The 142159-nt window shown below is 48.3% G+C and overlaps 4 protein-coding genes, 1 long non-coding RNA gene and 4 pseudogenes across 8 annotated transcripts; 7 read left to right on the top strand and 2 right to left on the bottom strand.

Annotated features, from left to right (window-relative positions):
- Positions 1-22602: 22602 nt before the first annotated feature.
- LOC119038962 (uncharacterized) lies at positions 22603-23616 on the top strand. Its single transcript, XR_005080513.2, has 3 exons — positions 22603-22945; positions 23057-23240; positions 23413-23616. It is a non-coding gene; the product is annotated as an uncharacterized LOC119038962 (long non-coding RNA).
- A 605-nt stretch (positions 23617-24221) lies between these two features.
- Positions 24222-85607, bottom strand: SLCO2B1 (solute carrier organic anion transporter family member 2B1). 4 transcript variants are annotated; one of them, XM_037131507.2, is made up of 14 exons: positions 85202-85607; positions 65800-65930; positions 64629-64766; positions 63155-63317; positions 61225-61455; positions 60877-60975; positions 58491-58669; positions 40647-40749; positions 36224-36581; positions 33446-33614; positions 29260-29423; positions 27749-27813; positions 27290-27410; positions 24222-26018 (listed from the first exon to the last, which is right to left on the bottom strand). In XM_037131507.2, exons 1-14 carry the CDS (start codon positions 85215-85217, stop codon positions 25841-25843), a joined length of 2115 nt encoding a protein of 704 aa, XP_036987402.2. In that variant the 5' UTR covers positions 85218-85607; the 3' UTR covers positions 24222-25840. The 4 variants fall into 4 exon arrangements, with proteins under 4 accessions (XP_036987402.2, XP_036987399.2, XP_036987400.2 ...); XM_037131504.2 differs by lacking the exon at positions 85202-85607 and adding an exon at positions 80850-80991; XM_037131505.2 differs by lacking the exon at positions 85202-85607 and adding an exon at positions 80850-80989 and having other exon boundaries at positions 33446-33611.
- Positions 85608-90522: 4915 nt separating this feature from the next.
- Positions 90523-91469, top strand: LOC119038959 (ATP synthase F(0) complex subunit B1, mitochondrial-like; annotated as a pseudogene).
- Positions 91470-101438: 9969 nt separating this feature from the next.
- On the top strand, positions 101439-105419 carry LOC119038960 (olfactory receptor 2AT4-like; annotated as a pseudogene).
- A 4660-nt stretch (positions 105420-110079) lies between these two features.
- LOC128628268 (olfactory receptor 2AT4-like) lies at positions 110080-111045 on the top strand. The gene has a single exon (XM_053670884.1). It carries the CDS (start codon positions 110080-110082, stop codon positions 111043-111045), a length of 966 nt encoding a protein of 321 aa, XP_053526859.1.
- Positions 111046-118359: 7314 nt separating this feature from the next.
- On the top strand, positions 118360-119325 carry LOC128628269 (olfactory receptor 2AT4-like). Its single transcript, XM_053670885.1, has one exon. The coding sequence runs from the start codon at positions 118360-118362 to the stop codon at positions 119323-119325; it is 966 nt and encodes a 321-aa protein (XP_053526860.1).
- An 11568-nt stretch (positions 119326-130893) lies between these two features.
- On the top strand, positions 130894-131958 carry LOC119051748 (olfactory receptor 2AT4). Its single transcript, XM_037148702.2, has one exon. The coding sequence runs from the start codon at positions 130894-130896 to the stop codon at positions 131956-131958; it is 1065 nt and encodes a 354-aa protein (XP_037004597.2).
- A 1411-nt stretch (positions 131959-133369) lies between these two features.
- Positions 133370-133926, top strand: LOC119051716 (TATA box-binding protein-like 1; annotated as a pseudogene).
- A 7132-nt stretch (positions 133927-141058) lies between these two features.
- Positions 141059-141399, bottom strand: LOC119051749 (histone H2A.Z-like; annotated as a pseudogene).
- Between the last annotated feature and the right edge of the window lie 760 nt (positions 141400-142159).

Genomic DNA, 142159 nt, shown 5'->3' with positions numbered 1-142159 from the left:
GAGCCTTAGAATCAGAATTGTAGAATCTCAGTCATAGATTCTGTACAGTCACAGTATCAGAGATTACTAGGATCAGAAATGGAAATTTTTTGATGTAGAGTCTGAGGAATAGAAGGGCGGGGCCTGAGAACCCACTTCTTTATCTCCCACCTGGTGCTACAGAGCAGCACCAGGTGGGAGATAATGCACCGAGCAGTGTCTCACCCCTTTCCACCCTGGAGCCCTCCCCCGCCCCGCAGGGTCTGTCACTCTCCAGTGTTCCGTTTGTTCTGTCACACAGCCTTGTTCCACCCCTCATCTGGCTTCTCAATCCCTTTCTTCTGCTTCAGGAAGCTTTCCCATGTTGATTTGCCTGCTGTGGTCTTGGGAGCTGAATGTGGACTTGGTGGAAATTTTGTCCTGGTATTTATCCTAGTTCCTGGCACAGCGACGCCGATGGGCAGAGTAGGGGTTAATGAACACATCTTGAAGCAAACCATCACTACCACCTCCTCCACCACCACCACTACACACACACAAAACAAAAACAAAACAAAAAAACCCCTCCTCTCCCTGCCCTCACTACTGAATCCGGTGAGCTGTCCGTGGTGCTGAACGTCTTTGGAGACAGTGGCCCAGAGGGTCAGAATCATAGAATCATTTTCCATGTCCTAGAATTCAGTCTCAGCCTCTCTCTCTCTTCCACCCTCTCTCTCTCCCTTCCCCCTTTCCCATATCCTGCCTCCCCCTCCCACATGTCATATGGAGATCATTGCCCTGGATTATTTAAAAGGCAACTAACATGTGATGATGTATACTAATTAAGTTTAGGTTCAGCTGTATGCATCAGAATGCCCAAAATAACAATCTCCTAAATGATATAGAAATAGAAGCTCTTTTTTTTCTCATAAGAAGTCCAGATGTAAGTGGCTTGAGCACCAGCCTGCAAAACAAAGGGTTGCAGGTTGGATTCCCAGTCAAGGCACATACCTGGGTTGCAAACCAGTTCCCCAGTAGGGGGCGCACAAGAGGCAACCACACATTGATGTTTCTCTCCCTCTCTTCCTCCCTTCCCCTCTCTCCAAAAATAAATAAGTAAAATCTTTTTTAAAAAGTCCAGATCTAGCAGTCCAGAATCTGATGGGTTACCCCACAGTTGTGAGAAACCAACACTTCTACTAGCCTCCCACTCTACCTTCCCTAGTATGTAGTCCTTATTCTTGTGGTGCATAATGGCTGCTAGAGCACCAGCCATCACATCAGTTAGCAGATGGAGGCAAAGGATAAATAAGTGTGCCCCTTCCCTTTATGGATACATCCTATAATTTCATTCAGCACTTTCATTTATGTGGCCACATCTAACTAGTTTCAGAGGGCCTGGGAAATACAGCCTTTTAATTGGGAGGCAGTGTTCCCAGCAAAAAGTTGTGGTTCTTCTGACTGAGGAAGAAGGAGAGCTAGCTATTGAAAAGTAACGGTATCTTCGACATTAGCAGTAGAACAGTGGTGTTGATGGTGACGGTCACTGTGGCACTGATGGTGATAGCAGTGGGAATGGTGGTGGTGGTGACATTCCTAGATGGGTGATAATGGTAATGGCCATGGTGATTTTGGTGAAGAAGGAGGTGATGGTGAGGATGGCACTGATAAGGCTGATGGTCAGTATAAGCTCTGGTCTGGGAACACATACTTCTTCTGGATCAGGAGAATGCCAGAAGACGGACCCAGTGACTACAAGGTGTCTGGAGCTGGGGGCCTGCTGCAAGCCGCAGGGGTGTGATTTACAGTGGCCCAGCTTCTTTGCAGTTCATCAGCCATGAGCCTCTCATCTTCTTGAGCCCAAGTCACCCCCAGCAGAGCATAAATCAGATTTTCTCCATTTAGGCTGAAAATAACTCTAGAATAAAAACTTAGGGCCTCAGGGAGGCGAAGCAGGAAGTGCGATATTGGGCTTCCTTTTATTAGACAATAAACACTGATGGAATTTGGTATTACAGTCTAGGAAAGCTTTGCTGTAAAATACACAGAGAAGCACTTGGACACATAGCCTCAGAAATACAGTGCCTGCAAAGATGCACATGCAGAGAAAGTTACTGCTGCACAGAAAGAAGCAGGCCCGCAGTTATGGAGACCCACAGGCAGAGACACACCGGTCTTGCAAGGAGGCTCCGGGCCAGCCCAGGCTCTGCGGCTGAAGGTGACCAGAGGGGTGAGACTTGGGTATGAGGGGGTGTGTTCTTGGATGTCTCCCCCATGGGCCCAAGGACACACCTGGAAGCTATTAGCAGAGGAGCCAGCAGGCTCTGGCTGCAGGTGAGGAGGCGTGATGAGAACATGTGGCAGCCTCCTGCCCGAGGGAGCTGGAGCTGGAGCAGGGAAGACACCTTGGCCTGAGTAGTTCCAGCATTGCCCCCAGCACCCACTTAGAACTGCAGAGGCAACCACGGCATAGGCTCTGGTGCTCAAGATGGGTGGTGAGCCCACCTCCTAAATCTCTGACACCAGATTTCTTGACTTTTAGTGACACTATTCCAGGAAGACTTTCTGGTGACTCTCCTGTCCACACGCCCTTGTCTCTTTCTCTGCTTCAGCTCAGAGCCCCCAGATGACATCTTCCCGATCTGCCTGCCCTTTCCATGGATCTGTGCTTCTTCGAGTGTGGCATCCGTGCTTGGCTCCAGCCACTGGGGCCCCCCTTCCCTCTGCCCAGGTGGAGCAGCTTCGTTGGGCTGCGGTTTCAGTCCTTCCGTAGAATGGGAGATGTTTGGGTTCCCCCAGGTCTCAGCCCCGCTGCTGCTAGTCCTTACCCCTGGGGCTCATGACTGACCCATTTCCCACAGCTGAGTGGTGGAGCCCTGCTCCTTGCAGACGGACTATCTCATTGCCTCCAGCCCAGGCCTCCAGAGCTGGTGGTTCCCTGGCACCCCAGAGCTCCTCTGCCTCTCCAGCCTCATGCTGGTCATTTCCCAGGATGATCTAGTGCTGGTTGCCCCTGGTGGGTCAGGTTCTAATCCCTAGATTTTCCAATTGTATTTCAAAATGATAGAGAAAGTATTCAGCCACAGGTGGGGTTGGGGTAGCTTCTCCCACCCTAGTAGAGATGTCCCCGGGGGTCTCTAAGCTCATCGCTCTCTGGAAGGCTTGGGTGGGCAGGAAGACCTTGAAGGCTGGCCTGAACTTCCAATATTGGCTGCTCCACATATTCCTGGACTCAGGACAGGAACCTCATGACAGATGGATGGACAGCAGCCTAAGCAGTCAGGAAGCAGTTTTCTGTTGGGGCCACCCCACACTCTGTGCCTCACAAGCTCCCAGGGGACGCCCAGCGTAAACAGCTCTCACCCCCTCCCTAGTGCAGGGCCTGGCTGAGGCAGGGCTTCAGGGTGGCCCTGCTAGTGTGTCTCTGGCCGCCCCGGGGAGGGAAAACAGAAGCCAGTTGGAAGTTCAGAAAAGGAAAGGCTAAAAAGGAGCCCACAATCAGCCTTAATGAGCCATTGGGAGAAAGAAAAGGAGGTCACAGGACTGAGTCTACTTCTGAAAGAAAGCACCTGGCAGGCAGAACCCTGCTGGTCTGCGCCCCCACACCGCCCAGCATGGGACTTGGCCCCACACAGGCCCAAATGGCCCTGGCTCTTAGGTCCCCCTGCTGGGGGAGGGCTCTCCATCCACCCTTGGCCTTACTGTGACCCTCTCCTCTGGAAGAGGCAGCTGGCTGGAGGGAAAGGGGGAAGGAGAGAGGGAGGGGAGGTGGACAGACTTGACTGAGCATCTGCTGTATGCAGTGCGCTGATTTGAGGACTTTACATACATGACTCTGTTTCATTCTCACAGGGGCCCTGAAGTGGAGGTACTTTGGCCCCCATTTTCAAGTAAAGAAGCAGATAGGTTAAGTAGCTGACCCAAGATCACACAGCTTAAAAGGGGCTGAGCGGGGAGTCCAGCTCAGGCTGTGCACTCTGCAGCCTCTGCTCTTGTTGCTGTCAAATGAATGTTTGGAGGGCAGAGCCCTGGCCTGCATCATCTCTGTGCCCCGCAGTGCCCAGCTCCTGGGAGGGACAGGCACGTGGCAAGTGCTGAGAGAAGCTGTTGAACTCAACAGGCAGGACAGGCTGAACCAGGGACGGACATTAAAAGGTGGGGGTGGGGTAGGTGGAGGTGCTACTGAGACGGGGCAGATCACTGCCACCTCCTGAGACACCATGCAGGCAGCCCCTGGGGGGAGATGTCCTGGGGCTGAGGACAGTCTGGAATGAATGCAGCCTGTGTCCCACCATGGGGGCGGGGGAGCAGGAGAGGAAGGAATGTGGGGACAGTACATTTCTTCTCCCCTCTTGGCCACTCTCCTGCCCCTCTACCCAACCCAGGTGGTTAAGCTGTGGAGAAAACAAAATGAAGAACCTCTAGCTCTTGCTGGAGCCAAACCACCCCTGCTTAGCCTGGGCAGATCACCAGCAGTCCAGCTGGGCCAGGGCCAGGGCCAGGTGTGGTCAAGGGTGGTGTGGGAAGCATTGAGGAGGAGAGAAAACTCTGGACCTCAGGGCAGAGCCGCTGTGGGCATGGTGCCCCTCTATATAGCCTAGAACTTCTGGCAGGGGCCATGTGTCTCTAACAAGAGGCAGCAGGATGGAGAGTGGAGAAGGGACCCTTCTTTGGCCTTGCCCATGAGCACCCCAGCAACTGGGGAGAGTAAAGACACGTTTTGAGTCAGGCAGACGTCCCATAGCAGCTCATCCAGTCTCTGTAACCTTTGCCCTAAGAGGCAGTGATTCCCAGACCTGAGTTTAAAGATGAGGAAACGGGGGCACAGAGAGGGTAAGCAGCTTGCCTAAGATCACAGAGTGAGTAGGAGGACGACTGAAATTCCAGCCCTGGCTGGTTGGCCCCAGGCCTGCTCTTAATCATCGTGGTCTCCTAAGAGGAGCAGCAAGAAGCTTGCCTGTCTGCACCCAGCAGCAATTATGGGCCCTTCAGGATGGTGAAAAATGCTGTTGGAGCGTGTCTGATGAGGCTCATCAGTGCCCAGCATGGGACACATGTGTTTTTGAGATGGATCACCATTATCCCTGGCTGAAGAATTGCGTGGGGTTTTCTAATTACAAATTATTCCTGCTGGATGTCATTGTGCTCCCTCTTGTACTGGCTTTTTGTGCTCTCAACAATCTTAACAAAACCTCAAAAATCACAGTTGGCCAAGCTTAGTTTCTTGGTCTTAAAATATACAGCTAAGCTCTTATTAAGACACAATGTTTTTATATTTTTAACAAGTGAAAGTTTGACTCAAGAGTACAAGAGGACAGCAATTATTTGAATTGCACCATTCCACACTTACAGTGAATCAGAAGCGCAGGATGGAAATTTACCTTCTTAGAGAAAACCTTCATTCAGAAAGCAAATTTCCTCTGGTAGAGGGAGGTTCTCACTTAAGTGTTTTAAACTTTTTGTCTAATAGCCAACTGTTACAGGCAAGTAGCCTGGGTTGATTCGATCATTTCTAAGTGAGGTCATTTCACTGAGGACTGGAAAATGTTCAGATTTAACAGCATTAACAAATATAGCCAAAAATTAGATTTATAGTATTTAAAAATGAAGAAGAAAATGTGATAGTCACCGGGACCCATTATGGGTTTACCTTAAAGGAAGTCAGGCTAACCTCCCCTCTCGCCTCCTCTGGGAGAACCAGTCAGGGGTCTGTCAGAGTCCTGAGACTCTTGACTTTGAAAAGGCATTTGGAACATCTCTCAAAGTGTATTTATGGTAAGATGCAGGTGGGATCAAATAGTGATAGTCTAGGGGAGTCCCTGGCTGGCTGGATAGCCAGAGGAGAATTGATTAGTGGGTCGATAACAGCCTGGAGGGCAGGCTGGAGCCCCGCTTGGGGCTCAGTCCTTCGGGCTGACTTGCTGAGTCTGGTGTATTTTTTAAGCGCTCAGATGAGGCCAAAGAAAACACACGAATCAAAATCTGTGGGTGAGAGAGTGACTGTGTTAGGACTGGGTTTCAAAATGACCTGGATTGACCGGATCTATAGGTGACAACCATAGGTTCAAGTTCACGGAAGTAAATGTCAAGTCCTTATGGGGGCACAAAGGTTGGGGTGGGGGAGAGGGGATGGAATTATCGAGTACAGACTGCATGCCATAGCCTTTGCATAACAGCTCATTTAATTATGGAAACCCTTAGAAGAGGATGTTGTCCTTTTATAGGGGTGGAAACTGAGGCCCTAAGGAGCTCAGCATTTGCACTAGGTCACAGGTAGTAACAGGCATGGCTGAGACCAGTGCTGAGGCTGGTCAAACTCAGAGAGGCCCCTTCTCACAGAAAGTTCTGGGGGAAGCAGACAGAACTGAACAGTAGTTCATGCAAAAGGAAAACAAACACATATGTTTGTGTGACATCAGTCCCAAATTTTAATGCTGAGAGGCTTTTCTGAGCCCTTGAGCCAGACTCAGGATGCGTAGATGAAAATACACAGCCCTTGAACAGGCCGAGCGCTCTCTGGTCTAGGGGAGAGACTGGCGAGGCAGCAAGCACATTGACAGTGCTGGGCGTGCTGAGTGTCACGGAGCCCGGGGATAACCAGGGGCCTCCTGCTGCAGGGAGTCCCAGCAGACTGCTGCACAGAGGATGGCTGGCTCAGCTGGGAGCCCAGGGGACGCACAGGGTGAGGTCCAGGTGAGTGTACCCGCCTGAGCACTTCATTTCTGGGCCCTCTCTAAGGCCCAGGAATGGTCTAGGCTGTGAAGGGAAGGGGAAGTTTGCCAGCTCTTTGCTCCCAGCCCCCAGCCCAGAAATGGAAGAAGAGAGCAGGAGGGGAGCTAGAATCAGGGACGTGCCTCTGGGAATGCTGGGAGGCTCTGGGATCACGGGATCTGAGCGTGCTGATTACTTTCTAACCACTGGCCGTGTCCTGCAGCCCTTCCTGCAAGTGCAAATGGCCAGAGACCAGTATTCAGCGAACGCGCAAAGAACAGATGTCCCTGAAGTCATTTGGAAGAGGCAAGGAGGGGCGCCCAAGCCCTTGTGCCCGTGGGGGAGACAGTGCGATGGACATGTACAAAGGTCTCTGAGATGGGACAAAGCCAGGTAGGTCCGGCACAGAGGGTGAAAAGATGAGGGAGGAACGCCTCGGAGCTACGGTTGGGCAGGCCACGCTGGGCCTTGCAGGCCTGGTTCAAGGTTTTAACCTTTACCCCCCAAACAAGGAGAAGCCACTGAAAGCTTTTAAGCAGAGAGGTGATCATTTTATTTGCATTTTGGAAAGATCACTGTGACTGAATGATTGAAGGAGGCTGAGTGCAGAAACACATATGAGGAGACTTGGAAGAGGGTGGGTGGACGACTGCGCGATTGGGCTGGGCGGCGGTGTGGGTGGAGGTGGGGAGGAGCAGGGCCCCGGTGACAGGCGGGACACAGGGTGAGGAGGAGGCCTGGCTCCGGGTGTCTGGCTTATCGATGAGACGATGAGACGGTTCACTGAAGGAGGGAAGACCAGGTGCTGTGTGGTCAGAGGGTGACTTTGGCTGTGCCCCGGATGAGTTAGCGATGCCGAGCGGAGACACTGAGCCGGCAGTTGATATTTAAGTCTGGGATTCAGGAGCTGTGTCAGGGCTGGAGATGCAAAGCTGAGAGTCATCAGCATTTACGTGTTAATTGAAGCTGCCTGCTTATTCAGGGGCCTTGTGGGTCCACTGTCTGCTGGGGGAAGCAGTTCCTAACCCCCCCCCCCCAATCTACCTTGCCAGAAGGCTGGCTCAGGCTCCCACAGCTCCCCTGTGGCAGCGTGTGGGCAGTGTTTGCTTTACCCCTTGGAAGGTGAGCCCCTTGAGGGCAGGGACCACAGGCATTTCTGCAGCCCCAGGGCCCAGCACAGGTCCTGGCACAGAGGAGGCATTGCTGGCTGTTTGATAACTGATGCATGAACCACCTCTCAGGGGAGCGGCTGCCACAGCGGGAATGAGCTTCCTGCCCCTGAAGGCTTGTGAGCAGGGCCCTACATCCCCTGGGAGAGTAGAGGAGATTCCTGTATCCAGCAGGGGCCCTCTGGGGTCAGCTCTGGATTCTAGCTGAGAGGTCAGCTCTGGATTCCAGCTTTCCAGGACCTGAGCACCTCACCTAGGGAGGAGGACATGTCAAGTCCTCTTCTTCCTGAGTCCAGGGTTTGGGCTGGACTTTCTGTGGCCTCCGGAGAGGTTTCTGGAGGCTGTGCTGACCTCACCAGATGCCCTTCTCTCCCACAAGCCTCTCAACTCTGGAGCTGCCGCCCAGGCGTATATGCCTTGCTAGAGTTTAGCAGAAGTTGCTGAGGTAGCTTTGGCCTGGGCTGCCAGGGCTGGCTTCGTGCCCTGCCCAGCCTTCTCGAACTCGGCCTTGGCTTGGCCCTCCTCCCTCCCCAGCCACCTCTGTTCTACCCCACTGCACCCCTTACTGCAGCCACTTGGCTGCTGCAGGAGCCAAAGTGGCTATCTGCCTGGAGATTCTGAGGGCTTGGCAAGAAGAGGATGTACCTGGAAGGAGGAGGAGAGGGAGCAGATCAGTGAAGATGCTGGGCAGGGAGAGGGGACGGGAGGGGCTGGGAAGGAGCTAACAAGACTTAAAATGTCCCCCTGGCTTGGAGGCCCTTCAGGACTATCTGGCTTCCTACCTTGTCCAGAAAGAAATTGAGGAGTGGGTTGGGTGTGATGATGGTCGGGGGGCAGTGGTGACTTGCCAGAGGATGCACAAAGCACCAGAAACTTTCTTGTGCCTGGATGTGTGAGGAGAGGGAGGGGCAGAGGGCCCTGGAGGCCAGGGGAGGCCATGCTGGTGACTGCCCCCTCGAGGGGTGGGTGGAGAGGTGTGGGGGTCCTGGGGCTGAAGGGTCAGGAGTCACGGTTGGCTGGGACTGATTTCTCCTTGTACAGATCACCCCCCACTCTCTCCCTACTTGTCTCCCCATCACACTAGGAGCTCCTAAAAGATAGGGACTGCCTCTTCCCTCTGAGTGGGGCATTCCTAAGGCAGAGACTAGTCTGGAGTCTTGCTGAGGTGAGAAGGCTGATTCCTCCACCAGAGTGGGGCCGGGACAGGACCAGAACTTCACCCTGTGTGTACTCGGGGCACTGGTGTTGGGGCAGGGCAGAGAGGGGAAGGGCTGGGACCAGGATATACAGACGGCACCTCAGGGGGTCTCAGCTTCACATGACTGAGCAGCCCTACCCCATTCGCAGACGGGCAGTAAAACTCGAAGCCTGGGAAATAGGTAAAGCCGGCAGAGAGGAGGACTTTGGCCTCTGGAGCAAAATTCTCTCGGGGTAGCAGGGCCCAGGGACACACATGCTGTTACAAGAGGTGGGCGCGCTGGGTTGTCCCCAACCTGGCTGAGTGTTCAGCTTGAGGCAGCGGTGGGGGCTGTGATCCATGCCAGTTGTGCTGGCCCTGGTGGCAAACAAACACTGCAAGGGACTGCCAGGCTGCCCCAGAAAACCCAGAACTACCTTGGCTTCCTAACTACTCCAGGGCATGACTACAGAAATTTAAAAGGACAGAGACACGACAGTTCCATCTCTCTGTTAATGTCATTTTTTAATGCTTGGTTTTAAAATGTAACTTATTTTACTTTCTTTTTCCGTGAGTGTGCTCACCATTGAAAATTTGAAAACTATACGTAAATTGAAAGAAAACTAAACACACGTAATCCCACAATCCAGAGATGGTTTTTCATTTTCTCTCTCATTCATGTTCACATCCAATATTATTTTGTGTTAGTTCCAGGTGCGCGGCATTCTCTCCGACATTTCCGTCCCCACCCAGCCCCTCACGCGGCTATGACAGTGTTCTCATCTGTACTCGCTGCGCGTGCTTCACATCCCGCGGCTGCTTCGTGGCTGTACGTCTCGGGTCCCTTCGCCTTTCCACCCAGTCCCCACCCCCTGCGATCACCAGTCTGTTCTCTGTGTCTGTACGTCTGTTTCAATTTTGTTCATTTGTTTTGTTCTTTAGATTCCACACATAAGTAAAATCGCATGTTATTTGTCTTTCTCTGCCTGATTTATTTCACTTAGCACAATGCCTTCCAGGTCCAGCCGTGCTGTTGCCAGTGGTTCGACTTCATTCCTTTTTGTGGATGTGCGCCCCTCACCGTGTGTCGTTGGTGAATACGCTCTCCCATCCGTTATCTTTTCACTTTGATGATGGTTTTCTTTGCTCTACAAAATCATGTTAGTTTAATGGAGGCCCATTTGTTTATTTTTTTCTTTTGTTTCTGGTAGCAATATATCAGAAAAAAAAATTGATAAGAGAAATGTCAGAGATTTTACTGCCTGTTTTCCTCTGGAGTTTTATGGTTTCCAGGCTTACATTTAAGTCTTCATCTTGAGTTTCTTCTTGTGTGTGGTGTAAGAATGTGGTCCAGTTTCATTTATTTGCATGTATCTGTGTCATCCGTCTCCCCAGCATCATCTGTTGCATAGACTGTCTTTACCCCATCGATGTCCTTGTCCCCTTTGTCAAATATTAATTCATGATGCAGGCGGGGGTTTATTTCTAGGCTCCAGAGACTTTTTTGACAAACTTTCTTCGAGCCTTTTTTCTATGCGTATTTTCTTCATAATTGTATGAATGCTGCTATGATCTTTAAAGCCATTTTACTTTATTTTTTTCTTATGATTATTAAGGTTTTAAAGAATGAAAGTACAGACAAGCATTAAAGAGCAGAAAAAAACTACTCATAATTCCCTTTTCCCATCGACCATTTTGTGAAGACATTAGAATATTTATGCCGTCATTTTTCTGTGCCCCAAGCATTTAAAACAGATGCTAAGAACCATGAGTACAAGTGCTTCATGTTTGCAGTTTGGGGGACAGCACAATGCACTCAACAACCCTCCCCCCCACTGCACCCCACCCCCTGCTGCACCTATACCCGTGTTCAAGTCCTGGTTCTATCACTTCCTTTGGGGAGTTACCCAAAACTTCAGTTTCCTCAGCTATGAGATGGGATCCACCATCATGTGGTTAGAGAGCTGCTTTGCAGACGTGTGTATGTAAAGCCCTGACCATGCACACAGCCCTTAGTGAGTCCTCAGTGAAGGTGTAGTGGACATTTCTCACATGCTTTGCTGCCTTAGGCTAATCCCTTGCTTTGTATTTTGAGTGACTCTCCCACGAGGCGAGTCCTTATGGAAACTAGGACACCACCTTCCGCTTCTAAGGCAAAGAAAGCCAGATACTCTCCCGCTGCCACCCCCTGGCAGTTTGGCCGGCTGTACCTGGCTCGGGATTTTGGTGTGACAATTAGGCTGGGAAAAAGACGTGTTAGCACTCATTTGTGCTTATGTCTTGTAGCAGTGCCGCATCTGCGTGTGCAGAGTGGTGGTGACGCTGAAAGGCTGTGCTGGTAGAGGCATGGGGACCAGCTATTCCCATTGTATGACCTTGGCTATGAACCTGGCTGCCCACTCATTTGGTCGTCCAGCTTTTTCATCTGTCCTGAGCTGCCTGGTGGAACTGCCAATAATTTTTTTCTGTTTTGCTTAGTCTGAGTCAGTTTCTGTTGCTTGCAGTCACAAAAGTTAGGCTCTAAATCTTTTCAACAGTAGAATAAATTTCAGGCACTAGCTTCAATTTCCAGCCAAACTTTTCATGCAGACAAGTCCTGGATGTGCTAGAAGTGTTGTGCTTAATGCAGGTCGTTGGCCAAAGAACAGGGCGACCCTAGATCTGTGTCTTGCTCTCGGTCCAGAGCCTGCCTAGAGAGAGAAGGTGCTGAGAGCTGCCGGAGGCATTTCCACGTGCCCACCTCCTGCAGGCAGTGTGTGTGCACTCTGCTCGCATTTCCGAGGCTCCTTGGCCTCTATCTGATGAACCCTGTGACTCGAGCAGCCTGAAACCATTGTGACTCTTCTTCTTCCTCTCCTGCCCTTACCTGCTTCTGCTTTCCCAGGAGACCACATGACCCAAGATAAAAACCCTGGGTGTCTCCCAAGACCCTTCCAGTCTACCTCCTAAACATTTCTCAATCCATGCCCTGCCTCCCCAGGACACCAGCCCAGCCTGTCACTGTCTCTCATCTATCTGAATTTGCTCATGAGGACCTTGCTCTCCACAGGGCTGCTCATCAGGAGGCCAGCTGTGTGACAGGAGCAGGCCCCCAGAGGCCCGCTCACTTTTGATAAGCAATACTGCTTCCCGGGATTCTCGATCCTTAGGCAAGGGCTGTGAGGGAATCAATAAACAGAGCTCCAAAGACTCAAGCCAGACCTGAATCACACCTGGAGCCATGCCGGGACTATCCATCTTGGCAGCGGGAATGTTTCTGTGCCCTGAACTCTCGCTGGACAGGGCCTGAGTCTGGATCATCTCTGATTGCCCCACTCCCACCTGCCCCCGGTTCCAGCACAGGGCCTGGCCTGCTGTCAGTGCTCAGGGAGTGTGGGTTGATCAGAAGCTCTGGAATCATTACCTCAGGACTTTCTTGGCATGCCATCAAAAGCGAGACCCGGACCCAGCTACCTTTCCTGCCTCATGTGCCCCATTCCTACCTTGAGCTCCAGGCCCCAACCACACCAGCCTATTTCCTAAATATGTGCCAGGTTTTGTATATCTCCACACCTTTGGACATGCTGTTCCCTCCACCTAAGGGCCTCCCTCAACCAGGTCAGCCTGATCAGCTGCCACTAACCCATTCTTCCTGTAAGGCCCAATGAATGTAAGTACTGCTTCTTCTGGGAAGCTTCTGGAATTGGCCCGGGATGCTCCACCATCATGCCTCCTCTGGGCCCTGCCCATGCAGGCCTCTGTTATGCCATGTGGCACAGTGTTGTGGGTGTGTATCCCCCCCCAGGCAACACTTCTGGGGGAACTGGATCAGTTTCTCTCTGTACCTCCAGTGCCTAGCCAGAGCCTGGCACAAAGGGAAAATCAGGACATTTCCTCTGTCCCCTCCCCCACTGGTTGGAAGCCAGAGATGCAGCTGGAAAGCTTGCAGGGACTTGAATGCCAGACTAAGGAGACAGGCTTAATCAGATTTTAATTGTTGACTGATAGTGGTGGCTGGACCCCCTCATTTGGGGAAAGAAGAGTGATTTTTTAATTTGGCCATTTCCCAGCCCAGAGAACAGTGGATTAGTTCTCAGTGGGAAGTTGGAAGGTGGGCCTTCGCCTGGGGTCACTGCTGCCCCCTCCCCTGGACTCTGCTCCTGCAAGCACTCCCAAGTCCAGATGTCTCTTCCCAAAGGCCTGGGTGCTAGGCTCCACCCCCCTACTCAAGGGCCAAGCCCAAACCTCAATCCCCTGTTATGTAAGTGAATTATCTGCTGTTCCCAACCAGCGCCAGCCAGATCTCCTCCTCCTCCTAATTGATTTAATCTTCTCATACCAGAGAGTGGGGCGGGATTGGGGAGACAGTGTTGATCAGAAGCCAACACATCAGTGACATAGGCTCATTAATTACAGGAAATCTAGGTCATGGATTGGCTCTGATTCTCCCCCTCCCAGTCATTTTGGTTTCTGAAAGGACATTTCAGCTCCTCAGTCCTCAAAGCTCAGTCCTACATGGAGAGAAAGTTGAGGGTCCCGTATAACCCTATCTATCTCTCAGATCTCCCTAAACCTTCAGCTTTAGACAGAAATTCCCAGTATTCTGATCTGAGCACAGGGCACAGCAAACCTAACTTTTCGAGGGATGAAGAGATGATACACAATTTAATTTTGAGGTGGGAAGAGACCTTGGAGTTGCCTTTACTTACTTTCCACACCAAACAAGTCCCCACTTTGTAGCTTCTTAGCAGAGTATGTCCAGATCCTGCTTGTACACCCCTCAGGTGGGGAGTTTCCCAAAGATAATTCTTCCCTGCGAGATGGCCTTTCTCACAAGGGACCGAGACAGCCGTGTAACTTCCTCTGGAATTCATCTTTGCCTCTGGGGTTCAGGGCACATCCCAGGAAAGCCAGCCAGATCCCGAGACCTGGTGAATGTCATCTGTGACTGCTCTTCTTTAAGCTAAGCACCTCTGGCTCTTTCACCAGTTTCTCACTGGTGACTTTAGAAATTAGTCCTCACTGTAGCTCTGTAGCCATGGATGTTATCACCCCAGATGAGCAGAGCAGAACAAAGACTCCAGGGCAGTGTGAACAGCCCAGGTCAGGGCAGGACAATCCTCTCTCTTGATCTTGCTCTTAGACCTCCATTGATATAGCCTGAAATTATCTGAGATCTTTTGGGGCCTTAGCACATTTTTTACTTAGCGTAAACACAGAGTCAGCTAAACCCCAAATGACTAATGTCATTTTTCTGACATTAGCAATAGAAGGTCTCCATGAAAACGCTCTGTGATATTAGGAACATCTCCATGTTTCTTTCCCATAATTCCTCTTTCCATCTACCCTGACATTTATCTTTCCGTACAATCATGCAATTGTCTATCCACTCCTTCATCCACACAACTATAACTATATGTTAATCTATTAATCTACCCCAATATCTACCTACATATCCTTCTATTCAGTTGCCCATAAATCCATTCATTCACCTGTTCATTTACCCGCCTACCTATGAGCCCATTCTATCCGTTTTCTATACATCTGTCTGATCATGGACTTACCTTTCCATCTATCCATTCACCCACCATATACCTGTATACCCATTCACCAGTCCACACATCCGTTTTTCATCTATTCTCTCTCCTAGTCACCCATACATCTATATTAATCATCTATTCATCCATCCATCTTTCTGAGATTCTATTACATTTCAAATATTGAATGTTCTGAAAAATTCAGAGCTGAATAAAATACAAGTGCTCCCTCTCCTCTTCTCCCTCTTTCTCTCTCTCTTTCTCCCTCTCCCTCCCTCCCACTCTCCCTCCCCTCTCTTTTCACTCTTCCTTGGTAGAGGATGGGAGCTAATAAGGTAGATGATGCTGAGTATTATAAAACAGAAACAAAGAAAATGGTTTGGGGATTCAGAATAGGGAGAAATATCATCTGGATGAGGTTATGGATGCCTTCCTAACAGAGGAGACTTTGGGTTTGGGCCTTAATGGAACAGCAGTATTTGGACATACAGAGATGCACTTAAAGTAATTCCAAGTAGAAGAGGAAGGACATCGAAGATTTGGAGAGCATAATTCATGTATCATTCTTTATATCCTTGCCTAAGTGCATAGTACAGAGGTGGGCACACTGTAATAATGTAATATATACTTGTTAATTGATATTTTTCCTTCTCTGACAGAGGCACCCCCCTACACTTGATCTGGATAAGGTGTCATTTTTATGACTATCCTACTAAATGGCCTTGGACAAATCACAGAACCTTTCTGGGCTTCTGTGAGTTTGTGGTTGTATTTCTGTCTCTATCAGGTGGTCCTTTTCCCCAATTTTTAATTATTTCTATCATGCTCTGCTTTCTGGTGAGAGAGAAGCATTTCTATGTGTCTTTTTAAAAAAAATTATTTATTTATCTTTAGAAGGTCAGGGAAGGAGAGAAATATCAATGTATGGTTGCTTCTGGTGCATCCCTGCTGGGAACTGGCCCCTGCTGGGAACTGGCCTGCAACCCAGGCATGTGCCCTGGTGGGGAATCGAACCACGATCTTTTGGTTCCCAGGCCAAATCCACTGAGCTACACCAGCCAGGGCTCCATGTATCTTAAAACTTATTTTCTTTTGTCAGGACCAGTGAACTCAAGTCCACCTGTCTTCAACTTCCTCAGCTGCATACCCAGGCAACAAAGCCTGTGATGTGGATGAAGGGAGAAATTCTGTGGATGAAGGGAGAAATTCTGTGCAATAGGGTTGAAGTAGACACCAGGGGCCACAAATTCAAACCCAGCTTTGCCATGAGCTTGCTATGTGACCTCAGGCACATCTCTTTCCCTCTCTGTTTTAAAGGTTCCTCTTCCCCTTCATAGAATCTTAGCACTGAGCACAGCATTTGAAATTGTCTAGTCTAACATCCTCATCTTACAAATGGAAAAACTGACTCATAAAGGCCATGTGACTTGCTCTAGATCATATCTAGATTAGTGGCAAAGCCAGAACTAAATTTCAAGTTTCCTGACTTTTGGTTCAGGGTTTTCTTTACCCAACTACCACATTTAAGTTCATTCACAGCCTCTGTTTTTTTCAGGGCAAGTTTCCTCTCCCACCTCCATTCCCCAGGACAAAACATATGACTCTTCCAAATAAATGTTCTGGCTGTGTGTTACTGATTCATGCCTGGGTGGAGGCTGGGCAGGCAGTGTTTAAGAGCAAGTATTCCCAGCCTGGCAGAGTTAATTATGTTCATCAGGAAGAGAGAAGAGAACGGAACAAGGCGCTCTGGTTATCTACTGGTCTTTAATCAAATTGAGAAACAAGGAAATCCATCACCCAGAGGCTAAGGGAGTTGGAGAGCTTGCCTTCCGCTGGCTGCGGAGTCCTGTAATGGGTTGGGTGCTGTCCAAGGTGCTGACATCTTCACTTAATGCTGAGTTGCTGGGAGGAGCTGGGAGGAACCCAGTTTGACAGAGGGATGGCTTGTAGGAGATGGCCCAGAATAGAGTGCGTAAGGGTCTGGGCATATTGGAAAGAGGCTCTGCCTCCTAAATCTTCTTTTTTCATTCATTTGTCTATCAGCTTTAGGAAACATATCCCTTCTTATGGCCAGAGTCCTGGGCTGAGATTGAAGGAATAGAAAAAGAGGAGAGAATTCTACATCCTTTGCTTTCAAGAAGATAGCCCCCGGTATGAGGATAGAAGCTAGTCCTTGGCCTTGGGGACATCCCCATTTTAAATGGAGATGTGGCATCTGCTTTTATAAAATCTTCAGTGCGAGATGAACTTGCTTTTGAGAATGTATTCATCTGGTGGAGGAACATCACTCTACCTTTAATTCTACCTCAAATGTGGTATAAGGGAGTCATGGCTCATATCTATGTGGAGCCACCAGGCTGATGGGGAAGACATTGTCTTTCTCTAGAAAACCCTCAGTCTGGTTGAAGAAGACATGCTCTTGATTTAGGGGGAAACCTCAATTATAATCAAGGAGACAGGAAGGACAGATGATAACTTAAAATGTGCAAAATAAGCAAACAAAGAGCCCAGATCTTCACACATGTAATTGCAGTTATTGGTTCTAGATATTTAGTATCAATAAAGGACATCTTTCTGGTAGAGGTGAAACTGAGTTGAGTTTAAAGAAAAGGAAGGTACTTGGGTCCTTAGATCTTACACTCCCTGCAAAGCCCCCAAGCTGGTCTTATAGTAAAGGCTCTTGTTTAATGAACAATCGCCAGCAGGTAGCAGAGTGGGAATGGAGTAGGGATCGGGGAGGAGGGTTGATTGGAAGGGAGAGCCTGAGGCTGGTGGGGGCATGGGAGTGGAGTGATAAAGGGACAGAAGAAGTAGCCCTGGGCATGTGCAGGTCACTGAAGCATAGCATTTAGAGCAACTCCCTCATGTTTCTGGAGTCAGCGAGAGATACTTTATTGAATCTTAGGTTGTTAAAGCTAGAGACTATTAAATTACAAAATCATAGACTGTTCAGCCTCTAGAGCCACACAATTATGGAAAGTTGGAGTATTAAAATCACTGCATTGTAACAGAGTAGAATCATAGTGTGTTGAAATTATAGAACTGTAGAATCTTAGAGCCAAAGAGCCAAAAATCCATATTAAGAGAATCTAAAAACCCAAGACATCTCAGTGTCAAAGAGGAAAAGAAACGCTATTTTATGGACTTCCTCTGTATTGCTTATGGTGCTGGGAGTATTCTAGTATGCTATCACATTTAATTCCTATTACAAGTTTTAAGCCATTCAGTCACACCACCTTTTCAATGCAGCACTTCTGACAAAGGTTTATCAAGCACAGGCTTCCACAGGCTTCTTTACAGGGGAGTAATTACCTCACCTCAGTGCATACCTCTGCCCCATGCTGAATAACAGCTGGAAAGTTCTAACTTGTGTAAGTTATACTCTGTCTTATTGTGGTGTCCCCACATTGGTCCAGTTCATGTCCTTTGAGCTACACAGAATAAGTCTAATTTTCCATTCATAGCACAGCCTTTCAGATGACTAAAGGCATTCCTTATTTCTTTCTTCTTTAGGATAAACTGGTTTGTTCATCATGTAGCTAGAAATGAGACAGCAAATTAAAGAATATTTTGAGCTAGAAAGGCCCTTAAGGTCATGTCATCCAGAGACTGCCTGGCAAGACAGTACAGCATTATGGGCAGAAGTCTGGGCTTTAGAGAGAGAGAGACTTGTATCCAGAGATATAGCAGTAACTTACTATTTAACCTTTGGCAAATTACCTAACATCTCTGTACCCCTCAGCTTCTTTATCCATAAAACAAAGAGAATAATACTATTGACATAGCAGAGTTGATGTGAGGGTTGAATGAGATAATGCAAGGGAAGCTCTTAGCAGAGTGTTTGGCACACAGTAAGCAGTCAATAAATATTAGCTATAATTATTAGAGGCCCAAAAGGGCAGGGACTTGCTCAAGATCACAGAGCAACTCAGAGGCAGAGCTGGAGTTAGACCAAGGACTCCTGACTCCCAGGCCAGGGCTCTTTCTTGTTTCACATTTCCACTCTGCCTTGCTCAGGAAAGGGAAATAACCCCAGAGGGAACTGGAATACTTCACTCACTGAATCAGTTAGAATGCAAGTAAGAGAAAAGCTGGTTTAGAGTGGCTTACCTTTTATTTTTTTAAGACGGGGGCCAGAGGAGGGTTAGTCTGGTGATTCTGTCATGTTTCTGATGGCCCAGACTGTTCCCACTAAGCCTTGAGGGAGACCCCCCTCATGATCGCGAAATGGCTGATGTGACACCGAGCACCATGCCTTCCCACACAGGAAGAAAGGGCGTGGGAGCAAAAGGGTCTTCTCTTCTCATGCCTCTCTCTCATCCAGGAGGGAAGCTTTCCAAGCAGACCATCCCCTTATATGTCATTGACCAAGATGAGGTCATACGTCCACTCTGAGACCACTCAGGGGCAAAGAAGGCATTCCCATGAATGGCTTGGATCATCCCTGTTGCTGGGCATCTTGCTACTGAATTAAGGAAGAGGGAATTGGCTGTGGGAAGGCAACCAATTGTGCCTGCCATACTCACCCTCTGCCTTCTCTCTAGATTGGCCTCCTGTTTTTTCTCCATTGTCTGCCAGGAAGTCTTCCCTGATTTATACCCCTTTGTCCAGTACATCCTCTTCTCTCATGTAATTGAGCAGTGCTCAATTCAAGTCACAGTCTACTTTAACAAAGGATCTCGTCTTTGTGTGTCCAAATCTTGTCTTCTCAATCTATCAACATTGGAAGACTAATAGCAGCTGCTACTGAATAAGTACCTATTTAGGGCCAGGCACTTGCCTAGACACTTGTGTAGCCAGCTTCCAAATGGCTCCCAATGATCCACATCTCCTGGTATTCACACCCTTTTGTATTGCCCTCCCGTGTTTTACCAAGGTTAGTCTGTATGGCCAATAGAATACCTCAAAAGTTATGGTATGTCATTTCACTTTCATCTGGGCAACACACATTCCCTTTTTTGACTCATTTCATTCTAGGAGAAGTTAGCCACCATGTCACGAGCAGCCCTATGGAGAGGCTTACATAGAAAGAAACTGAAACTTGTGACCATGGTTTGAGAATAGCTTGGGAAAGGGTCCTTCTGCCCTGATTGAACCTTCTGATGACTGCAGCCCTGGCTGACACTCGACTGCAACCTCCTGAGAGATCCTGAGCCAGGATCTCCTAGTTAATTCACTTCCTGGCTCTAGGTCCTCAGGAGCTGTGTGAGATAATAAAAATTTGCCATTTTAAGGTGCTAAGTTTTGGGGTAATTTGTTACTCAGCAATAATTAACTATGTACTCTGGTGCCACGTTATCACATTAAATCCTCATGACAACCTGGAAAGGTGGAATTTGTTTTTTCCATTTTTCAGATGAGAAAAACCAAGGCTGAGATTAGTGTAGTGGCTTCCCACAGCTGGAAAGTGGCCGAGCTGGGATTGGCCCCATGTCTATCAGATTCCAAAGCAGAGGGGAGCTGGTTCTGTTTTTCAGCTGTGGTGTCTCCAGTTCCAGGGTGAAGATTGAGGAATCAAGGACAGGAGGAGGTGGTCTCTTTGTCTGAGGTGTTTTCTCTCCCTTTTTCCATTTCAATCATGCTACTTTAGCAGCTATGACATCTATTGTTTATAAATGATTCAGTGACAAGTTTATTAGGAAAAGCACCAGAGTTTCAAGTGACCTTAGACAAGGTCCTACACTCTTTTAGACCTCAGTTTCTTGATGTACTACATGGGGGTAATAACCCTGGTTCCACATTCCTCACCAGGAAGCCATGAGCACCAAGTACGAAGGGACTTTGTAAAATGTCAAGTGTTGTGATCCCAGAAAGTTTTGCCTTGAATAAAGAGCACCCCTCCCCCATTGCCCCCACAGTCTGCAGGGAGGTAGCCTTGCACAGCCACCTTTGTGCAAGTGACCAGGGCTCCCTCTTCTCCCACCTGAGTCTAGGTTCAGAAGACTGAGAAGACGGAGAGAAGTTGAGGGCTCCAGCCCACTTCTTCAACCTCATCCCTCACCGTGACCTCCCTCTCAAGCCACACCGCAGCCCTACTGAACTAGTGGAAATTCCCCAAGCCTGCCAGGAGCTTTCTGTATGCTGAGCCTTTATCTGTGTGGTTTCTTCTCCCTAGACACCACTCCCAACGTGTCCACCTGGTGTGTCACTACTCATCTTAGATGTCCCCACTTCCATGATACCTCTCTTGACCTGGTTCAAAGGCTTCTACTCCTCTTCTGGATTAGTGCATCAGGCTCCCACCTCAGCACTTGGCCTCCAGCTTCTCTTTTACACTTGAAGCCTCATGGTGCAGCCTTTCTAAAACACAAATCTTGTCATGTCACTCCCTGCTTAAAATAACCAGCCAATGAATGATCCATCAATCAATGCTTTAAGAGCTCTTCCTTGCTCTCAGGAAGACATCCAAAGCCTTCGGCTGGAACTCAAGGCTTGCTCCCTGCTGGTGTCTCCAAACTCAGCTCTCTTCTCTCCTGATCGCCCAGCACAGGTGGGACACCCCAGCCACATCATGCTCTTTCCATAGCTCAGACCCACCTCACTCTCTTATGCCTTCCTATCTGCTGGTCCTATTGTTTTCATGTCCATTCCTACCTTCCCCACCTGGTGACTTTCTGCCTAAGCCTGAAGGCCAGCCCTGATTTAACCTCTTCTGGGAAGCCTTCACTGGTGGCCCCAGGAACAGTATGTGGCTTCTGCCTCCCTCTCCTATATGACTGCTCAAGCTTTTGTAACTGTCAGCTTGCCTGCACACACTGGAGTTTCCTGTATCTGACACACGATCTTGTCCCCTGCAGGGTCAGCACAGGTGCTTGGAGCAGCCATGAAGGACTTTTGGTTGAAGGAATGAAGGAATGAATGAATGAATGAATGGTGAATGAATCCATCTTTGAGCCAACACTCCATGGCCAGCCTCAGACTGCTGTTTCCTAGGGGAAGCCCATTTTATAGCAAAAGAGGAAGTGGAAGGAAGGGACTGCTCTGGACCAGAGAAGGAAAACTAATAAAAATGTGAATCTGGGTGAGGACAGCTGTACCAGGAAGACCGAGACGGTTGAGCCCTGGCGGACGGTGGGAGAGAGATTAGGGGATAAGCAGAGCAGGGCCAGGGCAGGGCAAAGAGAGTGTGTCCCTCCTCGGTGGTACCTCCTCCCTCTGTCTTCACCACTGTCCCTGTCCCCATGCTCTATGCACTCCTGACATTCTCTCAGGGATCTGGGACAGCGAAAGAAACTTGTAAGTGTCGATCATCAGGTGCGCTGCCTGTGAGTAAGTATGTGGTCATTATTTGGCCTTCACAACTTTTGGGAGTCAGGAAATAGGAATGACCAACCTCACTTTCCAGGTGAAGGAACTGAGATGCAGAGAAGTTAAATCACCGTGAGTAAGTTGCAGAGTCAAGATTTGAATTCAAATCTAACTGACCCTAAAACTCTGTTCTTTTCCCTCCATTCCACTGGAGTCTCGAGTCAGGCTTCAGATGGTCCCCAACCTCTGAAATCAGATGCACTATTGTGTGTGTGTGTGTGTGTGTGTGTGTGTGTGTGTGAGAGAGAGAGAGAGAGAGAGAGAGAATGCATGTTCCTTTTTTATGGGAAGTCCATATCTTTTATCCTCTAAAGCGATTGTCACCTGCCCCCTGCCTATACCATAGTACCTCCCTGGAGGTGGTGGCCTTTGAGCTGAGTATAGAAGGTTGGGGTGCAGTGGGGTGGGATGAAGAAGGTTGTCTTGAAAGACAAATACCATATGACCTCACCTTTAACAGGAAGCTAAACAACAAAACAAACAAGCAAGCAGAATAAAAACAAAGACACTGAAATACAGAACAAGGGGACAGTGACCAGAGGGGAGAGGGAAGGGAATTTAAGGGGAAAAAGGGGGAGGGATTTGGAGGAACAAATAGGAAGGACACAGGGATGAGAACTAAGGGGGGTGGAGATGGGAAGGAGGTGGGGAGCACGGGGCGGGGGAGGCTGGGATGGGAAAAATAGACAAAAAACTGTACTTAAAAAATAACTAAATAAAAATTTTTAAAAAGTGTACTTATCAAAAATAAAAAATAAAAAAAGAATGCCGGCTTGGTAGAGAGGAGCACGCGTAGGGGCACGTTAGGGGAAGGAGTTCAACAGGTCTGAAGAATGCCGAGGGTGCCGTGGTTCTTGTTCCTCATCTGTTTGTGCTCCAGTCATAGCTCCTGGCCCCCAGCTCCTAAAAGGCATCTGCCTGCCCTGCAACTTGCCAGCGTGGGTCTACAGGCCAGAGGCACTCCAGACCAAGCATCCGGATACTTGTTCCGGTCACAGTCCTGTCCTCTGCTGGATTTTATCACCATGAGTAGAAGCTAGCAGGGAGATGTCACAGCTTCTCCTTCCAGCTTCTGAGTACAGGGTGGGAAGACAGTGAGCACACAGGTACAATTGCCTGTGGCTCCTCATTGGCCAGAGGCCAACATTAGGGAAGAGGACTGTTTCCTGGGCCCTTCCACCACTTCCACTCTCCCTTCCTCCCCTCCCGGCTTGCAGCTCCATGTTTCTACTGCCCTGGGGTCCCCCTACCCTGACCAACCTGAGAGGTTTTAAGCACGAGGACCTAGTCTTCTTCAAATCTCAGCTCAACCCAGAGGTGGAATCGGCATGAAGTTGATGCTGCTTGAGCATCCGGGTCTCTGTATGGTTATGTTGTCATGCTCCTGGGAAACTCACAAAGGTAAGATCTTTAACCACATGCTGGTTCTTTTCACTCCAACTTCCCTCATGTCCCAACTTCCCTTTATGTGAAGGGGTTGGAGGGGCCCTGGGCACATCTGGCTAAGGGGGATGAGTTGAGTTGGGGTTCAGTTTAATTGGGGTTAATTCAGACATATTTATGTGGTTCTCAGTCACCTCTGCATGGAGATCAATCCCTGCTAGCCACCTCTGTGTTTGGAACAGCTTCTAGGAGTCTTCCTACCCACTGTCCAACTCACTCAGAATTGTGACTTCAAGGTGTCCTATCCAGTGGTCGTCTCATGACATGAATGTTTTATGTCACCTGGCCCTGGAAGCATATGGACAATGAAGGAGAAACAGGCTTTAAATGTGCAGAAACAGAAGCCAGTCTGTGGGAGATCCTCCCAATTGTCCGGGGGGGGGGGGGTGTGATGTACTTTAGAGGCGCACACAGCAGTTGGTGTAAACTGTGATATTTTTCTAAATTGTGTGATGTAGTTGTTTTGACTTCTTTTCTCATTCTAGGTAGTCACTTCCTTACCTCATTCTGTGTTCTTTTTCTTAGAGGGCTCTCCAAAGGGTATAAGCTTTAGTTCCCAGAAAATCTGGACCTAACCCTGGTGATGCCTTTCTTTCCTATGTGGCCCTGGGCAAGTTACTTAGCCTATCTGAACCGTTTCCTCTTTGGTGAAACCTAAATGGCAGTTCGGGCAGGTGAGGACTCAGAAAGCCTCATGCCCTTATTCCAGTTCTGAAACCATCACTGGAGGAAGTAGCCCAGCCTCATGAAAATGAGACCAGAATATACGGGCAGGGGAAGATGTAATATACAAGAAATAATGGGGAGCAGGGAATCCAGTAAACCTTAAATCCAAGTAATTGGAAATAATGTGGTTGTTGCAAATTCTAATGCAGTCTGTAAGAAAGGATTTTCGTAATAGAAGAGACATTATGCAAGAACAAATTTAATAACAAGCTGTATCTATAATTCCAGTTTATTTCTGCCAAACCAGGGAAACAGGGAAGGAGAAGAAATATACACATACAAAGTCCTTCATCTTGTTGAGGATTTGAAATTCTTGGCATTGACAAATACGGGCTCAGATGTTTGTTGAACATTGAAAGGTATCAGGAATAGTAGAGTAAAGTGGGAATTAGAACGTCTGCACTTCCCTCCTCTCTCATGCGAGATGGCCTCAAGGCCTGATGCTGGGAGTACTTGGGGGGTCCAGCCACTTGCGCCCCCTGTGCCCTCAGCCTCCCCCGGCTGTCAGCACATGGCTGGACACAGGGCTTGGGAAGCGGCTGCTGATGGCTCCCTGCCTCCTGCCGGTGGAGCAGCAGGTCCCGGCCAGGTCAGAGAGCTGAAGGCAACGGACTGGCCGGGAGCAGATCAGGGAGATACCAGGCCTGGCCGCAAAGTCAGAGGGGGCCTGATAGGCACAGGCCCACCTTGCTCAGACCCAAACATTCCACAGACTGACCCATGCAACAGAGCTGGGCGTGACTGCTCCCAGCATTACCAGCCCTGGCAGGACAAAGAGCAGGTTCTTATACCAACCCAGGTATCACAGAGAAGATGTGACCCCCAAAACTTGGGTATCACAGAACCAGATGCTAGCTACGTAGCCCCAGGTGACCCAGATTGAAGCACCCAGGAGGAAATGGTGAAATTAGGATTCTGGTTACAAAAGTCATAGTGACTTAGGTGGGGGTCACGGTCAAATGTGTGAAGTCTTGGCAATGCGTAGAGTACAAGTGAGTGTGTACAGGGTAAATTTGGTCTTTGAAGTCAGAAAATGCCCAAGTGAGGGGCCTGGGTCCCCCTCTCCACCAGAGTCCCTCACCCATACTGTGGCTCCCTGAGGGCAAGGTTTGAGACTTCCTGAGTCCGGAGAGTGAGTCTCCCCACTGAGCTGAGACCGGGAGGGGCCCTCACACAATATTTCCTACAGGGCCCACCCCACCTGGATGTCCTGAATGTGAGGCCACCTTTATCCCCAGTGAATCTACCCTCAGAGCTCAGGTCTCTGCCTCCAGGGGGCGCCAAATGGACACTTCTTGACAAAGGCTGTCATCCCACGGTTCAGGCTGAGTGGGGCTGGGGAGGAGACACTAGTGCTTCCTGACTGCACAGATGGCCACAGCTGGAAGGGGCCTGAAAGCTGGTTAAGTCCATGTCCACCTGGCAGGGGCGGTGGCTGAGGCTCAGAGAGGATGCTCCAGGCAAGCGGCAGAGCAGGGCTGGGATCTGGTATGCAGGGCAGCCTGGCTTACTGGTGTCCACTTTGCTACCCTAAGCCCCAGGAGGAAAGATACGCAGTCCCTCTGCCCAGGAAGGTCTGGTTTCAGGTCAGGAGAGGAGACCCTCTTGCTTCAGAAGTGGTCAACACAGCAAAGCCCCAAGTAACTCCTTGGTACAGATGATCAAACAGAGACCCAGAGAGGGTCAGCAACTTGCCTGAAGTCACACAGCAAGTTAGTGGAGGAGTCAGAATTAAAAAACAAGGCTCCTGACAGTCAATCTCAAGGCCAAGGGCCCAGAGGAGGTACTTGCTGTGGCTGCCTCTCTTGGCCAGGGTGGGGCCCCGGGACAGCTCACACTCTGAATTCTTCAAGCTTCTTCTCTGGTCCTGGCACTAACAATTGCTGTGGTGGGTCAGGGCATGCCACCACCTTGGTCCCCTCTTCTTTGTTCTGCTGCCTTAGAATAGCCAAAATCAAGGCGAAGCAAACCAGGGCGCTCGTCTTGAAGAAGAACTGGAGTCCAATGAACCTGGGAAAGAGCAAGGGACCCTTGGGCTCAAGACCTGCCCAGCTAGGGCTTGGAGGTCTTCGAGCTGGGGCAGAATGGGGTCAGCAATCGCCCCCCACTGACTGTCAAGTCAGAGACACTGAGGACCTGAGGGGAGGAGAGGCCTCCAGCCCCAGGGCAGTGGACTCTATGTCACGACAGCCTCGGTTGGGGAGGTGAGGGAGCCCCTGGAGTTGGGCCGGGGCGGCCCTTCCCTGCAAGAGGGGGACGCACTGTGTGGGAGGAGCCCTGGGTGAGGAGCAGAAGCCCGGGTACCCTCCCTGCCCCACGCCTGACGGCCTTGTGGCTGGGGCCAGCCCTGCCTCTGTCTAGGTCCCCTGAGGGATCTGGGGGCCTATGATTGCAACTTTGGATTGCACCCCCTCTGCTGAAGGAAAAAGAGGATTCATTCTCTCCCCTTTGTCTCACTCAGAGATTTTCAACCAGGGTGCTGCAAGAGTTTTCCAAACAGGAGCACTAACTTCTTTTTCTTCAGATTGTCAGCTAAAAAAGTGACCACAGCCATCCCAATAGCCATCTGATGTGAATGAATCACAGCTATACCTTTTTTTTTGTTGGGTTGGCAAAAAATATATTTTTTTGGTGTGCTGCAAAATTTTAGTAATTTGTTTATGTACCATGAGATGAAAAAGGTTGGAAATCACTGGTCTGACTCACCGAGTCTCCCATTTAACTGTTCCCACCCCCAAGGACAACCCTGGGCAGTCCTGGCCCCCAGGGGCCACACCCCACCTTGGAGCTGCATTCCAGCCTTGCTAGCAAGTGCCCCAAACCTCTCAACCCACCCCAGGGCCAGCAGCCTCCCTGCCTTCGGGCTCCTGTGTGCTTCCCGTTGTACAGTGGGAAGACGGAGCCCTGAAAAGGCAGGTCTTACAAAGAGGGAGAAAGAGCTGGGCCTGGATCCCAGGCCTCCAGTGTTGCAGATGGGGCCTTCTTCCTACCCGCCCCCCTCAATTTCCTGTCTCTCTCACTACCAGGCTGCTCCCTTGGTTCTCCCCACACTCGGCTGTGATGATGCAGTTCCTGCACAGACTGCCATCACACAGCTTGGATTCAAGGCCCAGCTTCTCCAGTTATCAGCTAGGTCTTTGGGCCACATTAACTCCCAACTCTTCCATCAGCTCAGCACTGGATACAGCGCTTGTCACCAGCAGGATTTCCTCCCCCAGCTGGTGTCCTGCCCAGGACCCCTCCAGTACTTCAGGCGCCCTTCCCACAGCCTCAGGTCTCACCGGTTTCGGAGCAGGTCATGGTCATAGTAGCGGCAGACGGCCCGACGCCCACAGCTCCAGGCCCAGTGCAGGCAGGTGGTGTCGATGGCGCTGCCGTGGATCACAGGGCTGGGCATCCAGGCTGGAGGAGGACAGGCTCAGGATACGGTGGGTCTGGCATTCCCGCTCCCCCACTCTGTCACTCCCTGGCATACACAACCCCCCGGGGGCTCCGGGACAGTGGAGAACTCTTGGCCCATGTCTTTGGCTCTCAAGCCCAACCCTCACCTCAGAATCAGATGCTGCCTCCCTGAGGGGCTGTCTAGCTGCTCACACACCCACCTCCACTACCTGGGTCCAACCTGCCTCCCTATGGGCCTGCAAACCCCAAGGTCAGGACTGGGGTCCCACTCATCCCGGTGCCCCCAGGCCCAGTGCACAGTGGGTGTCCGGACCGGTGGTCCCAAGCAGGCTCTTTACCCAAAACTCTCAGGAGCATGAACTGGATTCCCACGGCCAAAGTCTTGTCTTCTTTCTTCACTCCCCTAACAAGCAGGAACATAGATGACACAAGGATTGACAGGGCTCCTGCCCTCAAGGGACTCCCACCGTCCCCTTCTCTCCCACCACCTGCCAGCCTCCCCTGGCCTCAGGCTCCTTGAGTGGGATGGGGCCGGGGCCTCAGGCTCCACACTCCATTTCCAGTCAACCTGCAGAGCAGGGTCCCCACGTGTCAGGCACAGCCACTGACGGTCAGGGCCGCGTGCTGAGCTCCCTGTGCTGGTCGCAGATGCCTTCCCTCCCTCCCCATGCCCTGGCTCCACCAGCGTCTCCCCTTCCCACTACACTGGACAGAGCCTGGAGCTGGATGCCAGTCGGGCCTCATCCGCCGCGATGCCACAGCTCCGGAGGCCCTGTCAACCACTGGCTCCTATCCTAGGCGATACCGGCAGCTGGTGTTAGTGGAGCACTGACTACGGGCTCAGTCATTCTCTGCTGCAGCACCCCCTTGCCCCCATGAAGTAGGTATATTATTAGCCCCATTTTACCAATTAGGAGACTGACAGATTCTTGGACAGGTTAAGTGATTTGGCCGAGATCCCACGACTGATGGCCGTCAAGAGCTAGAGTTTGTGCAGCAGCACTTTGCCTGCCTTCGCTCCTCCTAAGCAGTCTGCCCGCTGGGCCACCTGCTGACTCTACTTTGTCTCTGCGGCCAGACTATTGTATGGGTCTCCTTGTCTTCTAGTATTTGTAAGGGGCTCCATCCCCATTCTAATTTTCTAGAAAACATGAAATAAAATAACCCCAGCATAATGAAAAATTGGAATTATCCCTTCTATGAGGTCCCCTTATTGAGCCCCCACCCTGATTGCTGCTGACTTTGGCCTCAGATGACAATGGGTCAGTCCCAGCAGGCACCCTCAGGACAATAGCCAGAAAGATCTTGGCTATTGCTCAGCCAAGAGGCAGTGCTCAGCATGGGCTGGGTCCACGGTGGGCACTTAATAAGTGCTGGTTAGCCAGAAGTGGCATTCACGCAGTGGATGACACCAGTAGGATCTGGTTTTCTGAACGAACCTCTCTCTGCCTGCCAGACCATAGGGTGGGGGCTGGGAGCCCCGTGACCCTGTGCCTGGGAGGCAACAGCAGGGCCTTAGCTGTGGACTCCCCTCCCCTGGGACCAATAAGGGCCTGGGCTCTGGGCCCCAGCACCAGTATGTTCCCCTTGCTACCCAACACTTGCTACGTGACCTGGGGTTAGCTCCTGAATTGCTCTGAGCCTCAGTTTTTGTATCTGTAAGATGGGAGAAAACTTCATCTCCGCAGCTTGTCATGAGGATGAGGCAGGACAGTAGGAGCCTGGGCTGTTGTGGGGGGGGGGCCCACCCGTAACCCCCCTTCTTCAAAGGCCTCCCTCAGGATTCCTTGCCTGCCTGCAGTTAAGGACCTCTTGGGGTCCGCCAGCTCTGGTCCACCCCTGCCCTCACCTCAGGATGAGCATGAAGGAGGGTGTGTGGGTGATGCAGGCCAGGGCTGCGCTCAGGCCGATCAGGAGCATGAAGGGCAGCACCAGGTGGCTGCAGGCTGAGTCGCAGGAGCCCGCGGACACAGTGCCGTCCCCCACCACGCAGCTGCAGTTGGTGTAGAGAACCTGGGGCGGAAGAGGAGAAAGAGCCTTCAGGAACCTCCAGGGGCCAGCAGCCAGCCAAGGGCCTGATGCACCGGGAGGCTGGTGAGAGACCCAAGGGCACCGACTGGCTGAGTCAGAGCTGACAGGAGGATTTCTGACCCCCTGGCTGAGTCAGGGTGGCTGAGCAGGCAGGCAGGTGCCCGGACTCAGGTCGTCTGCACCCAAACGACCTGGGCCGCTGGGCCTGCCCTGCGGCTGTGGGGAGAGAGGGAAGTGGAAAGGAGAGAAGGGGGAGGGGCCTAGAGGAGCATCACCTCCAGCACTGCAAATGTACACACTCACACATTTACACACAGAGTCACACACACTTTTACACATGCCTGGTTTGGCAGGTGAGGGCCAAGGAAGGCTTTACTGGAGGGGGCTGTTGGACTTGGGTCTCGAGGAAGGAGAGTTTGCCCCAAGAAAGAGTAGGATGAGCACAGGGAGGGACAAATGTAAAATCACCAGGAATGAAAGACCCAGCAACTCTTCCCTCCAGCCCAGAGGCGGAGTGCAGGAGTGTGTGCAGCAGAGGGCAGCGGGGGAGGCGAGGGTGCGCTGGGGTGACATCGTGAGAGAGGAGCCTGGACTGCTGTCACCAGAGACACAGTGGACCAGGTGCCCTGCCAATTATCCTGCTGGCAACAACCTAACATACTGGACGAGGCGCTGGATGTATGGCCCTGAGTGCACCCACAAGCTGGCAGAAAGTAAAAAGGCTGAGCACTCAGGCCGGAGCCCAGAAGGATGAGAAGACTCCTGAAACCAGCTTCGGCCCCAGAATCTTGTGCAGTGGGATGCAGCCTTCTGAGGTTTGGGTGCTACGGGGCCAGAGTCCAGGCCCTCCCTCCTGCCAGGGTGAAAAATCTGACAGGAGGCTCCCAGAAAACTTCGACCCCTCAAAGGACTGAAGTATGAATGGAAGCTGACCTCTTCCAAACTGCCAAGAAATGCCCCGGGCTGGCTAAGGGTGTATTTGATTGCATTCCCACCCCCCAGGTGTCCTGGAAAACCTCTAGCCAAAGATTCTTAGAGAAGTGGTCTAGACTGACAGTGCCCTCAGGTGCCCGACAAGAGCAAATCCAAGCCAGGAAGCCTCACTTTCTCTTTTTCAAGATTTTATTTATTTTTAGAGAGAGGGGAAGGGAGGGAGAAAGAGAGGGAGAGACATCACTGTGTGATTGCCTCTCACACACCCCCTACTGGGGACCTGGCCTGCAACCCAGGCATGTGCCCTGCCAGGAATCGAATCTGTGACCCTTTGATTTGCAGGCTGGCCCTCAATCCACTGAGCCACACCAGCCAGGGCGGGGTTTTCTTTTGTTCCCCATATATCAGTTTCCTGACCAGTGTACCCAAGACCAGTGTGCCTCAGGGACCCTCGGGCTTCAGCTGGGAGGCAGGTGTGCAGGGATTGATTCCAGTGTGGCCTGGTTGGTTGGCAGGGGGCAGCTGGAACCCTCTGGGCCTCTCGCCTTCAGTCCTGGCAACCTCGGATACTTCCCCAAGTGAAAAGCTGTGGGAAGCCCTGAGGTGGATTGCTGGGAGCCTTGGAAAGATTCTAAGCACAGGAGAGCAAGGATGTGAGAGTACGAAAGCTGCTCTGGCAGCTGCAAGGGAAGTGGGTTGGAGAAAAGGGTGCTGGTTTGGGACAGAGAGCGAGGGCACCTAGGACTCAGCCTTGGGTAGGTGGGTAGGACCCCGGTTCTTCCCACTGCTCTGCAGAGCTCCTGTGCGTGACAAAGCTGTGGCGTCACATGTGTGACCTCCTCAGCACACAGCATTTGCACCTTCACCTACAGGCTAAGCAACCTGCTGGGTGGCAGATAGACTAGAGGGACAGGAAGGTGGAGACGTGAGCCAGGCCAAGGTTGCTGGAAGGGAATGCCCTGCCTGTTCCTTTTCTGAGAGGCTGGGATGGACACAAAAGCTAGGCCTTTCTCTGAAGGCCCAGGTCTGATTCTATGGCAGAAAGTTCTTCCTGTGAGTGATTTCAGTCTCCATCTGCCTCTGCTTCAGCCCTAGCCCCTGAGCCCTAGGTCCCGCCAGCCACCCAGCAAGCCCTTTTCCCATCTTTCCCCGGGTCACTTATTCATTCATAAAAGGTTACTTAGCACAGCTGTGCTGGATACAGACCCACTCATCTCTGGGCCCAGGAGCTCACACTCAGCCAAGCAGACAGACAGGCTCACCAAGAGACACTTCCAGGCCAGAGTGAGAGTTCCTGGCTGCTGAGCAGGGCTCGGCTGTACCTTCCTCCAAGTGCTATACCAAAAATGCAGTCTCTGTGGATGATTGAGAAAGGAGGCGGGGCTGGGAGGGCAGAGCCCTGGGTTCTAGTTCCAGCTCTGGCATTAAGACTCTGGGCAATTCTTGGTCCTTCCTGGGCCTCTATTTCCATCTGTATAATGGGCATAAATAGGAGCAGCCATTCCTGAGGGCTTAAAACTCCCCAGGCACTAAGTGTTTTTCATGGATTATGTCATGTGGCTCTCCACTTACCATTTAATGAGGTCATCTAGGGAAAGGGTTTAGCACAGTGCCTGGCAGGTAGTATGCACTCACTACTATCACCTCCATTTCACAGACCAGGAACACAGACTAATTTGCCTAGGGTGACAGAGTCGGTTAGAGGCAGAATGGAGATTTGGCACTTGAGCCGTGGCCTGGCCTCAGTGCTAAAGAGCCCATATGTGCAGGACTATTACACTGTGCCCTGGAGGATTCTGCCTCAGACACTGGGGCCTGGAGGCTTCTGGAATGGTCTCGAGGAGGTCAAACCAGGTTAGGACAGTGAGTGATAGAAGGCCCCGAAGGCTGGATTGCAATTATTCCGAATGTAAACAGTTTACACAGCCCAGGTGCCGCCTGGCTGACTTCAGAAGCACAGGCAGCCAGGTGCTTGGCTCTGCTGCAGCCAGTGAGGACCAGGCCTCTCCCTGGAGGAGCTGCAGGCTCAGATGCGGATGCCAAGTAGGACACAGCAGCAGGTGGGGGACTCTGGAGAGAGGGAGGTGTTGTCATAACAACAGTCCTGACACTGCAACCCCCCCCCCCACACACACACATGCTTTACAACCTGGGGGCTGGATACTGTCCCCATTTGTCATTCGGTGGGACTGAGGAGAAAGGGAGGAGGAGCCCGCCGGTCTCAGTGGCCTCTCTAACGTTCACACAGAATGCAGGACTGCTGGCCACACTGCCCCCTTTCCCACCCTGAGAGTTCCTGGAGGGCAGGGCCCCTGGCTCTGGGTCCTGGGCCCAGAGGACTGAATGGGCTCCCTGTGCGGCCTCTCTTCTGGTCTCCCCGTCTCCTAGCCTGCACTCTGCTCACCTTCCTCCACGCCACGGCCTCCGTGTGATCAAACCCAGGTCTGACTCTGTCACTCCCCTGCTTAAAAGTCATCCACATCTCTCCATGCTCTCTGCATAAAGTTCCCCCTTGAGATCTCACACTGCCGGCCCTCCTTGATCTGGGCCTTGCTTTTCCTCCACAAACCTTAGCTTCAGCTCCAGCAAGTTCTTTGCAGTTTCACAAATCGCTATATATTGTGTGTGTATGTGTGTGTGTGTGCCATGTAACTCTCTGCTTCTGCTCTTCCCCCTGCCTGGAAAGCTCTCCCCTAGTTTGCCTACTCACCCTTGAAGCCTCTGGGACCCTCCCAGGTGGGCTGTATCTCCTTCCGTCCTCATCTGTATTTGTGGGGACCACTTCTCCTGCCCAGCAGCACCCCTGAGCTCTTTCCCTTTGCATCTCTCCTGCACAGACAGCTGGGGCCAGATCTGTTCACCTCTGGGTTCTGGGCACTGGCACGTGGCTGGGCCCAAGCTGGCAATAAAAGCTTATTGAGAGAATAACATTCTACACCTGCCAGCGGAAGGAGACAGACAGAGAGCCAGAGAGTGTGAATGTTCAGAGCGGGAGAGTGTGGCCGGCACGCAGTGGCAGGGAAGGGCAGAGCCTATGAGAGGCAGAGGGAGCATCTGAAGGCCTGACCCACCTGGCTTTTGTCCGGAGCCTCCTGGACCACCTGCTTGGCGCAGCCTGCATGGCAGGGCGTGAGGAACTCCACACGGGTGCTGGTGTCGCAGACAGGGTTAAAGTCGTCTGTTGGGCAGGAGCAGGACTCCATGCAGCCTGGAAAGAGCTCCAGCCCCAGCTGGGCACTGCTAGGAGAGAAGGCCAGAAGGGTTGGCCTGGCTCTGCCTCCCTCGGGCCGGGAGCCAGTTGCACCCCAGCCCCCAGCCTGTCTCCCCACCCGAAAGAGCAGTGGCCAGCTCTCCTGATGGGAGACGGAGGAGCGGAGTCTGGACCAGATGCCTCTGAGGCCCCTTCCAGCCCCACAAGTCTATGGCTGTTTAAACTGCTTCTGTGACCATCTCGGCTCCTCAGTGGCCTGTCTTCAAGGAGCATAAGATAAATCCCTCCCAGAAACTAGTCTCCAGTGAAAAGTGCCTTTTTTCTCAACATAGATGGATTACTTCTTTTTCTTGGGAAATCTGAGCTGTGTGTGTGTGGAACTCAGGATCTCCAAGTAGCTGTGGGGTCTCTGATCTGCTCCTGCCTCTCTCTGGGCCTCAGTTTCTCTGCCTGTCACCTTAACCGGGGTCCCCCACCCCATCATCTTTCTTCAGTCTTGTGACCCCTTGCTCACTGTCACTACCTTGTCTCTGTGTCTAGGGCACATTTTTGTCCTACCTGCCTTCCTTCTGAGATCCTGTCCCCCAAATCCTGGGAGAGCCCCCACCTCAGTCAGCCAGGGCAAAGGTGGGTAGGAGATCAGAAGAGAGGCTGAGTACCAGCGGCAGGTCACCCTGGGAGGGGCGGAGGTGCCCCGGGACTCAGAATTCGACCTGGCTTCACAGTTTGAAGGGAGAAAGTCTGCCAGGGAGCCCATGGCCCAGCTGCAGAGGAGCAGCCAGAGGTGCCGTGGCCCTGGGGTGGGTGTGCGCAGGGCCCAGGCGGACTGGCAGGCCTGGCCAGCTCCGGGAAATCTCAGTTCCCTGGAGAAGGGAGTCAGCAGGGGCTGGGGAGGCAGCTGGGGAGACAACAGCTGAAACAGCCTGTAGCCAGAGCCAGGGGTGGGCAGGTGGAACAAAGGCGAGCTTGCTCCCTCCCGGAGGTGGGGTCTCCATCTGAGCAGGGTGGGAGACCACGGGCCAGCACAGGCCTCTCCTCCTTTCTCCCGCCCATCGTGGGTCTAACACTGTGTCCCACAGGAGGTGGAACAGACTGGCACTGTCTGAGCAGAGGGTCCATCGGGGGCGGCACTGGGGACCTCTGCCCAGGGTGCGGCCGTCTCAGAGCCCCCCTGCCTGCAGCTGGAAGGCTGCGTAGGTGAGACCTGGGGCCCCTTGCTGCTGCGGGGACAGCCCTAGCTCCAGGTGACCCTGGCTGCGTGACTTCCCCTTTCTGGGCCATGCTGTCCTCATCTGTGGAATGGGAGTGATGGCAGGACCCTCTTTCAGAGATCCCATGAAGGTCCAATGAGGAATACAAGAAGAGCCAGGTCGGGCATTGGGCAAGGGGCAGACCTCTGCTCTCAGTAGCTCTTGGTACTGTTACTGAGACCCCAGCCTGAGAACCTCTGCTCATTTTTTTCTGCGGGTCCTGAAAGGCATCTTCAATGAAACGGAACCCAAAGTTCAGTGAGTGAATTGCAAGAACACAGATGTGAACACGGATGAAATGAGATGTCAGGGTCAAGGTGAGAGGGAGAAGAAAAGAGAAATAGGGCATGTGGTGTGTAGGCTGACTTTTTGGAAAGTGGTGGTAACATAGCCATTTACTTTTTATTCCAAAAGCCAGTTCAAGGCCCTGGCTTCATCCTCAGACCTAGGGCCCGGCCGAGGACAGGGCTCTGCACACAGAAGGCCCTGCCCTGGCCATCAGCAATGCCTCCCTAGGGGAGAAGGAGAAGGAAGGAAGGAGGGAAGGAGGGGACCTGGGAGACCAGGGCTGAGCACTTCTGGAACCTGAGCCAAGAACCCACCCCCACCCCGTCCTACAGGAGGAACTCCAGGTGCAGAAAGCTGGGGAATTCTAGCTGCAGCTGGGCCAGCCTAAGCCTGAAGCAGTTCCCAGGAAAAATGAAGTCACTCTGGAGAAGAGGCCTCAACGTAACTTCCCACATCCTTTCCAAGATGCTCCCAAGAGGAGAAAGTATGTGTGGGGTGGGAAGGTGTGGGCAAGGGAAGGGAGATAGGCATCAGAGGCTTTCCTACTGGGGGTGGAGGCAGGCACTGCCCCACGGAGGTGGAGAAGTAATTCTGGAATTTTAGGGTTAGGGAACAACAGAATTTAGCTCCCAGGCCCTACAAACCAAGAATCTCCGAGGTCTCCAGGCCAATCCCTTCCCAGAGCAGGAGTCGTCCCTGATAAGCCCCCCAGGGATGGAGAGCCTGCTCCCTCCTTCCTTAGGCTGAGCTGGGCTCGGCCCCTGCGATGCGCCCCACCGCCACTGGCACTCGGGGCTCACTCTGGAGGTGCTGTGCCTGCAAGTGGCTCTGCCCTGACCGAGCCTCCACCCTTCCCCAAGCTGGAGCTGTCCTGCAGGCCAAGTTCCTTCCACCCCTGCCCCTTCCCCTGCTCGGGCCTGACATCTTCACTGGAGAGACAAGTCCCACTGCTCACAATGGGAAGGGAAGGAGACAGGGCTACAGGGAGGCAAGATTTGAAGTACCCCGCTGACCTGGCCTTGTCTGGGCTGCCCCCCTTCCCTGTCCCACCCTCTCCCATGCTTTTGCTCACATGCATCCTCTCTCTCTCTCATACTCACCCAGGCTGGTGGATGATGCCTGCGATGTGGTGAGTAGAGCAGCCCATGAAGAAGAGGGGCAGGCTGACAAGTAGGCAGGACAGCGCTCCCAGCAGGCAAAGGACACTGCAGTGCACGGGGCCCAGGTGGAGGCGCTTGACCAGGATGCCTCCCACTACCAAGCCCACGATAGCCGAGGGGAAGGAGAAGCAGCCAATGAGGACATTGGCGTAGGATGCTGTGACGGAAAACTGGCGCTCCAGGAACTTGGGCAGGAAGGTGGCCATGCCCGCTGCCATGGACGACAAGCACACCTGGGACAGGACCACCAGCAGGAAGATGGGGTGCCGCAGGGTGCGCAGCAGCACGCCGGGAAAGACTGTGGGGCGAACGGGGAGGAGGTCAGAGTGGGCAGCCACGCCAGTCGCTTCTGTTCCCGCCTAGTGCCCCCCTGTTCAGTTGAAACTGTCCCTTTCCTCCCTTCCCATCCCATGTGATTCTGTTACACTCAGTCCAACTGCATCGGACTCCTTTCCATCGAAGTCTATTTTATTTTTGAAATTCTGCTTCATTCTATTCCATCGAGTTAGGTTGCATTTTATCCAACTGTGCTTCTTTCCTTTGTATTCTGTTCAGAATTCTACTCCACATCCTTTTATTCCGTCCCACCCTATCTGATTCGGTTCGGCTCATGCCATCCCATTTCACTTCATGTCTTCCGTCCTACTTATTCCTCTCTTATCCTTTCTTTTCAGCCAGCCTTTCCCACCCCATCGTGCTGTAGCTCCTTCCAAGCCACCCAGGCCTTTGTCTTCCCTTCTGTGTCCCCAACAGGGGGCCACATCCCTTCCCCTGCTCTCCCCATCCTCAGTTCACGTTTCTCCACAGCACTTCACCTAACATACTGCACACTTGACTCATTTGGCCATTTTTTTTTGGCCACACCACCACAATGCCACCTTCATTGAGAGCAGGGATTTTTGTCTGTTGTGTCACTTGCTGGATTTCCAGAGCCAGGGGCACAGCAAGCACTCAACCAAAGTTTAAGAAATGAATGAGGGAACGAATGCATGGACACGCAGATGAATGTGCGATCAAATACCCAAGTGTTAGGGCGTCATCTAGACCTCAAGATCAGGTGAAAGCTGAGCAGGCTGGCTGCTGGGTGGCTTCCTGGAGGTGGGCAGGGGTGGGCAGGGGTGGGGTCTGAGGACTGGGAAGACCTGGAGAGACTGGGCAGAAAGGAAAAGGAATTCCTAACAGGGGCACAGCAGTGGCAACTGCATAGAGACAAGGATAGAAGTGACAACCTCCCCAGGCTCTTCCTGGCTCCTAGACTGTGCAAGTCTGCTAAACTGAAGGGTGCACAACCCGGGGTAAGTCCCGAGCTCTGGGCTTCAGGCCCTTCATCAGCAGGGGCAGCCAAGGTGACGGCCAGGGATGCTTCTGTTCTGACATGTGTGACGCTCTCCGCCACCACCAACAGAGGAAGTTACACAGAAGGTGTGTGGGACAGAGGAGGAACGGCCTTTCTAAGAAGAGACATCAGAGAAGCCAGCTGCTTGCCAGGCTGGCCTGGTCGGGAAAGATGGCTATGGGGCCACCCTGGGCCGAGTCCCCTTCTGCTCCTGCAGCAGTAGGGCCGGGGCCGCTGTCTTGGGAGATCTGTGCCTGTCCTCAGAGCATGGCCAGAGTCAAGCCAGCTGATTCCTTAGCTCCTGGGTGGGGCCTGGAGCTGTTTTCTTGGGATAAAAAGTCCAGGCAGGGTAGGTGGGAGCTGAGGCTGTGGAATTCCCCCTTCTTCATGTCCCAGGCCTGCTTCCTGTCCCTAGTCTCTTGTCACATACACGGTGCATTCAGCCAGGAATTGAAGCAGGGAGCTGTGACACCAAGCCTTCACCCCAGATCACTGCCCCAGTCTCCCTCCCTCCCTCCCTCCCTCCCTCCATGAGCTGCCCTGTCCAAAATTGACCTGGGCCTGGCCCAAGCTGCATAGGTGCCCTCATTGTACAGGTGGCAGGGACTCACCCAAGTTCACTTCCAGAGGCTGGGGCAAGGTCAGAAGTTTCCGGGAGTTTCCTGACTCCTAGTGTAAGGGCCATTCTCCCTTCTATCCCCCCAACCCACATTCCTGCCTGACTGCGTCTATTAATTGTTTCCACCCTGTTCTCTGTGCTATCCTCCCTGCAGTGCAGCCTGCACCCATTCTCTATCTCCAGGCCTGCAGCCTGTCCCTGGGACAGGTGGAAAGCTCTTGGAAGGCAGGGCTGAGCCTTTCACTTAGATAGAGAGACCTGAAGGGAAACTTCAGGGTCCATCTCTAGCTCAGCCACATGTCTTCACTAGACAGGGGCTTCCTTTAGCTTAGCACAACATCTCCCTCCGAAGATAAGCCAGGGCCTCTCAGCTCAGAGACGATGCTTCCCCGATCAGACAATGCGTCCTCCTCCAGCACAGAGGCCAGGTCTCAGAGGAGGAGACCTGGAGAGCCAGGAGACCTCAGAGGAGACTTAGACCCAGCAGGTTCTACTTCTACTCAGGGACTATGTATCTTCCATTGGACAGAGACCTGGCCCAAGATAGACACTTGGCTCTCCCCTCACCCGGGGAATCTCCCAGCTCAGGGCCTATGTCTCCCCTATCAGATAGGGGCCTTCCTTCGCTCAGGGACTGTCTTCCTCCAAGAGTTTCCATGCAGTCAAGAACAAGACTCAGGATCAGACTGGTCCCTCTGGAGCTCAGTAGAAAGCCCAGCAGCCAGGTTGGCAGAGCAGCCACAGGGTTTGTGGCCGGCACTGCCTCGATTTTCTCTAGGCTCATGTAGAAATTGAAACTACCTGAGACTCGCTGGCCCAGGACACCCACCCCAGGATTCAGTTTCAGCAACTGGTTCCAGCTTCCTCTGGGCAGGAGCCAGAGCAGTGATTAATAAGCTCTTCCACCCCGCGCCAGCTCCCTCCAGCAGCGGAGGGCGGTCAAGGAGTCTGAGCCCCTGCCTCTAGGCTTAGCTCTGGGGGGGTCCACCCCCACTTTCCCCAGGGTTGCTGGAGAACTGGAAGCTAGATTATTGGTATCCCAACATCATATCTTAGTAAACACCAAACATTGGTAGCTTAATTAACTTCCTGTTACAAAAGTCCTCAGTGAGGACATGAAGTAAACCCTGTGGTTATCATCCTCTTAAACCACAGGCAGTTCAATCAGCTGTCCCGGGGCACATCAGAATAACAACAGGAGGGCAGGAGTGATCATTGAAATAATAACTATACCTTCTATAAGTACAGTTTTTAAAAATAATATACAAAGAGGTTTCCATTTGCCACCTCATTTGATTTTCTAACAGTCCTTAAGAGAGGCAGAGCGAGGATGAGAGAGCCATCTTTCAGGTGAGGAAACTCAGGTAGGGGATGAAAGAAAGGTTACATGCTTGTCAGTGTTGGGAGCGGGCCACTAACTGAGGCCTCTGACTTCTCGCCCAGGGCTGTGCAGGAGCCTCGCTCACAGCAGCCAGTCAGCAGTCCTGGGATCAGTCTTTGCAAAAGGGACAGCCTGCTTACAACATGGACCCTGGTCACTGATCAGCTGAGTTCAGAGTCCCAGGATCAGAGTGATCATTGAGTGCACCTGGCACGGCATGGACGAGAAAACCAAGGCCCAGAGAGGAGCAATCACCTGGGTCCAAAGTCCAAGTTTCTGCTCTTTAGCCCAGAATTCCTTCTCCACATATCACAGTCCAGGAATTGAATAAATGTTTACTGAGAGCCTTGTGTTTGCAGGTTCAGTGGGAGCTGAGAGAAGGGTCACAGATGAGCCAGAAGAGGCACTGGCCTTCAGGAGCTCCCTGCTTGTGGGGAAGGGCTGGACGAGTACGCAGCACAAATCTGAGCTGATCTAGCAGCCCCAAGCATTCAGAGAATTGAGCCAGGGACAGCCAAGCTAGGTGGGCAGAGGAGAGAAGTGGCACTTGATTTTGACCTAGAGGAACAAGGAAGATTTTTTTTTAATCCTCACCCAAGGATATGTTTATTGGTTTTAGAGAGAGGAGGTGGGGTAGAGAGAGAGAAACATCAGCGTGAAAGAGAGAGAGAGAGAGAACCATCCATTGGTTGCCTCCCAAATACATCTGGACCAGGGGTCAAACCCAGAACCTAGGTATGTGCCCTGACCAGGAGTAGAACTCTGTCTTTTGGTGTACAAGATGATGCTCCAACCAGCTGAGCCACCTGGCCAGGGTAACAAGGGAGATTTTGATGGATAGCAATAAGAAATGATGTTCCAGGCAGAGGGGGTCATATGATCAAAAGCTTACAAGGAGTCTATGGTGTTCATGAAGGACCTATAGGGACGGAAGGCAAATAAGAAAGGCAGGGATGGGCTAGTTCCTGTGCAGTTTCAAACACCCCTCTACCTCCATGTCCCCACAGTATGGCCTATGCTCACCTACCTTTGATGAACTGGACCACAGTCAGGTCTGATGCGATCTGGGCTAGGCCATTGCGCTTCTTCCGGGACTGCTCAGGGCTCTGCTTGGAGGAGGAATCTTCACCCTGAGAAGACACAACCGTGGGCAGTTGGCTGGATGAAACATTCTGCTCACAGACGCTTGTGGGCGGGGAAGGGGACTCTGGGAGCGGAGAGGTGGGGGCCTGTCATCTCCTCGGGGGCAATTGGGGTCAACAGTGCTCCATTTGTTCTTGGCCTGAAGGTATTTAACAAGTGGGTTTCCTTTTTTAAGAAAACAGATTTTATTGCCCAGCAATTAAAAGTATTCAAACACATAATTTCTACATAATTTATTGCAAGGTGATCAATAGTCAATAAAATACTAATTTCCATTATGTGCTTCAGTTCATGTCTTCTTCGCCAGTTCTTTATTTTGCCTTCCAAAATGTCCCATGCCACACCTCTGAGGCAACGAAGAATTTTTCAACACCACAGCTAAGAACTTGAACATCCACTCCCCTGCTGTCACCTCCGTGCTGGCTACACGCGCCTAGTGGTCTAGTCATCCTCTGATGGGTTTTTGGAAGCATTCATCATGACAAGTGGTTTTGAAAGAAGGGCTAAAATTCCAATGGCTCCCTTTCGTCATGACCACCATTAACATCATAGTAACGACCAGCATCACCAAAAATTACCACCATCATCATTATTCCCATCACCTTCAAATCGCCCCATTTGCACCACCAGTTTCATCATGGATAAGTGACCCATATCGTCCTTACTATTATCATAGTCTCTGTCATCATCACCCATCACCAGCACAATCATTATCATTGTCACTGTCACCTGACATAATGAAGTTATGATTGTAAGAACCACCGACATCATCTTCAGCGTTCCGGACACCATCCTTCCCCTGACACTGTCCTTACACCATCAGCATCACCAACCTCTGCCCGAGATTAATGCCACACTGCTCTCATCAGTTACTGTCACCCGTGGCTATCATCACTTGCAAAGTCACCATAAGCAAGAGCCTCCAGTGAGCTGTGCCTTCCTAGAGGTTGGGGTGGTTTGAGCCCACAGGCTTGTCTGTCCTCTACTGTCTGCTATGAGAGGAAGAGGACGGGGCTGGCCGAGGCAAGAGGCAATGGCCCCTCTCCTCCTGCCAGGTGAGTCAGACCACACTCAGGGTTGCTCAGTGCTACCACCTCACCACTCAGAAACTCACGGTCACCCTGGGTCAGGACCCTCCAGGTTTGCATTGGTGGCCACCATGCAAACGTGCAGGAGAGGTCTTTTATCTTGGGAAGTAAAAGACTTTGGGGACACAATGACCATCTCCTGACTGTCAGAAAGGAGGAAATGATGGCAATGATTAGTGGTTACTAAGCACCTATCACAAGCCCAGTGCATTAACTTATCGAACTCACCACACCTTCTGGAGGAGATACTATCATAATCCCTATTTTCTGGGGATAAAATTGAGACACAGAGAAAGGAGGTAACTTGCATGGCCACACAACTTGCAAGGGGTCGGGCTGTGATTTGAACTCAGTTTGACTCCAGAGCCTCTATGCACTTGGCTGGTTCACCCTGAGGGCGGGGGGAGGTAGGAACCAAGGTCACTGAGGCCTACCTATTCTACCTGCCTTCCTCTAATACATTTTTACGCAGGTGTTATTGTGCACATTTTTTAAAGGAGGAAAATAAATATTGGAGAAGTCGCTACTGGCACAGGGTCATTTGAACATGAAGTGATTGAATGGGTCTGATTTGACTACATTTCTCTATGCACCTAAGACCAGAATTAGAAGCAGTAAGTTCTTTGGAGGAAGACTACAGCCCACTGCACAGAGCACTTTGATGAGCCTGTCCTGAGAGGGAGGGAGTTCCCCATCACTAGGAGCAAGCAAGCAGAGGCTGACTTCTCCCTGGTCATGGGGGAGAGGTTGGGCTGGAAAACTTATGTGGTTCTGCCTCTTGTGGACAAAAAAAGGGGGAGCTTCTGTAATAAAACTGACAGGCCCAGTGAAGGAAAATCACCTCACAGGGTGACCTGATCACAAATTCCTAACTGGGAAGGTCATGTGGTTAGTCCTGCCCAGACCTGTAACTTTTTAGTAAAAGGTTACCTTTGCCTTAAGCCAGCCCTGTCCATTGTTCTTGTGTTTCTGGGTTAACACGCCTTTGCAATGCCAAAACAGTCCTTTCTCAGACGCCTCGGAGACACCTCAAGGGAAAAGGCAATCTTGTTGACTATTCTGCACCTTGCTTTTCCCACCTTCCTGTGATCTTCCTTACCTTGCCCCCTAATTCCAAATGTATTTTTAAAACTGCAGAACCGTCATTCTCCACGGCATTGAGGTCTTGCTTTCCAGCAGCTGTCATTGGGTTGGCTCCAATAAACCTCATCATTCTTTACAGGTTTCGATGCTTCTCACAGTGACACTCCTTTCTTCCCACGGAGCCTCTGTCTCCACAGGCCTCACCTGGCCCGTGACTTTCTCTTTCCTTTCTCACCATTTTCATTTTTAAGGGAACCTCTGGAGGCAAATACTGGACTTTCCCACATATCAGAAGCTCCTGCTGCCCCCACCCCCAGGGGTACACTATTCTGATCTTCTTCTGCCTGGCTCCCTGGTGCTGGTTGGCTCAAGGCTCCAGCATCGCCCAGCAGGGAAATTCATTCAAACATCAGTTCCTGTATGTTTTTCCCTCTTGGGCGTTTCCCTTTCTTCTCTCTCTCTCTCTCTCTTTTTATTTCATCAGGTAGCAAGGGTTCTGCATTTCCTGGCTTCAGGGGAAGTTTGTGGCAATGATACAAAGAGATCTGATCAGATCACTGGGGAGAAGTAGGAAGGGGCCGTAGGAGGAGGCTGCCTGAGGCAATGGGAAACGGCCTAGGACAAGACTGGCTGAGCAGCTGAATGCCTGCAGAGTGCATGGAATTCTGGGCAAGAAGATCTGAAATTAAAAAAGGGCTCTCGGTGGGGTGCAAGGTCTCTCTGGCTCTCAGGCCCCCTTCCTCCAGGATGCCTGGATGGATGATCGTGCTGCAGCTGTCTGCATTTCCCAACAGACAGTATTCTGGATGGGAAGGAACTCCGGGCACAGCCTAGGATCGGGCTGGCCTGGCGCAGGGTGGCAGGTTCATTCTTTAGCTGTTTTAGAGGGGACAGAGTCTGAGGCAGAAGCCTGCCGTTCTTCCAAAATTGTGTAGCTTTTGTATATTATGTTGCTTAAGTTTGTAAACCAACCCTATAGAAATAAGATGAAACTAACAGGGGGAATGATAGGAGAACTCAGGCGTTAGAGTTTATTTAGCCTCAATCGATAAGCTTAAGTGACTAATGAATGCATGGGGAAAGCTGTCATTATAAAATTGTGAAGTTTTGAATAAACACTCCTTTTCCTTTAAAAGGAGGAAAGTGTTTCCTTTGAAACACTTCTTTTCCTTTTTCAAAGGAAAAGGAGTGTTTTTTTGTTTTGGGGGTTTTTTTTTGTTTTGTTTTTTTGCTTAGAGAGTGGGCAGCAGGACCCTCCCAATTGCTGTTTGGTAACAGCAAGAAGGAAAATATTCCCCAGCTGCCAGATTTTCCTTCCCTGCATTTATTCCCAAAGGTTGAGTCCATTGAAACATTATGCGGGGTGTTGTGGGGGGCAGTGTGCAGAGAGAGGACAGCCTCTGAGCTGGGGGTGCAGAGGGGTGGGGACTGAGCATTCTGTGGATTCCGTGAGCAGCAGAGAGCCACCTGGCCTAGGAGACTGCCGAAGGAAGCAGTTCACCTCGAGGGGCAGGCTACAGGCAGGCCTGGAAATACTGGGCTCCCTTGTTCTCAGTTACGCCAAACTCCCATGGGCCAAGCATGCTGTGGGGGACCACATGTGCTAGGACTGATTTATACTGTTGCCTTTTGGGTCAGGGTGGGTCCTCCCTGGTGCCTGGGCATCCTATAAGACCTCAGGACCTTTGCTTCACCCTGGGGGAGGGACCCTGAGAAAGGCCGAGGTTGAATTTCTTGTTGCTCTCGAAGAAAGGGCATTCACAGTGGAAGTTAAGTGGATTTGCAGAGACAGTAAAGAACTGTTTATCTTTCACACACTTGTGTCTGAGTCAAACCTTGTTCATTGTCTCTCCCCTGCTGGCCTCTACAAGAGCAGGCACAATGTTTGCCTTGTTTTCTGTCAAAACTCTGGTGCTAGCCCAGAGTCTGGGGAAAACTAAGCAGATATCTGATATTTATCTACAGAAAGAAGAATGCAAGAGCTGGCTCCAACGGACAGTGGGTGCAGCTAATGCCAGGCTCTTGGAAGAAACATGAGAACATCAATGGGAGATACTGTCATGCTGCAAGCAAGCTCTTAGACTGCTGCTGGCTCGGAGGGGGGCAGAGGGCCCATACTGAGCACCCCAGGGGCCTAGCAGAGGGGAGAGTCCAGGCATGTCAGGCCACTGGCTCTGCATGCCTGCGCCTGCTCCATCCTCACGGGGACCTGCAAGGGAAGTACACTTAAACCCTCCACGCACAAGCAAACAAGCGGCGTGGTTAGGTGACTTGCTCAACATCACACAACTAAAAAGTGGCAGAACTGAGATCTAAGTGCAAGCAGAAAACTCATGCTTTATCCTCTAAGCCCGGTGAGTTAGCGGCCCCACTGCAGGCCTGGCAGAGTTAGGAGGCGCCTTTGTGATGTGATGTGAAGGGGCCCGAAGCCCCGCCATTCTGTGTTATTTCTCCTGGTGAGGTGCTGAGGGTCTGTTACTCATTTGTGTCTCAGAGCGATGCTGTGCGAGCCAGCAGCCGCCTGCCACACGAGGCCACCGAACAATGGAAGTGTGGCTGGGCCCAACTGGGATGCTCCGTAAGTATAAAACACACACTGAATGTCGCAGACTTCGCGTGAAAAAACAAAGAATGGGTAATGTCTCATTTTTAATGTGGACGAAAGGGGTGTCTATAATAAATCTGACCAGTCCAACCAAATCTTACCATAAATTGCTGACTGGGCAGATCATAATATCTTCTGTTTTTGTTACAAGAGATTTTATTTATCTTGAGAGAGAGAGGAAGAAAGGGAGAGAAACACTGATCAGTGGAGGACCCCATCGAGGGACCTGGCCTGCAACCCAGGCATGTGCCCTGACAGGGAACCGAACTGGTGACCCTTCGGCTCACAGGCCAGGGATCAATCCACTGAGTCACACCAGCCCGGGCGATAACTTGTTTAGTAAAAGTTTGCCTTTGCCTTAAGCAAGCCCTGTCCACTGCTTCAGTTCATCTAGGTTAACACACCTCTGAAGAGCGTTTTTTTGTGTGTGTGTTTTTTTTTTTTGTGTTTTTTTTCAGATCCTTGGGAAGCCTAATCACCCTTAAGGGAGCACATAATCTTGGCAACTATCCTGTAATTGAATCCCTGCCTTGCTTCTCCCTCCTTCGTTTAGGCTTCCTTACATTCCCTCCGGAATTCCAAATGCAGAACAGAAGCTGCAAAACTCTCCTTCCCCAGAGCATTGGAGACCTCGCTCCCCAGCATTGCCATCGGTTTGGCTTAAATAAACACGCAAAAATTATCTATCGGCTTGGAAGTTTCTTATTTGACATTAATGTTTTTATACTTACGATACACTAAAATGAGGATATTTTAGATGTAGTGGGTTAAAGAAAATATATTACCCAAATCAACATCTTTTTTAGCTTTGACTGTGGCTCCTAGAACATTTGCATTTAGCACAGGTGGCCCACGTATTCTTTTGGGACACGCTGCCTGGAGAGAACCAGAATCTCCTGGTCCGGTCTCAGTCCCAGGCAAGCCCTGAGGCAGCAGTGCAGGAGGGCCACCCCAGCCTGGTGGCGGGATCCTGGGTACCTGAGGGAGGGGGGTGCTGGGAGCGAGGTGCTGCCCCAGGAATGAGAGTGGGAAGGGCTGTGATAGGCTGATAACTCCTGGGCCTTTATCTTGCAGGGGTGCCCTTTCCCTTCGACAGGCAGGATCTTGTGAGTTCCACCCTGAGGCTCCTGGCGCTCAAGTAAACAGTTAAAACAAACAAACACGATATCCTACCAGGCAGCTGTACAGCCAGCCTTGCATGTTCTACGCTGCACTTTCACTTCCACCGGGTCAATTAATTCCCTCAACAATCTGGGGCAGGGGTTATTGATTACTACACTTGTTTCACAGGAGAAGAAACTGAGGCCCCAGAAGGGGGCGCATCACCCAGGGAGTACTTGGCAGAATAGGCTCTTGGACCCAGGTCCCTAGCAGCCCCATCCCGCCCATCTCACAATGTGTAAAGGAACCTGGGACTGGAGGTGGAAGGGGAGGGACAGACTTTCAGGGGCTGGGGGTTCAGGGAGGCATCTAGGGAGAAGTGAGGTTTGAGGTTTGGACAGGAGGGGAGAGGTTACTGGAAGCAGGGGCACAGTGAGACAGGCCAATGAGCCAGGCCAGGTGGAAGAAGGAAAATGGGACAGATAGTTAAATGGCCGAACAGTTTACAGCCATCTAGTAAGTTGCAAAATCCTACCTTCCCCAACCAAGGACACTTAAGAGTAAGTGATTTACACTTCTCCTCCCAACTAGAGGGTAAAATAGGTTAGACTGCCCTACTCAGAGAGGCAGATAACAAAAATCCACTCAGTGCCATGTGTGCCAACCACAGCCCAGGATGGATGAAGTCGGGAGGATAGCCCTCATCTCGGGGCACCTCACTTTTGGACTATTCTATTCTATTAGGACCCTCCCCTAAAACCTCCCCTAAATTCCCAGCCTTTAAAACCCTAAGAAAAAGCACCCAGCAAGCGCGTTCCCCCCAGAGCACACCCGCACCTTTCCCTTCCCCCTCCTCTTCCCAGCAGGCCTGTCACCTTTGCCTTTCTCTTCCCGAAACTCCAAAGGCCCTTCCTTTGCTTCTGTAACTTGTTTCCTGAGCCTCTGCAGCCCAGCTGGCTCGCTTCTGCCACCTCTGTGACTTTCTAAATAAACCTTCGCTTATAATTTGAGTTCTTGGCTCTGAATTCTTTGCCCAACTCAAGAATCAAGGTCCAATTTCACCACTAGCACCACCAGTAACAATAGCACAGCCAAGGTGTGCAGGAGGCAGTCAGTAAACCCACCCAACTATGGCCAAGGGTCTCTGGGGCACAGCTGAGCAGTTTGGAGGGCCGGGCTAGGGGACGCGGGCTTTATCCCACAGGTGCCAGGAACACTGGTCATCCCTCGCTCCGTGCCTGTGCTCTCCACAATTTCCGCCCATCAGTCCCAGATCTGTTTTGAGGACTCCTGACTAAGAGTGGGCTCCAGAAACAGGAAATGCGCTTTCGCTCAGAGCAGGGCTTGGAGGACGACCCATCTGGCTGTGGTTTTCCCAGGTCAGCAGGCTGGGCTGAGGGAGCTGGTTAGAATTTCCCCTCTTGGGCCGATGTGCTGACTGTTGCAAGCCTGCGTGACATGGGACACTGTGTGGTCTGGTGTACAGAAGGCCCCACTGTTTGTCAGGCCACCAGGGATCTGGGAGCTATACTCAGAAAAAGTCGATTTCTAGAAGGCTCTGACCTGTGGTTGTGTCCCCTGCCCCAAAGAGCCAGGGCTGACCCTGGTGAGTGACATGGAACCCTCCGCCAGTCCTCAGCTTCCATGCATTACATGTGGCCACGGAAAGCAGCCACAAGGACGGGGCTATTCGCTGACCTTCCTCCTACAGGAGGAAGGCAGAGTTCCTGGAGATGTGAACTTCTGCGAGGAACTTGACATGCTTCTGGCTTTCTTACAATGAGATTCATGCACCTGGCCCTGCCTCTCTGTTCCTTTGGCTGCCAGAAAGCTCGAAACCAAAAAAGAGGTTCAATGACACAAACCTAATGTAGCTTCATGGTCCACACTTTGGTGTTTCTGTCCCTCATTCTGATAAACTCTGCTGTTATTTCTTTTTCCTGCTTCTTGGTCTTCACTGAGTGGTTGGGCGTGGCTCTGGCCACGCTCTGCCTAGGTCTGAATCCCAGCTTCAGCCTTCACTAGCTGTGCGATCAGGGTATTCAAGCCGTCTGTAACCCAGCCCTTCAGGGGCACCATGGAGGTAGTAACCAAACCCACTCAACAGGTGGGTTATGAAGTTTAAGTGAGAGAACCCGTAAGGCACTTTGAGCAGCACATGGCAGAGTGAGCCGTGTGTGCCAGCCTTATTTCCCACTTGTCTACCAGGACTGTGCAGATGTTTGGTGAGAGTGGCCTGAAGCCTTTTATGGAATATAGAGAAGGTAGAATATAGAAAAGCATATAAAAAGAAAATTAGAAAAAAAGGTAACATTTTCACTATTTTTCCTCTGAAGAGTCGGCCCAGTCAGAGAAAGGTGCAGGACAAGCCCTCCTGGTCACTGAACCTGTTCATCAGGCATTAAGCCACCTACCTCACCAGTTGGCCTCATTTCATTCTCACAAAACACTCAAGATGTCGATTTTATGGTTGTGACCGTTTTATAGACAGTGGAGTTAGTAAGTGGCGGAGCCAGGGCTCACACTGGGCCAGTGAGACACAGACCCCTCGCGTCTAACTCCCACGGCGGTGGGCCTCCCTCGGCCGACGGCCGATGCAGGTACTCGGGCAGTGCACAGGGCCTCACGTGGGCCATGGGCCAGATCAGCTGCCCGTCATCTCTTTTCCTTAGCCTCAGCCTCATCCTCTGTCAAATGAGGGTATTGAACTAGACAAGTGTTTTTAAAACTGGTTTTTAGTAGCAGAGAACACTTTTCCTAATAAAAATATCACTCAAAATACTGGAGTGAAAACACCTACAAGCAGAATTTGTCTGACTGAAATGCGCATGTGTGTCTAGGGGCTAGGAGGCCCGTAGCTTTGCTGGGGGCCACCTCTATTCAGTCTCCTCGTGGTGACAGCTTGGGTGCTGTGGGGAGAAGTTTGAAAACCACTTGGGGTTCTGTGGGGAGCATGTCACCTAAAGGGCCCGATAGCCCCCCAGGAAGCTCTCCCCCAGGCTGGGGAGGGGAAGCCCTCCTTAGCCCTTTGGGGCCAAGACCTGGCCTTGTTCCTACTAGTGCAGGGGAGGTGCTGCTGGCCAAGCTCTGGGCACAGCCTCCACCATCTCTGGACCTCAGTCCCTTCATCTGTAAGATAGAGGGGGGTTGAACTGAGTGATCCCACAAAACCTTTTACCTTAGCGAGTCGGCATGGGGTGAGGGTGGAGTCACAAGGCCTGGAGGGTCAGGCCTGGAGAAGGACCCAGAGGGCTCTTGGGCCAGTGGAAAGGGATCTGGAGGGAGTGATACTGGACACAAGGAAGACGCAAGTCACCTCGGACCTCTTAGGGCCTGTGGAGGGAGCGCAAAGTCCTGGGGGATAGAGCCTCCTGGCTAGGCAGACCTCAACAGACCCATCATACGTATCGGGTGTTGAGGGCCATTGCCACTGCCCACTCCTGTTGCAGGTCTGGACCACTCTCCCGAAGAAGCATGTTGAGGTTAATAACTGGGACACAGTGGCTTTCACAAACTCTTTGGCCAAAATTCTAGTCATTTAGAAACATGAATTTTGGGAATCACACATCATTTGAGTCATAAAATCTTAGAGTAATAGAACACAAGTACTTGAGAATCTCCAACTACTAGAAACACAGAACTCTAAAACCTGCCCGGTGTGACTTGGTTGGTTAGCATGTCATCCCAAAAAGCAATTCCCCGTCAGGGCACATTCGTGGGTTGCAGATTCCATCCCTGGTGGGGGCACATTTGAGAAGCAACCTATTGATGTCTCTCTCTCTCATATTGATGTTTCTCACTATCTCTTTCTCCCTTCCCCCTCTCTAAAATAAATTAAGTAAATTAATAAACAAATACCTTTTTAAAAATAAAAATAAAGTAAAACCCATTATAGAATCCAAGATTCTAGGAGATATTCCAGAGTAACAGAAGTGCTTTGAGGCTGGGCAGGAGCTGGGGATCTCAACAGAGGAAGCCCTCCCCGGCTCCTAACCCAGCCTCCGACCCAACCCCGAGGGCAGGTTCTCAGAAAGACCTGAGGATGTGGAGTGCACAAGAGGGGGGCTGGCTGGATGGGGCCCTACCACCACAAGGACAAGTGGGGTCAGACAACCTCCTAGGGAGCCCTTAAGAGACCATCTTTACTCCACAGGTTCTGCAGAACCACCTGCCAGGAGTCCTGGGGCTTGACAGGACCTTAGAGATGGACCATTTGTAGATAGGGAGACTGAGGCCTGGAGACAGGTATGACCTGTCATGGTTCGCTGCTAGAAAGGTATCTGGCTGGCCACCAGAGCTCTGCAGTAACAGATACAGGGACAGAGCTCCTGTCTCTTCCTATGCTCTGTACGGCCGCCCTCATCCCTCATCTCAGAGTCTTCTCTGTGGGAACAGTTCACGGTCCCCCTCCCTCAGGCAGAGAACATGAGCTGTCACTCCGTCAAGCCCTGCTGTCTGCCCCTGGCCTTCCTTCTCTACCTGAAGGGTCTTTGGGGCGGAGGCTGCGGGATACATCCCTCTGTCCTGCTGTGAAAGTGCTCTAGAGACAGGGAACCATTTAGAGGAGACATTGTTGAACCTGCCCAGTCTTCTGCCCATTGTACAGACAGGGAGACTGAGGCCACAGACCTTGTATTGTATGACCTGAGGTCACAATCCTTGTATTACATACCACCATCTCCCAGATTCCATTAGAAATTCCACTTCCATCTAGGAGGGCATTTAGGGAAGCCCAGAACCTGGGAGGGCTCAAAGAGATTTCAGAAGTAGTCCATTCTTCACTGTTGTCCCCCTGCCTGTTCCCACTCCCTGCAGAAGATAACACATCCCACGTCTGGGGACCTGGACCTTCTGACAGCCGAGTCCACCCAACTGGGCCCTTCTTCCTTGTCCATCCACCTCCCCGTCAGTGGCCTGTGGAGGCTGGGCCAGGTCGAGTAACTGTAAGTAGACACAGTCAAGGTGGCCTCAGGAGGCAGAGGAACAATTCCTCCCACATCAATATTTATTGCCTAAGAGCTGCTGAAAGATCATCATGTTCTCAGGCTTTGCTTCTTTTTTAAGAACCTCTCACCCCCTTCCCTCTCCACTCCCCGTCCCTGGTGTGCTGGCAGAATGAATGCAGACAGCCAGACAAGTTCACAGCCCAGGAGCCAGGCATCACAGGGACGCAGGTCGTAAAATCCGAATCTCTGCATCACAGCAGCTTCAATTCAAGGAGCTACACGTTCTCAGAATCTGAGGTGTTCAGAATACGCTCCAGGAATCTAACCTCAGCATCTCACAGGACAGAACAGAATAGGGAACTGACTTGCTCTAGGTCACGTGACTGACATGTGGCTGAGCTCAGCACAGACAAATCTGTTCCCCCTATTCCATCCCAAGGCCCACGTGGCTGTTCTTTCTGTTTGAATGTAGGGCTCAACTGGGAGATTATCCATAAACAGCAACCCAGGTTTTCCCTGTCATCTATGATCACCCCCAGCTTCTAAGAACGCTTCCCCAAGTTCTAGGAATTCTAACTCTTTCAGAATTTCGGCCTGAGCTAGGCAGAACCAGGAAGGACCATCTGTGGTTTCAAGCTTTCTTCTTCTCCCCAAAACTGGTTCCTCTCTAACGCCTGCCTCCCCCGACCCTGATCCAGCATTAGCCTAGCCCTTCACTGTCTCTGGGATGTCCCCTAGCACGGCAGCCCCCAGGTGTGTGGAGTCTCCCTCCTGGACTCACGCCCATGCCCCAGCTCACTGCCGATGCACTGGTTCCTCCCTGGACCAGTGGCATGCTGCCACCTCAGTCTCCCTGCCCCCAGCTGCTCTCTGCACACTCCCCTGTCCACTACAGACCAGTCTCTGCCTCCCACGTGGTGATAGAGCCACAGGACTCCCTGCTGAGGTTAAAGCTGATAGGCAAGGCTTGTCCTATTCTGGCCCCTGCTGGCTGCCCCAACCTCATTTTCCTTTGGTGCCCCCAAACGCACCCCGAGCTTCAGCAGGAGGATGGGGTGGTGGGGCCCCTGGAGCAGCCTGGTCTGGGGTCAGTCAGACTTGGGCTCAAGGCCCAGCCTCTCTAGGCAGAGACCGTTTCAGCCCTTGCCCCTCGGGCCTACTTCTCCTGCTCTAAGAAGGAGACTGTGTGGTATATTACAGCAAGCGTTCAAATGCACCAGCAGCCATGTTTAATAGAATTGTTCTTGCTGCAAAATATTTAACATGACTTTTATAAGTGTCCCTTGGAAATTAGAACTGCTTAGCAACAACTAAATTAATCTATCCTGGTGATTTTTCAAAAATGACTTTCCTGTGAAATAATTATATTGTATATCATACATATGCAAGCCCCTGTCCCAGTTTCTGACAGGGAGCACCTAAAACTCTTGTAAATAAGCATGCTAGAATTTTTCATTCTAACATTCAGTCTCTGACCCTGGTTCTTGACACAGAGCTCCTAAGCTCTCTGGAACTTCCTGAGTGACAGGAATCTGTTTTGTTTTAAATAGGAGATTTTGGTGGGCTCCTGGATAAGGGCTGGTCACCAGAAAGACCAAGTTATGATCAGTAGCTGGAAACTTTCAGCCCCATTTTTTCATACTTCAGAGAGGGGACAGTGGCTGGAAGTGGAGATCACACCTATGCGATGAAGCCTCCCAATAAGATGGGGCTTGGCAGCTTCCAGGTCAGGTCAGGGAGCACATCCACGTGCCAGTGAGCGAAGCCCCTGCATCAGGGTCCCCCAGACCTCGCCTGTGCATCTCTTCATCTGGCTGTTCATTGGTACCCTTTCTAATATCCTTTATCATGTGATAAACTGGTAAATGTAGGTAAGTGTGCCCCGAGTTCTGTGAGCTGACCTGGCAAGTCTCTGAATCCAAGGAGGGCATTGCGGGCAGCTCCTATCTACAGCCAAGTAACACAGAAGTTGTGGGTAACCAGGGACCTACTTCTTGTGATTGGCAGTCTTGTGGGACTGAGCCCTTCACCTGTGAGATCTGATGCTATCTCCAGGTAGATAGTGTCAGGGTGGAGTTACATCACAGGATACCCAGAGGATGTCACAAAAAATCTGGCCACAGAAGTGTTGCGTGTGTGAGTAGGGAGAAGCCCAGGAGTGCTATGTCTTTATACTCCCATGCTTGGAGAAAGCAAAAGAAATCTTAACACAAATCTTTAGAATATAATAGAATGTATATGACTATTTAAAATGCATGATGACTTCTGGCCAAGATGGAGGTGTAGGTGGAAATACTGTACCTCCTCACACAACCAAATTTAAGGACAACAAAGATTTAGAAAAAAAAAACCACAACCAAAACAGACAGAAAGTTGACCTGTACTGAAGTCTGACAACAACGAACCATTTGTCCAGACTGGTAAGAGGGGAGGAGTCGGCGGCCAGTGGGTAGGGGTCCCAACAGGAAAAGGTGGTGGTTAGTGGACCTGGGCGTGGGGAGAAAATGAGCAAACCCAGTGTGGCTCAGAAGGTGGCTGGCTGACCCCGGACACACATTTGTGCACAGATAAACCAGGCAAAAAACAGGCAGTGAGACAGACTGCACAACCCAGAGCTCCAGCAATGTGAAATAAAGCGTAAAAGCACCAATTGGAAAAACTTTTGAAAGTTGAGGTGCCAAGAAAGGCTCCCAGCCTCACAGGAGAGTTCGTTAGAGAGACCCACAGGGTCCTAGAATGTACACAAGCCCACACACCCAGGAACCAGCACCAAAAGGGCACGGTTTGCTTGTGGGAAGTGGCAGAGAGGACTGAAATCCGAGAGAGAGCAGAACAAATGCCACTGCTCCCTCTCTAACCCCGCCCCCAGTCACAACCCAGTGACTGGGTTGACCTGCCCTGGTGAACACCTAAGCCCCTGCCCAGGTGAACACCTAAGCCCCTGCCCCTCACTATGTGACAGATGTGGCCAGACCAAAACATTATGGCTCAAGCAGAAGAGCAGCTCAAAGCCTCAGAGCCAATACTTCTAAGTGACCAAGAGATAGTCAACCTATCAGATGCACAGTTCAAAACACTGGTGATCAGGATGCTCATAAAACTGCTTGATTTTGGTTGCAAATTAGATGAAAAAATGAAGGCTACACTAAGTGAAATGAAGGAAAATGTATAGGGAACCAATAGTGTTAGAAAGAAAACTGGGACTCAAATCAATGGAGTGGACCAGAAGAAAGAAAAAATATGACCAAACAGAAAAGAATGAAGAAACAAGAATTTAAAAACACGAGGAGAGGCTTAGGAACCTCTAGGACATCTTTAAACATTCCAACCTCCAAATTATAGGGGTACCAGAAGGGGAAGGGGAAGAGGAAAAGCAACAAGTGGAAAACTTATTTGAACAAATAATAAAGGAAAACTTCCCCAATCTGGCAAAGGAAATGAACTTCCAGGAAGTCCAGGAAGCTCAGAGTCTCAAAGAAATTGGACCCAAGGAGGAACACACCAAGGCACATCATAATTACATTAGCCAAGATTAAAATGAAGGAGAAAATCCTAGAAGCAGCAAGAGATAAGGGGACAGTCACCTACAAAGGAGTTCCCATCAGACTGTCAGCAGATTTCTCAAAAGAGACCTTACAGGCAAGAAGGGGCTGGAAAGAAGTATTCCAAGTCATGAAATCCAAAGACCTACATCCGAGATTGCTCTATCCAGCAAAGCTTTCATTTAGAATGGAAGGGCAGGTAAAGTGCTTCTCAGATAAGGTCAAGTTCAAGGAGTTCATCATCACTAAGCCCTTATAATATGAAATGTTAAAGGGACTTATCTAAGAAAAAAAAGATAAAAAATATGAACAGTGAAAGGACAGCAAGCTCACAGTTAATAACAACCACACTAAAACAAAAGCAAACTAAGCGAACAACTAGAACAGGAACAGAACCATAGAAATGGAGATCACATGGAGGGTTAGCAACAGGGGAGCAGGAGGAGGAGAAGGGGGGAGAAGGTACAGAGAATAAGTAGCATAGATGGTAGGTAGAAAATAGACAGGGGGGAGGGCAGGAATAGTATGGGAAATGTAGAAGCTAAAGAACTTGTGACACATGGACATGAACTAAAGGGGGGGAATGGGGGGAGAGTGTGTGCAGGGTGGAGGGGAATAAAGGGGGAAAATGGGACAACTGTAATGGCATAATCAATAAAATATATAAAATAAAATAAATAAAAATGGATGAGATTGACATTACTGGTGTCATTGAGCATTTACTAAATTTCTATTTTGTCATTTTCTTTTGTATTTGGAGCCAATGTATTGTTTTTCAGGCCTGATGTTTCTCTGGGTCCCTGGGAAATTTGAAGGTTCTTGGCCCAGAATCATCTCTCCTGCCCAGTGACTCACACGGTCCTGCCCTCTCTCCCCAGCTGTGACGCTGGGCATGTCCCTGCACCTGCTGGGTCCAGCATCCTCCTCTGAAGAAAGACTAGCCACCCTACAAACCAAACAGAGGGATTCAGTTGAGATTCCCCTGAAGCACCTAACCCGCTGACCTAGTTTTACTTCTCAGTGAGTCTTTGTCCTGACTAGGCTGTGCCTGTTTTAAGGGTAGAGACCACGTAGTGAGCTCCAGGGTCCAGGCTGATGCCTGGCGCAGGGAGGCACTCAGTACATGTTTGTCCCCTTGCCGTCTCTGAGTTTGTCATTGCTATTGCCAAGTCCTTTGCCCAGGCTGTTTCCACACCAGGAACACCCCTCTCTCTCTTTCCAGGCTTCCACACATCCTTTAAAATCCAGCTTAACCCCTCCTCTTGGGAGAAGTCTTCCCAGACCCACACACCTTCCTCCCAGTTCTCAACATCGCTGTAGAGTGTTTGGAATTTCCAAAGAAAACTTTAAGTGACAAGCAGAGAGCTGGTAGTGTAACAGTTAGAACTAGGGCCATAGGCACAGACAGGCTAGGGTTCTCATCCTATTGCTGCCCTTGCTGGCCTTGTGACCTTGGGCAGGTCACTTCCATCTCTTACCCTTGATCTCCTCTGCTGTGGGAAGGGCAGGAAATACTCACTGTGCAGGGCTGTTAGGTGGATGCAGGGGAGCTCCACATCCCCCAGGGGGCTTTGTAAGCTGTGAAGTACAGTGCCCAGGAGGGATGAGGGTTAATGTTACAAAGGAGGACAAGTTGGTGGGGGCTGGAGCCTGGACGAGGGTGGGACATACAGGGAGCTTACCCATTTTTTATTTGGGCTGCTTGTCTTCTTAGAGTCATATGAGTTCTTTATATATTTTGGAGCTTAAACCCTTGTCTGAGGTATCATTGGCAAATATGTTTCCCATACAGTTGGTTCTCTTTTTATTTTAACACTGTTTTCTTTAGCCCTGCAGAAGCTTTTTATTTTGATGAGATCCCGTTTGTTTATTCTTTCCTTTATGTCCCTTGCTCTAGTGGACATACCAGTAAAAATGTTGCTGCATGAAATATCTGAGATTTTCCTGCCTATGTTCTCCTCTACGACTTTAATGGTGTCACGGCTTATGTTTAAATCTTTTATCCATCTTGAACTTATTTTTGTATATGGTGTAAGTTGGTGCTCGAGTTTCTTTTTTTTTGCACGTAGCTGTCCAGTTCTCCCAAAACCATTTGTTGAAGAGGCTATTTTTTACTCCATTTTGTGTGACTGCCCCCTTTTGTCGAATATTAATTGCCCATAGAGACTTGGGTTTATTTCTGGGCTCTCTGTTCTGTTCCACTGGTCTATGTGCCTGTTTTTAATGCCAGTACCAGGCTGTTTTGATTACAGTGGCCTTGTAATATAGTTTGGTATCAGGTATTGTGATCCCTCCTACTTTGCTCTTCTTTCTCAAAATTGCAGCAGCTATTTGGGGTCATTTATGGTTCCATATAAATTTTTGATGTGTTTGTTCTATGTCTGTGAAATATGCCATTGATACTTTAATAGGTATTGCATTGAATCTGTAAATTGCTTTGGGTAGTATGGACATTTTGATGAGCAAAGGACTTGAACAGACACTTCTCCAAGAAGGACATACAGAGGGTCCAGAGATACATGAAAAGATGCTCAGTATCGCTAGCTATCAGAGGGATGCAAACTAAAACCACAATGAGATACCACTTCACACTAGTCAGAATGGCCATCGCAAACAAAATAATAAACAACACGTGTTGGAGAGGTTGTGGAGAAAATGGAACCCTAGTGCACTGTTGGTGGGAGAGCAGACTGGTATACCCATTGTGGAAAACAGTATGGAATTTTCTCAGAAAACTAAAAATGGACCTGCCTTTTGACCCAGCGATTTCACTGCTAGGATTATAGCCTAAGAACCCTGAAACACCAATCCAAAAGAACCTATGCACCCCAATGTTCATAGCAGCACAATTTACAATAGCCAAGTGCTGGAGGTAACCTAAGTGAGGTGCCCATTAGTAAATGAGTGGATCAAAAACTATGCTACATTTACACAATGGAATTCTATGCAGCAGAGAGAAAGAAGGAGCTCCTACCCTTTGTGACAGCATGGATGGACCTGGAGAGCATTATGCTGAGCGAAATAAGCCAGGCAGTGAAAGACAAATACCACCATATGATCTTACTTTTAACAGGAACCTAATCAACCAAAGAAGCAAAGAAGCAAAATATAACCAAAGACACTGAAATTGAGAACAGGCTGACAGTGACCAGAGGGGAGAGGGAAGAGAATTTCAAGGGAAAAGGGGAAGGGTTTGCAGAAACTAATATAAAGGACACATGGACAAAAACAAGGGGGTGTGGGAAAATGAGAGGATGGTGGGGAGGGCTGGGATGGAAGTAAAAGACAGAAAACTGTACTTGAACAACAATTAAAATGTAAATAAACAAACAAATAAATAAATAAATAATAAAGGGAGCTTACTTTGCTGATAACTGCAAAGACCCTTCGCCGGAAGAGAAGCTCATGTCTCTCCTTGGGCATCTCTCTGGGGAAGAAGAAGTAGGGGGTGGCAGCCAGGGCCACCACGCCAGCGGAGATGAGAAAGCCCAGCCACCAGGCACCCACCCATCGGGGGTCCTTCGAGGTCAGGTTGATACCACCTGGAAGAGAAGACAGTTAGGTTCAGGATGGGTCATCACTTCTTGGCCACCACCCTAGGACAGACCTCTGAGACATAAGGTAGGCTGGATAGGGCATCAGGAGATCTGGGTTATAATCCTGGCTCTTCCATTTATGCCCTGTGTGACCTTGGGCAAGTCCCTGACCATGTGTGGACCTCAGCTTTCTCAGCTACTGAGGCAATGTGTGTAGTGATCAAGGTCATAGACTTTGGAAATGGACTGCTGGCTCTGAATTCCGTTATTAACAGAACTTCGGGCAAGACATTTAACCTCCTCGTGCCTCAGTTTCTTCCTCTGCAGAACACAGATATCAGCAGTGCCTCCATCAGAGGGTTGCTGTGGAATCACAGAAACGAATACATGCAAGAAGCACAGAGTAGTGCTGGCACAGCGTGTCCTGTACAGGTGTTGGCTCCTCTTCATTTTATCACCACTGTTCTGATTGTTATTATTAACCTGATGGTTAGGACCACTCTTGCGGTTCTCAGACCTGCACGGTGATTAAAATCACCAGAGGTGTTTATCAAAAATACCTGGTCTTACCCAAGACCAGCTTAGAATGACCATGTGGTAGGATTGGAGGGTGACCAAGGAATCTGTACCTTTAACAGGTCCCCCAGATGATTTTTATCTCCCATAACGTGTAATTAGAACTAGATTATTCCAGATGCGTCTCCTGTCTTGAGCACCCCATTCTCCATCAAATCTCTAGACCTCATGGCTTCTTGGGTACCTCCCCCTTGGATCGCCACAGTGCCTGCGAACACTGTATAGCAATGGGGATGTGTGACGATTCCAGCCCCACGAGTCAGATTGGCTCCTGGGTAGCTGACCCTGAGCTCCTCCTTAGCAGAGGCCACGTGCACAGTTGGCACCCAGCAAATGTACCACATGCTGGGGCAGGCTTTAGCACGGGTACCTCCTCCACTTATTATCCCCCTGCTTCTGTGTCAGGCTGAGAAGAGTTCATTCACACCTGCATCTCCCCAACTCCTCTGCTTCTCACATACCAGTCTGTGCCTGCTGTGGACACAACCCGCCCACCCACGAAAGCCCCCAGAGAGGCAGAAGGACTAGGTTCACAGGACTATCCCGTCTGTCTGTGCAGGTGCCACATGGGTAGGATGATGCCAACAGAGTCAGAAAACACACCCTCTTGCCCTGAGCTGGGGTGCGTCTTAGAGACTAGGGAAGCCTTGGCTCCCAAGGGAGAGAGGAGTTATTTTGGCTTCTAGGCCCAGCTTCCAAGAAGGGGAGCTGGAAGTGGCGTGGGGCTGTCTCAGTGGCTCTTGTTCTGAGCTGCCCAGACCTGTCCTGGCTGGAGGTTCTGTTGAGCAAAACTGGAATCAGAAGCAGAATCTGCATGTCCTGCTATCTGTACCTGCATCACCTGAGATTTCTAGGACTCTCTGGAAAATCTCCAGGTGAGGGATAGGGCTTCTGAGCAGCAGAAGGCATAGTTGGGGGCTCAGCACTGCCCGGTATGGCAAGCAGGCAGCTGGGAAGCCACAGTGATCCATCTAAAAGGAATCCCCTCGCACTGCCAGCAGGGTGCCAGGAGCCCCCAAGCTCCTCCCTCTTGGCTGCCTTCATAGCAAGCTTCGATCCTACTCCTTGGCCCTCTCCTACCACTACTTGGATCAAGAGACCACCGTTCTCCAAATGGTGCCCTTGGCACAGGTTCCCAAACTGAGGTGGTCAGAATTGGAAGGGTTTTTCCAGGCCACCCAGTGAATTCCCACCAGAGAGAGGCCCGAGGGAACTGAGCCCTGCTCTGAAAGCTGTCTCTGTTGTGCCAATGTCCTGTTTCACCTGGGTCTTCCCCCCTAAAGATGGAAGCTCCCTGCAGACTAAGAGAACATGCACCCCTGTCTGCCCACAGCGTGTCTGAGCATGGGGCTGGGGGCCAGGGTGACTCCGGGATGGAACAAGGTGAAGACATAATAACAATGACAACAACCATGGCCCCTCCTCTGATAGAGCGTTACAGCTTGTTCCCAGCACTGGGTTCTGGTTGAGCCTTTGGGAGACAGGACAAAGATTACCTCAAAGATGGGGAAAAAAAAGGTTGAGAGGCATGTCCAAGGTCAGTGGGATTGTGGAATTTGAACCTGGACGCCCTGGCTCAGTATCTCCTATAAGAACAGCGGTCAGTTAGCTAGTATCCGTGTGCCCCTGGAGCTCACCTTCTGGCATTCGGTTAATGTCCACATAAAGTCTCAGCATGAGGCCACCCAGCCCATAGGCTATGCCTGGCCCCATCATCGTCACAGCAAACAGGATCCCTGCAACACAAATCCTAGGTCAAACTGCTCCGGCCCTGGCTCCCCTCAGTGGGTCAGTGCCTGCCCACTGTGCAAGAGCAGCCTGGCTCCCCGGGTTGTGCCCAGAAAACTTTCTAGGGTTTCTCTGGACCTTTACTAGCCACATGGGAGAGAGCCCAGTCACCCTGCCTCCCCCCCACTCGAGGCCTCTGGTCCTCCTGCCTGAGCCTGGCCCTCCCTCCGAGCCCAAGAAGTGGGCCCCTTCCTCACCGAGGTACAGGGGCGAGTTGCTGTTGTGGGCAAAGTCGTCGATATAGGAGATGCCAAAGGGCTGGATGGGCACGCTGCCCACCCCAAGCAGGGTCTGTGCCGTGAACATGATTGCCACCAAAGCCAGATGCTTGGCCTCCGTGTGGCCTGAACAGCTGCTGCCATTGGAGGGGACCGGGACCGAGGTTGCAGGCTGGCACAGGGAGGCCTCGAAGTCTTGCCGCATGTCCACTGAGAGGTGATAGAAAGCATTAGGATGATAGCTAAGACTTTCATATAGCACTTTCTGGATGCAAGGTCCTATATGCTTACCACAAACCTCAGGGAGGAGTGCTCTCATTATTCTTATTTCCCAGATGAGGGGGCTGATTGATGCTCAGGCAGCGACGAGCAAGGGTAGGGCCGGGACTGGAACCCAGGTGGCCTGGCTCTGGGTCCACACTCTTAAACCACCTCATGCACTCTTTCTGAGCAGAGCGGGTTTGCACCCTTGGGTGGGGTGGGGTCATCAAAGGTGACTAAGTTTGAACTGGGTTGAGAAGAACAAACAAGCTTTTCCAGAAAAAGAAGGTGGGAAGGACTATTCCAGGAAGCAGTCACCACACATTGCAAACCCCAGGGGCTTAAGAAGCTCAGCACTGCTGGCAGAGTGTGGGGGGCAAGGCCAGGGTGGAAGGCGGGGCCAGGCAGGGGAGGGGCGCTGGGGCTGAACTGTGTTCTTGGCCTTCCTGCTGGGGTGGGCTCAGTTTGGGACCCCAAGGCAAAGTTCAGTAAAGGGGCATTTCTTAATTTAGTACAACACATTCATTCCTTGCAGCTCACCAATATTTGGTGAGCAAACTTAAGGAGACCCTCATGTTATTATTATCTCAAGTGCAGGTCTAGAAGTGGCCTTCCCTCTGTGGCCTGCCCAGCTGGTAGCAGCTAGGACTCAGAGAGAAAGCTGGGTGAACCAAGGTTAAAAGCCTGGACCTTCAACCCAGCCTGCCTGGGCCAGGGACTGTGACATTTTTTAGCCTTCTGAGCCTCTGTTTCCTCACCTCTCAAAAGAGTCCCCCAGAATGGAAGTGCTACAGAAATACAGAATTCAGAGAGAATAATTCAGTCATTCAGAGCACGGGTACCAGGGCCAGGCAACCAGGGCGCATCATAACTCCGCCACCTGCATGCCTTGGGCATGTCCCTGCCTCTCTGAGCCTCAGTTTCCTCACTTATAAAATAGGATGATGATAGCACCTGCGCATGGGCCGTGAGCATGAAGAGTGGTGAGTCGGGTGGGTGGCTGGGTAAACGGATGGGTGGGAGAAGGCAGGAATGAAGCAAATGCTCGGGCTGCCTGGGCCACTCTGTAAGGGTGTAAGGGATGGGTATCCATCTGACCAGTGGGCCCGTGACACAAACCCTGCTGGGCTCAACAGGGGCTTCGCTGTTCCTGTCTAAAATTCTTCCATTTTTTAATTTGGTCATTCACTCATTCATTCTTAGTTTCATCAGCATCTTGGCTTCTTGTGAGGATTAAATGCATTCATACAAGCAAAGTGCTCAGAACAGTGTCTAGTGTGTAGTAAGTGGTGGGTGATACTGTTCTTATTCCACAGACATCTCCCGAGGACCTACTACTGCCAGGTCCCAAATAGACTGTGGTGTCAATTTGTCTCCACCTCCCAAAAACCAGTGGCATGCAAGCAGTTCCTCACCAAGACTGGCTCAGAGAGCCTCACCCCAGGACTCTACCCCACCCCGCTCCCCAGACCACACAAGGGATCCACTCGAGTTAGGGCTGAGAGAGGTGGTGGGGGTGGGCTGGGGAGGACTAGCAGGTGTCCTGGAAGGGCAGGCCCATCCTGCACGAGGAAGGCCCGGGGATGGGCCCCGGTGCACAGATGCTGCTCCTCAGGCTCACCTCCTGCCCAACCCCTCCTGCTCTTACCGGGGCTGGTGCTGTCGTAGCGGTACGGCTCAGAGATGAAGTGTGGAAGGGCCATGAGCAGGCCTGCCAGGGCCACCAGAATAGCCCCATAGCCGATCAGTCGGGGCCGGTGTACCCTGCTGCCAAAATAGCTCACAAACACAATCAGGGCTGTGTTCCCCACCTGCAAAAGATAAGGAGAGCCATTAAAGTGGAGCAGAACCCAGAGCTGGGGCTGCACCATCCCTGCCTTTATTGTCAACCTCAGTGTTCCCAACTGCACAGTGGACTGGCTGGCTAAATAAGAATCGGATTGTGGGTCCTCCTAGGAAGGGCAGAAATGAGAGCAGAGGGGATACATTTGGAAGCTCAATTTCATTCTGGAACTTGGGTTGGATCCCATGTTAGAATATGAAGGGGGGCCGTCAAGGAAAAGGGTTTCGAGTTTCTGGGGTGTCATGAATGAGAGAAACAAATAAAGATTAAAGCCAGATGACTAAGTCTTGGAATTTTGAGCCTTGGAATCAAAATCCTAGGAACTTGCAGATAGGAAGCTGGCCCTTCCGTCAGAAGCTGGGGTGAGTGTCCCATTTCACTGCTTACTGGCTGGAGGCCATGGGTGAGGTCCTCACCCCCTGAGCCCCAGGCTCTTTGATGGTGGAGTGGTGGGGTTGGTAGGAGGACTAACCCGGAGGGCCAGAGACAGAGAATGACTTGACCAAGGTCCCAGAACTCAATAATGACATTCTCTTCCCGGAGGTGAGGTCTAAGGAATATCTGGGAACTTGGTGTAGCTGGCAAAATTTGGGTTTGGAGGAATGTGACACATCATGCCCAGGGGAGAGAATTTCACAGAAATCTCTGGGGGTGGGGAACAGTGAGAGTGATCTCTGGACGGGGCCTTCTGAAACATCTGGGCGGGGAGGGGCTGGGCACAGCTGGACTCAATCTCCAGATCCACCCAAAGCCATTTACTCCTCTCTGGCTACCAACCTCAGAGGCAGAGGCTGCGGATCCTTGGCCAACTCTGAGGACCAGACTTCCTGCCATGGCATCACTCCCTCCCCACAGTTCCAGACTTTTGCCTTTGACCTAGTTTCACACTCTCTCCCTACCCTGATTCCATCCAGGGACAGGCAATAAAGAAAGAGGAACCAAAGGGTAGGGGGCTGGATATGGGGACACTGGCTAGCTCCAAAATACTCAACATCCCCCACTAAAGTGCCCCCCAAGGACAGGATTGCCAATACTGTAACTTTCCAGGGAGGGGGAGGTCTTCTCAATAGGCTTTGTCCTAACTGGTAGTTCATCCCTTCATGGGCCAGGATGATGCAGAAAGAGCCAGCTAAGGAGGGTTTGGGAGGCGGCTGTGACAGGGTTGCCTGCAGGCACTGGGAGCAGAAGGGTTTATGTCGGGGTAGTGAGAGTGCAGGAAGGGGGTCCGTGGGGTGTGCCTCTACTTCAGGTCCACCCCCATGGCAGGCAGGACCATTACCTCATTGAAGGCAGCCAGCAGCCCCGAGGTCTGGCTGGAGAGGCCAAAGCGTTTCTCCACCGTTGAAATGGAGCTCTTCAGGTAGCCGGAGATCATGAGCTGGGCCAGCTGCAGCAGACTGTGGCACAGGACGAAGAACTGCCAGAAGGAGGGGCCCCAGTGATGGCAGCGGGCAGAGGGACAGGAGACAAAGAGGTGGAGAGACGGAGGTGGAGTAGGGGAAAGAGGGAGCATAGGGCCGTGAGAGGAGCAAAGAACAGAGACGAGGAAATGGGGGACAGACACACAGGAGGAGAGAGAGAAAGGGGGAGTCAAGGACAAGAGAAGAGAGAGTTATTGGAGTGGCCATAGCTTCCGAGGCGAAGAGCAAAGCTTTCCTGGGTGCCCTCGGGGGCTCCAGGGTTTACCCGAGACCCACATGACTGAGAGTAGGGTCTCCGTAGGCCTAAATAGTGCAGCCCCCTCTGACCCTCAGAGCTCCCAGGGCTGGACTGGACCACCTCCCTGTCCACCTCCCGCCCTTTTCTCCAGGAAGCTGCCCCACATCCTTCTCCACCTCACCCCCACTCCCCGCCCACCTTCCCCTTGAGCTCCCTCGAGAGAACCTGTACACACCAAATCCCCAGGCTGCCCACTCCACCCCACCCAGCCCCACCTCAAACATTTCTTCCTGCTTCCAAAAAAAAAAAAAAGGCAGAAAGGAATTCTGCCTTAGGAAAGAAAAACAAGTGTCAAAGAATTAAAGAACAGAGTTTTTATGCCAGAGCTTAATAACATTCACTCTGTTCTTCAGAGTCTCATTCCCTCATGTATGAGGAGAGTGTCCCTTCTCCACAGGGTTACCGTGCACTGACACAGGTTCAGGGTCCCTGGGGCCCTTCTCTTTCCCTCTAAGGAAATGAGAGGTAGGAGACTCGTCCCGTGCTGCCACGGAGCAGCCCCTTTTTCATTCTGAAAGGAGAGAACATGTACTGAACATTTCCCATGTGGCCAAGATCAAGCTAAGTGCTTTCACAGATCATCCCTCTGATCCTCACAGTCACCCATTCTACAGATGTGGAAACTGAGGCCCGGGAAGGCAGCAACTTGCTTGGCATTGCACAGCCTGTCAGTGGCAGCACTCGCTGTGCCAGGCTTGGATGGCCCTGCGCTGCCAGGCCCCGGGAGGCACCTTGATGTTGTGGAACACGCTTGGCTTCGAGTCCTGAGATTCTCGGCTGGCCACGTCTCCAGGTGTGTCTTCTGTGCCCATCGTGGCCTTGGTGTCCTTGTCTGTCATCTGGGGCTCCTCCCCCACTGGTCCTGTGGGACAGACTGCCGGGGGTGAGAGGGAAGACAGAATCCAGAGAATGGCCCTGACCTGGGTAGCCCAAGGTATTTCAGAGGTCAGTGAGGATCGGAAAGTCAAAACACCTTCAGACTTCCTGAGCCCCAGGAGCTGAAAGGGTCCTTCTTGAGGGGGTGTGTACTCCTTGTGCCCACGTTGGCCAGGCCCTGACTGGGACCACCTGTTTCACACTGTCACTCCATTCCTAGCACAGGCTTGCCTTCTAGGGAGAAGCTGCTGAACCCGTCACACAGCTTCGAGCAGTAGCCCCTGTGGCCTGGACGCAGACTCTCAGCTACCTTAGGCCTGCAGCGGTGAGAGGCCTACATTGGTGCCCCTGGAGGCCATGTCCGGCCTGGTCTGGTCTGGCTGGATTAGTCTAGGATCAGACGTCTGAAGCCACTAGGATCAGGGGTGCGGGCTCAGGACATGGTCCACAGTCAGGGCATAAAGACTTTTCCTGGAAACAGTTTGGGACAGACACCAATGCCCCCAGAGGGCAGCAGGCTGCATAGGACCACAGAGCTAACCAGCCCAGTCCCCAAACCACACACCAAACCATGTTGTTGATCGGTGCAGAAAGGGCCCTCCTCAGAGGTCACCCTGTGTAACCAACCTCCCCAGACCGAGGCCCCAGGTAGTGGGCTGGCCCCAGACGGCAGAGCTGTGACTGAACTGGACGCTTGGCCCCATGACACATGTCAGTTTTCTCCCATGGGATCCGTGGCAGTCACATCAGCATCGCACTTATGGCAGCAAGAGGAAAGCTGAGCCCCTTCGGAGGCACCTCCTCCGGTCTGCGGACGTATAGTCTCAGCAAGGAGCCAGAAGTTCGGCTTCGGGAAGCTCCGCCCCATGGCTCAGATGGAAGCCACCTGCACCTTCTGGCAGCCCTGGCCTCGGTCTTCCTCCCCTGCTGGCCCCCCCCACTTCCTTCGGAAGCCTCCTCCATTGTTTCATGTGCCTCTCATCCCTGCAGGAGTTTCCTCTCATTCAACGAGCTCCTCTGGAGCCTGAAAACTGACCCGAGGACACCTCTGACCAGAGAGGGGCTGGGGGCTCTCCGTACCCGGACCTGGAAGGCAGACCCAGGGGCGAGGATGCAGAGGACGGAGGGGGACTGCAGCAAGCAGAGGCTTGGGGCTCGTGCACTAGAGCTGGGAGGCTGAGAAATTTTTTACATTGAGATATAATTCACAGGCCATAAAATCCACTCTCTTAAAGCACACAAGTCGGGGGGTTTTAGAATAGTCAAAAAGTTATACTCCGTCACCATGAATTCCGCAGCATTCTCATCACCCCAGTGAGAAATCCCATACCCGCTAGCAGCCACTCCCCACCCCTCCCTCCCCAGCCCCTGGTGCGAAGTGGTGTCTTGTGTGGTTTTGATTTCTAGTCCCCCAAGGGCTAATGATGTTGAGCAATTTTTCATGTGCTTGTTGGCCATTTGTGTGTCTTCTTTAGAGAAATGTCTGTTCAAAGAGCTAGAGGAGCTTGACTGAGGAAGTGACCATGTGTGGCTGGGGAAGAGTCCCTTTTGGGGCCATAAGCACTCAGTGGAAACAGGAGATGGTGAAAGAAAGTGACACCTGACAGGGAGGAGATGAGGGACTGGCTTCGTGGAGGGGAGCAGGGAAAGCACTGCAAAGCTCACTGAAGGGCTTCCCCCCCACCCCAGGATACTGGCAGCACCGCTTCTAAGCCCCAGATCCTCTCCCTGGCAGAGACAGTGAGCCACTCCAGCCCGCAGAGACGCCACGCTACACTCTGCCTGCTTGGGAAGGCTCTCCACTGCTCCACACCTCTGGTGCTTTCATTGTCTCCATGCTCCGGATGAGGATGCCGAAGCTCAGAGGTAGCTAGCTCTGCTGGTTGACCTCAGTGCAGGGACTCAAACTCAGGTCTCAGCCTCAACATCCCTTTGTGTTCCTTGTGCAGGTTTGATGAGGGGAGAAGCACAGTGCTCTAGCCCAATCACACTTGGCCACCTGGAGCACAGCAGTGCCCACCAGCCAAGGGGCCAGGCCAGCCAGAAAATGGGGCTGGACCTGAGGCTGGGAGGGCAGAAGTCACTGACCTGGAACCCCAGCTCTGAAAGAAATCCACGGTGGACGGACGAGGGAGAGACAAGTCAGTGAACCAGCTCAGAACCTTCCACCTCCCTGTGGCCCATTCCACAGCCTTAAGCTCTGAGCAGAAGAGGGAAGCACTGGCTCTAAGACCTCGAGTTCTGAGAGCAACCATATGTCACTGCATTGAGTGGTCAGCTGGTCACTGAATGTGGCTGGGCAGGCAGGTTTCTGGTCCCCTTTGAGCCCTTCTTAGGGATTGGCTGCAATCACTCCATCTCCCTGATGGAGAGCAAGACTCCCCTCAGAATGAGGGTCCTGAGTCCAGGGCTGTGTGTCCTCCTCCTGTGACATCCTTGAGGCCCTTCCTGTCCTGTGGAGACTGTCAGGGGCCAGCTTTAACAGGAGGGGAGCAGCTGTGGCACTGAACCTGGGCCAGGCCAGGGCGGCCTGTAAGAATGGAGAAGCAGGGAGCCAGACCCCAAGAAAAAATACCCAGGAAGGCAAACAAGTTTTGTGTCCCAGGTAGGCCAGCTGGTTCCAAGAGCTGGAGCCGCAGCCCCAGAGCTGCCAGGCAGGGGGTCTGTGAGCCCAACAGCTGGTGCATGCTGGCCATTCACACAGGCCACTCCTGTCCATCAGCTGGCAAGTCCCAGTCTGGCTAGCCTTTTAGGAGACATGTCTCTTTGCTCTGTTAGTCAGCCACCTGTCTGCGGCTGCTCAGCGAGCTCGTCAGTCACCCTAAGACCTGGTTTACCGGTTAGTTAGAACCATCTTTCTTCACACCGGCTAAGTCCAGGGCGATAAGGGCCAAGGTTTCAGAGAGTTGTCAGAGAGGGAGAGGCGCCTTTCCCACCTGGAAAGGCTTGGGGACCTGCTTCCTCCATCCCTCCCAGCTGCCAACCGCAAATCCCAGGGGGATGGCAACTCCCCAGGTCCTCAGACCCCCAGGTCTGAACCCCAGCCCCACCTCCACTGGCATGCTGTATGAACCTGGACAAGACCCTTCATTTTTCTGAACCCGTTCCCTCATCTGTAAGGTAAGGATACAGCACCTACCCCAAGGAGAGAAGGCATCCAGGGCGCCCAGCACAGACCTGGCACAACGCAGGCCCCACTGAGGACCACTGCCCTCCCCTCTCCTGATAAATTTCAAGTGCCTCTGGTACTACAAGGCCCAACTGACCCCATTCCCTTCCATGCACACCTGACTCCTCCAGCTTAACACCATCTCCGGATTATCTCTCTCCCTCTCATCCAAGTCCTGGTCACCCATAACACCCAAGGACCTGGACCCCTACCCTCCATGCACATTCACTGTCTTGGGAGGTAACTGTCCAGGATTTGATTTTGCAGCCACAGTCCTGCCTCGGAGCCTTGGACCAGTGGCCCTTTGGCCTCTTCATCCATGATGCGAGGACGATTATCTCCATGTCCCAGTGCAGATATCCACTGGGAACCAGGCCCTTCCACCCCATATTCAGTAGGGGCACTCAAAGCCGGAAACCACTCCTTATGGTCCACATTAACTTGACTTTGATATTGCAGTTTTCATTAGCACGTTTCCTTCTTACTCTTCCCTGATTGGCCAGACCATGCAAATGGCTTAATTGTTTATTACAAGAACTTCCTGAAAGACTGATCAACTTTTCCAGAGAAACCATTAACAGACTGTACCTGCAAATTCTTGGAATCTCTCTTCCCCAAATCCTTACCATTCTGTTTTCACCCACAAATCCCGTACTGTTGGATCACAATTCCCACCCGATCCTAACTGGGCTCCCCTCAACCCCTCCCTGCCCGCACTGAAGGCGCACCTTAGCGCAAACTTCCAGTTCTTGCAAGCACTGACCTTTCCTCCCACTGCGGGATGTGGCCAAGGTGGTTTTGTCCCTCCTCGAGGTAAACAATAGTCCTGTCAAAGGGTTGTGTCGGTAATGTGCAAAGCAGCTGGTAAGTCAACTTTGTTTTCCTCCTAATCATTCAGCGAGCCTTTCTGTCAGCTCTCTGTCTTGCCACAAACATCCCTCCTGCCTCCATACTTGCTGTGTGACAACAAGGGGCACTGTCATTTCTAGAACCTGAGAACTAGAAAAAGTTCAGCCGGAGTGCTGAGAAGGTCAGGGGCTGGGACACCCAGCTCTCTGGCTCCTCTCGCCCTTTAGAGGAAGTGGCCTGGATGAAGGAGCTTGTTGTAAAGGCGACCATAGTCTAGCAACACTGTGTCGGGCCGGGCTGGGCACATTCACCCACCCTCCTAGCAATCCTTTCATGTGGCCGCTAGGACTCCATAATAGAGATGAAGAAACTGAGGCACAGAGAGGGGAGGGGACTTCAGGGTCTCAGGGCTGGTAAATGGAAAAGCCTGGACTGGATCCCAGATCTGTCTGACTCCTGGTCCCCAGCAACAACCACGAGATGGTGGTTGTTGTAATGATGGCCTTAGAACAAATGCAAAAATAATCCCCATGTAGCCACTTCTTATTCCAGCCTGGCATCCCTCCTGTGAAATGTCAAAGGTGGTTGCATGGGGACAGTCTGCCATCCTACTGGTGGGGAACTTGAGAGTTGGAAAGTTTTAGTTTAAAGTAATAATAAGCCTAGTAGTTAATGCATATCAAAAGCTACTGTTTCAGGAACTGAAGGTATGGTCTGCGACTCCAGGAGACTACAAGAGATCGACCTTTGTGCTCCAGAAGAGACCATAAGCAGTCAAGGTGGTATCCAAGCCCCTGTGTTCCAGGGCGAGACGGTCCACTGCCCAGGATGCAGATAAAGAAAACCACTCAGGACATAGGACACAGGACACAGATAAAGAAAATCATTGGTCAGAGGATGAAAGGATGTTATGGAAATTGCCTGACTGTGGCTTTTATCTGATTAACCTCTTTTCTGAATTCCAAATCCTTTACCTACACTTTTTCCCCTTGAATTCCAAACCCCTTACCTGCACTTTTCTTCTCCTTATAAAAAGAGTCAGTTTGAAATAGAATTTAAAACAGTCTGGGTAAAAACCATCATCTTCTCAGATCACCGCCATCTGAATAAAGCACCCATAGAGATTCAATCCCTGTCTCTGCTTACTGGGTCTGATAGGTGACAGGCAGCATGAATGCTGGCTTTTCCAGTTTCACTACCAGCTGGCTTATTTTTTAAGATTTTATTTGTTTATTTTTTTGCCTCTCACACACCCCCAACTGGGGACCTGGCCCACAACCCAGGCATGGGTATGCCCTGACTGGGAATTGAACAAGGGACTTTTTGGTTCACAGGCTGGCACTCAGTCCACTGAGCCACGCCAGCCAGGGCCCACCAGCTGATTCTTCAGCTAATCGGTCAGTCAGTCAGAGCACCGGTCGGTCAATACCCCCTCCTGATGGCCTCAGAGAGCACGGTCAAGGCAAGGCTGGAGAAAGAAGTGTGATGAGAAGGGTGTGGCCCCCAGTCCAAGGGACCTGACGATGGTGGGAGTCCAGGACTCATAACTGAGGCCCAGACTTGCACTTTCAAGAGGGATGTGCTAAGAAATGGGGAATGTTCTCACATCCTGAGGATGGAGGAGGAGATCTTGGACCAAGCAGGGACAAGGCAAGGAAACTGTCTCTCTGGAATGTTCTAGCCTGCCCCTCTGCAGAGAGAGCAAGACCAAGGATCACTTAGACCTGGTATGTCCTTGGGCCAACAATGAGACCTCTCTGAGCCTCTAAAATAGAATAACAGCCTTGCCTCTCATGCCTGTGTGACGGTCACACAGGATAACGCCCTCTGTCAACTCCAAGATGGCTCATAAATAAATGCCAGTTTTGTCTGCCTTTGCCTCAAACTCACCGGGGAGTCTATTTCCAGGTCTGGCCACCAGGCTTCAGAATAGCTTACTTTCCTTCCTGGGGGGACTCAGCGCCAACATTACCCTCTTGCCTCCTTCTGATCCCTGAAGTGACACCAACTACTCTGATGCTTCTCTGCTCCTCTGCTGTTTCTTTACCCTCCCAACCCCATCCCCACAAACTGCATTCCAAGATTTTTTTCTTTCCCTAATAATTTTCCTGTGCAAGATGGCTGAAGAAAACAGTATTAAAATAAAAACATTACCAACTGTATGGGAAAACATATTTGCCAATGATACCTCAGACAAGGGTTTAATCTCCAAAATATATAAAGAACTCACAGAACTCCACTCTAAGAAGACAAGCAACCCAATTAAAGAGTGGGCAAAGGACATGACCAGACATTTCTCCAAGGAGGACATACAGAAGATCCAGAGACACATGAAAAGATGCTCAATATCATTAGCTATCAGAGAGATGCAAATTAAAACCACAATGAGATACCACTTTACATTGGTCAGGATGGCTATCATAAACAAAGCAACAAACAACAAATGTTGGAGAGGTTGTGGAGAAAAGGGGACCCTAGAGCACTGTTGGTGGGACTGCAGACTGGTACAACCACTGTGGAAAACAGTATGGAATTTTCTCAGAAAACTAAAAATGGATCTGCCTTTTGACCCAGCGATTCCACTGCTAGGATTATATCCTAAGAACCCTGAAACACCAATCGAAAAGAACCTATGCACCCCAATGTTCATAGCAGCACACTTTACAATAGCCAAGAGATGGAAGCAACTTAGGTGCCTGTCAGTAAATGAATGGATCAAAAATTTAGGGTACATATACACAATGGAATTCTATGCAACAGAAAGAAAGAAGGAGCTCCTACCCTTTGCAACAGCATGGATGGAAATGGAAAACATTATGCTGAGTGAAATAAGACAGGTGGTAAAAAACAAATACCATATGATCTCACCTTTAACAGGAAGCTAAACAACAAAACAAACAAGCAAGCAAAATATAACCAAAGACACTGAAACAGAGAACAGGCTGACAGGGACCAGAGGAGAGAGGGGAGGGAATTTCAGGGGAAAAAGAGGAAGGATTCACAGGAATTAGTATAAAGGACACATGGACAACAACTAAGGGGGGTGGAAATGGGAGGGAGGTGGGGAGCACTGGAGGGGGGGTTGGCTGGGACGGGAGTAAAAGACAGAAAACTGTACTCGAACGACAATTAAATTTAAAAAAATTTCCTGTGCAAGAAAAGAAAAGGTCCCTCTGCTACACTTGCCACCACACACACTTGCCAGAACCATCAAAGGAACGGTAAGGCAGAGATTACAACTGGGAGACCCTGGCGCATGTGCAGCTGTGTGAGCTGTGCACCATGAGGTAAGGGGCACCCACTGGAGTTATGCAATGCATGGCAGCCCTGTCCAGGGCACGCCTGACTCCTAGACATTGTTTGAAGGCTTGCATAATGCTTGACTTGTTGAGTGTTTTTAAGTCAATTGCCAGAATTTAAAAATCAGGAAATTTCACACAAAACTCCAGATTTGGGTTTTTTTTTGGGGGGGGGAGGAGATTGGCAAATCTGGAAATAATGGGTCCACATTCCCATATGGCAACACTCAGCTGTTCCAAGCTGTTGGGCCTGCACGTGACCATTCGCCCTTTTGGAGTCTCTTTGCGGGAGCCCACCTGGCCTGCTCCAAGGACCCTCTTCACCTCCCTGGAGGATTCCCTGTCTGTGACCCCACAGCAGCACTGGGCCTGGACAGTGTATTGGGCAGGAAGCCAGGGCAGAGTTAACCTTTTACAGAGTGAGGAAACAGAGCCCTGTAGAACCATGATTTGCCCAGGGTCACTATGGCTGGGACAGAGCTGGTCTCTGCTGGTTTAAGAGTGAGAATGTAAATTCTTTCCACACACACTGAAAGTTTCCCAAAGCAGGCTACTGGGGACCCAGAGGCAAGCAGCCCCAGTCCCTGCCCTTAGGAAGCTTGCAGTGTGTGTGGGGGGGTGGGAGGGAGCAGACATCTAACACAGAACCACAATGACATGTGCTCACTGATGTGATGCAAGGAGTTTCAAGACTATGAAAACAGTGTAGAGGCTCTAGCCTAGACTGGAGGGTTCTGGAGGCCTTCTGGAGGAAGGAACATCAGATAAAGGAGCAGAAGTATGAAAGTGCAAAGTCACCCTAGGAAATAAGTAGTCTGGCAAGACTGGGGTCAAGGTGCAGAGGTGAGGCTGGAGTGGCTGGAGGGACCAGGCAGAAGGGATGGGCTTTGTTCTGAACCCAGTGATGAAGCCTGATTGGGCCTCACAGGAAGACTTTGGTGGGTGCCTGTGGGTGGAGAGTGGAGAAGCTAGGCTGAAAGTGGGAACCAAGGAGAAGACAGTGGAGCAAGTGGTCATAAGACTGGGCCAGGGAGTGTCGCATGGAGAGTGATGAATGGATGAACTCCAGTGAGGAGGTGGGATGGACAGGACTTGGTGGAAAAGCAGTTGTGGGGAGTGCAAGAGGGTACAGAGTCCTGGAGGTGGCAAGAGGTGCAGTTTTCCATCTGGAAGAGCCAGCACTGAGGGCCAGAATTGTAGGGTGGTAGTGAGCACAGCCTTAGACATGGTAAGTTTGGGGTGGCACAGAGGCACCCAGAGGGAGAGCCCTATGAGGACATGGGCTCTGGGAGAGTCCACGAGAGAATATAGCCTTGAGCCAGACCTATGGAAGTCTGGGAGGCATGTGTGAAAAAAAGGGTATAGAAGCCACAGGTGGGCAAACCTGCCCAGTGAGCCAGAGGAGCCCCTACCTTGTGCCCCAGCTGAGGAGAGCACAGCAAAAGGAGGAATCATCCTGAAACCTGTTTAAGTGCTAAAGGCAGTGTGGGGGGTGTGCAGTGTCACAAAGGAGCCAAGATATTTCTGGAAAATTCACCAGCCTCCAGCACTAACACACCCACAGCCCAAGCCTGCAAAGAGAATGTTCCCCAAAGCAGATATTGGTCAGTTCATCCCTCACCATGATGTCACATACCTCTCTCTGGAGGTGCTGAGGTGGAAGGAGGCAGCCTCATCATGGCGAACCCCTGCCTGGAGCCCTTCCTACTGCCTGGGTTGCCTGGGTTCCCTCGGTCTGCTGGCCCACCTGCCTAACTTCTGTGGCCCAGACCAACTATCTCTCCATTTGTAAGACCTGCCTTCTAGGCCAGTTCTCTCAGCCCTTCTTTGGGCTGCAGAGCTGGTCATTCCCCTGCATTATTTATGCCCCCTCATTTCTGATTAGACAGTGACCAATCCAAGGGGGCAGAGGCTGTCTTGACCTGTGTCCTATAGGACCATGTCAGGTCCCTGCTGAAACCCTTTAGGTTGGAGACTTTGGATTCAAATATTTGTTTTGCCCGCTGTAGCTATGTGACCTTGAGCAGCTTGTTCAGCCTCTCTATGCTTCACTTCCTTCTCTAGAAGTGAAAGAAACATCTCACATGAAAATGTCCTGCCAAAATAAAGGAAGAAGTAAAGGCTAGTCAAAGTGAACTAAAGAAAAAATATACAGGGAACCAACAGTGAAGAGAAGGGAACTGGGACTCAAATCAATGATTTGCAACAGAAGGAAGAAATAAACATTCAACCAGAATGGAATGAAACAAGAAACAAGAATTCAAAAAATAAAACAAAACAAGGAGAAGCTTAGAAACTTCTGGGAAAACTTTAAACATTCCAACATTTGAATCATAAGGTGCCAGAAGGAAAAGAGCAAAACACTGAAATTTTATTTGAAAAAATAATGAAAGGGAACTTCCCCAATCTGGCAAAGAAAATAGACATGCAAGTCCAGGAAACTCAGAGAATCCCAAAGAAGTTGGACCCAAAGAAGAACACGTCAAAACACAACATAATTAAATCACCCAGGATTAAAGATGAGGAGAGATCTTAAAAGCAGCAAGAGAAAAGGAGACAGTTACAAAGGAGTTCCCATAAGACTATCAACAGATTTCTCAAAAGAAACCTTATAGGAAAGAAGGGGCTGGAAAGAAGTATTCAAAGTCGTGAAAGGCAAGAACCTACATCCAAGATTACTCTATCCAGCAAAGCTATCATTTAGAATGGAAGGGCAAATACAGAGCTTCCCAGAAAAGGTAAAGTTAAAGGAGTTCGTCATCACCAAGCTCTTGTTATATGAAATAGTAAAGGGACTTATCTAAGAAAAAAGAACATCAAAACTATGAACAGTAAAATGTCAACAAACTCACAACTATCAACAACTAAGCCTAAATAAAAACAAAAACTAAGCACACAACTAGAACAGGAACAGAATCACAGAAATGGGGATCACATGGAGGTTATCAGCGGGGAGGAGTGGGAGGAATAGGGAAAAGGTACAGGTGATAAGAAAGCATAAATGGTAGGTACAAAATTGACCTCCCCTGGAGGTTAAGAACAGTATAGGAAATGGAGAAGCCAAAGAACTTACATGTATGATCCATGGACATGAACTAAAGTGGGGGAATGCTGGAGGGAGGCAGGATACAGGGCAGAGGGAGATAAAGGGGAGGGGGAAAATGGGACAACTGTAATAGCATAATCAATTAAATATATTTAATAAGAAAAAAGAAAATGCCCTTCCCAGTTACCCTGCAGTCCTCAACAATGGTCAGCCCCTCCTCCTTCCCACCCCATCCGCAAATCCTAAGTACAGAAGTCTCAGCCTCAAGGAGGTCAAGACCATTGGGAGCCACTCTGTCTCATCTTCCCACCCTTAGTAAACACTGTTTTCTGGACCCTGTAGCTGGTCATTCTCCAAGTTCATTCTGTTTTTTCTACCTCTCAGCTTTTGCACGTGCTATACTCAGCCTGGAGTGTCCTTCTTCCTGGCAAAGCACTTCTCATCTTTCAAGATCTGGCCCATACTAAAAAATGTGATTGTTGAATTGAAGCAAACTGAATGAGGGGGGAAACGTCTGGGGGTGGGAGCTGTGCGGGGAGCCTAGTGTGGGGTGGGGGCTCTGTGGGGGCCGAGTGTGGCAGGCCTGGGCTTCTGGAGGGGGAAGAGTTAACGACAGGAAGGGAGTCTCCAGGGATAGATCTTGGCTGTCATCTTTGGGAAATTCCTCCTCCTAACAGGGCCCTTCTGGGGGGTCAGCTGGGGGGACAATGGCATGCTTGAGGTCCAGCTGTTGCAGGCCTTCCAGTTGTTACTTCTTGAGAGAGATCTGAGAAGGAGCCAAGCGCTTTCTGGTGGTTTCCAAGCCAGGTCAGGGACCCTGCATTGGAACTTTCTGTTCCTGCTTCTGGCCCCAGCTGCCCATCTAAACCTAAGATGACCCTAAAAATAGTGGTGAGGGCTTTGGGGGCAGGTGAGCCCTGAGCCCACAGGGAATTCAGGCCATTTTCCTTGGGCCAAAAACACACACAGGGGGTGAGGTGCAGAGACACATGGGCCCAGGCCACGCTGCCTCCTCCTGCCACTAGTCCCAGCTCATCTCTCCCTGTGCTTACATTGACTCCCTAAGGGCCCATTGCAGCCCACCGCCCTCCATATCATGAGTCTCCAGTCCTCCACTAGAATAGGCTTTCAAAACAGGTCGGAGAGAGGGAAGGGTTGTCACCAAGGGCAGGGGAGCACGGAGAGGAAGGAGGGCAGCTTAGTACTTCCCCAACACCGCCTCTGCCAGCCTGTGCTGAGAGCCAGGGCGTCAGGAATGGATCAAATCAGGCCCTGCCCCCAGGGGGTTCCCAGTCTGCTGAGGTGGGTGGTGGCATTCTCCACAATTTCAAGTATAGTGCTGATGGGGGAACATTTTAGTTTTAAGTAATAATTAATCAGCTGAGTAATGCATGCATGTAAAAAGCTATTATTTCAGGAACTAAAGATATGGCCCACCCTGACTCCAGGAGACCGCAAACAATTCGACCTCTGTGCCCCAGAGGGGACAGCAAACAATCCAGAAGGCATCTGGATTTATGTTCCTCCTTTAAAAAAACGGTTGGCTCAAAAGAAAAATGTAAGATGGTCTTCTAGGGTACATACCCCATCATCTTCTCAGATCGCCAGCCATCTGAATAAAGTGCCCATGAGCATTCAGCTTTGTCTCTGCTCATTGGTTCTGGTGGTGACAAGCAGCATGAGCAACAACTTTTTTGGTTTCAGTGCTTAGGGCTCTGAGCTGCAGATAGACAAGCCCCCCTAACACTGATGGGATACCCAGCCCCGCCCCCTAGCAGGGACCTCTGCTCCACTGCTCCCTCCAGAGACAGAAGACTGGGCTTCTCTGCATAGGAAAGGACCAAATGACCACTCGGCCAACACTGTACTGATGGAGAAAGTGAGTTCCAGAAAGGGACAGAAGCAGACCAGACACTGGATGTCTATCACCCAATGTGGGGCCTAAGCAAGCGCTCCATTTGGTTCACAGCTGCCTGAGATCAGCTGGCACAGCAGGCAAGGCTCAGCCTGGGAGGAAATAACACCCACCACACACATCGCCTGCTCCTCGGTTTCTGGCACCCAGAGAACAGCTTGCTTTGTCTGGAGCCAGAGGCTAAGTGCCCTGTGTGGGTGGAGGCTCACCACTGTGGGGTCTGTGGGAGGGCAGAGGAAACCCCAAGGGCTTTGACACAGAGAGGAAAGGGCTCTGGCGTCAGGCACAGCTGGGTTCTGGCCCCCCAGTCTCCTGCTTGCTTGCAGGGCGACCTTAGGCAAGTCACTTGCCCTCTCTGAGCATCTGTTTCCTCACCCATCAAAAAGGGTGAGAACATGCCCCTGAATTCTTATAAAGCCAGTGTTGCAGAGCTAAAATTTGAACCTAGGGCTGTGGGGTATTTCTTCCCTCGCTCCACCTATCTGCCCTGGACTGGCTCACATTTGAACCCAAAAGAACTGGTGAGAGTAATTAAAATAACACCAGGAACAAAAAAAGGATGAACCACAAGGAAGGGGTCAAAGAGCAAATGGGAGAGGTTGCTGCTAGCTGGGAGAATCAGCCTGGAAGGCTTCCCGGAATAGTTGGCGTGTGGAGGAATGGGAAAACAGGGAACACTTCACCAGAATGGGATGTGGGTGGGGCAGGGGGCACTTCCAGGTAAAGCCGAGCAAAGGTATAAGAGATGGGACAGTAGCTTCTCTTGATCATAGTGGGACCGGCCTTAGGAGATCATTTCCTCCAGCCGCTCCACCACATGGCAAACTGGTGGTGAGGCTTGGCTGAGAGAGCTGGATCTGACCCTGACTCCTCTCTCTATGTCTGCCCCTGGCTGGGAGGGCTGGCACCTCTCCCTCCGGCAGGCTGGACTGAGTCTCTTCTCAGGCTCCAGGTGTGCATCCCCACATACCTCAGAGGGCTCTCAGACAAGAAAGAGAGCCTGGGGGAAGCCTGGCCGCAGCTCAGATTGGGGCTCAGAAAGACAGGCCGGGCGAGGCTTCTGATGGCAGTGTGGACAGACTCTGGGGTGAGCCTCCTGCTGTACATGTGTAGGTGGTGGTGGTGGTGTGTGTATGGGGTGCACAGCTAGAAAATATTCTACAACTGAGCCTTGCAGAGTTCAGAATAGTCAGGGGTGGAGTAGGGCTGGCAGCAGGCAAAGTACAGCCTAAGTCTCTTGTCTCTTCCCAGATCCATAGGATCACCAAGCCCCCCATCCCATAGCTCACCAAGGCTGATTGGGAAATTGGTTTGTCAGTGGCCCATCTTTAGAACAAATCTACCCAAATCTGACCTCATTGTCATCTCTCCTGTGAGGCCCCCCAAGGAAGTATCCATTCCCACCTTTTCTGCCATGTCATGGTCTCCAAGCCATGGTTGCCACATAGCTGGGTCTGCCTGCTGGGCTCACGAAGCCCTACTCAGTCCTCAAAGCCCTAAATGCCACACTCTGGGGAGCAAGTCCAGCCTTGCCTGAGTGGGAGTGAGGCTAATACAGGAGAACACAGAGAACTGGAGGAGGCCGGAGGTGTTTGCTGCAGGGTGTCCAGCCTGGGAGCCACCTTGTCCAAAGACCCTTTATTTCTTCCACCTCCCTCCACCTGCCTAAGAAATGTTCAGATGGGTCCTCTGTTCAGAACCGCCACCCTCTCCACACGGTGCTTCAGTCACTCTCCAGACTTGGCTTCTCAAGGCTTCAGCACATTTCCCCTCTGACCTCCTCCCCAACCCATAGCCAACACACATGTCTCTACAGCCTCTTCCGTGGTGATCTTTCTGATGCTCCGTCTGCAGATTGGTATGTCTGTCCTGTATCCGAGATGTGATACTAAGAAGCTAGGAAAGTTTCTGGGTAAGTGCAATGGGGAAACTGACACACAAAAAATTAAACAAGGCCCAACAGTTGGAGCAACTTATTGCCAACAGATAAATCACAAGACCTTACCTCCCTTAACCAAGGGCACTTGAGAGCAAATGCTTTATACTTCCCCTCCCTAATCAGAGAATATGTAGCTTTGCTTGTCATAAAACCACAGGTGTTATTGGCCATAAACCACAGGTGCCTGGGAAGAGAGAAATGCTAATGCAAATGGAGAGATATACGGAGCAAAGGGAAGAGCTTGGGAAGAGGCTGCAGGACTCCCCTTTCAGCTCCCCTTCTTACTCCCAAGAAAAACAGCACATCTGCGTTCCCCTAGGAACCTCCCCTTCCCAAATTCCCAGGTTATCCCTATATAAACCCAAGGGAAGGTGGACGTTAGGGCTTGTACTCTCCACCTCAGATTGCTGGCGTCTGAGATTAATAAAAGCACAATTATAATCCAATCCCTGCCTCTGCTATTTGACTGAACAGTGACAGACAGGCAGCCCTGGACTCAGTTGCCCTTCAATTTCAATTTCTGGCGATTGCTGCTGGGGCAGCCTCAGGACTCTCTGGGCAGGGGGAGTCCTGGAGGCTGCCTGGACAGGGAAGCCCAGACCCCCAGCCAAGATCTTCAGCAGATGCCCAGCGATTTTGCCAAGGGTAGTCTTTGGTCCCAGGACCCCAGTACTTCCCATCACCTCACCTTTCAGTAACAGACTGGATTTATGCTCAGAAAGCCCATCTGGTTTCCAGCCTTTGGCCATCTGATGGTCCATGGACACAGTCTTGATAAATTCATGTCGAATTGGGCTTTCCGTAACAGACATCTAGCGTCTGCTTTCTCTGGGCAGTCAACGGACTCCACACTGGGTAAGTCCCTGGTGTGCATGACCAGGAGCCCCGCCCTGTCTCTTGGGTCCTTTGGACTCTATGGGTTTCTATGGAAATCAATGGGCACTGCTAGGCGGTATAGTAGGTATGGCTCAGTGACAAGAAAAACCCCAGTTCCCAATGTGGGATTTGGTTGGACCCTTCTGACTTTTGTACATGGATTTTTGGGTATTGTTTGCTTTTCTTGTTGCACACTGCTTTTTCACGCGTCTGTTAGTTTTGTTTCTCTGTTCCTCCACAGGAGGAAGTCAGTTTCTATTTGAGAGCTCTCTCCATGAAAGGTGGTGTGAGATTGGATTCTAAGGCTAGTCCCAGCCCCTCCTTTTAAATAAGTACTCATTTATTTGAACTTTCTCTTCTGCTTCAGATTTTGTTTCTGTTTCTGTTTTGAAAAGGAGCGGCTTGGTCTCGATCCCATCACAGTCCATTAGGTTGCATTTTAGCTGACTTCAACTCCCAGTGGGTCCCTCGAATGCCTCGGGGATTTGTTCTTTCTCCTTATTAAGAAGAAATGTTGGCCCTGGCTCGTGTGACTCAGTGGAATGAGCACTGGCCCACAGACCAAAGGGTGGTCAGTTGATTCCCAGTCGAGGCACATGCCTGGGTTGTGGGCCAGGTCCCCAGCAGGGGAAGCACGAGAGGCAGCCACACACTGATGTTTCTCTCCCTCCTTCCCTTCCCTTCTCTCTAAAAATAAATAAATAAAATCTTTACTAAAAAAAAAACAAATTTTGAACTAATTAGGCCTATTTAATATACTTGAAGTACATGGGAAGCTTTGTCAAAAGAGAAATAATAAGTATGTTCTATTTGTATACACATATTTTTATTATTAAAGTAGGTATTCTAGAGCTACAAAAAACCTCCAAGATTCTACAAAATTCTGATATACTTTCATATGTAATTCTAGTTATCTTAAAATGCTATTTCAGGGAAAGCAAATTCATTTGTTAGTTGCACTATCATCAAATCTGTAACTTTGTCACTTTAAGGGGTGTTTTGGTCATTTGGAGACAGCCATTGTTTTACTCTAATGAATTTGCAAAAATATATTATGTCTTTGAAGAAGTTCATGGAAAGGACTCTGACTTATTTTAAATCACATATTTCTGAGAATAAATGTTCAGATTGTACCTTTGAACTGAATGAAGATCACTAGAGCTGTGTGAAATAACTGAACTTATAGAAATACTTGCAAATAATCAGGATAAACAAAAATTAATTATGGGACATACCAAACTGAAGGTAATTATGGCTTTTATAATTTTTGTTGAAAAATATTGCTAATTTTTAATCTTTTGTTTCTCAGACATAAGAATACATTTTTTCTCAAAGCAATTCGGTAAATTATACTTTCATAAATAATACTGATGCATTTATATTTTTCTCCCAACATGATCCCTCTGGAATTTGGAAACCCTTAATGAGTGAGTACTATTATTTCCATGGCAATATGTTTGTTTGCATATTTGAATTGAATTGAATTGAATTGATTGGTTTGAATCTGATCTCTTCATAATAGGGCATAAAAAGTCAGTTTCCAATTGTGGTTTTATTAGCCAAGTCTTTGTCTGGAATGTCATAATTAAGAGAGACATGCCTGGACTCTGGGTGTCCACAAAAAGCTTTAAGGAATAGATTGACCTTGAAGCTAATGAAAGCCCCTTGGAGAAATGGTCTGGTACCTTATGTATTCAGAAGGTTCATGGAAGTCTTTCCAGGTAAGGAATGAAGGTTGCTTTCCTGAAAGGTGTCAAGGAAAGAGTCTCAAGACATTCTGGGGACCCTGAGAACTTGAGGAACTCACCTAAATCTGTAGGTATTTGTGGATAAAGTCTGAGGGCAACTGATGGCTTGGCTTCTTTGCCCTGAGGGGCAAATTAAAGTTCAGTCTCAAAATTCCTTGTAACATTCCAGCAAAGCAGATTTAAGAAAGCCTACATGATCAATTGCTATCCTTGTGTTTATGCAGACGATCAGGCCAAATTGAAATCAGACTTAATGCTGTCTCTTTAATGAAATATAAGGATAATTTAAGGGGAAACACTGTAGTCAATAAAATCTATAATATACAGTTATAAGTATTAGATTTTAGTTTTATTCTTCACCTACGGACTGAATTGGATCCTGAAATTTTTTAGTTTTTTTGCAAACTAATGTTTCATTTTTCTTTCATCCTTTGATTTGGAATTGCTGAGAACTATTGATACAGTGTCAACCATACAGAATTTACCTGAGAACCTGATGATATCACCAGAGACATTTAAACTCTTATCTGTAGATTGTCACTGCTTAATTTTATTCCAGCAAAAGCCTTGCATTTGGAAGTCTTCTCACTGAAGACTCAGAAACTAGTTTATGGTTTGCTGTGTTCATTAACCTTTGTGTTCCTTCTGTTTTCACAGAGTGTATACAATGACCTCTTTTAGACGGTTGCTTGTTTACACAGTACAACCCCCACTTTAGAAGCCCTGTTCTGCATCGCCACCTCCTGAAATGAGACTCAGTAGTTTGACTGAATGGATTTGTTGTCAGGACTAGATGATTGAATTGGATAAAACAATTCCATATCCAGATGATGATGCTTCAGGGGTCCCAGCCTATCCCTTCTTTGGAAGAATCAGCTCACAGCCTTTCTGTTCCAGTCTCAGGTCCCAGTCCCTTGTCCCCTGTAGATCAGGCAGCAAGAAACTTCCATATCCTGTGCAGGCAGGGACCATAACCCTTGTCAACAGGAAGCTTTACTGATAGTAGGATCTCCTCCCTCACACTGAACTCACTGGGTTGGGCATTGTCCTACAAACCAAAAGTTCTCCAGGTCCCCAGGTGAAGCATGTGTGAGAGGTAACCAATCAATGTTTCTGTCACACATCAATGTTTCTCTCTCTCTCTTTCTCTCTCCTTTTCCCTTTCTCTAAAAAATAAATTAATAAATAATCTAAAAAAAGAGAGAATCTCTTCCCTCATCACCCCTAAAAACTTTTAGGGATGGAAGTCTCTAAGGAGGGAATAAGACAGGGTAGTAAGAAACTAGGAAAATTCCTGAGCAAGTGGAATAGGGAAACTGAGACAAGAAAATTAAACAAGGCCAAACTATTTGAGCAACTTACAGCCAGCTGGTGAATCTCAAGACCTTATCTCTCCTAACCAAGGACACGAGAGCAAACGGTTTATAGCTCTCCTCCCTAACCAGAGAATACATAGGTTTTTCTGTCCATAAACCACAGGCGCCTGGGGAGAGAGAAATGCTAATGCAAGTGAAGAGATATCACAGAGCAAAGGGAAGAGACTCCAGGACTCCCCTGTCACCTCCCCCTTCCCTTACTCCCAAGAGACAGCACATCTGCCCTCCCTAGGAATTTCCTCCTCCTAAGTTCCTACCTTTCCCCTATATAAACTTGCTTTTGAAAGCTTAAGGGGAGGTACATATTAGGGCTTTTTCTTGCCACCTTCTCAGATTGCTGGTGTCTTATATTAGTAAAAGCACAATTATAATCCAATCCCTGCCTCTGCTGTTTGGCTGAGCAGTGACAGGCATCACAGGCACAGGACTTGGTTGTGCTCTGGTTTCCTATCTGTCTCTTTCTGGTTCTCTTTCACTGTGTGGGCTCCTCTTTACCTCCCATGGTCTTTTCTGCAGCCCTCTCTCCGGGGCTGGTCTCTGCATGCTTCCAGGTCCCTGCATGTTCTTGCAAACACCTGCTGATCTTTGTCTTCTCCCTCTGTCTCTGTCCTTCTGTCTTGGCCTTGATCTGACTCTGTATAACTCTGAACTTGCTCCATCTATGACTACACTTCTCTCTACCTCTGTTTTTCTCTGCTGTGTTTGTCTCTACTTTTGTCTGCTTCAGAGAGGGGTTCAGCAACGTGTTCAGGGGGTTGCCTTTCCATTGCCCTGTTGGTCGCTCTGTCTCATCAGGGAGGTTTGGCTGAGTTCCCCGCCTCCAGCTGAGTAAACAGCATCCCTTCCTGCCTGTCCGGCAATTCATTTATTTTGACACACTCTCACTAGGTTTAGCCATGTGCAGAGCTCTGTGTAAGGAATCATGAGCTCTCACCTCACCCCAGCACACCCATTTTGGTTCAACAGCCACACACGCCACATTGAGAATGTGGTCCCCAGGCTCCCTCCCAATGCCCCTTCCTTACTTTGTCCAGACTTACCTATCCTGGGTCCCATGACTGCTGTGGTGCAGAGTTCCAGCCCCTATTTCAATCCCAGGACCGGAGCTTTGGAGGAAAGAGGGAATGATCCCTTACCAGGGACTCCCAGAGACAGCAGCCTCAAGTCACAACAGGGATGCGCTAACAGGAGGACCAGGTACTGCGCCGATGTTTCTTGGACCACACTACACAGCAGCTCTTCCACGTATGGGTTAGGAAGTCTTGCTCAAACTTGACCCCACTCTCCAAGTGCCTGTCTACATATATCACTGTTTTTTTCTGTCTTTCTCTGCCCTAGTTCCCTATCTGTACCCTGACTCACTAACTCAAAATCTGTCTTTCTCTGTCTCTCTCTCAGTTCCTCTGATTCCTGGCTGGAGCAGCTCAGAGTTGGTTTTGTTTGGAGGCTGGCTTTGTATAGATCCAGCCCCGCTGATGGGAGGAGGCTGCTAGCACCTCCCTTGGTTACTCTACTCTGTTAGCAGTGAAGAGGTGGGGCCAAAGGGAATGTCTCCAAATCCTGGGGTCATTCAGTCCTGATTCTTCTCCCTTCACTGTGCTCCCATTCTCTGTCTGAGCCCCTGATCCACCATGCTTTTGTCTTCCTCACTGAATTTCTGTTATTGCCCATGAGCCCCATACAGAGCCTCTGTTCCCCCACTGTCCTCCTTCACTGAACCCCTGTCCTCCTCCAGACCTTGTTCCCTCTCACTGAACCCCCATCTCATCTCTGAGCTCCAAGGATTTAGAGCAGGGAGGGATTCTGTCCACTGGGAATCACAACAGCCAGCCCACCTGGTAGGGACTCAACGGTAGCCATTCCCTAAAGCATGGCCATCTAGATGGGGCAGAATGGGGCAGGGCACAGAAGGGCAAATATGAAATCTCCAGAGTTTCCTGGACTGAAGCTGAGGATGGTGGCCTTGGAGCCAGACAGACCTGAGTCCCATTTCAGCCCTGTCCTTTGCTGGCCGAGAAGCCTTAGGCAAGTCCCTGCATTTTTCTGAGCATCAGTTCTCTCATCTATAAAGAAGGGACAATATTTCTCTCTTGCAGTGCTGCCGTGAAAGTCTAGTGAGCAAGAAGGAAGCCAAGTCTGAGTGTCTGGAGCTCAGAGAAGGGAGCAGCAGAGGGAATTCAGAACAGAGCAGAAACAGAGAAAGCAAACCCGGGTTGCCTATTCGCGCTTACTCAGCACTTCCACACATGCAGCCCCACCGGGCCCTCCTATTGAACTGTAGGCCAGGAGTTTATTTTCTCATGTTACAGATGAGATACTGAGTCTCCTGATCTGGGCAGAGGTCACCAAGCTAGTGCTTGAACCTGATCCAGGTCCAGGAATAGGATCTTTGCATGAAACAAGAAGGTGGGTTTAGAGCCCAACCATTTCTGATGATTGAGAAACATCGTCAGTGCCATTTGTCTCTTAGTGGCTGTATGAGGATGTCAAGAGGAAGTAGGAGTATTTAAAATAATTATAGATTGACTGGCACATAGAAGGCACTCAGTATATACTTATTTTGTGAATGAGTCTTTGAGAAACCAGAAATGTGAGCACATGACCACTGCACTGCAGAAGAGCAATGGTTGGGTTAATAGAAAGACCAAACCCTGTTCCTGCCTGAGCACACCTGTCTCTAAATCCTCCAGACCAGAGGCAGCACTGTGAGTCCCCACCAAGACTACGGAGGTGCAGCCTCCCAGATTCCAAACTAAAGGTGAACAGTGGAGAGGAAAGTTCCCTTTAAATTTTCTGGAAGTCCAGTGGCCCCTACCTTGGCCCTGGGGGATGAAGAAATTATACACATGGATTGGTCTGGGTATGTGCTGAGATTAGCTTGCCTGGTGAAGTTCAAATTCTCAATGCATAGCACCCACAGGGCACAGAAGATATAGGACCTGTCTTCACTTATCTCCTCAGCTTCCCCTGGCCGACACAGCTGACCCAAAAATATTCCTGAACTTGTTTGTGGATTTGGAGCAAGGATCAGGTACCCAGGCACCTCTGGGAGTTAGGCTAACAGACCGTTGGTTGGCTTGTGGGCCAATCCTGCCGTGAGGTGCCACTGCAGTTGGCACAGGCTGAGGTTTGACCAACCTGTTTGCACCCCAGCTTTGCCATTTGCCAGTGTGGCGTTTGCTGAGCCTTGTGCCTTCGCAGAACCTCATGACATGTGTGTATCACAATACCATCTGCAGATTCCCCAGTTTGCAAACTTGATGCCATTTTTGAATCTGGTGTTGTTGGCAAAGCCTGGCACAGTTTGCAGATTCCAGGGCTCTGTGATGTTCTCACAGTCCTGCGTCCTCATGCTGAACCTGAGTCTGTTTGTGAAACCTCAGATGGTTTGCAGAACCCAAGCCCTTCCCCCTCTTCACATCAGCCCACATAAGGAAATTCCGTTTTGCAAACCAGGCAAAATAGGAGAATTTATTTTAAAGAACAATCTAAGTTTGGGTACACAGGAAGAATCCTGGGCTCCAGACTCGAGACCTCAGTTCTGGTCCCAGCTCTGTCACTACCTTGCAGCGGGACTTGGAGCAAGTCCTTTCTCCTCTCTGGGTCTCAGTCTTCTCATTTGTTCAGTGGAGATTGTGAGGTCAAACTCCCACCTTCTGGCCTGTTATAAGGATCACTCTGAGGATGCCCAGTAGATGGGGGCTGGGGGACGAAGAGAAGGGTGAGTAGCCAGAAGCTCCTTCCTGAAAAAGGTTTCAAACTGCCACCTCAGCACCTTTGCTCCCACTTCCCCTAGCCTGGCGGCTGGCAAGCGGATATCTATAAATGAGCCCTCATCCTGGCAGACAAGCAAGAGGCTCAGTCAGAGCCCCGGCCTTCTGCACCCCCAGATGCTTCCTTGGGGTTCAGGCCCCAAGCTGTGCAGTCATGCCCCCATGTGTGGCTCTTTAAGGTAATGTCATAGTTATTTCACCCACGAGGACTCTGACAGTCAGAGAGGCCACGGGACTTGCCCGGGGCTACCTGTCAGGTGTATAGCAGAGGTTGGAATCTGAGCTAAGGAGAGTGAGGATGATGCATGACATTCAGAAGGTCAGAGCAGGAAGGAACTTGAAGTTCATTTAATTCAACTGGCCCCTTTTTCGGACTGGGAGACTGAGGCCTGAGGAGAGGCAGGCTCTGCTGTGTGTGTCATGACTGTGTTTCCTTAGGTTTCGGTTTCCTCTCTGGTAGATGAGAAACAGACCTCATCCTGGCAAAATTTCAGGACTTTCCCCCTCTTTATTGGCATGCCTCTGGATCAGAACCCAGGAGATTTCCCAACCCTGTGAGGAGCTCAGGTTGGCAGGTGCATGGGTGGCCCCTCAGCCCCACCACCTTGGCTCAGCGCCCCAGCCCTGCATGGCTCATGCCGTGTGCTCTGTCTACAGCTCAAACCCCTCCTGAAGGTTCCTCCACAGGAAGCCTTTTTTTGCCCCAACAGCAGCCTTCCCCTGGGTCCAGCTGCCTCCACTAGCCACCAGCCTCTTGTCCCAGCCCAGAGAGAATGCGTACCATGTTAGAATTTCTGCACCCCTCTCTGAAAGTGGCAGCCCTATGCCTCATAGAGAGCATGAGCTTGGGCATCAGACAGCTCAATCCTAACGCAGCAAGAAGATCTGTGGGACTCAGTTTCTCCACCTGTAAGATGACAGGGGACCTCCTGGCAGAGCTGCACTAAATCCCACCACCTGGCCCTGTCTTCAACTGGGCATGTGCACGGCTTCTCTCTTCCAGGCAACTGCAAACTCCTCCGAGGCCTGGCTGGGTGACCTGGGGCTGGTTACTAGCCCTTTCTGATCCTCAGTACCCTTGTCTATGAAATGCCTTCCCAGGGCTGTCAGCAGGCTCCGATGAGCTGATGAATGGATTAGTCCTTGCTAAGTTCTGAGGGCTGAGCAGATACAACCCATTATTAATATGGTGGTGATGGTAATGGCGATGACTTGTAATTCTGGAGGCACGGCATGAGGGAGAAGTAAATCAGGGATGCGCTAGGTTGGTCTGACCTAACTGACAACCCCACGGGAATAAATCACAGGGACAGGCCCCCTGAGGCGGGAGGGAGCTCAAGGGCAAGGCTGGGGTTCAGCAGGCAGGTGGGGTGTTAGCAGGCCATTGTTAGCAGCCGCTGTCCTGTGGGTGCTATGGGGCTGGGCCCTTTAACTGGGTCCTGACTGGGCATGGGCTGGCCTGTGGCCCCCAGCCCCAGCTCTGCCACCAACACACACCTGGCATTGGCCAGGTTCCATTTCTGGCCCAGTCCTCAGTTTTCTTATTATAAAGCGGTTGGGGGGCAGGGGATAAAGGAGACATCTCATTCTGCTCCATCCCTGCCCTGTGAGATATCGGATGCACCATGGCTTTGTGAAGTGTCAACTGTGGGACATGAGGGATTGCAGGTATGAATAATTAGGCTCCTGGGAGGGGATGCTGGGAGGCCCAAAGAGGAGACCGAGAGCAAGCATTTGCCCCTGGCTTCTGGTGAGGAAGAGCCCCAACCACCCAAAAACTTTGCAACACTGCCCCCTGGGGGCCAGAGGAGAGCTCTGCGCCCCAGGCTTTTTCTGCAAGGTGACACACAGGGAAAGGGGGCTGGAAGGACTATGTTGTCAGAGGACGCTATAATGGATAGGCTAGAAGAAGCCCTGTGAGGACAGGTGCTGCCTGCTTCTCCCTCTCCCTGCCCACCCCACGCAGAGTATTCCACTTCACAAGTCTCTCAAGCAGGCCCACTTCTTCTCACTGCCGTTGCCACCCTGGTCTCCCCTCAGCAGCCCTGGCTTGGCTGTGGCCCACCACCTCCTCGCCTCCCATCTCACCCTCCAGCCCATCTTCCTGGGAACCAGAAGAAACTTTCTGACCCCTAAATCTGACCATGCCCTTCAACCTTGAGTACAGCCGTGTCCTGCCCCTGACTGCAGCCCTCAGGATAAGCCCATCTTCCTCAGCCTGGTAGTGGGTGCCCTGGTCTCTCTGCCTGCCTTCTGCCAGTTTAGCATCTTCACTTGCAAGTGAGATGAAATAGTGAGTGGTCAAGAACAAGACTTTGGGGTAGGACCTTGTGTGTGTAACTCCTGGCTTCTCTGCCTGGGAGCTACGCTACTTGGTTCTTTGTAGGTTTTGTTGTGGTGGCAAATAACCATAACACCAAAGCCACCATTTTAACATTTCAAGGGGACACAGGTCAGTCATGCTCAGTGCATTCACGCTGTTGTGCAGCCATCCCACCATCCCTCTCCAGACCTCGTTCGTCTTCCCAAACTGAAAGCTTAATTCATGTCTCTGTCTTCTTTCTCATCTGGACGACAGGGCTAATAAAATGGACTTGCTTGGCACACTGCCTGATAGGTAAGTAGGTTCTCGAAAAAAGGGCACTATAATTTTTTCTCTTCAGGAAACTTCTCTGAAAAGGAGGCACAGCAGCATGCCTGGGTTGTCTATAGAAATCCAAAGGCCAGTCCTGCACATGTCACTGGGACTCTAGGACCGCTGGGCGGACCCTCACTGACTGTGCTGTCTCAGGTGGTGCTTTCTGCTGCCACCACAGTGCTCTCTGGAGAGTGCATCCCTCCTTGGTCCAGGGGAACTGCAGGCAACAAGGATCTCCCACATGGGACAACCAGGTCTCACCCCTGTACCACCTACCTCCTCCTACATGCAGAGGAAAAGTTTATCGTGGGCTGATTCATGAGGAATTTTTCCAGGTTCTTTATTCTAAAACAGGTATAACAGGACTCTATATGCTCAGAACTGAGCTTATCTTTTATTTTCCATCCAAAGAAATATATGTGATTAATCCAGAGACCATCTCTGCCATATCAACAATAGGGTTGATCATCTATGTAATTAAAAAATGTGGTGCCTCTATTTGGGAATTTTCTGATAAACTCAATGAGCAAAAATTGCCCAACTAGAGGAGGCAAAACAGGCTTCCATCAGAAACATCCAGGATGCAATTGATCTGGAGAAGTCCCAGCAGGCACTGGTTCAAAAATACCATTACCTTTTCGATGTCCAGAGGAATAACATTGCTATGACCTTGGAGGCAAAGAATGGCCTGGACCATCAAATCTCTGTGCAGAATACAATGCATCAAAAGAAACAAGAGCACATGATAAAATGGGTGGAGAAGCATGTGGTGCAGAGCATCTCCAACAGCAGGAAAAGGAGACAATTGCCAAGTGCACTGCAGAACTAAACATGCTTCCAAAGAAGGCTGAGCACAGCCAGTTCTATAAACGCCTCTGTCTCAACTGGGACAGCTAGAAACAGTTGACTGACTGGAAACTAGGCTGTGTGGCAAAAATCTCTCTGTATCATCATCTACCGGAGTTACAGTTTACCCCATGTAAAAATAAAAGGCTTGAGTTTCATCTAGTGAGAGAATTAAAGCAATCTATTTGCCAGTGGGATGGAGGGGGAATAAATCCAAAGGCCATTACTGCCTGGATTCATTTCTGTGACTGAGCAGAGTTTGGGACAGCTGCTGGGGCAGTGTGCGACATGCTTCATCTGGGAAGATGAGTCACTTCCTCTCCTGATGGGGTAATGTGCCCGAGATCAGGAAGATAGGAAGCAGAGTGAGCGTGGGGAGCTGCTTCTCAGCCAGGCCAGCTCTCTGCAGATGCTCCAGTGAGAAGGGCATGGGCAAGGAGAATTCGGCCCAGCCACAGACCCAGGTGGGGCTAGCAGAGGACCCCCAGCTTGTCGCTGTTCTAACTCTGTTGGAAGGGGCTGAAACAAGCTAACTTGTTTTCATCAGTGTTGTTATTCAGAGCACTGGCAGCTTGCATTTTGCTTAATTCTCTTCTTCTCATGTTCTACCCCCAACACAACCACTCTCTCCACTTTGCACACCATTTTCCTAGATTCACTCACTCCAACTGTCCCTGGCACTCATGTCTAAAATTCTCTCACCACCCAAGTGGTGCTATCCTTATTTAAATGCCTTTTCTCCCCTCCCATTTTTTTTTTTTTTTGTCCTCAGGGTGGAACACAGATGTGTCTTCCTACAGGAAGAGAGAGACCAGGCCTGAGGACCTACACAGAGAAGGCCTGGTCTCTGGCAAGGGCAGGATTGGATCTGTCCAGCCAACAGGCTTCACAGCAGTCTTGTTACTGGCCAGGGACCAGGCCTGGAGCTGGTCTGCCTCAGGCCAGCCTGTAGTATGTGGGTTCTTGACTTTGTGCAGGAAAGATTTCACAACTCATCCAGATGATTTTGAGAGGGGAGAGTGAAACGAAGGAAGGGCTTGTGATAGCAGAAACGATGGGGCGTGGGGTTGCTTTGGCTCTCTATAAATGTTATAGGAAAGAAGTGAGCCATGCTAGGTTGCATGAATTCACTGAGAAGTAAAAGTCACAGTGACAGAAATAAGCCAAGGTAGGACTAATCTTAGCTCATTGCAAAGTCAGAGAAAAAGGAGGTCTTGGAGACTAGTTCGGGGTGAGCCTGGCACAAGCTGCCGCTGCCCACTGCTCCCCTAGTTGCAAGTTTCCCAGGAATGCTTAGAACTTAGGAAAAAGTAAAAAGTTCATGCCTGAGAAAAAGCATGGGCGTGCTCCAGAGAGAGCCCATGCTGGGCCCTTTGCCATGAGGTTTTTCTCTTCTGTAGGCAGGAGTCCTAGGGGAGGTCTCAGGGGAGGGACTTAACAGAGTATGCATTAGTCTTCCAGGTGCGTCCTTCGGTATGTTGATTCATCAAAATGAACATATAGAGGAGTCATAGGCATTCCCTGGTTAGTTTTATCTTTAAAGAACATCATTGAAGAGGGACCAGGACCGAGATGGGTCTGCCCTGGCACAGTCTGGAATGTGTAAATCATTTGCTCCTAAATGTCCTTGGTTAGGGAAAACAAGACCTTGTGATTCACTAGCTGACTGTAAATTACTTAATATATTTGGCTTCATTTAATTATTTTTGTCTCAATTTCCCTCATTCTACTTGCCAAGGAATTTTCCTAGTGCCTGTCTATCGTGCCTCAGTGTCAGAATCAGAGCTGGGCCCAGACAGGGAGTGTAAAGGGCCACAAGGTCTCCCTGAGGGTCCTTAAGTTGGGTACTCTTGTATCTCAGGTTAAAACCACCACCAACCATCTCCCAGAAATAACCACAAAGGAAGGGACTTCAGCACAAGCAAACCAATGCAGTCTTCAGAGTCACATAGGCCTGAGCTGTGCCAACAACTAGCTGTAAAATGGACACGATAATTAGGACAGACATTCATTACATGTCATTGCATTAACTCAGTTAACATTCCCAACTACCCATTATAAGCACCAGTTTACACATGAGGAAGCCAAGGTACGTAGAGGTCGGGAGACTTGCCTAAGGTTACACAGTTGGTAAGAGGCAGAACCAGGATTTAACCTAGACATTTGGCCCCAGAATTCACATCCTGAACAATGGGGCTTAATTGTCTCCGAGGTCTAGTTTGAGGTCTTAGTCATCTGTCCACAGTCCCCAGGCCATGGGGTTGAGTACAGAGTTTAGTACTAAGCTAGGCACCTTTGGTTTCTAGGTCCCTTCTACTCACAACCATCTGAGTGACCTTGGCATGTCACTTTCTTCCTCAAATCTCAGATTTCCCTCCCCCAATAGGAAGAGCCTGAACCCCAGCTGGTGACCCCTAGATTCTGCTATAATTCAGACTGTCTCCCAATGTCTACCTGTTCCTGGGGGTCCCCCAGGCACCCCTGGCTCAGGGCTGGGTTCATCACTGGCCTGTAAACCTGCCCTTCCCAGGCCCCTGCTCTGACCTCCCAGTCTCATTGGAGTCAGGCCCATCCCTGACTCTCCTCCTCCCTCCCTCTCTCCCTCCCTCTTTCCCTCCCTCCCCACAGCCTGTGGCAACTGTCTGGTTCCTCACATTCCCATCTCCTCCTCTTTTCACCTTCAATTCAGAGCCTCCTCCTCATTTCTCCTAGACCCTTGCTCAGTCTCCTTACTCTTCTATGACTCTAGTTTCCCTGTCCTAATCAATCTCCCACATTCTACTGGAGTTATCTTTCTAAACTCTGATCTTACAGCACCCAGCCCTGCTCCTCAGAGCAAAGTTTATTTTGTAGCCTAACAATTGATGCTCCTCATCACATACCTACGACCTACCTGACCAGCTCCCTCCCCTTGCCTGGCCTGGGCCCTGCCCAGAGCATGCCATGCACTTGGGGCTGCATGTTCCCCCTGGTCAAACACCCATCCTCCTTTTGTCACCCTTCAGGAACCACCTCCAAGTCTCCTCCAAAAATGAAGTGGACGAGGTCAAGATCATATCCTAGTTTTCTCCAGGGCCTTGGTCAGCAAGCATGGTATAGGCTGGCCAGGCCTTTGGGAAACTTCCCATCAGCCAGTTCCCCTGCCTCCAACCAAGAGACAGACCGCCTTAAGGGTGAAAAACCAGAGTGGAAGACATCCAGGGGGTCACCTCTCTGGACTGTGGTGGTGATGGCAATGGAAATCTTCACAGCACTTCACAGTTTGCAAAGTACTTTTTTACCCAGAATATCTTACTAAACGTTTACTGTAGCTGATCTTGCTGGCACTGTCATGCCTGTCCACAAAGGGAGACAGAAGCAGAGACAAGTAAAGCCACTCATCCAAGTGGAGGTGGTAAATAAAGGAGCTGGGATTTGAACACAAGTGTGTTTGGCCTCCGAAGCTGATGCCGCTCTGCCTCCTAGTGTCAGGAGGAATGGTGCCAGCGATGAGCATGTGGGGGGCCCCAGCAGTGGGCCCTGCTTCTGCACTCTCCACCCCAGAGCTCCATGGGCCCCCTGCCCATGGCCAGGGAGCAGCATAGGCTCTCCCTGGATGTATTTATAATATCCCTCTTCTCCTCGGCACTTTCTTTTTCCAGATGCTGTGTCTTCCTCTTGCCGGTGAGGATGAGGAGCCATGGGGATGAGAAGGAGAGAGACAGAGTGTCACTGATGACTTTCCAGGGCAGGCAGCTGGCCTCTGCTCTGGCAGGACCTTCAGAGTGCCGCCTGTTTTCTGTTCTGAGCTCCAAAATGTTCCTGAGATCCACAGCTCCTCCCAGAGACATATCTGGACCCCACCATTCTCTAAGGAAGGCGAGACCTGGATGACGAATGTTATCGTCTTCCTGTGACCCCAGGAGAGAGGGACAGGGCTTGTGCAGTCTCCGTGAGAAATGCCAATGACGCCTGCTAGTGACCTTCACCTCTTCTCAACCTGCACCACACCAGCATAGAGCTTGCTCTCAAGAGATACTTTCTCAATGAGCAAACCCATTTCACAGAAGAGGAAACAGAGTGTTCAAAAGCTAAATGCCAGGCTTGAATCCACATCAGTCTGGCACCAAGATCTGGGCAGGTATTTACTGTACGACCTCCCAGTCCCATTAAGTGGAAAACAAACTCTCCTGCAATCTCAGTGTCTTCACAAAATCTTCCCACCCCTTTTTTCTTAACTCAGACTTCCCCCCACCACCTGGGCCACCAAATCTGCAAACTTGTCTTTGTCCCATTTTTTAAAACATCTTCTCTCCCACCTGACTCAGGAAGAGTCTCTATCTTGGGCTCAGAATCTCCTTCTCTGTTGATCATCACTGCCTCTCCCACCCCCATACTCGCTAATTTCCACCAACAAATGGTGGGAAATCTGCTCAAATATCTCCAATTTAAAAGTATAACAAACTCCTTTCTGATCTCTCAATACTTTCCAACCATCCACTTCTCTTCACAGTCAAACATCTTGAAAATGTTGTCTACTCACTACCTACTCACTCCCTAACCTTCCATACCCACTATTCCACTGGACCTGTTCACCAGTGACCTGCTCCTTGGTGGATCCCCTGGAAGCTTGTCACGTCTCATTCTTGTGGTCACATCAGCAGCTTATTCTGCTGCTGCCCACAGGTGCCCTTTGGAGCTCCTCTGGGCAATCATACTGCTCTAGTTTTGCTTCACTTTCTCCTGCCATTTTTTTCTCAGCATTTTTTGCATATTTTTCTTGTTCTGCCTCAGTTTCATGCTGGTTTCCTCCAGGTTCTGTCCTTACTCTACATTCTCTCAAAGTTCCATAGAACATTGACCTCCCAAGTCTTAGTCTACAACTCAGCTCTCCCCTGAGCTCCAGACATAAACCCCAAAATATCTGCCAGACATCTTCACTTGGTTGTCCCACAGGTCCCTCAAATGCAACATGTCCAAACCAAGCTCAATGTCTTCTTTCTAAACCTTCTTCCCATCTATAGTGCCCACCACCCACCACCCACCATCACGTTTCCCATTTCAATCGGTGTGGCCGCCATCGGCCTTCTCATCCAAAAAAGAATGCTAAGCATCATCTTGGATGCTTCCATATTCAGTTATTAAATTCTTTTTTTAATTAATTAATTTTATTTAGTTATTTTTCAAGTACAGGTTTTTGTCTATTTTTCCCATCCCAGCCTCCCCCGCCCCTTGCTCCCCACCTCCCTCCCATTTTCACCCCCCTTAGTTCTCGTCCCTGTGTCCTACCTATTTGTTCCTCCAAATCCCTCCCCCTTTTTCCCCTTAACTTCCCTTCCTTCTCCCCTCTGGTCACTATCCCCTTGTTCTCTATTTCAGTGTCTTTGTTTTTTTTTTTTCTGCTTGCTTATTTGTTTTGTTGTTTAGCTTCCTGTTAAAGGTGAGATCATATGGTATTTGTCTTTCAGCACCTGGCCTATTTCACTCAGCATAATGCTTTCCAGTTCCATCCATGTTGTTGCAAAAGGTAGTAGCTCCTTCTTTCTCTCTGCAGCATAGAATTCCATTGTGTATATGTACCACAATTTTTTGATCCATTCATACTCTAAGAAGACACCCAACCCAATTAAAAAATGGGAAAAGGACTTGAACAGACACTTCTCCAAGGAGGACATACAGAACATTCAGAGATACATGAAGAGATGCTCAATATCGTTAGCTATCAGAGAGATGCAAATTAAAACCACAATGAGATACCACTTTACACCAGTCAGGATGGCTATCATAAACAAAGCAACAAACAACAAATGTTGGAGAGGTTGTGGGGAAAAGGGGTCCTTAGTTCACTGTTGGTGGGATTGCAGACTGGTACAACCATTATGGAAAACAGTATGGAATTTTCTCAGAAAAATAAAAATCGACCTGCCTTTTGACCCAGCAATTCCACTGCTGGGATTATATCCTAAGAATCCTAAAACATCAATATCAAAGAACCTATGCACCACAATGTTCATAGCAGCACAATTTACAATAGCCAAGAGTTGGAAGCAACCTAGGTGCCCATCAGTTATTAAATTCTAACTGTTCTGCCTCAAACTGTTCTGCAAGCCTTGATAATTAAGAGGTGTGGGCCTTGGAAATAGACAGGATTCTAACAGTGACTCACTGTCGGCCCAAAGTAGGAACCAAAGCAAACTCAGTTCCTTAACCTCCCATGTTTCTATAAAGCAAGAGTAATAAAAACCACTGCTCAGAGGGACTGAAATGAAATATCTGACCACCTGGACACAGTCATTGGCACGAGCGAGCTCTCAGTAAAGGGCAGTGGCTTCTGTCACCGTTATCGTTGTTACTTCTCCCTGTTCCTTTCCTGGCAATCCAGCTCCCTGACAGGTTTCCCTGAATCTAGCCTCTCCCACCAGAATCCTTTCTCTCCATGGCAGTGGGTGTGATCTTTTTGAAATATGCAGCTGACTGTTAGTCCCATTCCCACAGGCTGGCCCTGGCTGTTCAATGTCCTTGTGCTGAGTTCTTATTCCCTGATCTAGAATTCAAGACCCTACTCACTGTCAATCCTGCCGACCTCTTTAGCCTCATCTTTTGAGACTCTCTGTCTCTCCCTCAATGCTGCATCCCAAACACACTTTTATCTGCTCTCTAATACATCTCCTGCTTTTTTTTTTTTCTCACTCCTTCCTGACTTTGTCCCTGCCTTATTGGCCTGGAATGCTCTCCTCATCTGCTTAGAATTCATGACCCACCCAAGAGATATCTTCCATGATGCAAGTCCACTCTGTTCCCTCCCCTGAGCCCTTTAACTCTGTAGTAGCACAGGTCACACTGGATAATTAATTGGTGGTCCGTTTTCTCATTGGCTTTCCCACTAGATTGTGTCAATTCATTGTGATCAGGCACCCAGCATAAAACCGGCTTCATTCAATGTGGAATGAATGATGAGCCTCGGTTCTCCTAATCTTTAAAATGGGCTGCATATGCAGCCAGGCCTGGATAATCCAGTGGAGGGCAAGAGCACTGGGGGCTGGAGGAAGATAAAATCACAGAAGGTTCCCTGAAAGAGGTTGGACTTAGAGGTCTAAGACATCTAAGAAAGGGCAAAAGTGAGTGGGAAAGAACAAGTGAGTAAAGATTCGGGAAACTGAGGGGCTCTCCACTCTATCACACTTGTTCCTCTAGCTCCAAAACACTCAAAGAGATGTCCCCACCTTTGCCACCACCCCCTGTAAATAGCACAGCACTTTTTACATTTATACAGACAATGTTCATAGCATTTTTTCTCACTTGTGTGGTTGGTTGGCTCTGAGGCTAGACTGGGAGTTAGCAAACTCAGATCCTGTCTTGTCCTTGGGTCACTGTGTGACATGGGCAGTCCCTCGCACCTCTGAGCCTCGGTTCCCTCATCTGTCACATGGGGATACCAACTGCTTCTCATCGGGTGGGAAAGGCTCCATAGACCACAGAGCTCTGTGCCCCAGTGAGGATTATTAATCTTGTTGTTCTAACATCAGCAAAGCCCAGTGGTAGCTGCTAACCAGCCACTTGGGTATCACAGAAAAACATTACTCAGGACCCCAGGAGACAGACACCGCAAGGTGCAGGGCTCTTGCAGGCTAAGGATGGGCAAGGCCTTGGGGTTTAATGGGACCAGGCTCAGCCTCAGTCTGTCCCCCCAACCCCCACATTGAGGCAGCACTGCCTCGTGAAAGAGAAAGCAGCTGGAGTGGCCTAGGTTGCAGGCAGGTGTGAAGGCTACAAAGAAAGTACCCAGAGCTGGTCGGAGCCCAAGGAGGGACAAGGTTGTGGGAGGGCGAGGTTCAGGGAGGCAGACAGTTAAAAGCCCTCACATCACTATGACAAAGGCTCTAGAAGAAGGGAGATGGGCTAAACTATTTCTGCCCCAATTATAGCATTTGGAGCTGGCTGGCTCTGCTACTGGCTTGTTAACTGTCTGGTGTTAGCCAAGTCCTAGCCCCTCTCCAGGCCCCTACTACCTGATCACCAACAACAAGGGAGCAGGACCAGCTCTCCATAAAGTCAAGTATTGTCTGATTCTGCAGGAATGCTGGAGAGAAAGGCCTGAGGTTGGCAGGGCAACCATGCTCCAGTCTCTGCCTGTGGAAACACTGAGAGGCAAGGTGCTGGGCCCCACTGAGACTCTGGTTGTATAGGAAGGGAGTCAGAGCCAACCTACAGCCCCAGGAGCCCCCAAGCAGGTAAGGGAAATGGGACAACACTCAGAACGATCGGGGCTGCCAGACAGGGGCACTTCCATGCCTCTCCCTTGGTGGTCCCTTAGGGGTCCTGCACAGAAGCCAGGAGTCTGGCTTCTAGTGCAGCTCTGCCAACAACTCCCTGTGTGACCTTGAGCAAGTGATTTCTTCTCTGAGCTTCTTTTTCATGTGAAAAATGGAGAGAACTAGGGATGATACTGCTCGCATTTGAGGGATGATTCTGGCTCTGACATTCTGATTGCCCTGAACAAGCAGCTTTGTGGGCCTAGTCAGTGGAGGGAACGGCCTCTCAGGGAGATGTGGTTTGTATCAATTTAGACACTAAAACAGGAGAAAATAAAAATCCCTTCTGGCTAGTCCATTGTAGGGAGAAGCTCAGTGTACCTCAGATTAACCCATTCATTCCTTAATTCATTTACTTAAAGATATTTGTGGAGGATGCCCTGGCTGGTGTAGCTCGGCGGATTGAGCACGGGCCTGTGAAGCAAAGGGTCACTGGTTCAATTACCAGTCAGGGCACATGCCTGGGTTGCAGGCCAGGTCCCCAGTAGGGGACACATGAGAGGCAACCACACATTAATGTTTCTCTCCCTCTCTTTCTCCTCTCCATCCCCCCCTCTCTAAAAAATAAATAAATAAAAGATTAAAAAAATTACTTGTGGAGGGTTTATCATGAGCTGGGTTCCATGCATCAGGCATATCAGGACATGGGGCCTGGCTGCCGTGACCATTCTCCATGCGGAAGTACCCAGTCTGTCTCTTTCTTAAGTCATTTATTGAAAAGAGCATTTTCTAGCCATATAGAACCTTTATTTAGTCACCGGACCATCTGAAACTGTTTGAAAACGCCTTCAGAACAAAACAGAAATTATAGTTGTCTCTGGCATCAGCCTAAGAAATGGAAAGAAGAAAATACAGTGGAATCTCTGTTCTCAAACTCCATTTGTTCTGGGAAACTGCTCAAGAAGTGGTTCGTTTGAAAACTGAATCTCCTTTGTTGCCTGAGAGACACGTGACGGATCATACAGGTATCACTGAGCATGAAAGGGTTGTCGGATCAAGAACTGAGAAAGAAGTTTTGTTTAACAACCAAGATATTTTTTCCGTGAACAACTCGGTTGAGAAATGTGATTGTTCGAAAACTGATATGTTTGAGAACAGAGGTTTGACTCTAGAACCTTCGCTCTAATTTTTCCCCAGGTGGAAATCAGAGCTTCCGAATGCTCCAGGTAGCCTGGCTTGGTGGGAAGAGTCCAAGGCCAGAGCCAGGAGGTCTGGCTTCCAGGACCAACCCTGGCACTCCTCTGCTGCTGACCTGGGGCAGCTCCCCACCCTCACCCTGGCCTGATTCTTCATTTGTGAAGAAAGGTTCAGGGCCTGAACTCTCTGCATGGCCCTCTCCATGCTTACACACTCTGACATGAGAAAGGTACTGTTAGAAGAGGGAGAAACTGCAGGTGGCTTTGGAAAACCAATAGAACTGCTCCAGGTTTTGTGGACGCAGAGAGGCAGTGACCTGAATGTCAACATAATCTGGCCCTGGATCGTTCAGTCAAAGTAAAGAATGAGTCGACACTTCCCTCAGCTCAGGTCAGTGAGTCAGAAAGTCCCACTTGGGGTATCTTGGGCTGCTATGCATGCACGGTAACCTTCTCCACCAACCTCCAGGGAGCAGAGTTACCCCCTGCAGAGTGCTTGGTCTTTCCTGGCACTGGTTCTGAGACTTTCCAGTTCTCCGTGGTGCCCTCTGAGCTGGAGCCAAGTAAGGAAGGCTCCAGGGTGTGGGCATGAAATGGCAGTGACACCTGCCATGCTGCAGCCACCAGGAAAAGGAAGACTTATGGAGTGAGTCAGGAGATCCCCTGAAGTTTGTTTTCTCCCCGTAAAGGGAGAATCCATCTTCAACTTGGGTTCCATTCCAGAAATGATTCCTTCTACCAAAGTCATATAACATGCCTCTGCCCTCCTAGGGTGACCAACACCTGAGTCGATTGGGAACTAAGTGATTTCCTGGGACATGGGACTTCTAGTGCTAAAGCTAAGCAGTTCTGGGCAAATCAGGATGGTTGGTCCCTAAATATGACCAAGAGAGAATACAGCCCTGACTGGTGTGGCTCAGTGGATTAAGTGATGGCCTACAAATGAAAGGGTGGCCAGTATATGCCTGGGTTGCAGGCCAGGCCCTCAGTAGGGGGTGTGCAAGAGGCAATCACACATTGATGTTTCTCTCCTTCTCTTTCTCCCTCCCCCTTCTCTAAAAACAAATAAATATAATCTTAAAATTTTTTTAAAAAAATAAAAAAGACAGGTCATAGGGCACCCAGGTTTGACTTAGACAGAGAGCCCCAGTGGAATGGGTAAGGCAGACAGTGTTCTGGAGTGCTCCTTAGAAGAAGAGCCCCCCCTTTTAATACCATGATAAGATATAGAATGGGAATCCTCAAGTGAATGGAAATGTAGAAACAAAGAACACTGATTCAGGAGACACAACACCCCAGCTCAGAAGGAGTGAGAGAAGAATGGAGTGGGGCATAGAAGAGGAACTAAATTCAGAGCTGTGCAGAAGTGGTTCTCCCAACCATCCTGAGAAGGGTTCCCACCAGTTCCTTAGAGCACACAAGCTGGAAGTCTATCAGAGGCCTCTGACAATCATCTAGGTTCAGAGGTTCATAAGTAGAGTCAATGGAACTTTCGAGTAAGATACATAGAATTTCCACTCCTGGGTTTTCACTCTCAACCAGTCATTCTGTTGCCTTCACAAGGCTTCAAGTTAAAGAGCTCCATTCACGAACTGCTATGTAGAGATATCTATCTGGACTGGGTGGGCTTGTGCCAAAGGACAGCAGTCAACATTCTGGGGCTGACAGCAGGCAAAATCCAGTAAGTGGTTCATTGATATTACCATACCCTCTGTTCCTGCACCTGTGGTAGCAGGACCTAGGCTTCCACGTCAGACAGCCTTAAAGGAACTACTTCAATGAATAACAAAGCTACTGGATTCTTTAACTGAACATAAATGGATACTGCTCAAGAATTTTTCTCTCAGAATAAATTTGTCCCCTGAACCCTGCAATCTGATTGATGTGGTTCATTTATATTATGTTTTTAAAAATGTTTTTATTTGTTGATTTAGAGAGAGAGAGAGAGAGGAAGGGATGGGGTGGAGAGAGAAACATCAATTTGTTGTTCCACCTATTTATGCATTCATTGGTTAATTGCCACATCGACTGCCGCGTCCACTGTTGGATCCCTCTCTCCGTGACAAGGTCCTGAGAGGGGGTGTAAGACTTCAAGGAAGCATTTTCCAACTTGGTGGACGTGGCATGGAAGGCCCTGCAATACCTATTGTGATTGTGCTTGCTTTGGGGATCATGACCTTTTCTGCTTTAATCATTATGAATACCCTTGCAGTGATTCAGATAGTGCGCTTATACCTTTCCCGGCTCAATGAACAGAATAATGATATCATACTAGAAACATCAGGGAATATAGGTACAAAGAAACAACCAGAACAATCTGAGAATTCAAGCTTAATCAATAACAGATCATTGGAAAAACACCCAGGATAAGTTAGAAAACTCTAGGAAATCAGGAGATGATCTCACTGCTTTCTTAGAGGGAATCAAAGTACAAAACATGTCTATAAAAGAACTCCTAGAGAAACTTAAAAGAAGTACCCTTGAAAGCCCCCTGCAACATAGGAATAGCCCCTCCTTTACCTTGAATAAGAATAGATATCAACTAGACAGGCAAAGAAATAACAAAAGCTGGCTAGTTATTACAAACTAAACAGTTACTAAAGAGTCACAGTTTATAGTACACAGAGAAACATTTTAGACAGAAAAGGATAGCTAAGTTAGACATCACAAGGACCTTATAATAAATTTCCTATTTTCTCTACTCAATCTAGCGTATCCTTTTGCCCTATGACAAATTCTGAGAAACTTTAATATACAATAAGATACTTCTAATTGTCTGATTAATAGCTCTCCTGGTCAAAATAATCTTTGTTTATTATAACTGAATCTATGGGAACTTTCGTACTTTTCCTGATTACCTTTGTATTAATTTTTTCTGCTTAAATGCTCATATTATACTACAAATGTTAATCACTACCTAAAATGAAAATATAAAAACCTGCTTGTACTTGCAAGAAATGGAACAGAGCTTCACTGTCCTTTGAGTCGTGTTGTCGTCTGTTACCCAGCGCCGACGCCTACCCTCACCTGTGGGACCCTTTGACCCACTGCAGCCGGACCGCGGCAGTTAATTCCTGTATGTGCTCTGACCAGGGATCAAACCTGCAACCTTAGCAAACCAGGATGACATTCCAACCATCTGAGCTGACTAACCAGGGCTATGTTAACTTTTTTTAAAAGAATTCATGGATCCATGTTTGAAAGGTTGCTTAAAGGTCTTTACTCTAGCTTCTATCTGAATATTTAAACTTCCTCTGTAGCATTTCAGCCAAAAAGAGCCCAGCCTTGCATACCTCTAGCTATATAGAATTCACTAATTTTCAAGCCAGTCTTGCCTAATGGGATAGTTCTAATTATAAGAAACTTACTCCATAGGTGGGGCTGAATTCTAGGCCCCTGGTGCTGCCAATACTGGCCCAAGTTCTATGTAAATGTTGTTCCTGCCCTTTGACACCCCTTCAGGTGTTTGTGTCTACCTCTCCTCTTCACCAGACAGGACCAGCTCTTTCAACCATTGCTCCTGGGACACCTCAGCATCTTGAGCATCTTAGTTGTGCAATGAAATTCCAAGCACAAAGAAACTGTCAGAATTGAGGTCCATGATTGGAAAGAAAAAGATGTTAGTTAATGTGTCCCTGATTGTTCTGGTTTCCAGATGTGTGCTGATGTTCCCAGTATCTGTCTGCAGACATCCGACCCTGACCCACTGTGGAAGCCACCTGTAAAAGATCAGAGGACTCCTTACCTGTCTTCTGCCTAGTGGGCATCCCCTTCCTGCCTGAATCCCTCCTCTTCTCTATCTTCTTAATTTTCGTATTAATCTACCTGCTCATTCTGGTGGGTAACACCCTGATTCTGGCAGCTGTGGCGGCAGAGCCCAGGCTTCAAAAGCCCATGTACTTCCTAATCAATCTCTCAGCCCTGGACATCCTCTCCACTACAACCACCAACCCCAAGATGCTGTCCCTATTTCTGCTTGGGGATCGCTTCCTCAGCTACTGAGCCTGCTTCCTGCAGATGTACCTCTTCCATGGTCTTGGCTTCTCTGAAGCCTTCATCCTGGCAGTCACAGCCTATGACCTCTATGTGGCCATCTGCTGCCCACTGCACTACCCTGTCCACATGACCACCCTCCTCCTGTCTATCTCAGCAGTGGTGCAGACATCCTATGTGGCTTTCGGTTGTGTGGCCTATGTCTGCCACTGCTTCTGTGACCACTTGGCTGTGGTCCAGGCCTCCTGCTCTGAGACTATACCTTCTGCCAATACTTGCTCTCCTACGCCCACATCCGGGCCTTGGTGCTTTGCATAAGCTCCTGAGAAGGATGCTCTAAAGCCTTCTCCACTTGCAGCTTCCACCTCCTGGTGGTTGGCCATTGCTACTCTTCCATTTCCATAGCCTATGTGGCCTACAGGGCTGACCTGACCCTGGACTTCCACATCATGGGCAATGTGCCGTTCACCATTCTCATACCTGCTGTCAGTCCTCTCATCTACATGCTGAGGAACAAGGATGTCAAAGCAGCCATCACCAAAATGGCATGTCCTTGGGACCCAGGACATTCCGCATCTTAATCTTTAGATGCAACCAATCCAGCTCCCCAGACATGAATGACAATGCCTAGCACCAAATAAAACACAATAAATATGTTTAAATGTATTATAGTATTTTAAATTGGCTTCACTCAGTTGAGCAGACAGCTAAAACCTGGCCCTTAAATGCTGGACTAAGAAGGCTTCCCACTGATGCTAAAAATAACTGTTAATGTGAAAAATAAAAAGTAGATCATGCAATTATTTAAAAATAATGTTTACCACATGCTGGAGACAGACATAAACCAGACATAGTTGCTGCCCTCAAGGTATTGATAATCTAGTGGGGGAGTCAGACCTGGAGAAATAGTGTGAGAAGGTGATAGGACAGAGAGAAGCAAAGGGGGTTGCGGGAACCTAGAAGTTAGCATTTAATTCAATGTAAATATTTTTCCTGTAAGTTCTTATAATTTTGGAGTTGGTATCACTTGTTTGCTAGCAAGTACTCACATATCAGCAATTTAGTTGCGGGTTGGTGGGAGGCTTGAAAAGGTCACATAAGAAAACCACTAGCTGTTCCAGTCAGAGAACACTAATGGAGTTCATGTTCCTGTCCAATGGGAAGGATCCATTTGTAGCATGATTGCCTATTAAAAGGAATGCTTCTTGCCAAGAACCACTGGGCAGAAGTTAGAGTGGCTTCACTCACCATTACCCACAGTGACCTGTTTGGTGCCACTGTGATTCAGTCCCACTGACTTTAGCCTTTGTGGATTAAGAAGTTTTGATTCCACAAGAGACACAGTACATCTCACTAAATGTAAAGTTACAACTGCTGCCTGGTCATTTTAAGCCCACTGTGCAAGTAGACCAGCAGTCTAAAAAAGGAGTCATCATATTTACAAGGGTAATTGACCCTGACCTTCAAGAGAAAGTAAGACCATTATTCTTCCATAATGGGGGCTTGGATATTGGCATTCAGGCATAGGAACACTTCTTGTTTCTACCATGACCAAGTTTAACTGTAAATGGGCAATTAAAGCAAACAGTCTGACAAGGCATAGTAACCAGGGGCCCAGGGATGTGAGTATGGATATGTTAGAAGGAGATCCATCTAGACCAGTGATTTTCAACCAGTGTGCTGCAAGAATTTTTAAAACATGCTATACTTGACTATGTAGTGACAGACATGACCTCTTTTCCCTTTGACTGTCAAACTGAAAAATGACAACAGCCAATGCAACAATAGCCATCTGGTGAGAATGAATCAAAATTATACCTACTTTTTGTCAGCTTAGCAAAAAATATCATACATTTTTTTGATGTGCCACAGAATTTCAGTAATTACTTTATGTGTGCCATGAGATGAAAAAGGTTGAAAATCGCTGAGCTAGACCAACTAAAGTGATTGGATGTGAAGCAAAGGAGAAGGGACCCTACAATGGGTGGTGGTGGAGATGATGCTGATCACTTGCCCCAGTGGTAATAGTTAATCTTATTAATCCTTCTTTAGGAGACTTTCCTTCAAATTGTGGGAACCGCATGTCCAAAAGGAGTAAACTTCTTGTGATAAGTGGATGCATCTGAGGGTTGCAAGGGGTAGACTGTAGTGGACACAATCAGTGGCCTGCCCCCCCAGCAGCAGAGCACTGGCTGCTAACAGCTCACACACACACATTCTAAGTTATAGGTACAATGGCACTAACCCTATTGATCCCCTTTTGGGGGAAAGAAGCAAGAGAGTAGCTTTAAGAGCAGAACAAATCGACTATTAGGTAAAAAGCAGTCTAAGCTTAGGTGTCAGCTCTTGCCTGCAGTTCCCAGTGAAGCCAATTTTCGGCATCTGGAGACCATGAGAACCCAGGAAAGCTGCATCTTCTCTTGCAGGAGACAGATATTTACAGTCCCCAGGGAAATTGAATGTGAGCAGAAGGCTGTCCTCTGGCTCTTGTCAGGTAATACAAACAGAACTCCTGGACCAATTTTCAAATAATCATGTTTCACTCCAAGTACCCTATAGCCTTTATCTCATTAAATCCCCTCAAACACTCCCTGAGATATGTAATATTATGTTCCCTTTTATAGGTGGAGAAACTCAGACTCAAAGAGGCTAAGTAAATTACCTACGGTGACATAGATAAAACATATTGAAGCTGGTATTCAGATCTAGAACTTTCTACCTTAGACCCTAGGCCCTTACCCAAATGAAATTCTGCAGAGCACAGGCCTGGGACTAGAGCCCTGGGTCTGACTTGCAGATCTCATACTAAACGTCAAACCAGCACTGAATAAGTCATTTCACTTCCCTGGACTTTACTTTCCTCCTCTTGGGATGCTGTCTCCCATGGATGTTCTGAGGGCCAGAGGAAATAATGTCAATGAAAGTTGCCTGGTGGGTTGTAAGTTCTGGAACCCCTGAGGCTTGTTAACAATGCTGTTCTCATTACTAGCAAGTCCCAGAGGGAAATCCTCTCTCAACAAATACTCTAAGAGGGGCCAAGAAGTTGATCCAGGGTGAAGGCGGAAGGACAACGGTGCCCCAAGGACTCCCATATTAAGGGAGAGGGTCCCAGAAGACCTGGCTGAAGAGAGGTTAGAAGGTTTAATAAACCACAGGTAGTACCTGCGGGGTTCTTCTCGACGAGACCAGGTTAGAAGATGCAAAGGGGATGCTTGGCAGGTGAGTGAACTGGGTGATCGAAGTGCCAATGTTCAGCAAAGACCACAGTTGTGAGACAGAGTCAAGTTGTGGGAAGAAAAATGTAAAACTGGGGTCAGGGGCCCATACTGTATCATTCAGAAGTAATTGAAAGAAAAACAAGAAACCTAAACTGTAAGATAAGTGTAAGAATATCCAGACAAACTCAAATATTTTCTGTTATAGAGTCCAATGGCTCTTTGAAATATGAAATGTGAAATTCTTGCAGGAAGTGTTTTTGACGCCCCTGCCTTGTGGTGACACAGCACGTGCCTGGTCTACCTGTGGGTAGTCCAGCACCAACTGGCAGTGAAGAGCATGTGCCACCTCTCCAGCAGGGTCTCAGCACCCTTACCTCCATCTACAAAGCAGTGGGACAGAGGGGGGAGAGAGGGGCAGATCGACTTGATGGCCCCATAGGACCCTTCTGGCTTTGGCCCCTGTTTCTGCTCTCAATGGGGAACACGACTGCCTCTCTGAGAGCAGAAATGTCCACAGGAGTGCACTTTGCATTTTCCTTGAGGTGTGAGAAAAAAACTGGTGGCCAAACTTGTTGGAATAAGGTTCTGGTTAACTAAGGAATAGCTGTCTAAAATAGAGACAATCAGGTATACCTAATTGCCCAGGTCAGGGGTGAAGAGACCTCTGAGATTTTCTTTCAAAAAGCACACATGTGGGTTGGCTGACTCTTCTATGCTCATTTTGACACAAAGCATTTGCTACTCACCACTTCCAAAGCTAGAAGGCAGACTGCACAATCCAGATCCATATCAGAGCAGACCAGGAAATACTTAAAAGGTGGTGGGCAAGTGGGGTGAGGAGAAGAATTGTGTTAAAATTGAAGATCATGTAAAAATGTTTTTGTCCAATTCTGACAGTCTATGATTCTAGGACATGGGACGTGGGTTTTGTTCATTTGTTTAGAAAATAAAGAAGGATGATGTAGGTTCAAGGAATTCAAAGGGAAACTGCCTGTGGAATCATGGTCTCAAACAGTGGTGATGCAGACATAGATGGGAGGCTGCCCAGACCACTCCTCAGAGGCCTCCCGAAATAGGAACTAGCCAGTAATGCCTCAGCTCTAGTCCAGCTGTCCTGCTGTTGACCCAAGCCCAGTCCTGTTTTAGAATGCTTTTGACTTTGGAAAGCCACAGCTTTCAGGTCTCTGGGTCCCTCCTAGCTCCAAGGCTCTCATGGTAGCTCCCTGTGGCTTCTTGTGAGCTGGTTTTGAGACCCAACAACAGACTGGGCATAAAAGAACTAAACACAACACCCACTAGGCTATAGCAGCCAGGAGGATGGAAGATCATAGACCCATGATGGCCCCTGAATGGTGGGAAGATGCCCCATCAGTTTGGTTCCATGTAGGACAGCTGAAACCTGAGTGGGCACACAGCCAGAGAAAGCAGTAGGAAGAGAGGCAGGCAGAGCTTCTGTACCTGGAGAATGAGAGGGGAGCCTCTCCCTGGGCAATGAGTGGACTGAGACACAGCATGTTACAGAAAACCTTGGAAAAATCGGTCCTTCCTAGTGATGTGATGATAGTGATGTCACTCGGTGGAACTTTAGGCAAGAGTAAAAGAAAATGCAGTAATGTAGGGATTTAAGAGCTCATCTAAGATCTGAGCCCAAAATAATGGAACAAACAGGACAGAAAGAAGCTCTTTCAATGCACTTAGCACAGTTGTCACCAGATAATGAACACTGTGGTTGTCTTTTACACACACCACCCTATCAGTAGAATGTTAGCCCTGTGAGGGCAGGACCCGTGAGTGCCTGGTTTTCCTACTCACAACCTTGCACTGTATAGGACCTGGCTAAGTGATTGACAGAAGAAGGGAGGAGTGAACCATGGGTTAAGATGGAAGAATACACATTGGAGGTAGCACATTTCTCTAAAATTGGTCATATGTGATTTAAACTGTACAGAAACCTTACTCCAAACTCCTGTTTTTTCCAGATATTCTGGCTGCCCATCACCCCGGCACACAGCTCAGTCCTACCATGGATGCCACAGCCTGTAATGGATCAAGAGGCTCTTCACCCATCTTCTACCTGGTGGGCATACCTTCTCTACAGGAGTTCCTCCTCCTCCCTGTCTTCTTCATTTTCCTGTTCTTCTACCTGCTCATCCTGGTGGGTAACACCCTGATCCTGGTGGCTGTGGTGGCAGAGCCCAGCCTCCACAAGCCCATGTATTTCTTCCTGATCAATCTCTCTGCTCTGGACATCTTTTTCACCACAACCACTGTCCCCAAGATGCTGTCCCTACTCTTACTTGGTGATCACATTCTCAGCTTTCCTGCCTGCTTCCTGCAGATGTACCTCTTCCACGGTCTTGGCTGCTGTGAAGCCTTCATCCTGGTGGTCATGGCCTATGACCGCTATGTGGCCATCTGCCGCCCACTGCACTACCCTGTCCACATGACCCCACAGACCAATGTGACCCTGGCAGCCAGTGCCTGGCTTGCTGCCCTCCTCCTGCCCATCCCAGCAGTTCTACAGACATCCCACATGGCTTTTGGTTCTGTGGCCTGTGTCTACCACTGCTTCTGTGACCACTTGGCTGTGGTCCAGGCCTCCTGCTCTGACACCACACACCAGACCCTCATGGGCTTCTGCATTGCCATGGTGGTGTCCTTCCTGCCCCTTCTCCTGGTGCTTCTCTCCTATGCCCACATCCTGGCCTCAGTGCTTCGCATCAGGTCCCGGGAAGGACGCTCAAAAGCCTTCTCCACTTGCAGCTCCCACCTCCTGGTGGTTGGTACCTACTACTCCTCCATTGCCATAGCCTATGTGTCTTACAGGGCTGACCTGCCCCTGGACTTTCACATCATGGGCAATGTGGTGTATGCTATCCTCACACCTGTCCTCAACCCTCTCATCTACACACTGAGGAACAAGGATCTCAAAGCAGCCATCACCAAAATGGCATGTCCTCAAGGCCCAGGGACTTCTGTGGACCTTTGAGTTGAGATGTAGTTAATTCCATCTCCAAGGTACCAGTGTGCTAAGAACAGAGAATGACATCAAAATGTTTTTTGAGAGAAAGAATGGCTAACATAGCAGGGACAAAATATATACCATTGGGACTCACTACCCTATTAGTGATAGGCCAGGTTATGAAATCAACCCTTCTATGGGAAGAAAAACAAAGGTCAAATAAATAAATAAATATCCAATAAATATAGGAAAGTGTGCAACCTCTTTAGTAATAGAGGAACAAATTACAACAATAGACACCACCAGAAATCAATTAGACTACCTAAAATGTCAGATAAAACACAAGAAGTATGTACTTAAAGGTATCAAATACATTTTTCAGTATTAAAATGGCTAAATGGTAATAAAGATGAGAACACAGACAGGTCAGTTATTAAGACACAGATCTACATATAGATTAATAACACAGGTCGGTAGCCCAGTAAGAAACCCTTAAATATATGTGCAATTGCTATATACAGTAATGGCACTGCAATCACTGGGGAAGATGGACATGTAATAAATGGTATCAGCCCATCAAGTATTCAGATGTGGAAAGATGAAATTTGTCTGTTACCTGAAATGAACGTAAAAATTAATCTCAAAGACGACCTAAATGTGAGCCCTGCCAGGTGTGGCTCATTTGGTTGGACATCATCCCACAAACGGATAGGTTGGCAGTTTGATTCCCAGTCAGGGCACAGGCCTAGGCTGCAGGTTCAGTTTCTCAGCTGGGATGCATGCTGAGAGGCAACCAATCAATGTTTCTCTCACACACTGGGGTTTCTCTCCCTCTCTTTGTTCCTTCCTCCCTCCTCTCTTTAAAAAGAAAGAAATTTTGAAAAACCTTTTTGAAAAAGACCTAAATAGGAGAGGCAAACCTATAAAAGTATATAGAACACTCTAGTCTCGATCTTGGAATGGAAAAATTCCCTTCAGTGTGTTTGTTTTAAACATTTTATTTATTTATTTTTAGAGGGGAAAGGAGGGTGAAAGAGAGACAAGGAAACATCAATGTGAAAGAGAAAGATCGATCAGTTTCCTCTCATATACTTCCAACTGGGGGACCAAACATGCTACCTAGGCAGGTGCCCTGACCCGGAAGCAAGCCTTTCACTCTGCAGGATCACACCCAACCAACAAAGCCACACTGGTGAGGATGGAAAATATTTCTTAAACAAGGTTTAAAAAAAACTCTAAACCTAAAGAAAAAGAAAGTATAAGTTTGCCTGCTTTAAAACATAGAATTTCTGTTCATCACAAGGAAAAGAAGAAGTAGTAGGAGGAGGAGGAATAGGAAGAGGAGGAGGTGGGGGAAAGAGGGAAAGAATAAAAAGCAAAGCCACAGAGCAAAAGATCTTATTTGAATACATATAACCAACTAAAGAACTCAGGACTCACAGCAGAAAGAATAAACAATTACTTCAGTAAAAAAAGGCAATCAAAACTGAAAAATGAGCAAAAAACATTAGAAAAACGAGCTAAATAGTCAGGAGTGAATAAACAAATATCCAATAAATATATGAAGAAGTGTTTCACCTCATTAGTAATAGGAGAGGTACAAATTACAATAAGTAGACACCACTAGAAACCAATCAGGTGAGCTAAAAAATGTCCAAGTCTCATGGCACTTGGGGGGCAAGGATGAGAGTCATCAGAGCCCATACACTGACAGCTGGAGCGTAATTGGTACAAATATATTGGAAAACATTTTATTCTTATCTTACCATGTGGAAGATAAACAAACCCTGTCATCCAGCACAGCAGCATTTCTCTAATTTGTGAACTGTTCCTAACATGTAACACTACACACTCAGAAAGTATGAAGAAATTACACGCATAGGCAACAACATGGATGAATCTCACATGATGTTCAGCTAAAAAAAATCAGGAGCCAAGTAGATACATACAGCAGGATTCCAGTTATACAAAGTTTGAAGGCTGGCAAAGCTACACTATGTTTTATATCAATGCATGCAGATGTCATAAACTATGAAGAAAACAGAAGACATGGTTATTAAGAACCAGAAGCATGGTATTCCTGTAGGAGAGGGCTGTTGGCAAGGGGGGCACTGGGGGCCTTATGAGGTGTCCATGTTTCCTTCTCCCCTGAATGATGCTGACATGGTGCTTGCTTTCCAATGAAACTTTTTGCTTTACAATTAAATATGCAGGCTATATACATTTGTGCTCTACATGAATATAGTATTTCATAATAAACTCTGAAAAGACATCACTCCATTGGGCACATGTGCTATTTTGGTTCTCAGTGTTTGGTCCAAGTCTTCCCATGAGTAGAGTGGATTGTGGTGGTTTTCACACTCACATTAAACATCAAGCTGCTGAATATAACTTCCCCATTTGGTCATTCATTTAAGAAACCTGTGGAAGGTGCCAGACAATGCAGTAGAAGGGAAAGATATGGAGATATATCAGGGAAGTCGATGCCCTCAATTTGTTCACAGTCTAGTGGGAAGAAAGATGTGGGCAGAAATAGCACAGGGTGTTGAGTGCCATTTCAGAGGGAAGCACATGGCATGGTGGGAGCACAGAGGATGATATCTAATTCAAGGAAAAACTGTCTTCCATAGATATTTTAAATCTCTGACATCTGCTACTGTTTGTTGGGGAGTCCTCATGCAGTTACCAATATGGTGGGTGGGACTGATTGGACAGACACATCCTGAGCAGCTCCCCCTAGAAGAGGGGAGATATTACTGTAGTGCCTACAGGATGTGATGTGGCATCCTTTTGCTACCTGTCAGGAGGGACTAATTTTTTAGCTCCAAGAAGTGGAGCTTCCACTCAATTAAGCCAAAGGACTTAATACTCAGTCCTCTGCAGGAATCACCTGGGTCAAAACGGGGCAAGGACAGGCAGGACAACAGTGCCCCCAAACAGGCAGAAAGGAAAACCATCCAAACAGTGAATGGAGCAGGCACATTGATGTGGGGAACGTGAAAGGGAAGAAAATCTTCCTTAGAAAAGTTCAGTAAAGATGAGGAGCTTAGGACTTTATGTAAAGGCATTCATTCACAGAGGCTATTTCAGCAAATAGCAATGAGGGTCTTTATAATCAAGTGGGTTCATCCCAGGGATGCAAGGCTGGCACAATATTCACTAATCAGTAAACAAAACACACCACATAAACAAAATGAAAGACAAAAATCACATGATCATTTAAATAGATGCTGAAAAAGCATTTGACAAAGTACAGCACCCATTTATGATACAAAGCACTTAGCAAAGTGGGAGTACAGGGAACATTCCTCAACATAATAAAGGCCATATATGAGAGACCTACAGCCAACCTCATACTCAATGCACAAAAAATTAGAGCTTTCCCACTAAGATCAGGAACTAGACAAGGATGCCTGCTTTTACCACTCCTATTCAACATAGTACTAGAAGCCTTAGTCACAGCAATGAGACAAGAAAAAGAAATAAAAGGCATTCATATGTGACTTTTCAAGTCACAGTCATAACAACTTTAAACCAAAATTATGAAACAAGGCATATTTGGTGAATTCTCACCTCCATTCCTGTTTCCCCCACCTGTGTCTTGGTTCCCATGAACTTTTGTACTTAGCTGCAGTGGCTTAGTAATTTACATCCTGTGGTTGCAAATCTACAGTCAATGGAGATCAATTCTGGACATCTCTGCTGTGGGCTGAGATGAATGTCTGTGCACTGTTTTCCCCTGGTTTGGGCCAGGTGCAGCATGAGGCTGTGCTGTAACAGGGCCATCTCAGTCATTGCTGTGGTTCCATGTTCTCAAAGCCTCGATCTGAAACTGGGAGAATCCCTGCATGCACTCAGCCTATTCCATAGGGAAGCATAGGGAAACGTGCTTCCTGCTTGGCCCACAAGTTCTACTTCTAAGGATCTCTCTGTTGCAGAGAAGTATCTGGGCCCATGGACCCCAAAATACATGTTAAAAAGATGTTAATTATAGCATTATTCATAATAGCAGTAATGAGGTACAACTCAAATGCCCACTAGACAAACTCTGTCAGATCCATACTATCAAATACCAAAAATCAACTGAAAAGAATGAAGTAGGACAAGAGAAATTCCAAGACTTATGAAGTTAGAATGTAAGTGACCCAGCAAGTACAAAATGGCACAATTTGCATTAAGGGAAAACACACACACACACACACACATACACTGACACACACACACATGCCTGGAGGAGGTCTGGAAGGACCCCACCACATCAGTAGTAGTGATCACCTCTGAGGTGGGAAGGGAAAACAGCTTGTGAAATTTTAAAACCATTTAAATGTTACAGAGTCAGTAGAGGAGTGACCAAGTTGGAAACAGAGAGCTGTGCAGCCAATAGAGAGAATCAGAAGAGTGGGGCAGGCACCATCTGCAACCAGGCTCTGGCCCTGCCTGAGGGTGGGGCACAGCCCTCTGCCTCACGGCCTTTCCACAAACCCTTTGCATGTTCCTCATTGCACAACAGCAGTAGCATATCCCAATCGGGCAACCAGGGTGTACAACTTGGCTTTATGAAAACAATAGCTCTCATTCACTGAATATTCGCTCTCTGGGAGGTGCTGAGCAAAGCACTAAACCCTTTGCAGGTGCCTGAGAGGCAGGCAGGTGGTTGTGCCCGTTTTACAGATAAGAAAGGGAAGGCTCTTTGCAGTCACAGTATGTATGCAAGGTGCCATAACTGGAGAGAACTCAGCCTTTAGACCATGTGCCATTGAACCACTCAACCAGAAATGGAGCCTTCAGTCCAAATCCAAGCTCTGTCACCAGCCACTCAGGAGACCTTGGGCAAGTCATGTCACTTCTCTAGATCTTGATTTTTCTCAAATGTCAACTAAGAGAAACAATCCTGGCTCGACCTGTCTTCCCTGGCTGTTGTAAGAACAAATGGGAAAACAGAAATCCAGTGGCCCCATGAGTGATGAACTCCTGGAACCCATGAGGATTGTTAATGATGCTGCTTTCATTGTCTGCAAGCCCAGGACCAAATCCCCCACTCCACCCTAGGGACTTGCACCCAGCTGGCAGATGTGAAGTCCCGTGTGGGAGCTGACTTCAGGGATAGGGCCCCAGCAGACCCTGGTTCCAGGGTTTAATGGGCTGTGGCTCACCCCCTACTGACTCACCCCAGGGCCAGGGCCAGGGCCAGGGCCAGTGACTCCACAGAAGACATCAGGCTTGGCAGGTGAGTGAACTGGGTGATCAAAGTGCCAATGTTCAGCAAATACCAGAGTGGTAAACAGTGCCAAGTTGTGGGGACAGGGATGTAGAACCGGGGTCAAGGGCCCAGAATGCTCGATTGTGTACTTTAGGCATTAAGCATAGGGCTGCATTACCTAGATGTGATTCAAAGAAAAACAAGAAACCTAAACTGTAAAATAAGTGTAAAAATATCCAGACAAACTCAAATATTTCCTGTTATAGAGTCCAATGGCTCTTTGAAATATGAAATGTGAAATTCTTGCAGAAAGTGTTTTTGGCGCCCCTGCCTTGTGGTGACACAGCACATGCCTGGTCTACCTGTGGGTAGTCCAGCACCAACTGGCAGTGAAGAGCATGTGCCACCTCTCCAGCAGGGTCTCAGCACCCTTACCTCTATCTACAAAGCAGTGGGACAGAGGGAGGAGAGAGGGGCAGCTCGACTTGATGGCCCCATAGGACCCTTCTGGCTTTGGCCCCTGTTTCTGCTCTCAATGGGGAACACGACTGCCTCTCTGAGAGCAGAAATGTCCACAGGAGTGCACTTTGCATTTTCCTTGAGGTGTGAGAAAAAAACTGGTGGCCAAACTTGTTGGAATAAGGTTCTGGTTAACTAAGGAATAGCTGTCTAAAATAGAGACAATCAGGTATACCTAATTGCCCAGGTCAGGGGTGAAGAGACCTCTGAGATTTTCTTTCAAAAAGCACACATGTGGGTTGGCTGACTCTTCTATGCTCATTTTGACACAAAGCATTTGCTACTCACCACTTCCAAAGCTAGAAGGCAGACTGCACAATCCAGATCCATATCAGAGCAGACCAGGAAATACTTAAAAGGTGGTGGGCAAGTGGGGTGAGGAGAAGAATTGTGTTAAAATTGAAGATCATGTAAAAATGTTTTTGTCCAATTCTGACAGTCTATGATTCTAGGACATGGGACGTGGGTTTTGTTCATTTGTTTAGAAAATAAAGAAGGATGATGTAGGTTCAAGGAATTCAAAGGGAAACTGCCTGTGGAATCATGGTCTCAAACAGTGGTGATGCAGACATAGATGGGAGGCTGCCCAGACCACTCCTCAGAGGCCTCCCGAAACAGGAACTAGCCAGTAATGCCTCAGCTCTAGTCCAGCTGTCCTGCTGTTGACCCAAGCCCAGTCCTGGTTTAGAATGCTTTTGACTTTGGAAAGCCACAGCTTTCAGGTCTCTGGGTCCCTCCTAGCTCCAAGGCTCTCATGGTAGCTCCCTGTGGCTTCTTGTGAGCTGGTTTTGAGACCCAACAACAGACTGGGCATGAAAGAACTAAACACAACACCCACTAGGCTATAGCAGCCAGGAGGAAGGAAGATCATAGACCCATGATGGCCCCTGAATGGTGGGAAGATGCCCCATCAGCTTGGGTTCCAAGTAGGACAGAGCTGTCCTACAAGAAGACAAATGCCTTCTTGTAGGACAGCTGAAACCTGAGTGGGCACACAGCCAGAGAAAGCAGTAGGAAGAGAGGCAGGCAGAGCTTCTGTACCTGGAGAATGAGAGGGGAGCCTCTCCCTGGGCAATGAGTGGACTGAGACACAGCATGTTACAGAAAACCTTGGAAAAATTAGCCCTTCCTAGTGATGTGATGATAGTGAGGTCACTCGGTGGAACTTTAGGCAAGAGCAAAAGAAAATGCAGTAATGTAGGGATTTAAGAGCTCATCTAAGATCTGAGCTCAAAATAATGGAATAGACAGGACACAAAGAAGCTCTTTCAATGCACTGAGCACAGTTGTCACCAGATAATGAACCCGGTGGTTGTCTTTTACACACACCACCCTATCAGTAGAATGTTAGCCCTGTGAGGGCAGGACCCATGGGTGCCTGGTTCTCATTCTCACAGCCTTGCACAGTATAAGACCTGGCTAAGTGATTGACAGAAGAAGAAGGGAGGAGTGAACCATGGGTTAAGATGGAAGAATACACATTGGACGGTAGCACCATTTCTCTAAAATTAGTCATACATGATTTAAACTCTACAGAACCCTTACTCCAAACTCCTGTTTTCTTCTGTTTTTTTCCAGATATTCTGGCTGCCCATCACCCCGGCACACAGCTCAGTCCTACCATGGATGCCACAGCCTGTAATGGATCAAGAGGCTCTTCACCCATCTTCTACCTGGTGGGCATACCTTCTCTACAGGAGTTCCTCCTCCTTCCTGTCTTCTTCATCTTCCTGTTCTTCTACTTGCTCATCCTGGTGGGTAACACCCTGATCCTGGTGGCTGTGGTGGCAGAGCCCAGCCTCCACAAGCCCATGTATTTCTTCCTGATCAATCTCTCTGCTCTGGACATCTTTTTCACCACAACCACTGTCCCCAAGATGCTGTCCCTACTCTTACTTGGGGATCACATTCTCAGCTTTCCTGCCTGCTTCCTGCAGATGTACCTCTTCCATAGCTTCTCATGCTCTGAAGCCTTCATCCTGGTGGTCATGGCCTATGATCGCTATGTGGCCATCTGCCGCCCACTGCACTACCCTGTCCACATGACCCCACAGACCAATGTGACCCTGGCAGCCAGTGCCTGGCTTGCTGCCCTCCTCCTGCCCATCCCAGCAGTTCTACAGACATCCCACATGGCTTTTAGTTCTGTGGCCCGTGTCTACCACTGCTTCTGTGACCACTTGGCTGTGGTCCAGGCCTCCTGCTCTGACACCACACACCAGACCCTCATGGGCTTCTGCATTGCCATGGTGGTGTCCTTCCTGCCCCTTCTCCTGGTGCTTCTCTCCTATGCCCACATCCTGGCCTCAGTGCTTCGCATCAGGTCCCGGGAAGGACGCTCAAAAGCCTTCTCCACTTGCAGCTCCCACCTCCTGGTGGTTGGTACCTACTACTCCTCCATTGCCATAGCCTATGTGTCTTACAGGGCTGACCTGCCCCTGGACTTTCACATCATGGGCAATGTGGTGTATGCTATCCTCACACCTGTCCTCAACCCTCTCATCTACACACTGAGGAACAAGGATGTCAAAGCAGCCATCACCAAAATGGCATGTCCTCAAGGCCCAGGGACTTCTGTGGACCTTTGAGTTGAGATGTAGTTAATTCCATCTCCAAGGTACCAGTGTGCTAAGAACAGAGAATGACATCAAAATGTTTTTTGAGAGAAAGAATGGCTAACATAGCAGGGACAAAATATATACCATTGGGACTCACTACCCTATTAGTGATAGGCCAGGTTATGAAATCAACCCTTCTGTGGGAAGAAAAACAAAGGTCAAATAAATAAATAAATATCCAATAAATATAGGAAAGTGTGCAACCTCTTTAGTAATAGAGGAACAAATTACAACAATAGACACCACCAGAAATCAATTAGACTACCTAAAATGTCAGATAAAACACAAGAAGTATGTACTTAAAGGTATCAAATACATTTTTCAGTATTAAAATGGCTAAATGGTAATAAAGATGAGAACACAGACAGGTCAGTTATTAAGACACAGATCTACATATAGATTAATAACACAGGTCGGTAGCCCAGTAAGAAACCCTTAAATATATGTGCAATTGCTATATACAGTAATGGCACTGCAATCACTGGGGAAGATGGACATGTAATAAATGGTATCAGCCCATCAAGTATTCAGATGTGGAAAAATGAAATTTGTCTGTTACCTGAAATGAATGTAAAAATTAATCTCGAAGACGACCTAAATGTGAGCCCTGCCAGCTGTGGCTCATTTGGTTGGACATCATCCCACAAACGGATAGGTTGGCAGTTTGATTCCCAGTCAGGGCACAGGCCTAGGCTGCAGGTTCAGTTTCTCAGCTGGGATGCATGCTGAGAGGCAACCAATCAATGTTTCTCTCACATACTGGGGTTTCTCTCCCTCTCTTTGTTCCTTCCTCCCTCCTCTCTCTAAAAAGAAAGAAATTTTGAAAAACCTTTTTGAAAAAGACCTAAATAGGAGAGGCAAACCTATAAAAGTATATAGAACACTCTAGTCTCGATCTTGGAATGGAAAAATTCCCTTCAGTGTGTTTGTTTTAAACATTTTATTTATTTATTTTTAGAGGGGAAAGGAGGGTGAAAGAGAGACAAGGAAACATCAATGTGAAAGAGAAAGATCGATCAGTTTCCTCTCATATACTTCCAACTGGGGGACCAAACATGCTACCTAGGCAGGTGCCCTGACCCGGAAGCAAGCCTTTCACTCTGCAGGATCACACCCAACCAACAAAGCCACACTGGTGAGGATGGAAATATTTCTTAAACAAGGTATTTTTTTAAAAAAAACTCTATCCTAAGAAAAAGAAAGTATAAGTTTGCCTGCTTTAAAACATAGAATTTCTGTTCATCAAAACACTCCAAAACAGAAGAAGATGGAGGTGGAGGAGGAGAAGGAAGAGAAAGAGAATGAGAATGAGGTTGAGGATGAGGATGAGGATGAGGATGAGGATGAGGATGAGGATGAGAATGAGAATGAGAATGAGAATGAGAATGAGAATAAGAATAAGAATAAGAATAAGAATAAGAATAAGAATAAGAATAAGAATAAGAATAAGGACGAGGATAAGGATAAGAACAGGAAAAGAAAAAGAAGGAGAAGAAGGAAGAGGAGGAGGCAGGGGAAGGAGGGGGAAAGAGTGGAAAGCAAAGCCACAGAGCAAAAGATCTTATTTGAATACATGTAACCAACTAAACGACTCAGGATTCATAGCCAGAAGGAATAAAGAATCACTTCAGTAAAAAAGGCAATCAAGACATTACAAACACGAGCAAAATAGTCAGGAGTGAATAAACAAATATTCAATAAATATAGGAAAAGGTGTTTCACCTTATTAGTAACAGGAGAGGTACAAATTACAATAAGTAGACACCACTAGAAGCCAATCACATGGGCTAAAAAATTTTCAAGTCTCATGGCACTTGGGGGGCAAGGATGAGAGTCATCAGAGCCCATACACTGACAGCTGGAGCGTAATTGGTACAAATATATTGGAAAATGTTTTATTCTTATCTTACCATGTGGAAGATAAACAAACCCTGTCATCCAGCACAGCAGCATTTCTCTAATTTGTGAACTGTTCCTAACATGTAACACTACACACTCAGAAAGTATGAAGAAATTACACGCATAGGCAACAACATGGATGAATCTCACATGATGTTCAGCTAAAAAAAATCAGGAGCCAAGTAGATACATACAGCAGGATTCCAGTTATACAAAGTTTGAAGGCTGGCAAAGCTACACTATGTTTTATATCAATGCATGCAGATGTCATAAACTATGAAGAAAACAGAAGACATGGTTATTAAGAACCAGAAGCATGGTATTCCTGTAGGAGAGGGCTGTTGGCAAGGGGGGCACTGGGGGCCTTATGAGGTGTCCATGTTTCCTTCTCCCCTGAATGATGCTGACATGGTGCTTGCTTTCCAATGAAACTTTTTGCTTTACAATTAAATATGCAGGCTATATACATTTGTGCTCTACATGAATATAGTATTTCATAATAAACTCTGAAAAGACATCACTCCATTGGGCACATGTGCTATTTTGGTTCTCAGTGTTTGGTCCAAGTCTTCCCATGAGTAGAGTGGATTGTGGTGGTTTTCACACTCACATTAAACATCAAGCTGCTGAATATAACTTCCCCATTTGGTCATTCATTTAAGAAACCTTTGGAAGGTGCCAGACAATGCAGTAGAAGGGAAAGATATGGAGATATATCAGGGAAGTCGATGCCCTCAATTTGTTCACAGTCTAGTGGGAAGAAAGATGTGGGCAGAAATAGCACAGGGTGTTGAGTGCCATTTCAGAGGGAAGCACATGGCATGGTGGGAGCACAGAGGATGATATCTAATTCAAGGAAAAACTGTCTTCCATAGATATTTTAAATCTCTGACATCTGCTACTGTTTGTTGGGGAGTCCTCATGCAGTTACCAACATGGTGGGTGGGACTGATTGGACAGACACATCCTGAGCAGCTCCCCCTAGAAGAGGGGAGATATTATTGTAGTGCCTACAGGATGTGATGTGGCATCCTTTTGCTACCTGTCAGGAGGGACTAATTTTTTAGCTCCAAGAAGTGGAGCTTCCACTCAATTAAGCCAAAGGACTTAATACTCAGTCCTCTGCAGGAATCACCTGGGTCAAAACGGGGCAAGGACAGGCAGGACAACAGTGCCCCCAAACAGGCAGAAAGGAAAACCATCCAAACAGTGAATGGAGCAGGTACATTGATGTGGGGAACGTGAAAGGGAAGAAAATCTTCCTTAGAAAAGTTCAGTAAAGATGAGGAGCTTAGGACTTTATGTAAAGGCATTCATTCACAGAGGCTATTTCAGCAAATAGCAATGAGGGTCTTTATAATCAAGTGGGTTCATCCCAGGGATGCAAGGCTGGCACAATATTCACTAATCAGTAAACAAAACACACCACATAAACAAAATGAAAGACAAAAATCACATGATCATTTAAATAGATGCTGAAAAAGCATTTGACAAAGTACAGCACCCATTTATGATACAAAGCACTTAGCAAAGTGGGAGTACAGGGAACATTCCTCAACATAATAAAGGCCATATATGAGAGACCTACAGCCAACCTCATACTCAATGCACAAAAAATTAGAGCTTTCCCACTAAGATCAGGAACTAGACAAGGATGCCTGCTTTTACCACTCCTATTCAACATAGTACTAGAAGCCTTAGTCACAGCAATGAGACAAGAAATAAAAGGCATTCATATGTGACTTTTCAAGTCACAGTTATAACAACTTTAAACCAAAATTATGAAACAAGGCATATTTGGTGAATTCTCACCTCCATTCCTGTTTCCCCCACCTGTGTCTTGGTTCCCATGAACTTTTGTACTTAGCTGCAGTGGCTTAGTAATTTACATCCTGTGGTTGCAAATCTACAGTCAATGGAGATCAATTCTGGACATCTCTGCTGTGGGCTGAGATGAATGTCTGTGCACTGTTTTCCCCTGGTTTGGGCCAGGTGCAGCATGAGGCTGTGCTGTAACAGGGCCATCTCAGTCATTGCTGTGGTTCCATGTTCTCAAAGCCTCGAGTCTGAAACCGGGAGAATCCCTGCATGCACTCACCCTATTCCATAGGGAAGCATAGGGAAACGTGCTTCCTGCTTGGCCCACAAGTTCTACTTCTAAGGATCTCTCTGTTGCAGAGAAGTATCTGGGCCCATGCACCCCAAAATACATGTTAAAAAGATGTTAATTATAGCATTATTCATAATAGCAGTAATGAGGTACAACTCAAATGCCCACTAGACAAACTCTGTCAGATCCATACTATCAAATACCAAAAATCAGTGGAAAAGAATGAAGTAAGACAAGAGAAATTCCAAGACTTATGAAGTTAGAATGTAAGTGACCCAGCAAGTACAAAATGGCACAATTTGCATTAAGGGAAAACACACACACACACACATACACTGACACACACACACATGCCTGGAGGAGGTCTGGAAGGACCCCACCACATCAGTAGTAGTGATCACCTCTGAGGTGGGAAGGGAAAACAGCTTGTGAAATTTTAAAACCATTTAAATGTTACAGAGTCAGTAGAGGAGTGACCAAGTTGGAAACAGAGAGCTGTGCAGCCAATGGAGAGAATCAGAAGAGTGGGGCAGGAACCAACTGCAACCAGGCTCTGTCCCTGCCTGAGGGTGGGGCACAGCCCTCTGCCTCACAGCCTTTCCACAAACCCTTTGCACGTTCCTCATTGCACAACAGCAGTAGCATATCCCAATCGGGCAACCAGGGTGTACAACTTGGCTTTATGAAAACAATAGCTCTCATTCACTGAGTGTTTACTCTCTGGGAGGTGCTGAGCAAAGCACTAAACCCTTTGCAGGTGCCTGAGAGGCAGGCAGGTGGTTGTGCCCGTTTTACAGATAAGAAAGGGAAGGCTCTTTGCAGTCACAGCATGTATGCAAGGTGCCATAACTGGAGAGAACTCAGCCTTTAGACCATGTGCCATTGAACCACTCAACCAGAAATGGAGCCTTGGGTCCAAATCCAAGCTCTGTCACCAGCCACTCAGGTGACCTTGGGCAAGTCATGTCACTTCTCTAGATCCTGGTTTTGTCAAATGTCAACTAAGAGAAACAATCCTGGCTCGACCTGTCTTCCCTGGCTGTTGTAAGAACAAATGGGAAAACAGAAATCCAGTGGCCCCATGAGTGATGAACTCCTGGAACCCATGAGGATTGTTAATGATGCTGCTTTCATTGTCTGCAAGCCCAGGACCAAATCCCCCACTCCACCCTAGGGACTTGCACCCAGCTGGCAGATGTGAAGTCCCGTGTGGGAGCTGACTTCAGGGATAGGGCCCCAGCAGACCCTGGTTCCAGGGTTTAATGGGCTGTGGCTCACCCCCTACTGGTCACCCCGGGGCGAAGTGCAGTGACTCAACAGAAGACACCAAAGTGGATCAGGCTTGGCAGGTGAGCTGGGCCCTGGAGGGAGTCCCCAAACGCTGGCAAATGCTGGGGCCAGCAGATAGGCTCAGGGCAGCTAAAGGAAATGAGAGTCGTGATGAGTCCACGAGTACACACAGAATGTGTAAATGTCAGGGTCCCAGTGTGTACCCACAATCTTGGTGCACCTGGGTCAGGCATCCTGGCAGGACAGGCAGGGATGTGCATTGTAATTAAGAGGCTGATGAGCTTGTAAGAGTTTTTTACTAGGAAGGTAGGCCTAGTACATTGAAGGAAATGAAAATATTTAATGATGTCTCTGTCAATATTATGAGTCAGAGATGAGGAAACTGCAGTTCAGAGAGAGAAAGTGGAAGGTGGTAGAGCCAGAATGGAAACCCAGGTCTTTCTAACTCCATAGTTAATGAACCTGAACTCTGTAATTCACACATATCCTGCTCCTTTTCTATAGGAACAGCAAAGGGTGGTGAACATATCCTGAGAGAATGGCATGGACTTGCAGTTGTGGTGAAGTGTAATAGCACAATGGGAATCAAGCGCACAAGAGGGCCTTAATAAATGGGGTGCCCTCAGGCTCTCTCCTTAGAGGCTTGGGCCATGAGATATCCATCTCTGATCCCTCTTGGGCCAAACAGAGAGGGGACACTCAAAAACATTTATTGAGCTGGAGGAGATCATCTCTTTCAAAGCCCTCATTTTACTAATGGGAAAACTGAGGCACAGAGGCCCAAAGCCACAGCTGGTCCAGGAGCCAGGACTGTTGGTTGCCAGGCAGGGCTCAGTCCTTGCAGTAGGCTGACTCCAGATTAACCTCTGCTCTCACCCCTTATCAGCCATGACCATGAACAAGGTCCTTCTTTGACCTTCAGTTTCTCATTTGTAGATGGGAAACTGAATTTCCTTGGCAGGTTGGATGATGAGAAGAGGCAATAACAGAAAGTGTGGCATTGGGTTGGACATTCAGGTGATCAGTTTTTCTGTCTTCTCTGTCTTCTACCAGCACTGTAACAGACTGGTAAATAATCCTGACCAAGAAAATTGTCCCCTAACAATACCTTCAGTGTCCTTATGCACTGAAAACAACTCTGTAACATGTGTTCGAAATTAACTCCACTAATCTAAACAACAAAATAAATGTAAAGAAGTCCAGGGACTTTCTGATTTTTACTACAGTACTACATCAGTGCTTTTTCAAAAATATCAAACACTAAATTCTTTCCATAATGTTTCAGTGCTCCTGTCTAGCTGGTACCCTGAGCACATGCTTTGCCTGCTACATGAGCCCACTTGGCCAAAACAGAAGTTTAGAAAAGGAAAAGGGCGAGCACATAAACCTCAACTAGTGGTCAGTCCTGTGGCCCCAGGTAGGTGGGGCAGCCTGGGCTCATCGCTATTATCCAAGCTCAAGGTGATAACCCAGCCCTGCTGGATAGTTCTGGTTCTGTGGCCCACTTACTATGTGACCTTGGGCAAAACACAGGCCATTTCCAAGCCCCACTTTTGTGTCCCTCACCTGTATAAGAAAGGGGTGAGACTAAAACTATTGAATTGCCAATGACAGCTAATGACAGCTTCCTTCTGAGTTTATGATTCAGCAGCAAAATGAGGTGTGTTAGGAAATCTGCGTTCTGGCTCCTGCCTCTGGAGCACTGAGCTCCCAGGAAGGGTTGAGTGCATTGTTCAATAGAAACGATCAGGCCCCATGACAGCTCTGTGAGTGCTCCCAGCCTGGGGGAGCCACAGGCACGTAAATGCACAGGGGCAACCCAGTGTGGTCATAGTGATGACAAAGGAAAGCACAGGAACAGAGAGAGCCTAGAAAAGAGACCCTCCTTCAGGAGGGAATATTTTGAGCTGAGTCTGGCAGAAGAATAAGAGCAAAAAGTTTCCATTTGACTAGAATAAGGAGAAATAGGCTGCGAGAGGACAGGCTTTTAATGGCAGGCATGAAACACCTTTATGAACACTGTGGGAGAGCCAGGTCACTGGTTCAAGACCCACTTATGCCATGAGCTTGTTGTTTGACCTGGAGGAAGACACTATTTCTGGAGTTCAGACTCGGTATCTGTCTCCCTGCTCTTTAATAGAAGTGGGGCAGAGGAGAGAGGAGGAGGGTACAATTGAACCTGGTGGTTCTGAGTTTCCTCCCCTCAAACTCCAACTCATCTTAACTCAATGACATTTAATCCAAAATCAACTTCTCTGAGCTCTGTAGACATGAAGGAAAATGTCATTTGCATCAGTCTGGGTATAAAAAAAAAGCCCTGACAATCAGCTGTGTAAGTCTGGCTAGCTGAGGGTTAACACTTTCAAGTTGAGATATAACCATTTTTTCTTTCCTACCTAGGTAATGGGGGCCGACCTTGAGAGCAATTTTTTTTCTTTCAAAGTAGTGTTCACAGTGACATGGTCTGTTCCATGTGTTTTAAAATTGAATTTATTGGGGTGATATTGGCTATTTGGGCTATATAAATTTCAAACTTATATATGTAAACTTATACAAACTTTTTATGTATGCAATTCTATATACATAATCTGTATATTGCATGTGTATTTACCACCCAAAGTCAAGTCTCCTTCTGCCCCCATTTACCCCCGCCCCTTCACCTTCTTCTACCTCCCCCTACCCACCTTTCCCTCTGGTAATCATCATACTGTTATCTGCATCTATGAGTGGGGTTTTTTGGCTTAATCCCTTCACTTTTTCACCCAGCCCACTTCTGACAGCTGTCAGTCTGTGGTATCTATGGCTCTTTTCTTCCCCCCCAGCACTTTCTTTTTTTAATATGTTGTATGATTATGCTATTACAGTTGTCCCATTCCCCCCTTCATTCCCCTCCACCTTGCACACCCCCTTCCACCTGCGTTCCCCAGCTTTAATTCATGTCCATGGGTCATATACATAAATTCTTTGGCTTCTACATTTCCTATACTATTCTTAACCTCCCCCTGTCTATCTTCTCCCTAACATTTATGCTACTTATTCTCTGTACATTTCCCCCCTCTCTCCCCCTCCCCCTCCCATGCTGATAACCCTCCATGTGATACCCATTTCTGTGATTCTGTTCCTGTTCTAGTTGTTTCCTTAGTTTGTTTTTGTTTCTGTTTTAGGTGTAGTTGTTAATAACTGTGAGTTTGTTGTTATTTTACTGTTCACATTTTTTATCTTCTTTTTCTTAGATAAGTCCCTTTAATATTTCATATAATAAGGGCTTGATGATGATGAACTTCTTTAACTTGACCTTATTTGGTAAGCACTTTATCTGCCTTTCTATTCTAAATGATAGCTTTGCTGGATAGAGCAATCTTGGATGTAGGTCCTTGCCTTTCATGATTTTGAATACTTCTTTTTCCAGCCTCTTCTTGCCTACAAGGTTTCTTTTGAGAAATCAGCAACAGTCTTATGGGAACTCCTTTGTAAGTAACGTCTCCTTTTCTCTTGCTGCTTTTAAGATTCTCTCCTTATTTTAATCTTGGGTAATGTAATTATGATGTACCTTGGTATGTTCCTCTTTGGGTCCAACTTCTTTGAGACTCTCTGAGCTTTCTGGACTTCCTGGAAGTTTATTTTCTTTGCCAGATTGGGGAAGTTCTCCTTCATTATTTTTTTAAATAAGTTTCCAATTTCTTGCTCTTCCTCTTCTCCTTCTGGCACTCCTGATTCTGAGGCCAGGACATTTAAACATTTCCTGGAGGTTCCTAAGCCTATCCTCATATTTTTGAATTCTTATTCCTTCATTCTGTTCTGGTTGAATGTTTCTTTCTTTCTTCAGGTCTACACCATTGATTTGAGTCCCGGTTTCCTTCCTGTCACTGTTGGTTCCCTGTACATTTTCCTTTATTTCACTTAGCATAACCTTCATTTTTTTCATCTAATTTGTGACCATATTCAACCAATTCTGTGAGCATCCTGATTACCAGTGTTTTGAACTGTGCATCTAATAGGTTGACTATATCTTTGTGGCTTAGTTGTATTTTTTCTGGAGTTTTGATTTGTTCTTTCATTTGGGCCATTTTTTTTTTCTGGCCACACATGTTATGTAGTAAGGAGCAGAGCCTTAGATGTTCACCAGGGCAAGGCAACTCATGTCACATTGTGACGCTGTTTGTGGGGGAGGGGTTTGAGAGAAAATAATGCTGCTTGCTCTCTGCTGGTTTTCAGTCACTTCCCTCGCTACCTGCAAGCAAATTGGGCCCTTCTGTGCTGATTCCCAAGTTGGTGGGTTTTTGTACATTTTAGGATCCTGTGGGTCTCTCCAATGAACTCTCCTGTGAGGCTGGGAGTTTCTCCTACTGCTTCCTCAACCCCCACAGGTGTTTTCAGTCAGAGGATTTGAGGCTTTATTTCCCCATGCTGGAACCCTGGGTTGCATGGTCTGTCTTGCTCCCCAGTTGTTCCTCCTGGTCTATCTTCATTCAAATGTGGGACTGCAACCTGCTGCCTCACCGAGTCCACCAGCTGCTGCCTTGCCTCAAGTCCTTTCTGCCCAGCTGCCCATATCTGCCCCTCCTACTGGTCTGGATGAATGTTTCTTCTTTAACTCCTGGGTTGTTGGACTTCCATAGAATTCAATTTTCTGTAAGTTCTGGGGTTTTTTTGTTTTTAAATTTGTTGTTGTCTTTCTTTTGGTTGTGTAAGAAGACGCAGTGTATCTACCTACACCTCCATCTTGGCCAGAAGTCCTATACTCTGTTTTTATTTTGTTGGTTAGTTTATTTTGTTCATTAGATTCCAGATATAAGTAAAATCATGTGGTATTTGCCTTTTTCTGACTGGCTTATTTCTCTTGCCATAAAACTCTCCAGGTCCATCCAGGTTACAAAAGGTAAGAGTTCCTTCTTTTTTCTTATTGCTGAGTAGTATTCCATTGTGTGAATGTACAGAGCTTTTTTTGCCTACTCACCTACTGATGTGCATTTGGCTATTGTAAATAACACTGCAATGAATTAGGGGTATATATATTCTTTCAGATTAATGTTTTGGGTTTCTTCAGATGTAGTCCCAAAAGTGGAATGACTGGGTCATAAGGAAGTTCCTTTTTCAATTTTTTGAGGAAGCTCCGTACTGTTTTCCACAGTGGCTGCACCATCTGCATTCCCACCATGTGTCTTTTTAGAAAGACATTTACCAGTCTTCACTCCCCAACAGGAATCACGCCACTCACCACACTTAAGAGACTAAAGAATAAATTTAAATTTCTGGTTGTTGCCAACCATATCAGCTTGGAAAGAGAAAGAGCCCTGGTCTGGAAGTCATTGGCCTGGGTCCCAGTCCAGCCTCTGCGGCTGACTGGCTGTGTAATCTTAGGCAAGTCCTTGCCCTTTTTGTCTAAAGGAAAAAGCTAACTGAATATTTACAAGTTTGGTATTTTAATGTTTCAAAGGCATGAGAACTGTCTTATCAGAAGTAAGACAAACAGGACAGTTCTAGAAAAATCAGGGAGGAACTGCTCTTAAAATCATCAGGTTTGAAGAGGCAATGATATAAATGTGACTGTGGACTTGCTCCTGGATCATGACCATGGACTTCGTCCTGGATTGCTTATTCAGAAGGACATCCCCAGTTATCAGAGTGGTCATTACTCTCCCACAGTTGAAGACCTCCAGCTCTTTGGGTGAACAGAAGCACACATATCCCCTTCCTTGACAAGAAGAGTACAACCTCTGGTGGGCAGCAGGGTGGATTTTACCTTTGGCATTTGTCACAAGAAGTCCGTTCCTCTCTGGTCGATGGCTCACAAGACTTAAGATTCCAGGTAACTATAGCACCTTCTCAGCTGGGGAAGTCTGCAGACTCTTGGTTCATCAGGAATGTCTGCTGAGCAGCAGTACCAGCTAGGGTTAAGATCAGAAGAAATCTTTCCAAAGCACATTTCACCATCATAATTCAATAATTAACTGTTTAGATTTGATTTTTCCCAGTAAAATGTAAACTCTGAGAAGTTGCCTGCCTTTTTCACTTTCTCCACTGTGTCACCTGAATGCAGCACAATGACTTCCAGTTGGTAGATTATTACTTAATAATTAACATTTGATCAAAGAAGAAAGGTAGGAATTTGGGATTCACTTGGTAGAACTCAATACCACAGCCCACCATCAATCTTCCAGAGTTGGTTGTAAATAATTGTGCTTCTATGAACTATCAAGTGGACATTATAGAATCTCACTCTAAAATCCTTTCTTTCTATGGTTTTCAGATATTCCCAGTATCCAAATATTCCAGCTGTCAATTTCCCAGAAATCCAGCTCTGTCCTGCTATGGAGGCCACAACCTGTAATGGATCAGTGGATGGTTCACCAGTCTTCTACCTGGTGGGCATACCCTCTTTGCCAGAATCCTTCTTTCTTCCTGTGTTTTTTATTTTCCTCCTGTTCTATCTACTCATCCTGATGGGTAACACCCTGATCCTGGTGGCTGTGGTGGCAGAGCCCAGCCTCCACAAGCCCATGTACTTCTTCCTAACCAACCTCTCTGCTCTGGACATCCTATTTACCACAACCACTGTCCCCAAGATGCTGTCCCTATTCCTGCTTGGGGACCACTTCCTCAGCTTCCCTGCCTGCTTACTGCAGATGTACCTCTTCCAAAGCTTCACATGCTCTGAAGCCTTCATCCTGGTGGTCATGGCCTATGACCGCTATGTGGCCATCTGCCACCCACTGCACTACCCTGTCCACATGACCCCACAGACCAATGTGACCCTGGCAGCAAGTGCCTGGCTTGCTGCCCTCCTCCTGCCAATCGGAGCAGTTGTGAAAATCTCCCAGATGGCTTATAACAACAGTGCTCATATCCACCATTGCTTCTGTGATCACCTGGCTCTTGTTCAGGCCTCTTGCTCTGACAAGACCCCCCAGACCCTCATGGGCTTCTGCATTGCCATGGTGGTATCCTTTCTGCCCCTTCTCCTGGTGCTTCTCTCCTATGCCCACATCCTGGCCTCAGTGCTTCGCATCAGGTCCCAGGAAGGACGCTCAAAAGCCTTCTCCACCTGCAGCTCCCACCTCCTGGTGGTTGGCACCTACTACTCCTCCATTGCCATAGCCTATGTGTCTTACAGGGCTGACCTGCCCCCTGACTTCCACATCATGGGCAATGTAGCATATGCTATTCTCACACCAATCCTCAACCCTCTCATTTATACCCTGAGAAACAAGGATGTCAAAGCAGCCATCACCAAAATGTCATGTCTTAAGACCAAGTCTGAGATAGGAACCATTAGCTTTAAAATGCAGCTAATCCTGCTTTAGGGATACCATAAATATTGTTGATGAATAAATTAATGAATATAGTATGATAAAAGAAAAATTAGTTAATCAGACACATTCAATAGTGGCTCTCACGTTTCAGTCCAGGGTTTTTCCCCTGGTATAATGGAATGTGTTAAGCTTTATAGGAAATATTAAACTGTCATATTAAAATTTCACTACTTCATACTTAGTAATACAAGAAGCCCTTTCTAAAATTTAAAAAAAAAAGTCTGAGTGGGAAAAAAATCCTTTGTAAGCAGAGCAAAAAATATACATATAAAATATATCACAGAGAAATGACAACTAATCATAATATATAAAGAATTCCTAAAACTTTAGGAGAAAAAGTCTACTATTCCAAAATAAAAATGAACAAATGCATGAAAAGGCAGATTACCAAAAAATGCAATGGTCTCTTAACAACGAAGATATTCAGTCCACTGAATAAAAAGAGTAAAAATTAAAACTACACTGAAATGCCATTTTTCATCTAATCAGATTAGTAAAAATCCAATATTTGGACAATCTACATATGGAAAACCAGAACTCTCATAACTTGCTTGAGAGAATGCAAATTGGTACAGAACTCTAATGCCTACCGAAAAAAATGTGGGCATTTTCCTTTTAAGAAATCTCATCTAGGAATCTATTGCAAAGATACCGGCAATAACTCATTAGGCTAGTCATTTATCCCTAGGGACCTGACTGAACAAACTATAAAAGTGCAGCTATAAAGAGAAATGAAGAAGCTCTTTATACAATGATATGGTGTCATTCCTAGGATATGTGGTTAAGTGAAAAAAAGCAAGCTGCAAAACACTGTTTTTATAAGAAAGTAATAAATTTTTCAGAAATTTTAGAAAAAAACAAGAATTAAACTAATGATATCTTTACCTATAAGGAGGAGAGAACAGAGTGGAGGCAGCAGGAATGGAAGCAAGATGAACTTAAATGTACAGTCTAACTTTAGACTATACAGTTTGTAGATAATTAAAAGAAAACAAATGGAAAAAATCCCAGTATTTAAAACAAACAGAAACACTAGACCCTGGCTATCAAAATAATGGCATGACCATGCAGAAAATTACAAATGACTATAACAACAGTGCTTGAACTATACATCTTAGGAGGGATATAAAAACAAGAAAAATCATAACATCTTTAAACCTCATTGTGTAGTCTTTTCAAGAATATGTTCTATGCACCCAGAACAACAAAGCGGGAAAGATGGAGCCTAGCCTCGGGGCTCCTAGCAACTGGCGTTGGAGACTGATGAGCGCTCCACCTCAGCATCATCCTTGTCATCCTTCACTCGGAGGCCACCCAGTATACTGATGTGTCCCCTGCCGCCGCCCTTTCTTCCCACAAATATGATCTTCGTGGTGGGAAGCTAAGTTTTTTAACTACCCCAATGGATATAGACAGTGATTTTGCATTGGACATTCTAATTACAAATGTAGTCTGTGTTTTTATAACAAGAGGCCATTTGAACTTAAGGAAGATTGCTTTGGAGGAAGCAAATGTAATTTATAAGTGTCATGCCAGAAAAGTACTAATGAAGCTTAGAAAACTTAGAATTACAGCTACAATTTGGTCCTCAGGAAAAATTATTTACACTGGAACAACAAGCAGAGAAGCAGCTAAATTTGCCCGACGTTTAGCCTGTAGTCCGCAGACACTAGGTTTTCAGGTAATTTTCACAGATTTGAAACTTATCAACGTTTTAGCAGCATGTAATATGCCATATGAAAACCGTTTGCCAGAATTCACAAAGAATAATGGACTGCATGCCAGTTACAAAGCTGAATTTCATCCTCTCTGTACGATGAGGTAAAATCTCTATAAGCTACATTACAGATTTTTTCACTGGGAAGTATCAGAGTAACAGGACCCAAAGCAAAGGCTGTTGGTACCATTGTGGAACAGATTTACCCATTTGTATTTGAAAGCAGGAAAGAAGTTTTATGATTCATCCCTTATTGATTAGAATCCCCAACTGAGCACCTTTTAAAACCTGCTGCACATTGGACTCAAAACAAAAGGAAAACTGGACCAATGGTAATTGAGGAAATAGACTATTTTAGCCATTCTCACTACAGTGTGAGCTCCAGTCCCTTTGGATTTTATTTCAGACTTTGCTGTAATGGAAAAAGGAAGTTACAAAAAAGGAAGTTGCTGCTTTTATAGAAGGACATTCACAGTGATCCTCACGTCCCCATTGGTGGTCCTGTCCCAGTGTACACGACCTTGATGTATTCTGTTCTTATTTTTTTCCATTTTGATCTAGTGTGTTTTACTTGTGAACTGTCTTTTACACTTTTGTATGCTGAATATGGGCACAAAAGAACCTGTGAAAGTTATCTTTTTCAATTGAATGTGCACAAATAAAAGTTTGGAAAAGTTCAAAAAATATAAAAATTTTAAAATGTTATAATTTTATTCCTTTAAAATAGGTTAGATTTAAATTATATATTTCTATAACCAGGGCCATTTGAGTGATATTATATTTACAGAGTTGTAAAGATGTACAGAAAGTTTGTTTACCCTTCCTCCAGCCTCCGCTAATGTTAACATCTTACCTAACCAAGGTATATTTTCAAAACTAAGAAAATAATATTAGCTGGCAAAGAAAAAAATTAGGACAACTGCACTAGAGTAACAATAAAAAAAGAAAATAACATTGGTAAATGCTATTAACTAAGTTTCTGACTTGATTGAAATTTCTCCAGTTTTTCCATTAATGTCCTCATTCCATTCCACTCCATTTAACCACCAAACCAGGAAACCATGTGAGTTTAATTGTCATGTTTCTTTAGTGGACAGTTTCCTAGTCTTTCCTTATCTTCATGATTTTGACACTTTTGAAGAGGAATGGTAAACTTAAATGCATATTACTAAGTAAAAGAAGCCAAGCAGAAAAGGCTACATGCTACACAATTCCAACTATATGGTATTCTAGAAAAGACCAAACTGTGCAGACAGCAAGAAGATCAGTGGTTTGGTGACAGACACTTACTCGACTAATTGTGATGATCACATTGTAAGGTATACAAATGTTGAATCACTATGCTGTACAATTGAAACTAATAAAATATTGTATGCCAACTATAATTTAAAGAAATATCTTTAAGGAAGCACTTAAAAACAAAAGATCAGCTGTTGCCAGGGGTTAGTGGGAAGGGATAAACAAACAAGCAGAGCACAGCGAATTTTAGAACAATGAACCTACCCTGTATGATCCTATTATAATGGATACACATCATTAAACATTTGTCTAAACCCATAGAATGTACAACACCAAGAATGAACCTTCATGCGTACTATGGTCTTGGGGTAATAATGATGTGTAACGTAGGTTGTAGATTGTAACAAATGTACCCCTGTGATGCCGATGTTGGTAGTGGGGAAAATTGTGCATTGTTTGTGGGATAGGGAATGTATGGAAATTCCTGCTCAATTTTGCTGTGAGTCTACAACTGCTTAAGATTTAAAATTTGTTAATTTTTAAATAAATTCAACAAAAATAAAATTTTAAATGAAATGAAATTTGCTAATTTTTTAAAAAGTCATTGTTAGGCATTTTGTAGAATATTCCTCAATGAAATGTCTCACATTTCATCATGAATGGACTGAGGTTGTGGGTTTGGGTTTGACTGAGATAACGTGCCCTCCTGCCATGTTGTATCAGTGGGTAAATGACTTCAATACAACTTATTAACCTACTGCTCAGTATATGGTTAGTGTATGTTTAGCTTAATAAGAAACTGGCAAACTGGACATACACTTTGCTTCCTCACACAATCAAAAGAAGGATAACAAAAATTAACCAGAACTGCCAGAAAATTGAACTGTATGGAAGTGTGACAACCAAGGAGTTAAACAAGAAACATTCATCCAGACTGGTAGGAGGGGTGAAGATGAGCAGCCAGGTGGTAGCTGGAGAACCAAGTGAGGTGGCAGCTGGCAAAGTGGGCGGTCCCACATTTGCATTCAGATAAACCAGGAAGAACAACTGGGGAGCAAGACAGACTGCACAAGCTAGGGTTCCAGTGTGGGGAAATAAAGCCTCAAAGCCTCTGACTGAAAACACCTGTGGGGGGTTGAGGTGGGAGCAAGAGAAACTCCCAGCCTCCTGGCAGAGTTCACTGGAGAGACCCACAGAGTCCTAGAATGTACACAAACCCACTCACCTGGAAATCAGCACCAGAAGGGCCCAGTTTTCTTGTGGGTAGCAGAGGAAGTAACTAAAAGCAAACAGAGAGCCCAGCAAGCAGCATTGTTCCCTTTCATTCCCTCCTCCACATACAGTGCCACAACGAAGCTATGTGGGTTGCCCCACTCTGGCCAATACCTAAGGCTCCACCCCTCACTACAAAACAGGGATGACAAGACAAAAAAAAAAATACAGCCCAAATGAAAGAACAGATCAAAGCTCAAAAAAATGGAACTAAGCAATAAAGAGATAGCCAACCTATCAGTTGCAGAATTCAAAACACTGTTGATCAGGATGCTCACAGAGGGACTTCCGCCAAGATGGAGGCATAGGTAGATAAGCCGTGCCTTCTCACACAACCAAGTTTAGAGACAACTAAATATTAGCAACAGAAAACACAGCCAGAACAGAGAAAATTAAACTTTTCGGAAGTCTGTTAACAACAAATTCTTCAGCCTGACCTGTAAGGAGCGAAACCAGCAGCTGGTGGAGCAGGGTTGCACAGGAAAACTCTGTCAGATGGACTCAGGCGCGTGGAATCCGGCGCAGGGTTGGACCTAGTGAGCGACCAAGCGAGCAACCGCGGGGAAACAGCAAGGGCAGGGCTGCAGGTTGACTGTGGTCGTGCATTGGTGCGCGGATAGACAAGTGAGGGAGTGGGCAATTGGACCGGGACCCAGCCGTCCTGCGGCAAGCGGCAGGGAGGGCACCGCCATTTCCCTGCTCTGACCCCACCTCCACATACAGTGTCATAACCCAGCGACCTAAGTGGCCCCGCCCAGGTGAACCACCTAAGCCTCTGCTCCTCACACAGCTGGAAGAAACAGCAGAGGGGGCCGCCATTTCCCCGCTCTGACCACGCCCCCACATACAGCGTCACAACCCAGCGACCTGGGAGTCCAAGGCTCTGTTCCTCACACTTAAAGGGCGCGAAAAGACCAAAAAATGGCTCAAGAAGATCTCAAAGCCCTAGAGCCTATATAAATCTAAGTGATGAAGAAATAGCAAAACTCTCAGATGCACAGTTTAAAACACTGGTGATCAGGATCCTCACAGAACTGCTTGATTATAGCCACAAATTAGATACATATATGAAGGCAAAATTAACTGAAATGAATGGAATTGCACAGGAAACCAATAGCAATGAAAAGGAAACTGGGACTCAGATCAATGGAGTAGACCAGAAGAAAGCAAATAATGGCCAAACAGAAAAGAGTGAAGAAGCAAGAATTCAAAAAAATGAGGAGAGTCTTAGGAACCTCCAGGACATCTTTAAACGCTCCAACATCCGAATTATAGGGGTACCAGAAGGGGGAAAGGAACAGCCACCAGTGGAAAACTTATTTGAACAAATAATAAAGGAGAATTTCCCCAATCTGGCAAAGGGAAATAGACTTCCAGGAAATCCAGGAAGCTCAGAGAGTACCAAAGAAGTTGGACCCAAGAAGGAACACACCAAGGCACATCATCATTATATTAGCCAAAATTAAAATGAAGGAGAGAATCCTAGAAGCAGCAAGAGCTAAGGGGACAGTCACCTACAAAGGAGTCCCCATCAGACTGTCAGCAGATTTCTCAAAAGAGACCTTACAGGCAAGAAGGGGCTGGAAAGAGGTATTCCAAGTCATGAAATCCAAAGACCTACAACCAAGATTGCTCTATCCAGCAAAACTTTCATTTAGAATGGAAGGACAGATAAAGTGCTTCTCAGATAAGACCAAATTTAAGGAGTTCATCATCACCAAGCCCTTATTATATAAAATGTTAAAGGGACTTATTGAAGAAAAAGAAGTTAAAGAAACATGAACAGTGAAAGGACAACAAACTCACAGTTATTAACAACCACACCTAAAACAAAAGCAAACTAAAAGGACAGCTAGATCAGGAGTGGAAACATAGAAATGAAGATCTCAAGGAGAGTTAGCAACAGGGGAGTGGGAGGAGGAGAAGGGGGGAGAAGGTACAGAAAATAAGTAGCATAGACAGTAGATAGAAAATAAATGGGGGGCAAGAATAGCATGGGAAATATAGAATCTAAAGAACTTGAGACACATGGACATAAACTAAAGGGGGGTAATGGTGGGGACGGGGGGGTAGGGTGGAGGGGAATGAAGGGGGGGAATAGAACAACTGTGACAGCATAATCAATAAAAAAAATTTTTAAAAAAGGATGCTCACAGAAATGGTTGAGTATGATTGTAAAATAGAGGAAGAAGTAAAGGCTATGAAAAGTGAAATAAAGGAAAATATACAGGAACTAACAGTGAAGGGAAGGAAACCAGGCCTCAAATCAACAATTTGGACCAGAAGGAAGAAATAAACATTCAACCATAATAGAATGAAGAAACAAGAATTTAAAAAAGAAAAAGAAGGAAAGGCTTAGGAAACTCCGGGAAAACTTGAGACATTTCAACATCCAAATCATAGGGGTGCCAGAAGGAGAAGAGGAAGAGCAAGTAATTGAAAACTTATTTGGACAAATAATGAAGGAAAACTTCCCCAGTCTGGCAAAGGAAATAGACTTCTAGGAAGCCCAGAAAGCTCAGAGAGTCCCAAAGAATTTGGACCCAAGGAAGCACACACCAAAGCACATCATAATTACATTACCCAAGATTAAAGATAAGGAGAGAATCTTAAAAGCAGCAAGAGAAAAGGAGACAGTTACCTACAAAGGAGTTCCCATAAGACTGTCAGCTGATTTCTTTCTTCTTGCAAGCAAGAAGGGGCTGGAAAGAAGCATTCAAAGTCATGAAAGTCAAGGACCTACATCTTAGATTACTCTATCCAGCAAAGCTATCTTTTAGAATGGAAGGGCAGATAAAGTGCTTACCAGATAAGGTCAAGTTAAAGGAGTTCATCATCATCAAGCCCTTATTTTATGAAATTTTAAAAGGACTTATCCAAGAAAAACAGGATAAAAAAATATGAACCATAAAATGACAACAAATTCACAACTATCAATAACTGAACCCCCCAAAACTAAAATAAGCCAAGCAAACAATGGAAAAGGAACAGAATCACAGAAATGGAGATCACACAAAGGGTTATCAGTGGGGAGCCTGAGGGGGTGGGAGGAGAATGAAGGAAAAGGTACAGGAAATAAGAAGCATAAGTGGTTAGGTACAAAATAAACAGGGGAAGGTTAAGAATGATATGGGAAATGGAGAAGCCAAATGTTAGGTGAGAGTCACCCAAGAAACTGGACAGATGCAGTGAGCTAGGAGAGCAGGGTTTATTAGCAGGGAATAAGAGGGAAAGTGGAGCTGACCAAGGGAGCTTAAGAGGAAAGTAGAGCCAACCAAGGGATTGGGACTCACTCAGTTGTTCTTAGATCAGGGTTTTTAAATGCAAAAACCTGCCCTGGCTGGTGTAGCTCAGTGGATTGAGCACGGGCCTGCGAACCAGACAATCGCGGTTCGATTCCCAGTCAGGGCACATGCCGGGGTTGCAGGCTGGTTCCCTGCAGGCCACTTCCCAGCAGGGGATGCACGAAAGGCAACCATACATTGATGTTTCACTCCCTCTCTCCTTCCCTTCCCCTCTAAAGATAAATAAATAAAAAATCTTTATAAAAAAAATAAATAAATGCAAAAACCTGAGGTTGGGGTATTAGAGTCTCATTAGAGTCTCATTGGCTAAAGCTAGAGCTGGTTGCTGGGTGAAAGCTGCATCCTGTTGTGCCAGATAAGCCAACCCCAGACCCTAATCTCCCTAGGTAGCATCTGCAGGCAGCTTCCCATGGTGCCATTTTCTCACCTGGTGATTTTCATTCCTCCTAGTCCTGCCTAGATCTAACACTAAAGAACTTATATGTACAACCCATGGACATGAACTAGGTGGGGGAATGCTGGTGGGGAGGGTGCAGGGTGGAGAGGGATAAAGGGGAGAAAAAAATGGGACAACTGTAATAGCATAATCAACAAAATATATTTAAAAAACTAAATGAACTCTTTGGTCTAGAAAAAAAAGAAACTGATAAACTGTTTACCAAAATGCTATACCATTTTGCATTCCCACCAGCAATGAACAAGAGCCCTTGTTGTTAGGCATCCTTGGCAGTGATTAATATTGTCTGGTTTATCATTTAATTGTAGTCATCTAATAGATGTCTATGTTTACCCCTTCTCCTTTTCTCTTGCTGCTTTTAAGATTCTTTCCTTATCTTTAATCTTGGCTGATGTAATTATGATGTGTTTTGGTGTGTGCTTCCTTGGGTCCAACTTCTTTGGCACTCTCTGAGCTTCCTGGACTTCCTAGAAGTCTATTTCCTTTGCCAGATTAGGGAAGTTCTCCTTCATTATATTTTCAAATAGGTTTTCAATTTCTTGCTATTTTTTTCTCCTTCTGGCTCCCCTATGATTTGGATATTGGAAAGTTTAGTGGTATCTCAATATGTTTTATTGTAATATAATTTCCCTATGACTAGTGACATTGAGCATCTTTCACTTGCTCATTTTCTATCTCTGCCTTCTTTGGTGAGACCTGTTCAGATCTTTTGCTGATTTTTTGTTTTTGTTTTTGTTTTTCAGTATGACCTTTATTGAACTTATCCACCTGAGTGGAAATAATGTCTGTACAAAACCAAATGTTTGTTACTATTACTTCTGCATCACAATTAAAATCCAAACAGTTTTTTAAAAACAGTGCAATCAACACCCACTACTGCAGAATCAATAGCTTTTTTGAAGCCACAGTAACACTTAACTTAAATATAGTTAAGACCTGAGTGCAGAAATTTGGTTGGTTGGAATACTAATTAAACTTCCACCTTGCTCAAACAGAATTACAAAAAGGCAAATTGAGTTTTTCACAGTGCACTGGAATCACCAACACTGGACAGCTGTTAAGAGTATTTAGTCCCGAGATAACCAGAAATCCCGGCATCCTTTACACAGTCTGCTGTTGTGCTTTCTTCCTAGAGATTTGCGGATGTGTGGAATGACACCACTACCAGTCGTTGTAGCCTTGATGAGAGAGTCCAATTCTTCATCTCTGCAAATAACAAGGTGCAAATGACGAAGAGTAATACACTTTACCTTGAAGTCTTTTGATGCATCTCCTGCCGATTCCAGTTCGTCTGCAGTCAGGTACTCCAGAGCGGCTGCACTGTGCACAGCAGCAGTAGCACCCTCACGTCCATGACCGGAAGTCCTGGATTTCAGATGCAAACGAGAAACCACCTTTGTCCTGGCCTTTCCAGAGTCTTTCACAGCCTTACCGCCAGCCATTTCAAATTGTGCTGAAGCTCGAACAAGCAAGGCAGAGAAAGGACAGCCAGACACCCAGCGAGATCCCACCACCTACTCCATCGCACCGCGATTCAAACTGCCCTTTTTGCTGGTTTTTAATTGGATTGTTGGTTTTCCCACTGTTGAATGTTAAAGAGTTCTTTATATATTCTAGGTGCAATTCTATCAAATATATGGTATGCAAATAATTTCTCCCAATAAGTGGCTGGTCTTTGCATTCTCTTAATAGTGTCTCTCGCAGGGCAAAAGTTTTTTAATTTTGATAAAGCCCAACTCATCAATTTCTTTTATGGATTGCACTGTTTGATATCATATTTAAATATTCACGACAACAGATCATGCAGATTTTGCCCTATGGAAGAAAGGAAGTCTCAAGAAGTTTTCTAATTTTATACCTTCCACTTCAGCCTATGAACAATTGTGAGTTAATTTTTGGATATTAGATTTAGATTCATTTATTTTTGCATATACACATCCAGTTGTTATAAAGCCTATTCTTAATCTATTAAATTGCTTTTGCATTTCTGTCTAATACAAGTTGACTATATTTGTGTCTATTTCTGGGCTCAGTATGTCTACCCTTTCACTGATACCACATCGTCTTGATTACTATAACTCAATAGTGTTGAAATTGGGTGGTGTGTACCTCCAACTTTGTTATCCTCTTTTAGAATTGTTTTGGTGTTCCAGTTCCTGATATAAATTTTAGAACCAACTTGCTGGTGTTTGATCGGGATTG

The sequence above is a fragment of the Artibeus jamaicensis genome, unplaced genomic scaffold (genome assembly GCF_021234435.1).
Source record: "Artibeus jamaicensis isolate MK-2021 breed Jamaican fruit bat unplaced genomic scaffold, CSHL_Jam_final contig_64, whole genome shotgun sequence".
Classification (NCBI taxonomy): Eukaryota; Metazoa; Chordata; class Mammalia; order Chiroptera; family Phyllostomidae; genus Artibeus; species Artibeus jamaicensis.
This window is presented reverse-complemented; position numbering and strand designations above follow the sequence as displayed.

Excerpts from the sequence above, each read along its gene's own strand:
- SLCO2B1 (XM_037131504.2), bottom strand. The coding sequence starts at position 80,973 with ATGTCTGTTACGGAAAGCCCAATTCGACATGAATTTATCAAGACTGTG. Across the intron at positions 65,931-80,849 it reads ATCCAGTCTGTTACTGAAAG|GACCAGTGGGGGAGGAGCCC; the intron begins GTGAGGTGATGG and ends TCTGTCCCACAG. Across the intron at positions 26,019-27,289 it reads CATGACCTGCTCCGAAACCG|GTTCATTGGACTCCAGTTCT; the intron begins GTGAGACCTGAG and ends GCTCTTTCCCAG.
- LOC128628268 (XM_053670884.1), top strand. The coding sequence starts at position 110,080 with ATGGATGCCACAGCCTGTAATGGATCAAGAGGCTCTTCACCCATCTTC.
- LOC128628269 (XM_053670885.1), top strand. The coding sequence starts at position 118,360 with ATGGATGCCACAGCCTGTAATGGATCAAGAGGCTCTTCACCCATCTTC.
- LOC119051748 (XM_037148702.2), top strand. The coding sequence starts at position 130,894 with ATGGTTTTCAGATATTCCCAGTATCCAAATATTCCAGCTGTCAATTTC.